Below are 119,971 nucleotides of genomic sequence, written 5' to 3' on the forward strand. Positions count from 1 at the left end.
TCCAGGAGGGACGCCTCCCGGTTGACTGCTTGATATGGCTGTTGACCAGGAGGGACTCCTCCCGGTTGACTGCTCAATATGGGGAGGGACTCCTCCCAGTAGACTCCTCGATATAGGGAGGGACTCCTCCCAGTCAACTGCTTGTTATGACTGTTGACCGGGAGGGATTCCTCCCGGTTGACTGGTGTGTATAGTCGTCGACCGGGAGGAATCCCTCCCGGTCAACTGGTATGTCTACTTGTCAACCGGGAGGGATTCCTCCCGGTTGACTGGTGTGTATAGTCGTCCCTCCCGGTCGACTGGTATGTCTAGTTGTCAACTGGGAGGGACTCCTCCCGGTCCACTAATCAATATGCCTGCCGACCGGGAAGGACTCATCCCAGTCGACTATTGTATGTTGCTGTCGACTGGGAGGGACTCCCCCCAATCAACAGCAACATAGAATGGCTTTATGGCTGCCGACCGCTGCAGCTCCCATACCCTAGGGAGAGCAGATACCCGCCGGAATACACGGGTACCCGCTGGATTCTGCCGGAATCTCAGACATCCGCATCCGCTGGCGGGTACCCGAGGGTACCCGAGGGCCTCCAGCGGATAGCGGATACTTGCAACGGGTTACGTGCACCCATCTCTAATGACGTCTGTCAAATTGAAAGTCACCGAGGTCACAACTCATTTATCTGAGGGTGCAACTCGTATCACCTGAAATATACTCATAAGAGTTGCCCGCGGCCCAGGTTGCACTATTTATATGAAGGACAAGATATCTATCCGTGTGGATGCCGGGGACAAGGTTCTTAATTACTGCCTTGTCAGGCAACACATTTAGCGCTCACACATAACCAATATAGATACATTTCATATGGGGGGGTTCAGTGAGTGTTTTTTATATTGATGAAATATTTGATGTAAGATATAACAATCAGGATACCAAAGAGACAAAATATTGCTTTAAGATTTACTGATGAGGTTACCAATATGTGAGAGACACCTGGCTGATAATGGATATGCAAGTGTTATAGCTAGGAAAAGCGAGAGGACAGATGAGACTTGTACCTGTGGACACTGCCCCGCAGCTTAGCCATTATTCCAATGTTGATCTTCAAGTCCGACAGTTTATTTTCAGACAAATATTTGGGTTTGAATAGCTTGTAGTGGTCGATACCGTTTTCGAGCAGTTTGGTTAACGTATCTTGGTGATCTTCGACCGCAACCCCAGCAAACTTGAGGTAATCAGTCATTGTATGACGAAGAAAGCCGCTTGGCTGCTCGAAGCCAGAAGAAGCTGGAGAGGGTTCCCGGGCAGGTGGAGGTTGAGCCTGAGATCGAAGTTCAGATTGAGCCGCCATATGCGCCTGCGTAATAGCTGATGCAATGGCCACGACCTGAGCCGGATCAAAAGAAGGATTCATGCCGTTTTGGCCTTTGCGTGGGGACAGTCTCCCTCGTGTTTCGTACTTCAAGCATATCGGCGGTGATTCCAGTGTAACCCCTGGCGTCCGCTTCACCTAAAGTTCCAGTAGTGCGGTTTTGTCAGTCACACACACACACCTTATTTCAAGTGAACCGGCGAATTTGTATGTACTAGGGCTTTGGCCCAAATGTCTACATTGGCATTCAAAAGCAAAATGTATTTCTCGGGGTCCACCGGGTTTGGATAGGAGGGGAGCAACAGATCAAACTCGGTATTAATCAAGTACTTATTGTAGATTTGATCCACGTAAAGTTCCAGGTCTTCGTATTCTTCACAGCTAGAATTTTCCTGGGGGATATGTATTATATCACGTTATTATTGCAATGAATGTGAAGGTGAAGATAAGGGAGATGACTTACTTCCTCCAAACACGAGTCAGGTGCATGAGATTGAGACAAAGCGGATTGACGAGATTTCTCCTTCAAGATATTCCTAGACAATAAGTCATCTTTATGGGCTCGGTCCAACTTTTTTTGCAGGTTCTCCATGGTCATTAGAATCCCGCCTTTCCTGGCGCGGGTGGTGAAAAGTGCATCCATCCATGAACAAAAAGCTGATTCGTCCGGTATGGCTGTAGGGGTCAATTTGGACCACTCGTCGTTGCGGAGGATGTAGGCAACCCAAGTGATGGTAGGGGGTATGGAATTAGTCCCATCTTGAATTTTCTGACCCATTTGTTTGTATCTGTCTGAGGAGGCCACTTGCACCATCGATCGGAAGCGGTCCCAAGATATAGACTCCGGATTCAACTTCACCAAGCAGCCAGGAGTATGTCGATAACAAACCCACTGAGGGGCTTTCTTCTTAGGCTTCTTGTCCTGGCAGTAGATCGTGAAGTTGATTGTGCAGGTAAAAATCAGTGGGGCTCGCTGAGTAGTGGGTTGACGGCGTGCTGGTTGAACAGGCAAAAAAGCAGGCAAAGGACGTGCCGGTTGTACGGGAGGAATTGCAGGGGATGGATTGGGTGAGTGCTGGGACTGATCACGGGGCAAGTTGGCCAATCTACCGACCCTGGATTTTTCAGGACCGTCAGACTGTTGAGATGGTGAAGCCTGTTTAGTAGTCCTTGTATGCTTGTATGTAGATATGCTTCTACCAAGTAGCCCATCACTACTGCCTACCGGTTCCTCACTCAGTTTCTTCTTCCTCACTGAATCTAATCCATATCTTCACTGCCAAGCCCCCTTCGTGAATATCGGTAGCCCTCTCAGTTTCAGTCCCTGGTGTCCCTCAACACAGACAGATAGGTGGAAGCAGAAGGGTAACGGGAGCAGGCTTACCTGATAACTTGGGATGACTCTGGAAGGGGTGATGAATCACGTGAGAGGAGTCGATCCTGCGCAGGAATAATGCTGATGGGATCAGTCAAGAAAGTCAGTCCCAATGAAAAGGGGGAAATGGGGTGATTTGGAAGACCTGATTGATTCAGTTGAATTGGTGAATGATGATGAATGAGGTGAGAACGGGGAGACTGGTAGGGAAGGAGCTGGTACACGGTTGATGTCTGCGGTCGATGGGGATAATGCAGGAGAAGCGGCTGTCCAATTTTGATTGGTTACTGGACGTCCGCAGTTGGGGGAGTCGGTCAAAGCGGGTGAAGAGCGCGCAAATGGATCATAGGGTGCAGGGGACCACCTGACTGAATCACCAAGTTGGTTGGAGCGGTCCATAATTGTGGGTGGTTGGGTGCCAGGGGACGAGTGAGGTGTTGGATAGAGTTCATGAGCGCGGTTGAAGACATCAGAACCGGAGCTAGACTTCGACTGGGTGTTTGGCCGACCCAGGTGAACGGTTGGTTGGAAGCCTGGGGACGACTGGAGTGCTGGGTCACGGAATCAAAGCGGTTTAGCCTAGCTAGGGAGGGGAAAATGTTGTGCGGGTAGCTCAACAGAATCGATACTTGCATCAAGTAGAGAGAGAAAAGAACTAAATAGTCTATCTACATGAGTCTGTGACAGGTGTCGCAGTTGAGTACTCTAGTGGTGTCACAACATCCCCCCCCCCCCTCGACAAGAAACCTGCACTCGCACAAAACAAAACAAAACAAAAAAACTCGGATAGGAAAACAAATTTGTATAGAGTCATAATATAGGGACAAGAGAAAAATATTGATAAAGAAAGAAGAAAAGAAAAAAAAAATCTAAGACCTAAAACCCTGAATGATGGCTCCGCATTTTGCATGTGCCGACTTTCCCAGAGCTTTTGTGAGCACGTCTGCGATCTGATCCGCACCCGGGATCCATGTGAGAGTGGTCTTCTTCTCGTATAGCGCCTGGTTCGTAACGTAGAAATCACGTTCAATGTGGGGCGTCCTTTTATTGGATGCATCCTTGCACCCAATCTTGACAGCCAATTGGTTGTCGCAATAGATTTTCACCGGGAAGTGCGCTCCGATGATGTCAAAAAGAAGATTGTGTATCCACAGTGCATGCCGTGTTGCGTGTCCAAGCGCCATATATTCAGCCTGGCACGTTGAGCTGGCTACTGTCACCAGCCGCCGTGATACCCACATAATCGGCGCACCGTACAGTCTGATGAGGACACCATAAGTGGACCTTGAGTTGGGGCCGCCCCAGTTCGCGTCGACAAAACATTCAACCGGGTGTTCTTGATCTCTGGACGGGTGAATTCTGAGAGGAGTTGACTTGGTTTCAGCTAAATAGCCAAGGAGGTGGCAAAGACCTTTCCAGTGGATGGTCGTTGGGCGGTTAGAGAATCGTGCCAGGTAATTTACGCTGTAGGCAATTTCTGGGCGTGTGCCTACTGCCACGTAGCTCATGCCACCAATGATTGACAGGAAAACACTACCTTTAGTGCCTTGATCTTCCGGGTCGGTATTTGCTGAGTACCCCTCAGGTAGAGGTGAGCAGTGAACAGTAGTGCCATCCCAATGGTCCCTGAGAATCTTATTGATCAGATTTGGTTGTGTGAGCTCGAAACCGTCTTCTGTCCTTTTGATCTTGACTCCTACCATACTACTCAGGCCTTCATTCCATTTTATCTTGAGGCTTCCCTTCAGCTGCGTTTCAAGCAGTTTTAGCGCGTCATTCGATGAGCCCGTTACTATGCCGTCGTCTACATGCACCCATATGATGGATTTTTCCTTCTTGCTGCTAAGTGTATATACGCTAGAGTTGTAGTAACTAGACACGTAACCTAGATCTGCCAGCGTCCCACTGAGGTGTTTCCACCAGCACCTGGCCGCCTGTTTGGTGCCGTAGAGCGCTCGTTGAAGTAGGCATGCTTCATCAGCTCCTACGTCCAGTCCTTCCAGGGCCTGAACCCACACTTCCTCGTCTATCGGCGCATTTAGGTAAGCGGCGACAAAATCAAAGTTGTAAATCGGCCAGTTGTTACGCGCTGCAATGGATAACAGGATTCGCATCGACGTAAAGGTTGCTGTGGGGGCAAAGGTGTGGGCAAAATCTGTGCCCTCCTTTTGATTGTACCCTTTCGCCACGTACCTAGCTTTGTACTTGATTGACCCGTCTTCGTTGATCTTCTTTGCGAATACCCAACGCGCGCCAAGCTTGCAGCGATTGTTCGGCAGACGGCAAACAATCCATACGTGTTTCCGTTTCATATTCTCAAGTTCGATATTGACTGCCTTCTTCCATTCTGCCGCTTGTTTCGAACGCATGGCAGCTTTGAAAGTGAGAGGGACATCACCGGAGTCGTCCGTACAAGTCTCTTGGCATGCGTCAACTAGTTGCTCCTGTTCGTCAACCAACTTCTTGTCTGTGAAATCATTTAATATCAAGTGATTCGCGCTTGGTTCGACGGTCGATGGCGATTTACCTGCAGGGCTAGTTGCCTTTTCATGCGTTTCTGGTGGGTTTGCAGCCGTGGGAAGTGTGTTGCGGCCAAAATCTGCCCACGCAGACGAGATTAGGGTCTTGGTCTTTGGTATCCAGAACGTCCATCCTTTGGATTCTGGCAGGTGACCGACGACTAGCCCTTCCACGGCCCTATTGTCGAGCTTCTTCCGTTTTTCTGGGGCTATCAAGACAAAAGCCCGAGACCCAAAAACCCGTGTTTGATTGAGCTGGGGTTTATCTCCAAAGAAAGCCTTGTAGGGAGTTTTCTCTTTGGTTATCCGGTTCGGAATTCAGTTTAAAGTCCAGGCCGCCCACATGAAAGTGTATCCCCAGAACTCTCTTCCTAGTTCACTGTTGTACAGTATGCTACATCCCATGTCAGAGACAGTTCGGTTGTATCTCTCGGCTGCTCCGTTTTGGAAGTGGTGGTAGGGTAGAGATCTCTCAGTAATGATTCCTTTCTCTGTCAGGTACTTGCCAAAGACTTTGGAGTCGAACTCTCCACCATTGTCAGAGCGCAAAATCTTCACTTTGGATCCCAGTTGAGTCTCCCATCGGTTGATGGTTTGCATCAGCATTTCTGCTGCCTCGCTTTTGGCCTTCAGGATCCGGACTTTGCTGTACGACGTGAAGACATCCCTGATGGTAAGTGCGTACTTCCCGCCTGTCATTGTAGGTGTGTCAAAAGGACCCATGAGGTCTACACATACCACGGACAGTTTGTCGACGCATCGCTTTGTTGGCCCAAGGGCCGAAGTTCTCGTTGCCTTGCAGATTGCGCACACTGGACACTTGATGGAACCGGTGGGCATCTTCGTCGGGAGTCCGTAACCCAGCTGTAGTTTCACCAATCTCCTTATTTTTCTCAGTCTGGCGTGGCCAAAAAGGCGATGCCAGAAGAGGAGGGTCTTCTCATCAGCCGTCAATTCCTCTGGGTGCCACGTGAATTGGCTATGTTCAACGAGGTTTGGAGATTTGAACATAGAATTGATTTCAATGTCATGAGATAGGGTATTACAGGCATCACTTTGCGGGTCAATGGAAGCAGAGATAACAGGGGCTCGAAGGGGGAAAGGAAGAGGCCAACTGTTACTTCTGGGATCAAAAACGCTGCTGAGGAGAAGAAGTCCGCTCTGAGAAACTAGATCGATCGAGTCAAAATTGCCGGTCACCCTGAAACTAGCATTAGCTTTCTTGAATGCCGCTAGAGACAGCAGTGTGCAACGGGCGCGCTCACAGTAGTAAACCTTTTTAACTACGGTGATCGCCCTGTTTGTCCCAACAAATCGCAAGGTACCCGTGCCTGTGATGTAATCACACGCCGAGTCAGTTGCTACTTTGACTGCTATTGGTTGGTCTAGGAGTTTGTGTTGAGTTTGTGGTATGAAATTTGCAATAATAATTCTATTTTCTATCTGTTTGAGCAAAGGCTACCAGACAGGGCTATGGTTGTATATATGATGAGATCAAGATAAAATTGGATGTGTGTGAGTGAGAGCAAGTGTGAGAGTGTGAGTGTGAGAGTGAGAATGAGAGTATCACCAGGAAAAAAAAATAGTCACTTGATGACAAGTGACATCATGCCAGCTCCAGCGGGCTACCCACCATCTACCCACCATCTACCCATCATCTACCCACCACCTACCCACCATCTAACCAGTTTAAGAATTTCCACAGGAGATCCTCAGTATTTGCTGGGCACCACTGATCCCCATTTCTGGTCAGCTGATACTCAGCTTTAGCTCCCAGCTTATGCTCAGCTTTGGTGCCCAGCTCATGCTCAGCTTTGTTGCCCAGATCAGAACCAGTCCTGGCCCAGCTTATTTTCAGCTTTATTCCAGTCATGGCTCAGCTTAGACTCAGATTAGGACTATCATTGGCCCAGCCAATGCTCAGCTTTGGACCAGTATTGGCTCAGCTGATTTTCAGCTTTGGATAAATCTTGGCCCAGCCAATGCTCAGATTCTGAGTCTGACCACTCCTGTAACAGCTTATGCTCATCTGTGGACCAGCCTTGGCTCAGCTGATGCTCAGCTGTGGACCAACCTTGGCTAAGACAATGCTCAGCTGTGGACCAGCCTTGGCTCAGCTGATGCTCAGCTGTGGACCAGCCTTGGCTCAGCTGATGCTCAGCTGTGGACCAGCCTTGGCTCAGCTGATGCTCAGCTGTGGACCAGCCTTGGCTCAGCTGATGCTCAGCTGTGGAACAGCCTTGGCTCAGGTGATATTAATCTTTTGAATAGTCTCAAAAAATCTGATACTCAGCTTTGGAACAGCCTTGGCTCAGCCAATGCTCAGCTTTGTACCAGCATTGGCTCAGCCAATGCTCAGCTTTTGAAAATTTTTGGCCCAACTGGTGTTAATCTTTGGAACAGTATAGTCCCAGCTGATCCTAAGCTCTGCACAAGCCTTTTCCAAGATGATGCTCAGCTTTGGACCATTGTTGGCTAAGCTGATGCTCAGATTTGGAATATTCTTGGTCCAGCTGACACTTGGATTTGTTTCAGGCTTGGAATATCCAATGCTCAGCTGTGGCCCAGGCTCAGCCAATGCTCAGCTTTGGCCCAGGCTCAGTCAATGCCTACTGCTGAGCTTATGATGAGCATCAGCTGTTCCTGGGAAAAAATTAGGATCAGCTGATCGTGCCACATTGAGTGCTCTGGTGCAGTCCTACAAGCTCTACAAGTGCTGGTGGAGCAGACTTGGAGCAGTGCTGGAGTAGCTCTGGAGCAGAAACCAAAGCTGCATCATGTCACTTGCCATCAAGTGACTATTTTTTTTTCCTGGTGTATGAGTATGAATGAATGTGAACAAGAGGGGCAAAGAGAGCCCAGTATTTATAGTAAACAAATGCTGCTGAGAGATTGATTCTCAGCTTACTCTCTCAATGAAAAGTCATTGTCAAAAGTATGGGAGAGAAAAGTACCTATACTTTTCTCCTCCTTGCAGGAATGCTCCAGTCCTCTGGAGCATTTCTTTTCTTATTACTTTCTGCACTGTGATAAGCAGCTGCAGCAGGAAGCTGAGCATAATTGGCAGCAGAGAGCTGAGCATACTTGGCAGCATGGGTCTCAGCAGTTAGATCACTGCTGGCCATGTTCCCTTCTACAGGGATTACACCTTCAACACCCCCCCTTAATCCTGTAGGAGGTGATAGAGTGAGACTAATACTAAACTTTATATGTTTAACTCTATCTAAAGCTTTAGTCATTATGTCAGCAGTCATTTCAGCTGTTGGAATATATTCCAACACTATTTCTTTGTATTTTACAGCTTCCCTAACATAGTTGTAATGTACATCTATATGTTTTGTTCTTGAATGAAAAACCGGATTACTGGCTAGTTTAATGGCTCCTTGATTATCTGGGAATAGTACCCCATATGTCTGTACTTTATAAGTATCTTCCAACATCTTTCTGATCCATTTTGATTCTTGTGCAGCAGATAAGTATGCTCTATATTCCAATTCTGTAGAGGATAGACTTATTGCTGATATCTTCTTGGATCTCCATGAGATAAGATTCTTTCCCAGAAAATAGGTAAAACCACTCGTGGATTGTTTCAAATCATTTTCAGCCCAACTGGCATCAGTATATCCTACAAGATTAAAATCTTCACTCTTAACATATTCAAGACCTAAGCTTTGAGTTCCTTTTAAATATCTCAGGCATCTCTTGAAGGCATGCCAATGCTTCATCCCTGGTTTTTCTAAGAACTGAGATACTGTATAGGTAATATCTGGTCTGGTGCATTGTGATAGGTAATTTAAACATCCTATTGCTGCTCTATAATCATGTCCAGATCTACTGAACTCTATTATCTCTTCTTCTGTTGCTTTTTCCAACTTGATATTAGATTGCATAGGAGTTCCAAAGGTTTTTGCATCTTCCATATTATATTTAGTCAATAATCCTTTGACATAATGCTCTTGGTCAACTCTAATTGATCCATTTGGCTTGTGAGAAATCTTCATTCCCAAAACATGTTGGGCTTTGCCCAGATCTTTAATTTTAAAGTCTTTTTTAATCATTTTTAACAGTTCTTCTTTCTCTGGTCCTATGACAATTATGTCATCTACCCATACAAATAATATTGTGCCATTTTTAATAAATAGGCATGTGTCTGCTTCACTTATCTGAAATCCCTTATTTTCTAACCAGCTGGACATGGTATTATACCATGATCTTTCTGATTGCTTCAAACCATATAGTGACTTCTTGAGCTTCATGATGTAATCATTATTACCCCCCCTCAAGAAGTTATCTATATTTTGTTTTCTAAGGGTTTCTGGCTTGGTTTCAATTAACCATTCTTTAAATCCTTCCGGAATGTGCATATAAACAGTTTCATCCTTTTCTAAAGGAGCATTGAGGTATGCTGTTACAAAATCAGCTTGCCTGATTTCTTCTCCTGTTTCTACAGCAAGAGCAATTAAATATCTTAAAGTTGATAATCTACCTGTTGGTGAGAATGTCTCTTGGTAATCAATGCCTTCTTTCTGCTTAAAACCTTGAGCAACACATCTTGCTTTGTATCTTTTAAGTTCTCCTAGTTCATTGAATTTCTGGGTTAATACCCATCTACTTCCAACCAAAGTCTTTTCTTTTTCAACATCAGATCTTTCTATTATTTCAAATACTTGGTTGTTTTCTAATGAATCTAATTCTTCAAATATAGCAGTTTTCCATTTTTGCTTGTCTGACATCTTCATTGCTTGTTTGTAGCTATTTGGAATAACTCTGTTCTCCATTTCAAATGAAGCTTGAAATGACATGGCATTTTGCTCTTCTTCTATGAGTTCTTCTATGACTTCAATGTAAGCACAGTTTGCTCTCCATTTGCCATATTTATCCTCCATATTTCTAATTCTTTCACTTCTTCTGACTGGTTCTACAGGCTTCATAGCTTCTTCAACTTGGGATTTTCCATTTGTTTCTATCACTTCAGTATCATTTTCTTTGACTGGTAAGATTGGATTTTCCCATGTGTCTTCAACAACTTTCTTTAATGGGAAAACATCTTCTTGGAATCTTACATCTCTGGTTCTTATGACCTTTCTGTTTTCAGGATCATATATCCTATAACATGTACTTAACTGGTCATAACCAATCATGATTCCTTTCCTGCTTCTGGATTCTAATTTTCCCACTTTTCCATAGTGGCGAATATTGTAGTAAACCAAACATCCAATGGTTCTTAACCTCTTATTATTGGGTAATTCTTTCATGAACATTTCAAATGGACAACCTCTCTTTGTTTCAATTACATTATGTAAGTAGCTTACTGTAGACAATATTTCTGCCCACAAGAACTTTGGGAGACTAGCTTCAATCATGATAGTCCTAACTCTTTCCATAAGAGTCCTGTTCATTCTTTCTACTATTCCATTATTCTGAGGAGTATGAGGAGTTGTTTTTATGTGAGTAATGCCAAAACCTCTCAAAACATCTTGGAATTCTTCTCCAATGAATTCACCTCCTCCATCAGTAATAATTCTTCTAAGGTCCTTTAAAATTCCCATTCTGTGCCACTTTTTTAATAAGAACATGACTTCTTCTGCTGTATCATTTTTATTTCTTATAGGTTTGACCCATATGAAATTACTAGCAGTATCAACTAAATTGATAAAATATTTAGCTCCCCCTACTACTAGTGATGCGGGACTAAATGGGCCTGCCAAATCTATGGAGTATTCTTCTCCTACATTAACTGTTCTTTTTCTAGACTTTGAAAATTTGTTTCTAGTCATTCTGCCAAATTTGCAGCTTTCACAGTTTTCATCTGTCATCTTGTGACCTGATCTTCTATGCATGATGGAGGAATAGACACTAGCTTCTATTGGTTTTAAATTGGCATGTAATAGCCTTGATTTAACTTCTCCATCAAATATAATTTTGTCTTTCTTTTTCATGTGTAACATTTTTCCAACATTTTCAATTTGGATTCCATGGCTCCATAATTTACTCAAAGATAACAAATTGTATGGTAATTCTGGAACAAAGTACACTGTTTTAACCTCAATTATTTTGTTGTTTATACCAATAAGTTTAACATTGCCTTTTCCTTCAATTTTTATTGATCTGCCTTTTTCTCCAATATTTACATTGCCATTACATTCAATAAAATTACTAAAGAATTTCTTCTGGTTAAACATATGGTCAGTACAACCTGAATCCACTAAGATTCCACTAGGTCCTCTGTCTTTATTTAATAAAAGGCTATAATTAACAACTTGTACATTTTTGTTCACATAATTGGAGTTGAAAACTTGACTCACATCAGCTTCATAGCCTGAGTCTGCTCCCGGAGCCTGGGGTTCCATGGATTCCTTGCCATATGGTAAATTGATCCATTCAAAACCTTCATTGATGGCCTGATTTGCATCAATTTCCATGTGATCATTGATATTGGCTTTTTCAGCCATTAGGCTGGTAACCTCTTCTTCATAGTCGTCGTCGGCGTCAGCTATGAAAGTTTTCTTTTGTTTTTTAAAGTGTTTCTTATCAGTATTGTGACTCTCTAATCCATTTGACCAGCAGTCTTTAGCAATATGGCCAAGCTTGTTACATTTGTAACACTTGGTTCGCTTCTTTCTATCAATACTGTTGTTGCTCTTTTTGTAAGGCTTCTTTGTGAAGAGAGCTTCGGCGTTCTTCTCGCGAAAGTTGAATTGCAGTTGGTCCTTTTCAATTCGCTTGAGGACGTCTTCCTCATTTGGGATTGGTTCCATTTGTGATATGATGCGGACGAGAGACTCGTACGCCCTTGGCAGCTTCTGCAGTATTGTGAGTGACAGGCACTCGGAGTCCATGCTGAGGCCTGTTGCCCGAAGCCGCGAGATTGCAGCGCGAACATCGTTCACGAAATGGGGCGTGTCCCCGAATTTGATCTTGTTCAAATTCCCAAAAGCAACACTTTTCGCGTGTGTTGTATTGCCCGCGAATTTGCTTTTCAGCAAGCTCCAAGCGACGGAGCCTTTGCCTTTTTCGTCGGTCTTGATTACATTCGCGAGGTAACCTAGAACCTCCTCGCTTAGGTATTGAACGATGAGGTGATATCCCTTCTTCTCTTTTTCTAGAGAGAGGTTGCTTCCCTCATCGGTTGTAACCTCTAGACAACCTATGTTGTCCAGTTCACTCTCTATGAGAGTGGACCAAACATGATAGTTACTGTTGTTCAACAGAATCCGCGGGGTTGACTGGTAAGGGGTAGCCGACGAGTTAGACATGTTGTTGATGGTGAATTTGGTACTGATAATGTGTTGAGTTTGTGGTATGAAATTTGCGATAATAATTCTATTTTCTATCTGTTTGAGCAAAGGCTACCATACAGGGCTATGGTTGTATATATGATGAGATCAAGATAAAAGTGGATGTGTGTGAGTGAGAGCAAGTGTGAGAGTGTGAGTGCAAGTGTGAGTGTGAGAGTGAGAATGAGAGTATGAGTATGAATGAATGTGAACAAGAGGGGCAAAGAGAGCCCAGTATTTATAGTAAACAAATGCTGCTGAGAGATTGATTCTCAGCTTACTTTCTCAATGACAAGTCATTGTCAAAAGTATGGGAGAGAAAAGTACCTATACTTTTCTCCTCCTTGCAGGAATGCTCCAGTCCTCTGGAGCATTTCTTTTCTTATTACTTTCTGCACTGTGATAAGCAGCTGCAGCAGGAAGCTGGGCATAATTGGCAGCAGAGAGCTGAGCATACTTGGCAGCATGGGTCTCAGCAGTTAGATCACTGCTGGCCATGTTCCCTTCTGCAGGGATTACACCTTCAACAGTTTGAAGTCGTGAAGCGCGTACCTATCACCGGTGACATTATCCGAGGCTCCTGAGTCCCATATCACTTCTTGTCCGCCCCGTTCAATTGTCATCTCACGTAGGTTGAATCGGAGTCCGGTGGGTTCCGCAGATAGGTCTTCATTTTCAAAGACGTATTCTGGTTCATCTTTGCCTTCTTCTGCAAACAGATTGGGGTTTATCTGCCGCGTTTCGACGTTTCTGGTTTGACTGGCAGAGGATGGTGGGGCAGGCCTGCGGAATGGGGTGGTGGATTGGCCTGACTTTGCGGGGTGGGAAACCGCTCTTGTTTCAGGTTGTTGGGGCTTGATGTACGGGACGCGGTCGAAGTTGTACGTGACAGAGCAGGGGGGGAAATTTTGTCGCTGCTCAGGTCAACAGTGCAAGAGCTACGCTACAAAAAGCGGCAGCGTAGCAAAAGCGTAGCGGTTTTAGCCTCGCTTCGCTAAGCTTTTTGTAGCGGACTTGGCGCTTCGCTATTCGCTACATTTTTTAAGGGGAAAAAATTAAAGAAAATAGTGCGCTTTTTTTAGCGCAGAGTAGCGGCAATTCGCTACGCTGCTCGCTATAGTAGCGGAAAAAACGCTACTGTAGCAATTTTGCTGTGCTACCATAGCACCATTCAAACAACAATACTGCACATCATAAAATGATGGAGGATTGATGTTTGTGTACTATTTCTGGCATTTTCCACCAGAAGGCAGACATGCCCGCTACGCTTTTGGCGCTAAAAAGCGCTATTAGCGCCAAAAAGCATCAATTTTTCCGCTGCGCTATACTGTAGCAAAGCGGCAAAAAAAAGCGCTTCGCTACGCGCAGGCCAAAACTGCAGTAGCGGTTCTGGCGCTTCGCTACCGCTCAAAGTAGTGATTTTCCGCTAGCGCTAACGCTACTCTGGATCCAGAGTAGCATGTTTCCGCTTCGCTATGCAAAAGCGCCGCTTTTCTTAGCGAAGCGTAGCTCTTGCATTGTTGCTCAGGTTGCTGGATGAAAGGTCTGGGGTTGGAGGTGTTCTTTTGGCTGGTTGGGCAGTTCGGGGCCATGTGACCGAGTTGCTTACAGATATAGCAGCCTGGCGGCTTGTTCAAAGCCATAGCTGACACGTCGGTGTTCTCTGGAGATCCTGAGACGACTCCTGAAACGGGTCCTGAAATGGGTCTTGAAACGGCTCCTGAAACGGGTCCTGAAACGCTAGGTCGTTTATCGCTAGCTAGGTTGACCATCAGAGCTGATGATTCCAATCGTCCACTCTCGGTTGCCAACCTGTGTTCTGTCCGCGCTGCCTCCCAGAACCTGAGAATGTCACCTGAGGTCGGTAACTCATCCTCGTGAGTCTCCATGAACAGATCGACCTTCTGATCAACGACAGGGCCGAGATGGTTGCAAAGATTGCCCTGGAAAATGAAGCTGACAATTGTGTCCCAGGTTAATTCGACACCCTGCTCACGAAACGTCCGCGCACATTGGTCGATAGCTGCAATTGCCTTGGCCGAGCATGTGTAGTCAGCTAGGGAGATTTTCTTTAACACCTCCCACGTATGGAGTTGTTTTGCCCTGTTGATGATCCGGAACTTGGATAGAAGGTGTTCGTACACCTTGGCTGAACTCTTGAAGTCAACCAGGTCGTAGGAGAGATCTGCGTGTACCAAGGAGTGGATGATACCGCGTGCGACTTTTTTGTGGTATGGATCGACTACTATTTCCTCGGATGGGGTGAAGAAATGTGCATCATGGAATCGTTTGAAAGCGGTCAGGCAAAGGGCATCCTCCCAGCGACGTAAGTTTGACCCGTCTGGTTTGAGGATGTCTTCAGGGTCTAGCTTATTCACGGCAGCATTGATAATGGAGGATATCTTGGCATCTTCGTCTAGTTCTCTGCGTTGTTGCGAATGTTCATCGGCTTCCCGACAGGCACGGTCTTCTTTGCGTCTGGCCCGGTCTTCTTGTAATCTGGCGAGCTCGAGTTCTCGTTGGAACCTCATCTCCGCTATAAGGCTGGCGAAGTCTGCTGGTTCCGGTTGCTGTTGGGTCGGAACCTGCTCGGCTGCTGGAAAGTTTCCAAGATGTGGTGTTGGTTCTGTGTGACGCCAGTTGGTCAACAATGATCCAAGGACGCAATCAGTTAGTCTGGGTCTGAAAGTTGTCTCCTCAGGTGTATCGTCCGAGAAGGCACAGTCCTTGCCTTTGCTGGCGGCCGTTGTTGACGGTCCTTCGTCGTGGGAGTTGTTGGAGGGGATGCAACCAAGCTTCCTGGTGAAGAAATCATTCGACGACAGTTGAGGACCTAGGACGCTTCGCATTGTTGGGTTTTTAGGTGTTGTGCGGTCAATTGTTCGCAGGCCAGGGATAGCTCCTAGACAAGGTTTTGGTTGTAGACGTCCGGAGGGTGGTTTGTTATCAGACATCCTTAATGGAGAACGTTGAGGAGATGTAGTGGTGGTGTTGGAAGGGAAGGATTCAAAAGATAAAAGGAAAGAGAAAAAAAAGGGGAGTTGTCCAGGGTCGGCGTAGGCGTCCCAAATCCAAGCAGAACCAAACCTCTGTTGTTGGGTCGTCTTACAAAGTCTAAACTCAGTTTACTTCTCCCTCAGCGGTGTCGCAGGTATGGATGATCAGTCCAACGCAAATACCTGCAGGATATTCACCACGAGCTTGCTTCAGAAGTAGTAAACTAAGAATCTACTTGTAAGGGTAACCGGACAAGAGTAGGGATTACAGCGAACTAGCTCTTCAACGGTCAAATTCGGTCGGATAATCAGGTAGAGAAGAGGAAATGGAGTTGTTTTATATATATAGTTTTCTTTTTTTTTTTTTTTTTATTACTTTTTTTTTTTATTATTATTATTATTCTTTGTTATTCTTGTTATTTTCAATGTGTAATTCGATTCGTTGGACTGATGTTCTGGGTGAGGGAGTTGGATACGGTAAAAAGGAAAAGAAAAAGGTGCTCGCCGGCGGACTACTGTGACTTGTCAGATGTGACTACGATTCTTGTTCTTGAAGGAACTACCGGATGAAAAAAACTCGTCCTGGTGCCGGCTACGGTTGATGATGATTTTGATTGAAATCTGCGAGCTATTCTGGCGAGAGGCTCATAACCTGTTGTGCGGGTAGCTCAACAGAATCGATACTTGCATCAAGTAGAGAGAGAAAAGAACTAAATAGTCTATCTACATGAGTCTGTGACAGGTGTCGCAGTCGAGTACTCTAGTGGTGTCACAACAGAAACGGTGAGGGTTGGGAACATCGTGTTGGATTGGTGGCATGACGGAGGGGATCGGATGAGGGGTAGGTCGTTCATAACGGTTTGGCGGCATGTAATGGTTTTGCAAACCATAATCTGGATTGTAATTATAACGCATTATTAGTAATAGTATTGATAATTATTGGCCCGATCAAAAGTCGAGAATGAGTTGGGAGGGGGACAGGCAAATGGGACCGGAAGGAGGAAAATCAGCGAAATGGCAGGCTCACCGGTTTGTCTGGCCTACAGCGCCACTTGAGTTGATTTGTGGGCCGAAGTTGCAATCAATCTGGCGATTGGAGGTTAAATGAGGAAATCCTCCCTATCCTCCCTGGACCTCAGTGGAGTGGGGTGTCACATGCTGCTTTGCGCAGCTCAACTCTATTTTTAAGATTATGCGACCTTCGAAACCGGAAATTTTGAGAAATCATCCAACGATTCTGCAAAAGACAATAAATAGACCGAGCGGCGAAAGTGTTGCTTTCAGCCTTGAAGTAAACGTGTTCATCGATTTGCTGATCGACAGAAACAGCCGCATCCGAGAGATTTGAACATTGACAACAGGTTATCGCCCTCGTTTCTCAACCCGATACACATACGAATCGATGATCCTGTCCGGTGGTACCCATGATGAACCGGTCGGGTCTCAATCCGATCATCAGAACAGGGCGAAACGGGAAGACGAGAGCGCAATCTATTTATGCATCGATGGTACGCGGCATTAGAATGAAAATCTTCCCCTGAAAAAACGCGTCTTGTTTCTATTTCCGAAAAGCAGATGATGATGATAAACCCAACTTGCAAACTGACCATCAAGCTTCCTTTGGACACTTTTCACGACTAATAAAACGAAAACAGGTGGAGGAACGAAGACGAATGTGTCGATAGCTGGAAGGCTTGCGGGTGATGGAAATGGAAAGCTCAGGATCCTAAGTCAAGGGCAACACCGCTCCTCGAACTACACGGGTGTCGGCCTAGAGCAGGCGATACTATCGATTGGAGACGCGACGATCGCAGCGCTCCGTTCGTTACCCGCAGGAGGGGCACTGACCCAAGCACGGAGCTGGACGTACGATGGCTTCCAGAGCAACGGGTGCGCGTCCCGACCGGCACCTTTCGCAAGGATCTGGGCCGGCTTAAGCGGGGTCGATGGGCCGGAAGACCATCGGCTCGTCTATGCCGGCCTGGCTAACCTCTTCGGTCTCACCCCTTTTCTCGCACGCGATCCCGACGACCAGGCCACCCCGAGACTCAAAGTCACTAACGATTGCGACCTCCTATGTAGCGCCATAGAAACCGTATACAAGGTCCATAAATTCTCGCCCGATACTCCCTGTTTGGGCGGCATAGTCTTGATTGCTGGCACCGGAAGTATCGCAACTGCGTTTGGACCATCATCCAAGGCCACCCAAAGCCCAGACCACCACGCAGAGACTCTCGAACCCCTGGGTAGGCTAGGCGGCTATGGATACTTGCTTGGCGACGAAGGCTCATCGTATTACGTTGGACAACAGACCATCAAGATGCTTTTGGCCTTCTTCGATTGTCATCAAGAGCCCAGAAAATCCTCGATGGATCTCGAGAGTGATCCAACCCCGCCCAGACGAAAGCCGCTGGGAATGGACGATCAGGCGCTCGAACGCTCGAGCTTACTGGCCCCAGTCATGGCCCATTTCGAGATCGACCGTCTAGAAAACCTGCTTGCCTCGGTATATTCGATCACCAGCGAGCACGAGCGAAAGCTGAAGATAGCTGAGCTGTCGCGTCTAGTGATGAGAGCGGCGTTCGACGAGCAACAACCGGACCGGTTCGCGCGGAGGATACTGGAGCGAGCGGGCGAACGATTGAGCGAGTTGGTCTGTGATCTGTGTGCACTCTACGATCTCAAGCCTGAGCAGATGGTCCTCTGCTTGGGTGGTGGGATGTGGTCTTACACCCAATTCAGAGACCTCGTCCTCCAGACTATGCGCCTCAAGTGGAACGCCAATTGGGGCTGGGTTGAAACTGTCCATCAACCTGACCAAGTGGCTGCCGTTTCTCTGGTTTAGAATCCTATCTAGTATCTCTCAGGTGTACCTGCTTGTCACTACTACCGCCCCCACTGGATTTCTTGGCACATTGATATGTACTAGACAAACCCATCCCATTAGAGGAAAAAATTGAAGGTTGCTGAATGGCGGCTCGTGACTGGGAAAGTGCGTGAGTGGTTGAGGTGTAGCTGTACCGGGATATCCTGCCTTAGCGGTCGGCATGGTCCAGGCAGAGTTACCCGTACTTGTAGCGGACATCGAGACACTCCCTATGATGTCCGGAACTGACCGGCCATTGAGTGAAGTGTGCAATCCTTGATGACCGGTCGGTGCCAGCCATCGAGGGCCTGTAGCCTGCTAGGCCAACATATGCTGAATTCAGCAGACGTTGCCCTGAAATGAACTTTGAGGTCTGTTGCAACCCGGCCAAGATTGCCGGCATCACTTGTTCTGGACAGCTGAACCATTTCCTTCACACTTTTCACCCTGACTGACGCGGGCTGGTGCGTAAGCAATTAACAGATCTGGTTAGATGTGCCGACAGATGGCATTCTAGTGTCACAACGCGACCAGCGAAAGAAAATCTTGGTACAAATGTTTGATTATTGTAAAATGGGAAGATAAAAAAGATGCAACTTGAGGTGGATGAGTGAGGGTGCGGATATACAAGGTTATTGGTAGAATTCTAGGACTTCACCCGCCTTTGGGGTATCTGCTTGAGATTGAGAGCTAGAGCGAGATTGAAAAGAGGTGACGACCCGGCCTCGCTTGACGGCTTCGCCCTTAGCTCTCATCAGGTCGATAATCGTCCGATGGTCGTCCTTGAAATTCGGGTCGTCTGATGTCCGATTGGAAGTAAACCATTGCAAATGATCGGCTGGAAAAGATAGCGAAACAAACAAAATTTAGTGGGGTTTTCTTCTTTTTTGTTTTTGTTAGGAAAGAAGAGTTTGAGAATGTGGCTGACCGATCAGATGTCTATTCAAGCAAGATGGACACTGGACGAGAACGATCCCATGATGGAAAGCTTGAGACGAAAACTCGTGCGTGTTCAGATGTCCGCAGGTAGGTGGTTCGACAGCAGCAGATGGAGGGTCGTTATTCGTGTGTTCAATTGGGATTTGGCTTGAGTCAGATGGCGCAGGAGCGATGCATTTGAATTGGATCCTCATTCGCGAAGGGCCTTGAGTGCTTTGAGAGTCATGATTCGAAGGCTCGCCCCCTTTTTCTGTCTCTGGGATGGATGGCGGTGGGGTACTCAGACTGGTGGAGTTATATCTCTTGGTATGGGAAATCATTGACTTGCTCGTTGGTCCTGGTGTGGCCCGTTGAGATGGGAGACATGTGTTCTTTCTTGTGTGTATATTTCGTACATTGATGTTTGGTTGGGACGATTCCGGTTTCTTTGAGACGCTTAAGTTTTCCAGATGGCGAGACGAGAGACGAGCGAAAGTCCTTGCTGAGCCGAACATGATTGCGAATTTGCTCCCAGACGGTATTGAGCAGTTGGACTTTCTGGGGAAGGTGGAGGCGGAAGATGTCACAGAAGAGTTTGGTCCGAGCCAGCTGCATATTGCATATATGCATATCTCATGCAAAACACACACACTTCCCCGGCCCGCCCAGCGATTTGCTATTTTCGAAGTCGACACATCCAGTTCACACACACACACGTATAACGCGATGGGTTCCAAGAAAATATCGAAACAGACGAAGAACTTCACCAGGAAACATCTTACCCATACCCTCACCTCCCGGAAGAAACACCAAGCCAAGAAGAAACTGAGCGAGAACCGAGAACATATCAAAGCTGTCAAACGGCGCAATAACAACAAGAAGACGACGAAAAACAACCAGCATGAAGATGGATCAGACGACGACGATGATGATGACTCCGTAACAGAAACAAAACCAAAGTGAGATTTTCTGTTTGCCATTGAACCCGAATTATGCGTTGAAGATTAACATATCAAATATTTTGTCTAGGATGGACATGTCTGTCGACGCCCTGTTGAATGCCCAAGGACTAGATTCCGAACAGGAAGGATCTGATGATGGAGGAAGTGATGGAAAGGATGATGATGAGGACGACGATGACGACGATGACGATTTGGAGTCCATCGGCAGTATGGAAGGTTAGTAGCATGCTGGAATGTCCTAGCTACCAACTTCGCACCAACTGAGCGCTTCTTTTTTATCTACAGATGAAGCGGGCGGAAAGATGGATCTGGAAATGCTGAAAGAGAAAGATCCTGAATTTTACAAGTTCCTTCAGGAGAACGATAAAGCATTACTGGAATTTGATGAAAACGAGCAAGACTCCGAAGAAGATGGGTCAAGTGATAATGGCCCAGCCTCAGACGCCGGACCTGAAGATGCAGATGAAGATGGAGATGACGATGATGATTTAACAGCATCCAAAAAAGCCAAAACGGTCGTACTGACGAAGGAGTTGCTCAGAACTTGGCAAAAAGCTATACTCGAGGTAATCGAACCTTGATCTTATGAAGTGTGATCCGTTCATTTAACATTTTTGGATCCTCAACCAGACCCGATCGATGCGGGCTTTGCGCAAGCTCTTACTCGCCTTCAAGTCTGCGGCCTTCAGCTCGAGCAGCAACTCCACTGATCTTCCATTCTCAATCGAGTCATCCTCAGGTTGGTGACCCATCTTGCTTTCTTCTAGGGTGAAGAAAACACCCCCTCCAATTTTTATCCTCTCTGACCAAACCTATCGCTATTCGCAGTTTTCAATGCCCTGATCACCACTACACTGAGATATTTACCGGTGTTCCTGAACCAGAGTCTTCCCGCAAGAGAGCTCCCGAGTGGAAAATTGTAAGCACTTCCTTGGCATCAAATCCTTCTCGGTTTTGTGGCTTATATGTTGATACCTTGGTTATCACCAGTAAAATCGCCAACAATTCGAAGATGTATGCGTCGATGCAGCGAATACTCAAGTCATACTTCACCTCGCTTACCGAGTTGGTCGCCCAAGTTCCATCGCAGCAAAAGGGGGATTCAGGACAGGATAGCATGCTACGTACTGCCGTCAGTGAGAGTGCTAAACTTACACCATGGATAATTGGCAATCGTAAGATCATGAAGACTTGGATCAAGGTAGGACAAAATATTACTACCAAAACGCACTCCAGCTTTTTTCTCATTGCAAATCAATCCTCCTGCAGACACTACTCGAGCTGTGGTCTTCATCGTCAGACCAAGTCCGTGTTGCTGCTATACTTTCGCTCAGAAGGATTGCGGTCGCGGCGGACAGCACGACAATGGAGTCCATCATGAAGGTCAGCTGATGTCTGAGAATATTTTGGCGACCAATAGTCCTAACGCACAGATTATCATCACCACGTAGGGCGTCTATACTGCCTTAATTAGGAGCGCGAAGAGCACCACCGTGTTCACGTTACCGCTGATCAACTTGATGAAGAACTCCGCTTCGGGACTATATCTCATCAACCCGGAGATCTCTTACCCCATCGTCTTCAGCTACATCCGACAGTTAGCTATCCATTTGCGTAACAGTATGAAGCTGAAAAGCAAGGTAAACTTTCTGGGCTATCTCCTCTCTTCCCGGAGGTTTATGGTGCTGATTAGATGCGGCATTGGCTCTTACAGGAAGGATTCCAAGCCGTCTATAACTGGCAGTACATCCACAGCTTAGATTTTTGGTCTCTTGTCCTCTCTTCGGCCTGTGAAAAGAACACAAACAGTTCAAGATCTGAGCCTAGTGCCCTGCAGCCCCTTATTTATCCTCTCGTCCAGATTGCAATCGGAGTGATCAAGTAAGTAGTTCTTGACTGCAAGAGTAATTCAGTTGAATTAATCCCTACTCCTTTTTTTAAATTAAAAAAAAACACAGGTTGATTCCTACTTCGCGTTATTATCCTCTGCGGTTTCATTGTCTCCGACTATTATTACGACTCATCCAACGAACTGGAACATTCATACCTCTGACGCCATTCCTTTTGGACATGATCGACTCGCCACTTTTCAAGCGACATCCGACTCCGACGAATCTGAAAGCGCTTGACTGGGAATACCTACTTCGATGTCCGAAATCGCACGAGAACAGCCGAGTGTATGCGGATGGAGTGGCAGAAGAAGTGACGTACCTGTTGTTGGAGTATCATGGATGCATGAGCAAATCGATCGGCTTCCCCGAACTGGTCTTACCCGCACTCACCAGTCTGAAGAAGTTCTCAAAACAATTCCACAAGCATCAAAAGCTCGTCTCCCATATCAAGACCCTCGTCGAGAAACTCGAGGCCAATAAGACTTTCATTGAATCTAAACGTTCCCATCTTGGCTTCGGCCCCAAGGACCGTGCTCGATCTCTCGCTTTCTTAGACACCCTGGAGTCCGAGAAAACTCCCCTCGGAGCTCATCTTCGACTGCAGTCTAAAATCAGAGAACAGAAACGTGCCGCCCTCGATCGTTCGGCTCATAGAGATATCCAGGTCGACGACGATTAATGTTGCTTAACTTTTCTTTTCTTTTGTAGCTTGTATTCGGCCTCTCTTTTTTTTGCTTCTTTATAACATGCAATGATTTTTTTGTCGGGCAAAGACGAGAATCTCCTCGCAGGTTTTGTGAACCCTTACAATTCCCAATCCTACCTGCTTGGTCGAATGGTTATTATTTCAATACACATACATCTTATGCACATGTTTACATAGCAGATCAATCTGCATTTATGTTATCTGCAGTTCAGTAAATTAAAAGGTTTCAAGGACGGCAGGTGCTGAAAGAATTTGATGGACGTAAATAGGTTTATGTATCATCATTGAGAAGTCAGGCTTATAATAGCAAGGGTATGCATAAGATTTCCCTACCATTCGCACAATGTTTTTTGGGGAAGTCCTTTCGAGCTGCGTGGTGAAAGAGCGAACTTAACTAAGTCCCTCTCTTGCCTGAGGCTTTGCCGGAGGCGGCAAAGCCTCAGGCGAGAGAGGGACTTAGTTAAGTTCGAAGCCTCAGGCGAGAGAGGGACTTAGTTAAGTTCGGTGAAAGAGAAGGGCCAACTAAGTACATAACAGAAATTATTAGCTATGTTGACCCCCCGGGGGGGGGGGGGGGTAAGTCGAAACCGGACCGGCAAGAATTTGGTATTCTGTCATTGGGAAATTCCTGCCGGCCAACCACCCTCAAGAGCTTCACGACATAGACAAGCATCAATGGAAGCAGGAAACAAGCGACCCACTGCCCAGGTGTTTAAGGATAAGGTGCATAAAGATACTGCTTCCACTTTCGGGACATTTTTGCTCAACGAGAAACTTACCCCGACGATCTTGATCCGCAGGGTAATGAAGCGTTCAAAAAGGCCGACTTCCGGGGGGCTGTCGAGCATTACACTTCGGCGATAAAGGCGGACCCGTCGGACCACATTTTACCATGCAACCGGGCCTTCGCGCGCTTAAAGCTACAGCAGTATGTTTACTACCGATGATTATATTCGGCGCCGGATCGCTAAACGGTATCGATCCACTTGACAGATGGAAGTTGGCAGAAGCAGACTGCACACGATCACTCGAACTTCTTCCTGAGCCTAACTGTAAGGCCCTCTTCAGACGTGGAACGGCAAGAAGACACCAGAATAAATGGGACGAAGCCCTTCAAGGTGTGTCAATACCGCTGTCAGCATCATGACGACGTTGTCCGGTCTTACGTGTTTGCTTATCAGCCTACCTGCCATCTCCATCATTTTCAAGATCTGAAGGCCGCCCTTGCATTGGAACCGAACAACGCTAGCATCTGTGCCGAGTTGCAAACGGTCAAAGCACATCTCCAGGTTTGCAATTTTACCGCTTTGAGAGGATGATTAACTGATGCTCACGCGAAACAAACGTTTGATCAGCAAAAACCAACAACTACAAAACCACCACCGTCGTCATCGAAGGCATCCTCGTCGATATCTTTTGCCAGCTCAGATTCTGAAACATCCAGCCAACCGATTGCAGGCCCCTCCTCGTCTCCTAGTACGACTCTTCAGGACGGCCAATCCTCTGAGTCATCCACCAACTTGCTGAGAGAAGTTTCGACGACACGATTCACTTCCTCGGACCCTTACAAGTCTGCAGCCACTGGCGTTGCTCCTACGAATAGTTTCAGTGATCTCAAACAGATCAGACAAAAGAAGGAGGAAAAATCGTCCGGCTTTATGACCACCCGTATCCCTAATAAATCCATCCCTTCACCTGAACCCTTGAAGAAATCAAATCCATCTTCTTCAACTAATTCGATACCGCCCGTGAGGAGTTTTACAGATTTTGAAATGAGATGGTGCATCTCAAGTCAGCCTGAAGTCCGTTTCTCGGTCCTAGAAGTACGTTCCTGCTCCCTTGCTGGTATGGTTCGAACGTTGTTGAATCGATGAGCGGTTTTATTGACTCATTGGCCCTCAGGCACTTGATCGGCGCCATGTAGCTCAGCTATTTGGAGAGCATCTGGAGCCCGAAACTCTAGAGCAAATGATAGACGCTATGGAAGTTCCGCTCAGGTCAGTCCTTCGACCTTTCTTAGATCATCCAAGTCTTGGAGGTCTCATTATGAATGCTATTTATCAGATCAAACGACACCACAAAAATCACAAGGGCTGTGGAACTGCTGCAGGGATTGGACAATGTTTCACGGATGAAAACCTTGACTATGTTTCTGGCACCCGATCACCAAAAGGGTTTGTTGCTTGACTAGATCCTCCAGGGCGGACGAATTGCTGACTTGTATGATGCTAACCCATCTGTTGCAGTCATCCAAGACTTATTGATCAAATTCCACAGCTTTGGAGGGAAAAGTGTGGTGTTGAATAACTGGAGTCTTTGATTGATCAATCTTCATTATATACCCATCAAGGTCACAATCACAGATGAAAGAACGAGTCGGGAATACAAAGAAAACAAGACAACGTGGAATGATTCTTGAAGTTTGGTATGCGCTTAGTTATCAAAACAAAGCTCGCCTAAGTCCTTTTGAATGTTTTCGTTTACAGATGTAGCGGTTATAAGAGGGAATCAAACAGGAGGAAGTCGAGTCACCTGAGAGTGAGAGGTATTCCTTGGACAATTGCTCTGGCCGCACAGGTCGACTGTAGGTCGACCAAGGTACCACGGATGTTGAGTGGCTGCGACAAAAGCACGGATTGGATGGAAGCCCTCAAGATCCACTGGGACGCGATATCTTTGGCGGAGGATGGAAGATCAGCTTTGGCTGCGTACGACCGCAGCTGCTCCATCAAACATTTTTTCGGTGTCGGCCCAAATGAAGAGCCGGGCTCGGTGGGACCAAAGAGCTCCATCTGGCGAATGGAAAGAATAATCAGATCGTGTAACCCGTTCGGCATTCCTGAAGTGAGAGAGGAACTCACTTGAAGATAGCCGGACGTTTTCCATGTGATCAGCCCGGTCGTCTCAGACCTTGTTGGCATAGCTTTTGACCTCACATCTCGGACACTAAAGTCCGCGTCATGGTTTTCTCGTCCAACATTCACATACCCACTGCCAGTCTTGGCATGTGATTGCATCAACTGGTTCAGCGAAGTGATAGTAACTTTCAGCGTTGAAGAGACCTCTTCAAACAGGCGCATATTGAGAGCGGACAATTCTGAGTCTGGTGATAATTGTAGATCGACCTCGTATATGATCCTTAAAGTATTGCTTGAGAGAAATTCGACTTGGTAGGTGAGCTGTTGGTTCGGGATTGTTGAAGTCAGCCTACATGAGCTTTAAATCAAGCTGGTGTTTTAGGGGGCGGGGGACTGACCAGTGTGTTAGTGATAGCAGCCTTGTGACCTCCATTCAGTCCGATCCAAGAGGACAAAGGCCGGACAGACTCGGGGAACGTCAGAAGATGTTGCCGCGGATCTGACAAGTTACTCTTCAATTTCAAGCCTACAAATAGGTTACTATAATAAGAGTAAAGAAAGCGGAACATTTAGCCAGTGATCATTCGGGTTGGAAACTCGGACTGAGAAGTAACTGGGATTCACCTCTCTGCCGAAGTCGAAGCCTTTGATAGAAACATTTTTTTCTTTCCTTTCAAAATCAAGTGATAGCTGACATGACCCTGATAAAACCCCCCAAAAAAAATCAATTCCTGCAGGGTGAAATAAGACAAAAAAAACTTGAAGACGTACGACGGAGTTAGAGCAACTGCTTGGTAAGGGCAAGTGGCCAGGACCACAACTGCAATTGGTGTGTGTGGGTATCTTCAACTTGAATTGCCAGCCAGTCTTGTTAGCATTTTGTTGACGTTGTTCGGAAAGATGGACGGTCTGGGATAAGTTGAAGATCTCGTGCTCGGTGGTTCCGTTTTGGGTGACCGTGCCACTGAGCTGGAAAGTGATGTTCTTCCACTTCGCGAGCTGTTGCTCGAACTCCAGGGGCGAAACGATCTCCTGATCAGTCGTGTTATTGTTTAACCGGATGGTTACGTCCAGGTAGTCTCCTGGAAAAAAGGTGGTTAAAGATGGGGATGGGGAAATGGAAAGTGACATGGCTTGGTCTTTAGTTTTATAAGATTCGACTTTCTCTTTTCTTGATTGATTAGGGTTATGTCGTAGTTGTTCTGGTATTGACACGGGTTTGAGAGTTCCTGTGGTCTCTGTATGTTGGTCCAAGACGCGTATCTCCTCACAAACGATCGATTGGATGTTGCTTTGGAAGGGCTTGACTTTGGCCACTGATCCATCCTCATCATCCAAAGGCGTGTTCGAGGCAATATCGGTAGGTTTAGCCGCAAATCTTCCCGTGCGCTCCTCTGAGGGATGTTTGGGTCGATCGACGGGCAATTCCTCGACGAAGGTTTCAGAGGTCGTCTGGGCAAGCAATGGTGTTGCGGACGGGGGGCGAAGCTGGGAGCTTGCAGGCGTAGAGCTTCCTCCAGTCAAATCTAGCTCATTGAGCCGAATGTTGTAGTCCTTCGGCTGGGTGGTGGTCCTTGCTGGACTGCTCGAGTATGCTGATCCCGCAAGTGAAGAAAAAGACATGCTACCAGAGCATGAGTTGTGATCAGCAGAAGCCCGTGGCATTGCTTGAGATGCAAAGGATGAATTGGATCTGATTGACTGGGTATCAAACGGTTTGAAAGAGGGTGAGGGTGAGTTTCCGCCCCTTGACCATTGTTGATTCGCTATCGGCCCTTCGAAGGAATACAAGGAAGATTGAGATGCGCGAGAGAAAGATCTATCATGGTTGTACACCGACCGAGCCCCGCTGTCCCCTCTGGAATGGCTATTTGGTGAGCTGATATTGTTGGCGAAACTAGTGTCGGGGTCAGTCGACTCGTCTTCTTCATCATCCAGCTCAGAAAGAATGAATCGCATGTGTTCGGCGGCGAGTTGTGCCTGGACTGGAGGAGTCTGCCCCGTTGGGAGTGGGACGGCGGATGACCAGACAGAGCTATGAGAAGATGTAGCGGGACTATCAGGAATGAAGAATGAGTTGAACCCGACTCCAGACGGATCTGAGGGCGCTTGATGGCTGGCCGAGCTGGACTTTGTGCCAGGTGCCCACGAGTTGGCTGAGCAAGAGCGTACCCTCAAACTGTCATCGGCACTGCCAGTCCCACAGGATTGCGCTCGTGCGTGCCAGTTTGATTCCTGTAGCTTGAAAACATCTGCCGAAGATGGCAATGGTTGTATCTTTGCTGGGGCGCCCTGAGTTGAAGAAGCCCGGGTCTAAAGAGGTGAAGATCAGAATCAAACCACATAAAGGGTTTTCATCTCGAAGCAGGAGGAAGGACGAGGCCGCTTACGATGGTCGGTCGATGCCAGCCTTTCTTGTGGCCGCACAGTGCACACCCAGGGTTTTTAGCAGGCTCCTCCGAGGCGACCCAGGTTGGGCAAGTGCACGGCTGGCCGTTGGGCCAGCTGGACTTGCACCGCTCGATCTCGCTGTCCTCTTCGTTCTCGACCAGAGGGAAATGCCACTCCTCACGATGGCCACACGTATCACAGGCTAGTTTGCTTGCCGACTCGTCGTCTGCGGAAGGTTCCCAGACTGGACACCTGCAGGGAGGCGTGTCGGCGGAAGTGTGTTGGCAATGGACGTAGGACATGGTAGGACCGGGATAGAGGCAGTTGGTTATGAGTGGAGTAGAGTCAAGGCACGTCAAGTGTCTGAGGAAGTAAGAGTGAATGAAAAGCTGGTGAAGATGGGTAGCTCGAGTCTGGGAATGGTAGGTCCGGAGGTATTTTTAATGTGCGAAGGGCAGTAGGAGGTCCACGCGAACGGAACTATTTATCTCCTCCGCATGAAGGCCATTCCTGTGCAAAATCCGTGAATATGGGTTCGGCCTGGCAGCGGAAGGCTGGACGGCGGAGCCAGTCCAGGCCAACTACCGGCCACCCAATTCCAAAACCTCATGTAGGTGTGCAAAGCTGCCAGCCAACTCTTGACGAGAGGCAGACATTCAGCCATCTGGCCGCCCGTCGGTCCGTGCAAGTCGCACCTTGCAATCGCTGGATTCCGCGCCTGGTTGACTCAGGACTGGTCAATAATGGGCAACCCCACATTCTGACCGGATGGAGTGGAAATGGGACTTTGCACGGCACCAGCTCTCAGCTCTGCGGGTGCCAGTCCCCGGTGCTCTCTCTGTGAAGTGAAGCATTCATTACCACAGGCAGACCATGTAGGTATGAAAGTCTCTCTAGCGCATCCGGGAGGGACCATGGCTCGTCCTTGATGCGACTGAAACGCAGTAGATCACAATGCAGAGCGGGACCAAGCTCTTGAGGTTGTTCCCAATGTATAATGTATATAAAATTTAAATTGAGCCCAGCATAAAAAGTTCTACAATGGGCTTCGATTCCACATCAGGAGTTCAAGATAGTTCATGTTCATGTATTCCAGCACCAGGAAACAACACTGAAAACGAGTGATGATCAATGGCGCAAGAGGTTTAGTCAAGAAATCAGCTTGATTATCATCAGTTTTGATGTATTCCACTTTGAAGTTGGCTTCGCGCTTGATGTGATGACAAAGCCAGTGATGACGGACGTTTATGTGGCGGGTTCTGTGCTGGTATTGAGGATTCTTGAGGAGTGCAAGGGCTCCCCTGTTATCACAGTAGAGAAGGGCTGAGGTAGCTGGCAATTGAAGCGACGGATGAATTTCAAGGAGAAGTTGTTCAAGCCAGCGAATGTCTTGACCCGTTTCGGAGCAGGCTCTATACTCTGCTTTGGTGGTTGATATCGCTGGGCCATCATCGTCCTGTTTTTGACAACGCCATCCCACTGCACCGTAGTAATGGACAAGACTCCCCAAAAACGATGCCGAGTCGACGCCGCTTTCATAACTGGCGTCAGCGTAGGCGATGATTCTCCCGGTCTCGGAGGGCGGATGGCCTAATGTGAGCTGAGCATGAGTGGTCTTTTTTAGATAGCAAAAGACATGCTGGACTTGATTTTGATGGGTCCGTGACGGATTGTTGAGGAACTGGGACAGATAACTGCATGGGAATGCCAGGTTGGGCCGAGTGCATTGCACCAAATAGTTGATGAGGCCGACGGCACGTCGATAGTTGAAGGTTTCTGCAACTGAGCACGGATCAATGGGACAGGTTAGGGTATTGAGTGGAAGGGGGGTCGAGGCTGATTTGCAGTCGGTTAGTTGAAATTCATCCAATATTTCCTTGATGTAGCAATCCTGAGCAAGCGAAATGGTCCAGTTGATCCGATCCCGTGTAACCCTCATGCCAAGTACCCACTCGCAGGGACCCAAGTCCTCCATTTCGAATCGGCGTTTGATGGCAGTCTTCAGGAAAGAAACATTGGGGCCCACGATGATGAGATCATCCACATGCACATATACGAAACAAGGTTTAGTCGAGTCTTGATGGATGAACAAGCAGGCGTCTGCTTGTGCCGGGGAGAAGTTGACTGATGAAAAGAAGTCCTTGAGTGCCCGGTACCAACACCGGGGACTTTGTTTGAGGCCGTACAGGGATTTCTGTAGTTTAAAACCATGGCCGGGTGGGACATCAATGTTGACTCCGTCGGGAACTTTAATGAAGATCTCTTCATCCGGGACACCGTTCAGAAAGGCACAGCGAACGTCCATCTGCTCGATTTCCCAGTCATTGGCTGCGGCTATTCCTGCAACCATTCGGAAGGTTGTCAGTCGGCCAGTGGGTGCAAAAGTGGCTCCGTAGTTGATTCCCTCCACTTGTCGAAAGCCGCGGACACAGAGGCGAGCTTTATACTTTTGAAGCTCTCCGTCTGCGTTATACTTCCGCTTGAACACCCAGACAGTATCGAGTTGACGGGTGCCTATCTTCATTGGAGCAACCACCCAGACTTTGTGCCTGGTGATGTTGCCAATCTCTACCTTGACTGCCATAAGCCATTCGTTTCCATCTAGGTGGCGCATGGCTTGAGCGAAGGTTTTTGGATCTTTGAGTGAGGCTGGCTCCCCAATGATGACAAAGGCCCGGTGTACTGGCGGATAGCCTGCCAGATTGGCTCGGTGTCTACGGGAGCTTTCCATGATGTTCCTAGGATCGATGTTGCTGGAAATGTTTCTTGGGGCTTCATCGTAGTGTGGGACATAAGCATAGCCTTTGACAGTGGATTGAGTGATGGGTATGGCAGGTAAGACGGTCTCTTCGGTAGGGGGTTCCGGCGGTACAGGGTTATCTTCAGCGGCCAGCGTAGGATTGCAGGTGCCGTTGATGGATGGATCATTGTCAGTGAAGTCAGATTGTAAGGACGGAGGGTTTTCTTCTGCTCCGGTTTCCAAGTCATGACTCTCAACAGGAGTTTCCAAGCTGACAAGGTCGGGCATCCACTCAACGATTTCACTGCGGCGTACGGAGGCATTGAGAGACGGAAATTCAGACGGGAAAAAGCAAACATGATGGGTGATTTTGATCTTATTTGAGTCAGGAACCCACAGTTTGTATGACTTGTGGCCCTCTGTAAACCCGATTAATATCACCTCCTTGCCAGATGGAGAGAATTTGGAGTGCCGCCACTTCTTCTCCTCCAGGAATACTGCTCTGCACCCAAACGGATAGAGTTGAGAGAGATCGGGTGGGCTTCCAGTCCATAGTTCAAATGGAGACCGCATGCCAATCGAGCTGTCCGGGGATTGGTTTTCCAAGTAGACTGAGGTTGTGACTGCCTCTCCCCACCAGGTTAAGTCAAGACCGGAGGTTAGCAGTATAGCTCTGGTCTTCTCCACTGTGGTCCTGTTGCCTCGTTTGGCAAAGGGATTCTGTTGTGGGGTGTATGGTGCCGACGTAAGATGCCGAACTCCCCGCTCCCGAAACAACTCGCTGAACTTGTGATTCACAAACTCCCCTCCGTTGTCGGAGACTACGGATTTCAATTTTCGGCCGGTGTAAGCTTTGGCTTGGAGTAGGAAGGTAAGAAAAGATTGGAAAGTGTTGGACTTACTCGGCATTGGGTAGATAAAGCGGTATTTACTATGCCCGTCTATTATCTTCAGGAAATAACAATTTCCCCCCCGAGAGGCCGGAGTAATGGGTCCGCACAGGTCCATATGGATACAATCAAGGAGACTGTTGACGGTTGGAAATGAGCCGGGAAAGGGTTGCTGAGTCATCTTGGAGACGTCGCAGTTGTGACAGCCGAGCTCTTTGATATGAAGATCAGGGTGCGCGGCTTTGAGATAGGGTAGACTGGGATGACCGAGTGAGTTGTGAAGAATGAGGGTGTCCAAGATGGCAGAGAAGGCCCTTTGAGAACCAAGTTCGATTGTGAGAATGTTGTCCCCGGTGCTACCAACACACATGATATCATCGTCCTTTACACACTTGAACTTTGTCCCGTTGTCAGTCGGAATGATTGCGTACCCCTTCCAAAGATAGTGTGTTAGCGGGATGAGAGAGTTAGAGAGGTCTGGCACGAAGAAGGCCCTGTCAATGTGAATTGGACCAGAACTAGTTGAGATGATCGCACGACCTTCGCCAACAATGGGGATGGTAGATCCGTTAGCCACATAAACTACCAAGGAGTACTCCTTGAAGGTGATGAAGTAGGAGCAATGCTTCAAGTAGTGACCGGTAGCTCCACTGTCAAAAATAATGACATCCAAAATCCCTGAATTAACACTCAGCATAGCTTTCTTGGCAATCCGGGCGTTGACTTTGTCGAGGGCGGCCTGGAGGTATGCTGCGGCTTTTTCAGGGTGAACAGCATGACATTCTTCTTCCGAGTGAGATGTTTCGGGGTTATGCCTGTTGTTTTCACATCGGAGTCGAGTTTGTCGAGAGCTGCTTGGTTTGTTTGTGCTCCCCGATGATGAGACAGCAAGGGCAGTCGGATTAGCAGGGCCTTGGGCTCCGGGATCAGCCTCCTGTTGGCGCCTAAGTTCAGCCTCCAGGTCTTTGAGAAAGCTTCCTAGCTCAAGGGTGTTGTCCAGTCCTTTCAGGCTGTTGAAACGAAGAGACCGGAAAGTGGCGTAAGAGGATGGGAGTCGCTTGAGGATGATGAAGATCCAGCAGGTTTCCAAAGTGGGTTTGTCAAGTTTATCGTTGGCGACTTCCAACATTAGATCAAAGGTGTTTCGAAAGAGATTTATGGAATCCTTCATGGTATCGTCTGCAAATCGGATCTCGTAGAGCTTGTCCCATACGTTGGCGACGTTCTCCAGCAACCAAGTGGCATAGTGTGCATTGATGGCGTCCCACAGCGCCTTGGGCTCAAACGTTCTATAGTTTTGACCTACAAACCTGTGCGCATTTTCTTCATTGAGATGAAGCCGAATGAAGGTGGTGGCTTGTTTTTTTTTGATCTTGTAGTCAGCGTTCCCCTCCAGAGTCTTAGGATCCTTGAAGATGTAATCGTCCAACATCTGGAAGCCAAGGGCGTTGATCATCTTGAGTCGCCAGGTGGCAAAGTTGTTGTCATTGAGGGGATCAGTGACCAGTTTGAAGTTGGTTGAATTGGCCGAACTGTTACTCTCGGTCATGATGGAATTGAGTGTATGGGTTGACTCTGGATTGTTGGAATTGGGAGAAGAAGTAGTTGGGATGAGGTTGAGCGCCTGAGTAATGGTTGTCTCGACGTCTAAATTTGGTGAATTATCCTGGTGCGAAGCGACTGCAGGATTGGGATTGAGCGCTGAGGCAATGAGGGTTTTGGTGTCTGAGCCAGACGAGTTTTCTTGGTGCTCTGGGGCTGGGTCTTCTTTGTCGGGATCGGGAGTGAAAGGAAAGCGGCCGATAAGATTGGAAGGCTTGTGATCCTGATTTCCCGCCACAATGGTGAACTGTCTACTTCTAACTCTGGGATGGTTCTATTGCAATCCTACTCGACACGGTGCTCTTAGTAGGCTGGGCTCATAACCTAAGAAGCGCCAGTAGTCCGCAGTGAGCACGAGTGAGATCTAGGGAGAGCAAGGACACACAGAGAAGAAGAGGAGACGGTAATCACCCAAGAAGCGCCAGTAGTCCGCAGTGAGCACGAGTGAGATCTAGGGAGAGCGAGGACACACAGAGAAGAAGAGGAGACGGTAATCACCTATTGAGGTGATACAAACAGAGGCGACTATATGAGTGAGGAAAAAGAGAGAAAGAGGAAATACAAGCTCTGGTACGGGAGATCTAACTACAACAAAGAGAAACCCTAAACTAAGTATATCCGCAATCTCTGAGTTCTCCCTTGCCTTGGTCATCGACCCCTTCCGCCTGTTGTGCGGATGTCACTGTACTGTCACAATTTTAGGGCCTTTACAGACAATTTTTTAAAGAATGAAGAACACCCTGTGATTGCCAGGGGACACCTTATCCTGTACAGCCTGCCATATTTCTAAAAAGTTGTTGGTGAAGGCCTTAAAATTGACTCTAAAGTTTTATTTTTATCCTATTGTGAACCCCCCTAATATGTAAACCGTCCCTTTGGACAGTGGAAAATCCCGTTCGTCGCAGTCGCAGGAAATACTGATCATTCCACCAGCTTCATCAGAGCTGAAAACATATGTAGACGATCACGAGAAAGGTGTAGCAAGTTGCACTCACTATTCGTCGTAGCGGTGGTTCTGCTGCCGCGAGAGGTGTCGTCGGTCAAGCATTCTCCAACAGGATCACTGGCATCTGGACACCTAAAAGATGTCCCATCGGCAGATACAAGCCCAACATGAACAACCACTAGAGCTACTAGACAAATCATCAATCTTGCGGAGTGCATGGTGGTTGGATTTATAAGAGATGATTGAGATGTGCAGGTTTGCCTGGAAGTCGCGAGGAGAAGAAGAAAGGATAAGTGACGTCGCAAAAGGGTGGTCGGGAGGTCGTTTGTAGTAAGACGGAAGAAATACAGACCAAATCTGTCAAGACGAGTCGATAAAGCAAACGGCACTTGGAAATCGTAATGGGCAGATGGACAGGGTATTTAAAGGCTTAAGCAATCCGTTGAATAGGATCTCGTACACTTCATTTTTCTCATCCTAAGAGCGACAGTGATGAGTCGATGACAGTAGCGCGGCTCACGTGTATAAGGCACCTTTATGCAAATGCCATACATAAAACTGACGTTGCCTGATGTTGCTCGTCGTTGAGAGTGTTCGACACCACGGAAGCGCTTTGGGCACCACCCGGCCATGTGATATCGAGCCGTAGGAAGCCTTCTGGGCAGTCCACTCTGCTGGCACTGGGAGGCTTGGTTAGCCGTGATGCCTTTGTGCGTGTCCGCCCCGAGAGTTATACCAATAACTCCCCACGCTCTCCGGGTTTGGGATGAGGGGGGGGGGCTCTCCTCCCTCTTTCCTCTCGTGCCTTTTTAATCCACCTTGTTAGGCTTCACGGCGCATGTGGGAAGCAAGGGAGGTGGGGGAAATGCTTCACGTTTCTTTAGTAGGATACGTGACGCGTCCCCCTGTGAGTTCTCCTAGCTGGAAGGTCTGAGCCCGGGCGGGTGGGAACCCTAACTGGGCGGGTGGGTGGGGCGAGAGACATTTCCTCCTATCGGCGAGAATCCAAACGGCGAATCCTGATTGGCTGAGCGTGTTCCGGACTGGTTAATCCTTACCGGCACCGGCTGCTCCGCAATCTAGGTTTGGCCTCTCGCCTGGCACGGCTTGGCTGCGCCGCACTGGCTTCCTGCTCAGGATGACGCTCTCTCTCGCGCTGGCTCTCGCTGCGCGCTCGCCAACCGCCTGCTGTAATACCACCCTGCCAGTTCACAGGGCTGAAACATGTTGAATATCCTGTGACATCCAGCGGGTCCGACAGGGCTACCGGGCCGCTTCGGCCCGACGACCGGCGGTCGGAATCTGACACGGGAGCCAACTCCTTCGCCCTCACGGGCTACTCCATGTCGTTTCGCCGGTGAAAGTCACACTTCAACCCATCGAGTGGACATGGACCAGCGTGATTATCTTACTGAATGGTGAACAGCGCTTGTTCCGAGCCCCGTGGCGAATTTTCACACCCTCAGAAGGAAATAGGCACGATGAGACCAGACGAGACGAAACGAGACCTGACGATGACAAGCATCACGCCCAAGCAGCCAATCCCCCAAGCGGGTGGACATCAAGGCCGAGTCTTGGTCGACTCGAACGATCCACAAAGAATCATTAAGAAGACCAAGAGGAACGAGTTGAGATTTTATCGATGTCTGGTTAACCAACTGGAACATCCACTACTTCCTTCCGATGCAAATGTGTGGTCCGGTTGGAGAGCTCAATTCCTTGGTCCTTGGAATCATAAAACTGTTGAGTATCCTTATACTTACCTATGACCATCCATCGCAATGCTAGTAGCAACATTGGATACTGAACTTCATAATCAATTTAGTTGCAGGAAGACGAAGTATTTATCACTCTAGAAAACTTGACGTTTAGAAGATCTAGTCTCAAAACCGGGCAGGGAGAACTGGAACAGCTCTTCAATCATCCGAATGTGATTGATATCAAATTAGGACAAAAGCTACACGATGACCAAGCTACCCAGGCAAAAAGTCAGCGGATGAGTAGGGTTGCACTCGAGACCACAACCGCTGAATTTGGGATGCGTTTGACGGGCGCCCAGGTAAAAATGAAACATTGTATCCCATAGACTTTCCACGTCACATGACTGATTGCCACCCTCGCTCTGCCTATTCTTACAGCTATGGGATAACCATCAGTGTGAATATTTAGGAATCCCGAAATCGTTCGGCAAAACTATCGATCGAACGGGGACCGATCTACAGAACAAGTTTAATACTTTCTTTCCAATCTCAGATTCTAGGCCGAGACATGAAGCTGGGGCCCAAGAAGTACTCGACGGACTGACATATTCTGCGGGAGGAATCCCATCGAAGCTACTCAAACAAATCGTCGATCGATCGATCATCCCAAAAATCATCAGGATTCGCAACTATCTCTCCTCCTTTAACTGGCGAATCTATGGTGCCAGTCTGTTGGTCGTCTTCGAGGCAGATCTGAGTACTCTAGAGGGTATCCTCCACGAGTCATCTCACTCTGACCAGCCGGATCAAATCATGCAGGATATCGCTTCGGTCAAAGTTATCGATTTCGCACATGTCCAGTTGGCCGATAGTCCTGATCACGGGCTCTTGAAAGGTCTCCAGTCCACATTGAATCTATTTCATCGACTATCCCTCCAACTTGGCTCGATATAACCTTATTCCTCCTCGATTTATTTATTCATTCCGACTTCATTCCTGATCCCCGACCGTTCCTTGGTCGTATCATTACAGCTCGTTTTTTTACCCTTTCTTATGAGTGGTAGTCCGTCTTTCATTCCTAGTTATTTCCTGCTTGTATAGAAGTCACATGTTGTTTTGTACACTTGTTGACTTCCTCTCTTCAACGGAAGTTACCAAAATCACAATTGTTGCTTGTTGCAGGCATCAATTCATGATGGATTTTGCTTGGAACGAGTTCACAAGCATGCAATCGATAGGTCCATCTTCGTCTCCGGACAATAGTCATACAAATACGTAAAGGGAATCTGGGTCCTGTTGACCTGGGCTCTTGGCGGTCTGTGCCTTGCGTAAATACATAAATATATGAATACCCGCTCACTATGCACTCCCCTGGCCCACGACTTCACTCGAACCACTCCATCCGAATCCGATTGATTCCACCGCAACAGTTTTCGGAAGATGAAGCAAGTCCTCAGGATCCGCTTAACTGGCCCTCGCCGTCAATCAGCGCTTTCGATCGATCGACTGAACCACTATCCGAACTCATACTCGACCCAAGCAACCCCTCCCCCCGCTTTCTGCTTTGATATCGATGGGGTCCTCAAGCAGGGTGCCCATGTCCTCCCGCAAGCCAGGAAAGCCATAGCCATCTTGAATGGTCAAAACTCGGCCCAAAAAAGGTCGCCATCCTCAACCGTTTCGTTTTCCTGATCGTCTCTGAGACTTACAATATATCGTCTGCATGTTTTGACAGTTTCCCTTTCATCCTATGTACCAACGGGGGCGGGACTCCTGAACTCGAAAGAAGTAAGAAACTGTCTGAAGAACTTGGAGTTCCCGTGAGTTCATGCCACAGCACCACTGCTGCGTTTGGCCATTCTCTCCCCGAATGTTTATCTAAATTATAATTGATGTGATGAACTGATTTATTCCCCTAATTCCAATGATAGATTACTCCCAGCCAATTGGTCCAATCGCATACCATCTTCAACCAGTTCCTAAGCTCTTATTCCGATAAACCGATCTTGGTTATCGGAGGTCGTGCTGGAAGGTGCCGATTGGTAGCTGAAGGGTCAGAAGACTTTTTCTTTTGTTTTTATGTTTCGACCTGGAAAATTCCGCATGTCTTTCCTCTTACTGAATGAAATCCATTCGGTAATCCATCCCCTGGTCGAAGGTATGGCTTTCAACACGTTTACATCCCTCAAGATATCTTGAAATGGAATCCATCCATTTGGCCATTCTACAAGCTCTCCGACCAAGAATCTCGAATAGCTAAAGTCAGTCTTCCTTATGGAACGAACGTAAGAATCACCTGTTTCGCGTTCCGGATGTTCTGATGATAGACATTGTTTTCCCGACAAGACAGCCGACTTTTCCAAGATTCCGTTCAGCGCGGTCTTTGCAAGTTGCTCCTTAGATCTCGCTTGACGCTTGCTATACTTGCTGAAGCTCCATCTTAGCACAGGTCATGCACGACAGCTTTGATTGGGGGCTTGACACCCAAATGGCGATCGATGTTTTAACTTCGAAAGACGGAATCATCACCAACCCGATTGACTGTACTCCAAACATCAAGACCAATAGTATTCCAGTCTATTTCTCAAACCCAGATTTCTTGTGGGGGAACGAATTCTCGAGGCCTCGGTTTGGACAGGGAGCTTTCCAGGTGGATTTTACCCGCTTTTTCTTGGGCAACGTCTGGATTTCTGACATTCTGCGTAGACCGCCCTCCGTGCTAACTATGAACGATTGACAGGTCACCCATTGGAAGCCTGGACAGGTGGCAAACCGACTCGAGCCACATACGATTTTGCAAACCAGCTCCTAAAAAATATCCTCCGTGATCAATTTAATGGCCAAGATTTGGGAGCAGTTTATATGATCGGTGACAGTAAGTTTGCAGTCATTACGGAATGAGCTGTGGTCAATTTTTTGACGAGGCGGCTCCTTGGTGCAGATCCCGCTTCTGATATTCAAGGCGCGAATAATTACGGTTGGGTGAGTTCTTTCCACCTCGGCTCAATTTCGAACCGACTGCTATGCTTACGTTTCAACTCAAATACAGTCTTCGGTGTTGGTAAAAACCGGAGTTTTTAAGGGAAACAAGCCAGAAGATGCTGCGCATGTACCCACAAGCGTCCAAAGCGATGTTCTGGTGAGTTTTTGTGCCACCTTCTCTTGAGAAACTACTGGCCCCTGAACTACTATTGAGCATCTAATGTTGCTGGCTTGGTTTATTTTTGGAAAAAACTGACCGTTTCCAACATGCGGCCGGAATTGTTCACAGGAGGCTGTGCACTGGGCATTGAGACAAGAAGGACACGCACATGTGTTGTAAGAAGAAAAAAATTGGAACGTGTTGGGGGAAAGTACATGCACCAAGAAATCTGATTGTTTATTGTCAAAGTCCTCATGATATAGGCCAGAGTCCTCAGACTTGATCTGCTGGATTGCTCTGGGGGTCTTTTTCATTACCATTTTGATGAACTAAACCAGATCCTCAAACAAAATATGAGAGCTAATACCAAATGGCACACAAGCAAAAGAGAAAGCAGCATACCCAATTGTTGCAAACATCTTTACACGGAACTGAGCGAACAAGATGGTAAAGAAGGCCATACAGCAGAATCAAAAAAGGACAGCAGTCTGCTGTGTATACCTGCACAGTCCCTAAGCTGCATGACATGCCTCAGCAAGATTGTTGTATCATTTTTCTCACCACACGAGGGTTTTCAAAGTTGGGTGACATTATACAGCAAAACCGAAAAAGCTTGCGGGTGCGGGAGGCCGAAAATTGCCTGCTGCATTTCAGCCACACACCTGTACAGGTTGATCTTGATGTGCGTGTCGGGCCGACTGTTGGGTGGGGCAGTTAGCCCTGGCGAAGCGGCCGATGAGGGTAAAATTGCCCCAGGATTCCAATGGTGCAACCCTCAATACCCCAATGTTGATAATGAAGGAAATAGCATTTTTCTTCCAATGATATTCCTGTATGCAGCTTGACATACAGGACCTATACAGGCTTGAAGGGCAGTGGCTGAGATTCCAAAATTGGGCCTGCCGGACCGCAAGCTTTTTCGCTTTTGCTGTATTACTCTTTTTGACTTCTGTGCCATAGACAACAATTTTTGCAAATTGACATGGCATTTCAGTTTTGCAAAAATGGTGTGCAAGTGTTGCTCATTATGTATGAGGATGATCACCGCTGGTTTCAGCAATTCAGCAACGCACGAGTGAATTCCATCAAAATGAAATGCAAAGTTGGAATTTGCTGCTATGGTCCAAGCCCTGAATGTCGAAAAGTTGAGACGGGATATAGGGCGATGCACTCTTCTATCGTCCTTCTACCCCCTGCAAGCTGGGCCATGCCAGTGTTTCAAAAAGACGAACTTGCACCCTCATAAGGCGTGAAACATGTCTGCTTTCAGTAGAAAGACCAGGAAGAGTGGGGGGCTAAATTAAGTACAAAGGATGTGTGGAGATAAGGTTAAGGAAGCAGGCTACTATGTACACCGACGAAGAGAGAGAGAACAACAGCAGCAGGTCCTGGTGAAAACACGGGCGATGGGAGGGGCGGAAGGGACGGGGATGGCAGGAGCATGGAAACAACAACACAGGGAAAGCTTCGTACATTCGAGCAAAACAAAAGCATGGTGTTTGTGCAGAGAGAGAGAGAGAAACATGCGCGAGATGTGCGGGGAAAGTAACAAGCCGTGCGTATATGGCACACGAGAGGAAGAGAGAGGAGGATGCAGATGCAGATGCAGGGCGGGCCGGGATGGCCAGCGAAGAACGACAGGAAAAACGAGGGGGTCTATGGGGAGGCCGGGCAAGACGAAAGGAAGCGGGCAGGCGGCGGGCGGCGGTTTAGGGGGAGAAGGGGGGGGGGGGGGGGGGGTCAGATGCGCCAGGCGCGGTCGCCCTTGCGGCGCTTGCCGACGCCGCCGAGGCGTTCCTTGACGACGAGCCACATGCAGGTGGCCGCGACGAGGTCCTTGACCTCGTCCACCTCCAGCACCAGGCCCTCGTCCTCAGTGGGCGGGAGGAGGGCGACGGGCGCCAGGGCCCATGGCACGGCTAGCTGGGCGACTAGCTTCGGGTGGTGCGGGTGCGGCGTCAGCCGGGCGACCAGCTGTCGCCGCTCGTCGCCCGGCCCCGCTTGGACGACCAGCTCGCACAGCCATGGACTCTCCGAGTCTTCCGGGTCGCTGTCGGGCTCGTCCTCCTCTTCTTCTTCCTCGGACTCGGCGGCGGTGGATTCAGCGGTGGATTCAGCAGTAGATTCGGTGGTGGACTCGGCGGTGGACTCGGCGGTGGACGCTGCGGTGGGCCCGTCGTCCGAGGGTGCAGGCTCTGCGGGGGCCGTCGGGGGCTGGTCGACACTGGCGCGGGGAGAGGCCGCCGGGTCGACGGCCTTCGCGAGCCGGCCGAAGAAGCTCGTGACGGCGGTGGTCGCGGCGGGGAGGAAGAAGAGCTTGAGTGCGGAGTCAGGGAGGATGGGCTGGTGGTCCTCGGGCTGGCCGGGCGGCTCGTGGGGGTCTTCGACGGCGGGCGGGGCGGGCGGCGGAGGGGGAGGCGGGACGGCGGGGGGAGAGAGTGCGGCGGGATGCTTGGGCTTGGCGGGGGCCCTTGCGCGCTTCTTCGCCCTTCGCCACTCGAGATAGACCGCGGAGACGGCGGCGTTGTTGGGCGCGCCGGCGAGCCAGTCGACCACCTCGGGCTTGGCCCACTTGCGGACGACCCACACGTACCCCTCGGCCCTCCTGCCCTCGGCATCCATGGCGGGGCCGACCGAGGACAGCCCGGCGTTGGTCGAGGGCAGGTCGCTGTGGCTGCCCGTCCGGCCGTCGCCGCCCTTCTTCGCCCCGCCCGCCGGCCCGGCCTCAGTCGCTTTCGGCCCAGTCTTCTTGCTGAACACGCTCATCCGCTTCACCTTGTTGAACAGCGCCGCCGCGTTCGGCCGCCCCTCCGGCTTCCCCGCCGTCGAAGCCAGACACGCACTCGACGGCGCCGGCGAGACCTGGAAGGTGGTCGTCTGCGCAGGCGGACTCGTCGGCGCGCCTCCGGCCAAAAGTAGGGCAAGGTCGGCCGCGTACCGGGCGCTCCGGATCTCGCTCGGCTCGATGCTCGCAAGGTCGACGAGCTCGATGCCTTTCTTGGCGAACTTGGCCACTTTGGCGTCCGTGCCTGTTCCACACCCATAGTCAGTGTGTGTGTGTGTGTGTGTGTGAAGAAAGAGAGGGGGAAAGGGACTGACCGGCGTCGCTGATCCAGGTGGGCAAGACGGTGTGCCACTGGAGGTTGTAGAGCGGGGTGACGCGGCGGTTGCGGCCTTCGCTGGCCGAGCTGGTGGTGCGGTTGCTGCGGGAGGAGCGGGTGGAGTGGGCGGATCTGATGCTCTGGGTGCGGTTGAGGGCGAGGGAGTGGTGGTCGTGGGAGTCGAAGGATTCGGGGGCGGCGGAGACCGGCCCCCCGGCGAAGATCTGGGGCGGCGGGTGTGGGTGGGTGGGGCTGGTTGCGCTGGGGGTGGAGAGGCTGGGGTCGCGGCTGGGGTGGATGGGAGCAGGGAGGACGAGCTGGATCTGGAGGTTCAGAGGGTGGTTGTGCTTGCCGGGCGGGGGGCGCACGATGACAAAGGTCTCCGCGGGCATGGGTGCGGGCTTGGCAGGGAGGGGCCAGGAGGCGGAGCTGGGCGAGGCGGCGATGGGGTTGGTGGTGTCGGAGGCGGCGTGGAAGCCGGGCGAGACGGGGCTGAGGCTGGCGTGGCTCATCGAGGAGGGCGAGAGGGTGTGGGAGAGCGGGCCGGGCGAGAGCTGGTGGCGGGCGTCCTCTGGGCTGTCGAGGGGCTCGGCGATGTCCGGGCGGGGCTTGGGGAGGCTGGGCTGGAGGGAGGCGCGCAGCTGGGACAGCATGGCTGGGCTCAGTTCGGGCGAGGCGAGGCTGCGGGTGGACAGGGATGACGGGGTGGTCAATCTGGGCAGGGGGAGGGGAGGCTGCTGGTGGGTCTCACTGGGCGGGGGTCCTGCTGGCGGTGCGGGGGCGCAGAGGCTGGGCAGGCGGGGCGAGTCTGGGGAGGTGTTGGGGGAGGAGTAGGGCCCGTCGTCTGACTCTGAGTCGGCGGAGCGGTCGTCGTCGTCGTCGTCTGAGGATGAGGATGAGGATGAGGATGAGGAGGGGGATGTCCTGATGCGGTGGATCTGGGTGGCGGGGTGCTGGTGGAGGCGCAGCTGGCCCTCGAGCAGGCGCTGCTGTGCACTGCTGTTCCTGGCGGCGGCTTCCCGGGTGGGAGTCCCGGCCATGCCGGCCGAGCACGGCGGCGGGGCCTCGTCGAGCATCCTGCGCGCCGTCCGGGCGCCCTCGGACCAGAACCCGAGCTCGATCGTCGTCTGTGGGCGTGGGCGCGGCTCGTCTGAGTGGGCGGCGGTGCTGTCCCTCCGATGCGGGTGGGCTGCCCGGCGATGGTCGGCCCAGCAGGCCTGGCGGGGGTCCGGCTGGAGGGAGGCGGCGATGGCGGCCTGGATGGCCTCCTCCTCGATGGCGGTGCGGGTGGCGGCGAGGATGGCGCTGGCGGAGCTCTCGCGCTCGTCGTCGAAGGGCGGGGTGAGGGGGCGCGGGATGGAGCTGAGGGCGAGCAGACTGGTGACCTGCTGGCGCGGCTGGGCGAGGCTGACCCGGAACGAGCGCCGGTCGAGGTCGTAGGCGGAGTGCCAGGCGGAGCTCGGGCGCGGCTGGATGATGGGCAGGGCGAGCAGCGGGGCGTGCTCGCTGCTCGGCTCGTCCATCCCTGCCCGCCCGCGGCTCACCGTCGCCGCCAGCTCGGCTGCCGTCGTCGTGCTCTGCTGGCGCCCGGGAACCAGCCCAGACCGCCGCCGCGTCGAGCTCCGTCGGACGAGCGCACTCAGCGACGAGCTCCGGTGGTGGTGCGTCGTCGGAGGCCCAGGGGCGGGGGCCGGGTCGAGCAGGCTGGGCCGGGCGGCAAAGCTGAGGATGCCGGCGCGGGGGTCGATGGACTGGGGGGGATACATCGTCTTGAAGGATGAATATCTACAGTCAAAACACACAAAAGAAGAAGAGAAAAACAGGGAATCCAAGCGGGTATCAAACTCGATGTTTCCGGAGATTGCGAAGGGGAGAATGGGGGGGGGTGGGGATGGGGTGGTGCTGCCTGGATGGGATATATAAACACTTTCTCTCCGGGCTATCTCCAGCACCATGCCGCCCAGACTGGCCGCCTTATATGTATCGCCCAGCAACCACCCCCAATCACCAGAACGGTCATCGCCAGCGGCCGTCGTCCCCGCCAATCTCATTGGCGTCCGGAAAAGAGAACGCCCAGCCACAGTGTGCGAACACTTCCGCATATGGATGCCCATCTGGTGCGTCAGAATCAGATCTTTCATGTGCGCAGCCAGTAGTCAGATCTGTAGCTCAAGAGGTGACCACCACCACCACAAGTTCAACAAACTGCAGGAAACCCCCCGGAAATGAGTTTATTCATGATTTTTGTGGCAAAACCCTGGAATGGTAGCCACAAAAATGATATGGGCTTTCTTTGCACTCCAAGTGTACGATGGAACTTCTCCTGGGTAAGAAGATGTATGAAATTCCTGAGAGTGGACCAGAAAAGCCGGCAACCTGCAGGCATGAAAAATGTAAGAAAAGCTGCAAAATCCCCAAACCTAATTACGTCCCACCAAACGGGTATGAATGAGGTCCAAAAAAAGGTATGGATTTGGCCAAAATTCTTACATTACTCTGACTCATATGTAGGCGGTTTGCTGGGTCCTGACTCCTATTTGCAGTCCTTGGGCCTCATTTTGTACAACGGACCACAATGCGCAAATGCAGGATCCGACAACGCAGTGTTTGATACGAGCTTAACAAAGTCTCTCCGAGGAGGTGTGAAGCGTCTCCAAAGGAGACCGGCTTACCTCTAAAGTCACACCATGGGCCCTACAGAGTTGAGAATTTCTGGCAAAAAAACACATTTTTTTTTTTTTCAAAATGTTTTTAAAAATGTAGTTTTTAGTTTAAAAAAAATCTGAGTAGACAGACTTGTAGCCTGCAATCCCAGCTTCCATTTCACAGTTTCTTTTACCCAGCTGACACACATAATTACTAGCTCACTCCACCTACTGTGGAGTGGTTCTGGAGTGGTGATCCGTCGGTTTTTGGGCTCAAAATTTGAAATTCCCTGAGCCTGCGCGGGCTCAAAGGGGGGGATTGGGTACAGAAATTCACCATGTAACAACATTTACAGGTTGTTTCTTACCAGAGGGGATGGATACGGGGGAGGTTGAAGTGGGGGAAAATAAGCTAAGAAGCTGGTGATTGTAATGGTGCCAAAGGCAAGGAGAGAATCAGAAGTCTAGAGGGTGATATTGGGGAAAATGGGGGAGTGTAGGATCCTCCCTGCCATTTGTCTTGATCCTGTGCGGCCAGACATGTGACTTTAGAGGCAAGTCCCGCCTTTGGAGGTTGCTATGCTCCCCCAAGGAGGGTACACTTGTGTTAAGTTTGCATTTGCTATGGGGAGTTTTACTAACTTAACACAAGACCCTCTTTGGAGGGCCTGGTGCAGCCTGGCTGGCGCGGAGTGCCCCTTGCGAAGCAAGCCTCTGAAGGAGGGACGTGCGCTGTATACCCCCCTACCCGCCCTACTCTTTTTGCCATTTGGCAGGGCATTGTTTTAGAAACACTATCAAATTTGATCCACTCAACCTTTTTTTTTTTTCTTGTTCAGGGTCCCATGACCGCCTGCTTCTTCTCTACAAGCATGCCAAAAATCAAGTGTCCCACTCACTTCAACATTGGTCTTTTTCCTTGTTTTCCATGGGCAATACATCCGCAGGCTGCTTATGTGATGTCAAGCCACCAGTCAGAGTACAGGGAGTGGTGCCATCAAACCTGAGCACTCCAAAAGTCTTATTATGATAGTAAAAAATGGCGAGAAGGTCCAAAAATAATGCTACATATCCTACAAGATGCAGGAGAAGGAAGGGATCATTTGGCTCAGCGGAACCTTCATGCTATTCCTCACAACTGAGGAGGTACAAGCAATAGAATGCAAAAAAACAAAAAAGAGTAGGGCAAGCACTGGCGCATAGTGGTCCCTCCTTTGGAGGGTCCCTGCGGGACGGCGTCCCCCCTCCACACAGAGAGGGTCTTAGTTAAGTTAGGAAGTTTTGCCAATAGAAGGGTTCACAATAGGATAAAAATAAAACTTTAGAGCTAATTTTAACGTCTTTATGAACAATTTTTAAAAAAATGAAGAAGTTGCTTTGATTCTCAGGAGACACCCAGTCCTGAACATCTTGCCAGATTTTTAAAAATTTGTTGATAAAGGCCTTGAAATTGACTCTAAAATTTTATTTTTATCCTATTGTGAACCCCCCTAATGGATGCATTCCTGCTCGATTGGTTTCTGACAAACCCAACCCCCAAAACACCGGGCTCGAGTCCATCCAGTCGGATAATCGGTCTATCGTGGGCTTGGAGCACTCCGGTTCGTCCCCATCTCTCACATTCATGAGTCTTCAGCATGAAATCCTCAATCTCGGCGTGCTCTTTGAGAACGGGGGTCGAGTGGCACTGATCGCCCATTCGCTGCTCTTTTACATAAATAAATGTTTACATCCGCAGAGCTCAAGTACATCTCCGGAATCACTTTGTGGCCCCTTGTGCTCCCTGGCAGTGTGATCCCCGACACGACTGTAAACAGCTGCAAACACAATCGCAGGCGCAACACCGGCGAAGCGCAAGCTTTGTTCATCCAATGGATACTCCAGACTCCACTTGTTTAGACTTGTTTATACGTGCCACGAGTTCAGCCCTGTTCAGCAAGCATCCTGGATATGTACGGGTGCTCATACTCTGAGCTCAGCCGCCAGTCTAATGCATCAATGGCGCATTCTGAGCCCGGTTTTTTTACTTTTCTCTTTTGCTGATCCACTCAACATCCCTTGTGTGTCTTTTTTATATTCTTCAAGGAGAACAGGAGAGTATGTATATAATAAGGGTTTAAGGAAAACTTTCCATGGTAAGACTCCTCCGAAAAGCGGTGCTAGCGGACGATATTCTTCTTTGCGACTGCTAGACTCATCGCCTAGAAACTAACGAAAAGAAGACGCCGAGAGACATTCCAGACCCTGATCCATTCATTTCCCTGGTTTCCGAACCGCGCTGGTCGTTCTGTGGAGCTGGTGCACTAATCGTTGGTGAGCAATGCCAGGGCCAATGGACATCGATGAACCAGAAGGCGGCGGACGAGGCTGCCCGTCCAGTACGAACGAGCTAGACGAGACGAAGAAGTTAATGGGCGGGGAATGGAACTGCTCATACCTGCTGCCGATACCGATACTTACGATCGAGGGATGCGAGGCCAATCCTGGCGCGAAGGAAAGGATCGAGAACGAGTTCAGGGTCTCGGTCACTTTCAAACAGACCATGCCGCACTATAAGGGCTTCGGGAACGGGCTCTGCCGGATCCTCGCCCAGGACTCCCTGGCGATCTATCGGTCACTCAACTTGGTCGTCGCCCTCGTCAGGCTCAGTGCTCCCTCCCGATACTGCTTTTGGACCCATTGGCTGTTCCCTCAAGAGATCATCTGGAATAGTCATATCAACCATCAAAAGACTAACAATCCAAGCATCCTCAACTATAAACCTCCACTGCCAGCCGGAGGCTTCTGTAATGAGCAGGATCCCAGCAAACTGGCGGCCGCCGGCAATCCTGGCTCCTCGGCAGATCAGGGCCATAAAGACCCTCAATCCTTGTACGTGTTTTTCTTTCCGCCTGGGAGGGAGGTGTGCCAATTGTTGATCATGATGATATGTAACAGTTTTCGGATGGAGGATGAAGTGCCCGGGGCGCCATCGACGGAACCCGCGGCGCCGATTGAGACTGACGAGCCATACCGCTGGCCGAAGGAGCCGAGTCCAACCGGCCAACCAGGAGGGGTGATCTCCTCGAGCACTCCCCTCGACACGCCGTATTCTCCGGAGCCCGGCCCGCCGGCTGGCTCGCCCATCGATACCCCGCCCGTCCTCGACCATCGTCCGTCTCCTCACTCGCCTACCGATACCCCGCCCGTCCTCGAGTCTCCCTCAGCAGCACACTTCCCCCCGGGAGCTGACAATTACCTCGTGACAACTACGCCCTGCTCGTCGCCGGAGGAGCGCGCCCGGGCGCCGGCCGACTCCAGACGCGTCTTCTCCATCCAGCCCACCACCCCCGCATCCGACGAACTCGGGCCCGATCATGCCGAGCTCACGCCAAGGGCAGCCCACAAACCTGACCCAACTCACCTCGCTTTAGATATAACCGCCAGCGAGCCTGTGTTGCCCCCGGACCACCCGGACTCCCAGCAATCGTTCACATGGCTCAACGGCTCTTTGGAGCTCGCCCAGGACAGGCCTCCTCCTCAAGCTCCTCCTCATCCGTCTCCTCCGACTCCCAATCAAGACGCGACGGAATCCCAGCAAACAGTCAACACCTCACAGTCCTCTCATGAGAATCCAACAACCGAAAGCAGTGGGATGACTAGCAGTGTGCTAGAGCTCCCTCTGACGATTAAGGAAGTGAGTGAGTCTTCTTGCATCTATTCCTCATGACGACCTTCGTGTATCAAGTACTGATTGGCGGATTGGCCACCCCAGTATCTATCCAAGAAGGAGTTTTACGCGGTTCGGGAGATCATCCATGAATCTAAAGCGTTTTGTAGAATATCGGTCACACCGGAATCCCTCAGGTTTTCGGCGGTTGGAACTCAAGAACAGGTCTCGCTTGCCATGGTCTTGATGTCCATCAAGATCAAAGAACTTTCTACTCCTTCGACTGAGAATCAAGCCAATCAAACGTTGTAGTCCTTCGTTCTATATTCCTTTCTCGTCTTGACCCTTGCATAGCTGTCTCAGGACAACCACATGAAATTGAAAAGGAGCTTGTGCTCAGATGATGCCTGTTACTTGAAACAGTACGCCACAGATCGTTAAAGCGCAATATTCTCATGTATAAGGTGAATCAAGAAAGACTTGAAAAAAAAAAAAACACTAAACGTGCTCTTTTTTGCTGTTTGAAAAGGGATCAGTCAAAAGATAAGTGAGGAAAGACAGTATTGAATGGAGAGTTTGTTCATGTGGAACACGCCGGATTGAGTGAAAACAAATCGACCAAGAAAGTGAGATCATCCTTAGAGGCTTGTATGTAGCTGCTGGCTTGAGTCTGCGTCGGATGGTGGTCCTTGGAGCCAGAGTCTGCTCAGCCGAACTTGACACGGAAGCGTGGAGCGCCCTAATCTGGGACCCTCGCCGATGTGGTCGATATAGATCAGTGCGGGAAAATCTAGCTTTTGTGGCTCTTATGGGAGCCCTGCAGATCTCGAACCACGTTTTGCAGCACCCTCCAAGGAGGCTTATCGCGCGGAAGCGATGGATAAACGATAACGACAACAACGGAACGAACACCTCACCCATGCCAAGAACTCAGCCCATCTGTTTGAAAGTTGAAACTGGGGGGAAGATCCACGTTTTTCCATCCCAATGATCGCCAACATGAAGATTTATTTCATTCTCCAAGCGTGCCGGCCGTCCGCAAGTTCATCGTTCGCATCGATACACTTTCCTACCACTTGCGGATCGGGGACAGTGCGCTACAGCCATCTTTACTTAGAAATACTGAGAAAATGTGATACTTCCCAACTAACAAATTGTCAAGTTTTCCACATGAACTGATCAGAAATCACACCGAAACTCCTAAGCAGAAAAAATTAAGCCTTAAAACATGGTGTGTGTTTACTTTTGCCTGCGCGGTTACTAATTCTATAATTGGGCCCTAGCATTTGCCTGGTCATGTAGAACTAGAGTTCAGAGGCGGCTTCGCCGCCTACATATTCACCTTACCCCAGCCTATTTTTCCCTGCCTCTAAATTATCCTATCTCAGTTCACACAATTCAATTTTTTTTACAAAAATACAGATTTTTTGACAACATTTATAACTCCTTCATAATGATACTCCGATACTTGTGCTACTAACAAATTCCCTACACCACGTACACAAGATAAGCCAACATACAATTGGCCATGGTAGCACAATCTTTCTGCCCAATGGCTCAGCATTCTGCCCTATAGCTCCTCCAGGCCAGAATACATTTGAGCTTTGATTACCGCCTGATTTTGTTTGAACCATTTCAGCCTTGAGCTCTTGATGTACGCATACATATGAACTATCAACTCTTGAAAAAGAGTCTTGCCGCAGAGGATTGCTGAGAATACACCTGGTCTTGAAAATAAAAGGTACACCATCCACTTGAGTTGACTGACCCTTTGCGGTTGACCTAAACCTTTTGTGAGTAAGCAACACAATCCCGTTATTCTAATGATATGTACTAACCATTTGAAAACATACTACATAAGTGGTTTCCCACTTTTAGGGGAAAATATTGGATACCACAGTAGAAATTAGGCTGAATGCAGGTCCAAGATATACTGCAACCTGCCCCCAAATTGATGTAGCACAATTTGACGCGGCACTTTTGAGAATCCTTCTCCTTCAATTACAAGCCCAACTTCCACAAATGTTGGTGCATTATACCTCCTTAGATCATGATTTCTATCCTGAACAGTCTTCGGAACCATTGAGATTTTTTTTCCACTCTTGACAATATCACCAGCCATCCTGTACAATTTTGGGTAAGGGTTGTGAGCATAAATGAAAGATTGCAGTTTTAAGATGGTTTTGGCATCCACATGATCCCTTGTGGCTTGATTAGCACAGACTCCCAAAGCACATTCTCAACAATGCTCCGCTTCCTCCAGACCTTTGTCTCCCAAAACAAAAGTATGAGCAATTTGCAGGTTGATTTTTTGAAGGTTGAATGGGGCCGGGCCAATCTGATGGCTGAGACCTCCCTGGATTTCAGCGCTTGGTTGGCAACAAACTTCCAGCACAGGTTGGCGGCTTTCTCGGACGGGAAGAGGATGCAGCGTTCCTGGGCTGACGGGGCATGGGCAGCGCGACAGATCTCAGCGAGCTGTGCAGACACCAAGGCGATGTCAGTGCTTGTCCGAGCGGAGGGAGGAGAGAAGAGCGAGACAGGCGAGCCTTCTGGATGTCCTGGTGGATGAAGAAGCGGGGATAGCCCGTGGTGAGCCTGGCATGGACTCGGTCGAGCCCCAGCTCGTAGTCGACGTTGTCCTTCCAGGTGGGCAGGGAGACAGAGACGGCGTGTGGGGTGCAGATGGGCACCGATGAGCCCAGTTCGGCGGCGTGTCCGTTGGTCGGCGCTGGCATGGTGCGGTTCGTGGGCTGGCCGTCTCCCGCGCGCCGGCCGGGCTTATCCGCTGGCGGTCTTCCCAGTTGGGTGCCCCTGCAGCCAAACTACGTACTCGCCAGCGTTCCAGCGCATGTATCCAGCGCAGAGTGCCTTCCAAAGCCCGACATCAATCCAAACTCAATCAGAAACCCTGCATGCGCACCCACCCATGCTCCCTGGAAATCTACAGAAATCTCCCCCTTCTCCTGCCATTTGATCAGCAATTTCTTCAGGAACGGCGGATAGGATGAAGCTAACTTGAATGGGCAGGGGAGCTTGACTTTCCCCTTTTCACAACACATGGAGATTTTTTTCTTATAGCTTTTGCGTGTGCGACTAAAAATGAGGGCTTGCGCATTCAAACCAAATGCACTGAGCCGCAAGTGGAAATAGCACCTTAGCGCAAACGATGACACTGATGTAAGCAGGCCGCAAACAGCAGGATATCAAGGATTGGCCAAGAGCGGTTAAACAAAGGAGGTATGAATATAGTAGATACTGAGAGCGGTCACGGAGGTAAGAGGCTGTGAGCGGCGAACAAAGAGAAGGAGAGGGTAGGAGTCATTACCTTTAGGGGAAGATAGAAGCGGAGGCTGCACACCGTGCCAGCTTAGATTGCAAGAAGCTGTCCAATGACCATTTGAAAAAGGAGATTAGAAAAAAGGCAAGACCAAGAAATTGTAAAGTCCCGATGTCTGATACCGCGTATAGGATTCAGTAGGAACAGATCAAAAGCACCCGGTGCATGTGAAAAGCTAAACCCGTTGGATGAAAAGGATGTAGCTGAGAACAGCTAGCAGGTTTGCATTCAACAAGATTTGCCGGAAGGGTATAAGAAGGAGGATGTTTGGAGTGTGAATGTTTCCCCCATCGCAGATCCAGTGGGGGCCAAAGGCTGCCCACGCGGTGGTCTTGCGTTCATTTTTTTTTTTTTTGCAGGAGTTTGACCTTTAAGGTTGAAAGAGGAATATCTTTTGAGTTTTGTATGGGGGCTGATTGGAAGATAATGTATAAATGATTGATAGCTTTTGATTAGTCCCACTGGCACTATTTGTTTAAAATAAAATCTGGGACTGCTGCTCACACTCACCTTTAGAGTGGCCAGCGCAGATTTTAAGCAGCATTGCTGTGAAGTTTTAGTATTATAGTAAATGTTATCAAAACATCTTCCGCCTGGTCGGGGAAACTGAACTTGAAGATTGAATAACCAGTGCATTCAAGTTCCAGGTTAGCTCACGAGAGTAGAGGAGACACAGTACTTTGCACCAGCGATCAAGGGGTGCATAGCTGGGACGTCCCTGCTGAAATAGTAGTCGTGGTCCGAATAGCACACAGCTAGCCTGTCAGTTGGGCATTTGGCACTCACTGATACGAGTAACAAGAGTAAAATTGGAGCGTAAATCCACATGACCGTGTGTAGGTAGGATATGAGATACGCTAGAGGTGAAATAGTCTTTGGTGAGTTTTAGGATGCTGGCTATCCAGTTGAGCTGGGAAGTGAGCTCAGGCCCCAATTATAAACGATATTTGAAACTTTATTCAAATATATTTCTGTTTGTTTTGAAGGTCAGTTATAACTCGTTCATAGTTAAATACAGGGTTTCAAAAGTGTTTTTGAGCTCAAAAGTCCTCATTGAGGACTTTTGAAATTGAAATTTGCCAAAATTTGCTAATGTACATGATTACAGGTCTCAATACACCGTATGAGCTCCTGTACCATAAATCTTGAGGTTGATGTGTCTTTCAATCAACCATGTACACATCTGGCTGGCTGAATTGGGATGCCAGTATCCACCACCCAACCCCCAAACCCACTCGTTCCATCCCCTCCCCACGAGAACGTGTGGACCAACAGCTGCTGGCCTGACTTCGCGCAGGGGCACTACGCGGAATCCTGTGAGGATTCCTTGGGATCCTCGTCAAAGGAGTCCCCGGGTGTACGGAAAGCCCTCCGGACGGGGTCCCTCGGCCCCTCCGTTCGAGAGGCTTGGGGTTGCTGAAGGGGCCCGGGCCAAAGCCGCCGGGCAAGGTCTGCAGATTGAGATAGGCTCCGTTCGACGCAAGCCCGCCGACTGGGTTGCGAGCCCCAGGAGAGTTCCCATGCCAACTGGTCGACCCCTAGTGAAGTAGAACAGTCCAGTTGGCCAGCATTCTTGCTCACCAATGCCAAAATTGGCTGTTTGTGCGCCTGGGTTTATAATTGGCCAGGTTTTGAATCACTTTTGAAACCCTGTATTTAGCTATGAATGAGTTATAACTGGGCTTCAAAACAATTGTAAATATATTTGAATAAAGTTTCAAATATTGTTTATAATTGGGGCCTCAGTTGAGTTGAGAATGGTGACAACCAGAGAGGTTGTATTAAATCTGGAATATTAGGGGATGGATGCATCGCTGGGTGCAAGCGGTCAAGAGCCGCGTGGCACAGCCGGGCGAATGGAGTGCGCCCACATGATAAGGCGCAACAGCCATACAGGCATCACCCGGTACAGGGTGCCAGTATAAAAACGGGAGGTAGCACTCCCTGCAAGGCACTCTGCGCCGCCCCACTTGTGCCAAGTTCGACCTCATTCATGGCGCCAGCGGGCGCAACAAGATGACTGCATCGCCACGTGTTGTAACCCAGAAATGGGTTACGCTATGTAGCCTCACGAGTTCTCTCTTGGCCGTTCCAAAAGCACATGAAGGCTTGAAGCAACGGGTCCTTCCTGACCAGTCACTCATGGATGCTCGTTACATATCCCAAGAACCAAGGCAAATCGGCTTCGAAATGTTCAGAGGGGACTCACATGGTAAAGAGTGAGCGGACGACTTCTTAAAAGGCACGGGAAGTCGAACAGAATTCCAAATTTGCAGCACGCATGCACAACAGGGGGAGCTAGCAGGGTTGCGGAGATCGATCGCCAAGGCAGCAACTTGTTAAGATTGCCCCATAAATCAGAAATCACCCCGTAAATTCCAAACAAAAAGATTCAAAAACGGTCTGTGTGGAGCTTTCTGGGTGGACGATCATCAATCGCACGTGACGTGTCTACCATCTTCTTGGTGATCCGAAATTGGCCTTGGGTACCGAATGGGGGCTGGTTGGTAGATGATTTAATGATTGAAAGCGTCTGATCAGTCTCACTGCCACCATAAATTTGAGTGCAAATGTCCATACTCACGTTTAGGGGTAACAACCTAGAGATTAAACAACATCGTTCATGCCAAAACGTTTTATCGTTATCGAGTCCGTTGTCACTCCTGTTGTCCAAGCAGGATCCACCTTGCCGTGGAAATTGCACTTTGACATTGGGCGTCCAGTGCAGATGGGTTTAGCTCACGGGAATTGAGTAGACATGAGCACACCAGCAATCAGGCAACACATACCTGGGATCGTTTGTACCGCTTTGCCGATGTTCAGGTAGTTATATAGTGAAAAGCAAACCGCCAGCGTGTCATCTGGGCATGTAGCATCCACTACTGATGTGAGTACGTAGAGGACGGTATGTACTATGGGGGCCAGCCCGACTATTGTAAAGAGCCACCGACGCATCAGTACAAAATATGCTGACCGATGGCGATGCCGCCAGCAGGGAACACCGGTGGAAACAGCAGAGAGTACAAACATCGCCATGCCGTCTCGGAGGGGTCGAGCGGAACAATGCCAGTGTGTGCATGTATCGAAATACGAGCTTGGGTGACATCAGGTGACGCCCAACCCGCGGAAGAATGCAAAAGACGCTCCGTACATGCAGTCTGGCAGGGCAGGAAGTCTGATCAAGCTCGTAGTGTCCACTTGCGGCAAACGCGATGCCGCCAGCAGTTGAGCAGCCCTCGTAATCAATTTGGCAAGCTCAACATGAAAGGCCCGTTAAGAAACAGCTGGCCGATCTTCGACGGGCCCGGCCCGGCTAGCGTCCGAAATCCAAATTTCTGCGGCTCATGTTTGTCAAATAACACGAGGCTCGTAAGTTGCTGGAGGTGAAAGAGCCTTCGGCCGACGCCAATTCGCATCGTAATCCATAGGAGCCGGCCGGGCCATCCGGGGTGCGAAACGGCGGGGCCGGAGGGCGGGGATGAGAGCGTAATCTTTGAAGCTGTTGAAGATTTTGTAAGGCGGGGAGAAACCCGGGGTCGATTGAAGCAATCTGATCTGGAGCTTCAGCCGCCGGGGCCTGTTTTCCCTGAAGACTGCTGGAGGCTTTCGTCGCGACGCATTTTTTGGTGTTGAGAGATCGCTCGCCGCAAACAATGCGAAATTCTTTGGGTAAGACTGGCGGCATGACGGAGGAGGTTGTCGGGGGAGGGTATTGTTGCCCTGACGGATACCGCAAAGGCGTCCGTTTAGCCGTGCTTGTCGTTGAAATCCTCTTGGAATGCCTTGGCCGTCACCAGATAATTCAAGACATAACGGTCTTCGACTGTGATAGATTCGCGATTGGAAGGTCTTGAACGCGAGCATTCCCAATGGGAGTGCCAGCCAAGAGCTGTAAGAGGGCCGTTTTCTACCGAGCTTGCTGCTGGGTTCTCTAATAATTGATTGTTTCTCGCCAATCGGCCCTCCCTCGATGACGTCACAGAGCATCACATCAACTGGTGCATATCTCGACCTCGTTCCGGCCAAGACTCAAAGCCCACAGTACAGCACACAGGGTGATGAAAACCATTGGCGCCGTCAACCGATGTCTTGATCAAGAAAAGCTGCGGCGCTCAAGTGCTCAGGGACGCCTCGCCTCTCAGATCAAACACGCTCCGCCCCCAGGCGACCCCGAGGCGACCCTGTCTGCCGCCCTGATGTCCGAGTGCACAACGCCGTGGCGCGACGCCAGGCCTGCATCGGGCAAGGAAACGCCGCGGGCGTTTTGAAGGGCCACGGAATCGTCCCGGCGTGTACATATATTGTATTTTTGGACCCGCTTCCAGCTTTTGTATACAACCACATATGTACATATCTGCCAAGGAGGAAGCATCCCCCACCCCCTCCCATCGTTCCCGACTCAACTCTCAAGCCCTTTCATCATTCCCCACTCAACTGAATTTACATACTCTCCAGTTATTACCTGCGCAGATCTACTAGTCAAACTCTCGGGCTTCACAAGAAACCATTTCATCTTTTGCTCCCTTGTGTGTCTCAAGTATCAGTCCTTATCAGTCATATCCTCATTACACATCATGAAGATGATTTACGTTCCACTAGTGTTCCTCATGTTCCTCACATCAGACTTGTATGGCCGCAGAAAATGCCCAGACGACTCACAAGCTGTCTGTTTTTCGCGCAACGACTTCACGGAAAACAAGATCTTGATTCCAGGTACGTATGTCATCCCTAATCACTGGTGTACTCATGTTTGCTCCACTCCCGTCAGCTAACCTGGACCTTGTATCTGCTGTTTCTCTAATCTTCAAGTCGAGTTCCCAAGACGCAAAGATGGCTGTAGAGATAATGTGTCCTCCTTAAGCGGAGAACCGGAAGACGACGAACCTGGGCTATCACGATGCTGTTTCACTCACGTGTTGGAAGCAATGGTTCCAAGAGTGAGTATGGCCAGCTGCGCCCAATGTATGTTGGACTGATGGTTTCGGTGTGACTATTCGACTAATTATACTCTTTCGTTCATCAAATCATCCACCAATCAGCCCCCATTCGGGACCCCCAAAAAATTCAGAATCTCTAGGAAGAGTCTAGGCACTCAATTTCGGCTGGGCCACCCGCCAAGCAGAGACTCAGTGCCAAGGCCAGACTGTTTTTAAATACTTATTTGAGAACTGCAGTGTTATTTTCTGTTTTCATGAAGAAACCTCGACAAATTGCTTCTTTAGAAATTGGCGTTCTCCAAAAACCTTCTCCTCACCGTTTGTGCCTCGTAAAACACTACCTCACCTTTTGTGGGGGAGAGATCCCCGTGTCTTCATCCATGCAAACGGTACCCAACATAAATACTCTCATCCTCCAAACCTGTCAGCCGTGTCAGGAACGTTTCATTGATGGCATCAATCTGCTATTCTACCAGTTGCTGAATTGAGACAGTGTAATACAAGATCTGACATACTCATACATAGGAATGCTGAGAAGGAACTCCACAGGAGAAAAAAAATGAGAGCTATGGGCAAGAAAACATGGGAAGTCGAACAGAATACCAACAAAACTGATTTACAGTAGGTACAAAAGGAGGAATCAGCAGAGTTTTGGGGAACAAAATGTCAAAAATTTGTTGAGGGTTCCTCCTGAATTCGGAAATCAGACTGTAGACCCCAAACCAAAAGGTTTAAATCACAGATTGGATTTGGGATTGCGTCGGGTTGGGGAGGTTGGTCAGGTGGCTTTCCATGGTAAGTGAGTGCGTCCCAACTGATTTTGAATTGTTTTTCAGTATGGAATGGGGCCTGGATGGTAAATAGATGATGAAATGACCAAGCTTTTGATTAGTACCCTGGCATCAACATGTGGTGAAAATAAATTCTGATGCTGCTGCCCATACTCACTGGGACTTTTTCCAACATAGATGTTATGTCAGCCATTGGCTAGTCCAGACAGTGCCAACACTGACACAACACGCGCCACAGAAGACGGGTGCGCGCCAAATGCCATTCCGGGCACAACACGCACCACAGATGACGCGTGCGCGCATAACACTGCAAGAAAAACTCTAGAAACTGCTTGCAGTTGAGATGCAAGAGCTCAAGGCAAGCTGTGCCTCATTCAAGAATCAAGCACATGGTGATTCCATGCACATTGTCTAATTTATGCAAGAGTGAGTCTAAGGTACAAAAAACTAAGTACATCAGTTGATACCTGTGCAAATTCCCCTTTCATGTGCACATACCCCTTTCATGTGCACATATTCCTTTCATGTGCACATACCCCTTTCATGTGCATATATCCCTTTTGTATGCATTCACCCCGTTCATAATGTGTACATAGCCCTTTATGTGCACATACACCTTTCATGTGTGTATATCCCTTTCATGTGCATTTATCCCTTTCACAATGTGTACATACCCCATTCATCATTTTTTCATGACCCTTTCATGTTTACATGTCCCCTTTGAGTTTTTTAGGTCCCTTTTAGTACCCCTTTTATCATTCAGGTTTACATACCCCTCTGATGTTTACATATCCCTTTCATGTGCAAATACCCCTTACTGCACATACCCCTTTCATGCATAAATACCCCTTTCATGCATACATACCCCTTTCATCATGCGCACATATCCCTTTTATGTGTTAATACACCTCCTCATGTTCCCCTTTCATGTGTACATATTTCTTTATCTGTACATATCCCTTTCATGTGTACATACCCTTTGTATTTTATTCTGGCTGGATTCAATGGTGCATGGAGTGTTTAATAAAAGAAAATGAAAGGGTGCTCAGGGGGATGCTCATTTGCCTCAGCCTACTGCATGAGCATTGAGCACTCCAGCATGTTCAACATTGAGATGCTGAACAAGGTACACACTCAAGGTGCACCAGCATGGAATTTGGGTGCTTGACTCCAGCTTGAGCTGAAGCTTGATTGAAGCTTGCTGCATCTCAACTGCAAGCAGTTTCTAGAGTTTTTCTTGCAGTGTAAGCGCAAACAAGCTGGGGATTCAACCAGATGTGAATCCCTGCTGTTGGTTGTCACGCTTGGCTAGGTGATTCTCACCGGTTGTTGTGCTTGAGTGAGCACAAACACGTGAATGTTCTACGCGTGGATTGTGATCAAACAAGAAGATTGTGAGGACATGAAGCCTACACGTGTCCAGTTTCCTAGGCTATAAAGACCTGGGACCTTTGAGCAAAAGGAGGTTCCTCAGATCATTATTAGAATACTACACCCGTCCATCTTGTTTGATACAAACAACCAGGGCTTTACTTCTATTTGCATCTCATATCCTCTTATATCCTTTCTCTTTTACTACGCTCATCCGCCACCGTCTGCTTCTGTACCAACCTCCGACTTCACCTCATCCGGTTTTCTTCCACTCGCTACCTTTTAAGGTAAGCTAGAGTTTCACGAACCACCTTAAGGGTTCAGATACGACTAAGCTCTACCAGCCCCTCCTCCGGAGGCGCGGCTTTCTCCTCCCGCACCGCGTGTTTCCCTCTTTAGGAACTCACATATTGATCTTTTCTATTCAGGGTGTCGCCACTTTAGAGACGCGCCCTGACATGTTAAGCAGCATCGTACGCGCCAAGGAGCATTGTTTGACGAGTCGGGGATCAGGGTGTTCCACTGGTTATATAGACAGTCCTCGTCATCTGGATCAGGAAATTGCACTTTAAGATTGGATGACCAGAACATAAAAATTCAAGGTAAGCTCGCTAGTAGATGATTACCACACCAGTGATTAGGGAATAAATACATGTAACATTTACAGCCTTTGAATGGTAGTTTTTGGGCGAGAAACAGACAGCTTGCGTTTTGGCTGGGCATGCTTCACCCAAGACTGACGTAAAGAACATGAGTCCAATTGAAAAGTAAATCAACACCATCGTGAGTAGGTAGGATTGATAGTTAAGATAATCAAAGGAGCAAGAGACGTAATGAATTTTTTGGTGAGCTTGTAACGCCAGTTAGTAAATCTGGAACGTGAGTTGGGAATGATGAAAGGGTGTGGGTGGGGCACTCTTCCGATGATAGCCAGTGCGTTTATATATGTACAAAATCTACAGCAGGCTTGCTGATACATCGTTGGAAGGACTGCAACACAGCAGAGCAAATCGAGCGCGCCCACATGACAAGGCACAACCCGCCACGACGGTAGACGACGCTACAGGTGCTAGAGTAACTAAGAGCCACCGATATACCAGGAATGGGCTGACCGATGGCGATGTTACTAGCAGGGCCCAGCAGCGGCCGCAAAAAGACTTGCATCGCCACATATACCGGCTTTAGAGGTCGAGGATTCGATTGGAACACACCCGGAACACCACAGGACTTCCTGTCGGTTCTGCGTGGCAACTTTGTTGGCCGGGCAGCGGTTGCGCCTTCGAGTAGGCTTGGGCGGCGCCCGACCCAAGAGACACTCCGTGCAACGTCTGGCAGGGCAGGGTACCTCAGCTCGATATTTGCGCTGGGAGAACGATTTACGCTACTTGCAATCGCGATGCCGCCAGCAGCTGTGCCGCTCTTCTAAGGTTGACAAGCTTCTCATGAAGGGCCCGTTCCAGACGTCTGAAGAGAACCTGGCGGAACAGCGAGCCGATCTTCGGCGGGCCCGGCCAACCCTAGCATCCGCAATCAAAGGTTTTGCCCCATCGTTCAACGGGGGCTAATCTTCATCAAGTCACGCGAGACTCGGAACCTGCTAAAAGTGGAAGAGTTTTCGGCCGATATCGATTGGCATCTGAATCCATAGGGGCCCGCCGGGCCATCCGGGATGCGAAACGGTTGGGCAGGAGGGCGAGGTCGCCGAGAAGGAGAGCGGGATTGTTGAATCTGTTGACAATATTCCAAGATCGGGATAGAGGCGGAGTCAATTCAGCCGCCGAAACCGCCAGGGCCTGTCTTCCCCTGAAGAGTGATGGAGTTTTCCATTCGTCACGCAAAACTGCAATTTTTGTGAATGAGGGATCGCTCGTCCAAATCAATGTGAGATGGATGTTGAGTTCCTCGACGGTTTTGTTGCCCTGATGGAACCCGTGAAGCTTCCGTTGAGCCTCCTCTCCCTCACGCTTGTCGTTGAAAACCTCCTCAGAGTCAATTATGCGAGAAAAAAATGGGAAGTCAAATATATTTCTACGTGACAAAAGAAAGTTTTGCCACACCGCACAACGGGTGAGGGAGCGTTCTACTAGGCGCAAACGGTGAGGAGCAGAGATTTGGAGACTGTCAATTAGCAATTTGTCAAGTTTTCTCCATGAAACCAGGAAATAACACTGCAACTCTCAAACAATTTTCTAAAAACAGGCTGGCATTGGCCTCGAGCCTCTGCTTGTAGGGGAATCCAGTGGATATTTAGTGCCTAAGGAGGTGGTGTTGGAGATTCGGAATGGAGTTTGAGTGTTATATGGGGGCTGATTGGTAGGTGATGTATGTAATGGTTGAAAGTTTTTGATTAGTCCCACTGACACCATCAGTTCAACATGCATTGCTGCCCGCCCGTTTACGTCCAACACCTCTTTGAAAGTGTTCTTTCCGCGTTCCGCAGCCTTTTAGCGCAGTCCTAGCCCCGAGTCCTGTAGCCTCGGCTTCACAAGGGTCCATCTTGTGAAGATGGTTTCACCGAGATCATTGGAATCTCACATACACTGCGAGCCGATGCAGTGTCACTCGGCTGCTCTCGATAATGTTCCTTCTCATCTTCGATCCGACGAGTGTTGAGATCACGCTCACTGTACATCGGTCACCAAGGGGTAATCGCGGTCAGACTCAGATGAAGGGTGTATCTGACGGATTCCATCCGACGCTGAACGAATATGTAAGACTGGACTCGGCACCGTGGCTATGGCTGTCGACGGTCTTACTGGTCAGCCGGAATGGACTCGTTAGATAATTATTACTTTCAGCCCAACTTCACAGTCAATCGTTCATCCTTAAGCAAGTAAGATAAATATTTTTAGTGAGAAATGGGCGTTACTCTTTACAAATCAAGCCTCTCATTTTTTATCTTTCTCATAATATGTATGTCTCACTCATTGGATATAGTCGCTAACGCACATACGATAAGAAAACGCATGGAGAGTGTCGTCAACATGGGCAAGAGTGGCACTGAAATTCTCCGACCAGCTTTGGAGCAACCGGGTGTGGAATTTGCTCGCCAACCCATGGGCCAATTTCATCGAGATATTGCTAAAAAGACCGATACCACCAAGCCACCCCTTGAACCCATTTTGGATGAGGCCAGTATTCGCAAACCCGAAGTCGGATTCAATCCAGAGGTTCTAAGACATGAGCCTGACCCTCCTGTCCCTGAAACCATTTTCAAGGAGACGGCGGATCCTAAGATCTCTATTGATCCCTGGCCAAGTAAGTCCCCATATTCTAGTTCAAAATGTCTCCCACCTCCGCTAAGAAATCACGATCCACCAATCCACCAAAATGTGGAATTAACAGCCCGCGCTCGGGAAAACTTGAAGGAAAAGCTCTCGGCGATTAGGAAGAAGATCGTCGGCTTGTCAAGTAAGTATCTATGGTGCGACATTCTTCTGCTACACGTCTCTCGCCCCCACTAGCGACTCACGATGGGTTATGTGACCATAGAAGTAACTGCACGCGCTTGGAACAACTTGAAAGCAAAACTCTCGACCATCAGGCAAAGAATCATCGCCTACTACCGACCGCCCCCCTCGGTCTCGGGACCGTTTGATCTTCGCCTCAAACGACAACGGGAGCTAAGTCAACTGGTACTTGCACACAAAGGCGTAGATCTGGGACCGCATGTAGATGCATATCTGAACCAAATTTTAGGAGAATTTCATAAACATGCAGGCTACCTCCAAGAAAATCACAGCCCAAGTTTGGTCGAAACATGGGGGGCCAGACTGAAAACGTCCTTTTCACAATTCCAAAAACTTGTGGTTGAAGACGACGAGAAAATGGAGCGCATGATGGCACGATATAATAAACAGATTGCTAGAGATATGCCGGAAATCCTTGGCAAAAATAAAGGTGCAGAGGCTGTTCTAACGCTTGGAAAGAAGCTGGCTGCTTATAAATCTAAGACCTTAGCAGAGGATCAAAAAAGTAGGGGAAATTTTGCTTTTGTTCAACGTTCTGTGTTTTGATGATTCTCTCTCAAAGGTAATCCGATTCACTGATTGGTTCTCTTCTTGTTTGTTTTGAATCACTAGTTGTCCGCTTTGATCTACCTGAGGAACAACAATACTTGTCAGAATTACTGGGGTTCTTTGGGCCCAATAAAGTGCTTGCACCAGAAATCAGAGCATTATTCCAGGAAAAGGTACACTGGCGTGAATGGAAGCTTACCCAATTTGTGGACTCCGAGAAGATTATTCCAAATCTCAACAAAATCCAAGACAACCTAGAGGAAGTAGCAAGATTTAACCGCAAGGCTGACATTGCAAGAAAACTAAAGAAACCTGTTGACATGCAACCATATCATAATTTAATCGCTGAAATTAGAAAAACTGAAAGTGAATTGGTTACGGCTTTTGGTGGACTTGACCGATTCAAAGATGCGTTAAGTACAGTTAAGGAATTGGATATCTACAAGAAATTTATGCAAGAGCTGAAGAGTAAGTCCTTGACTATTATGTAGTACAATCCAGCCATATATAATATTGATTCAAATTTCTTGAAAAAAACTAAAAGATCCCCAATCCGTCATGGGCCACCAGCTTCAATTTCTCGAACCATGGGGATACTCTCGCACTTCAGCTGAAAACTCTGAAACATATAGACCTTTCAAGAAGTTTGGCCTCCGAAAATCTACAGATTCTATCAACAAACTTGATGAGCTCACTCCGATTACGTTGGAAATCATTCAAACTCGGTTAGCATCTGTCCGGAAAGCTCAGAAGGCAGAAGAAAAGATAGAAAAGATCATGACCCCCGAGGGCCTGGAACACTTCATGAAGTTCCTCAGTACCAGAGTCACATCAACATGACATTCACACAGAAGAACAAGTATCTGAAGATTGGATCAATCCAATATCAACTACATATCACACTTGATAAAATAGAATACAATTAGTTTAGCATTTAATTGTGGGACACAATTGGAATTGTGCATTGTGATTTTCCCGATTCCTTCTCCAATATTTAATTTTGCTGTGTGTGTGTTTTTGAACCTCCAGTACAGCAGTACTCCATGTGGCTACTTGTTTATACTAGATGTTTTTATGAGAGTGTTTGATTGCAAACCCCACTTTCAAAAAAAAAATGACCCTTCATGTTAGTATGTGAGGTTATTTCAGCTCCAAAATCATGTTTAAATTAGATGCTACATGTCAGCCATTGGCTAGTCCAGACAGTGCCAACACTGACACGACACGCGCCACAAAAGACGGGTGCGCGCCAAATGCCATTCCAGGCACAACACGCACCACAGATGACGCGCGCGCACATAAGCGCAAACAAGCTGGGGATTCAACCAGATGTAAATCCCTGCTGTTGGTTGTCACGCTTGGCTAGGTGATTCTCACCAGTTGTTATGCTTGAGTGAGCACAACCATGCGAATGTTCTACGTGTGGATTGTGATCAAACAAGAAGACCGTGAGGACATGAAGCCTACACGTGTCCAGTTTCCTAGGCTATAAAGACCTGGGACCTACGAGCAAAAGGAGGTTCCTCAGATCATTATTAGAATACTATGCCCGTCCATCTTGTTTGATACAAATGACCGGGGATTTACTTCTATTAGCATCTCATATCCTTTTATATCCTTTCTCTTTTACTACACTCATCCTCCACCGCTCCGCTTCCGTACCAACCTCCAACCTCACCTCATCCGGTTTTCTTCCACTCACTACCTTTTAAGGTAAGCTAGAGTTTCACAAACCACCTTAAAGGTTCAGGTACGACTAAGCTCTACCAGCCCCTCCACCGGAGGCGCGGCTTTCTCCTCCCGCATCGCGGTTGAGTTGAGCGTGTTTTCCTCTTTAGGAACTCACAAATTGTTCTTTTCTATTCAGGGCATCACCACTTTAGAGACACGCCCTGACACTACATACATTACAACATAGACATATTTTTATGTCCTTCAACACTAGTCTCAATTTCATGCATCTGCAACACTGTCACCCTGGCTCATCTAGATTTTTGGGTGGATATGTGTTATGTGGGAAGGTAGAAGAGACATTGAAGGTAGACCTAATTACCACCATTGACCATAAAGCATGTTGGTTGCAAGATCCAGTGGCCAGGAGTCAATGCCTGATGCATCCAGTTGTCCATAGATGGCCATTTCCCCCACCGAAGTCCACCTGGGATCTACATGGCAAGCTGTCTCTTACAGAGTAGCCCCCAGAAGCATGCTAGCTAGCCATAAGTGGACATCATCAATGGAATTAGGGATCCAACATGTGGACACTGCATCTGGGGTGTCCCAGTGGGCCAGTTGTGACCTAATTTGTCACAGCACAATTTTCTTTTGTTGCATTGTTGCAATTTCAACCCTGGGAAATACCTTTTGGTTGGCCTCAGAGTTGAATCTTGGATAAATATCAATTCCTCCAGGTGGTTTCAGTTTCTGGGATCTTCAGATGCAAGCTTGACTAAGCCTCTCCGAGGAGGCGCGAAGCGTCTCCAAAGGAGAGGCTTAGGACTAAAGTCACATTCTTTGCCTGAGGCTGACAGGGTTTTGCGCAGAAAATCACATATTTTGTATTTACATCTCTATTCCCTCTCCCTCTCAACTTGAAATTCAAAGCCCCATATGCCAGGTTATAGCTCTCAATCTGAGCTGTCCTGTACATATTTTTTCAAGTAGAACCATCAAAAATTGGCCGCTACGTGGCCATTCTGGTGAGGGCTATTCCTGAGCAATGCAAAGAAGCCATTGGATTATCCAAAGGTTAAGGTAGGACACGCTCTCACGGTTTTTCCAGTATTGGATTAATATGGGCAGGTCTCTCGAGTGCATAAGCGAGGAGTCCCACAGGGTTTGACATATGATGACAAACCTTAATTTCATGCGTTTAGGCCGGACTGGCTATCCGGTTTAGATCAGGCCGGATAGGCTCCCAGGTGGAATTTCTACATCATTTTTTATTTCAGTGGATGGTGATAGGTGTTGTTTTGGACACATGAGATTATGTAGAAACAAAAGCTGATTCTAATGGTAACGGAGGCTGTGAAAAAATCAGAGGGGTATGCGGTGATATGGGGGTTAGAAGGATTTTTTCAACATTTGGCTGGGCAGCCTCAAGCCAAATGTTGGACATTAGGCACAAGTCCCTCCCGCAAGCGGGAGGGTGCTCGCGCCCCGCGAGCACAGGGAAGTTTGCTTCGGATGGCCCTACCAAACCCTCAAGTCTACCCTTGAAGTTACATGCAACAGCTCAATACAGGATGCCCTGACATATTGTACGCAGTACTGTTACTGCTTGCAGCACAAGTCATTTTTTGCATTATTACCCTTATCATTATTTTATTTTTTTGATCTCGGAGGAAACTAAAAAAGAACCAGAGCCGAGAAGAATAGGAACAAGGTTTGGAATGGGTTTCAGTTCGAGTATTGAGTCCCAATCCTGAGTGGGAAGGTGTGAATCTAATGTTACAAAAAATGAGCTACCCAAGGAAAGCAGCAACAAGGAGCAGAGAAGAGAAGACGGGAAGGAGGAAGTAATAAAACAGGGAGGCTGAGAGTATTGATGTAGAAGAGAAAAAAAAAGTCTGTGGGTGACGATGATCAAGAGCGGTTATTTGTGTGAGGTCCAAAGTAGTACTTCCTCGGTCCCACTTAAGCAGGACACGCGCACATGTATGTATGACTTCAAGGAGCTTGAGAAGGTGAACGCATTTTTCAAAAAAAAGGAAGTGTGCACTCGCGCGATTGAGTGATGTAGCGAGAAAAAAAAAAGGGGGGGGGGTTCAAAATTCGACATCCATGCGCATGAACGTGCAATCGAATTCGCGATGGAACTTCTCCTGATGGGGTCTGGTACCGAAGGCGCCACCGACAGGCATAGATTTAGTCTTACCGAGCTGACGTTTAGTAGTCTGGGAATTGAGGGCGGAGGAGAAGTCGAGTTTTGCGGAAGGCAAGGGACGGAGCTGGTCGGCGGATTCGATGGTATCGTCGCTGAGGATCAAGCTCGCCATGTCGTTCGGGGAGGAGTCGACGTCGAGTTCCATGTCCTCGACATCGAATCCGTCGCCCTCGTCCAACTCGGGGATCTTGGTGATTGCTTGCCGGTCGTAGTCGAGCTCCCGGGACTGTTCCCAGAGGGGGCCGGGCTCGTTTCGTCGCCACCCCGCGCGAAGCACGTCGTCGTTCAAGCCGCTGATCACCGACGAGGTCGACTTGACCCGGTTCAGTTGCGTGTATCTCGACTTCCATAACGTGTTGGATGGGTTGTCCAGCGCGCCTTCGGCCGCCGGGGGCTCGAGCTCCGGCTTGGGGTCCGGTCGGAAGATGGACGCCTCCGACTGAGAGCGGCCAAATGATCGAGTGGTAGCATAGCCTTGACTGACAGCTGAAACGATCCTCAGATGCCCAACGTTTGAGGGTTGTTTATCAAAAGCGACGTCAGTCTTGTGTGCTTTTCTCAAGTTTAGTTAGGCAATGCAGTCAGGGGGAATATACCGTTTCGCCCAATGATTCCTCGGAGTGCGATTTGGTTGCGAAGGTCTTTCGAGACTGACCCTCGACGGAGTCTTGCCTCTTCTTCTTCATCGTCGACATTATTTTTTTCGAACCGTACCCGAGGGGTGTCTGTCGAGGGACTGAGAGGTTGTTTATCTGCGTGGGCGGCGGTCGAAGTCATGATCGGCTTTGTGTCCGGGCCGGGATATGAATATCCAGCGGAACGGTTGGATGGCCTAGAACTGGTGGACGACAAAAAGCTGCGGTTGGTCTACAAACTCTGTGAAGTGAATGGTGATGTTCACGGAGACTACAGCACGACGGCTTACGTCTGAAGTGGGGGGGCCGGCTGAGCAGTCTGTATCGTTGGATGGTCCCTGTCCTTTAGGCTTTCGCTGATCGAGGAGGAAGAGACGATCTCCCGGTGTCCGTGTGGGTGGTCTTTGTGTGGTTGATTCGGCTGCTCGACTGCCAGTCGCGTCGCGTGGCTGATGGCCCCACTGCGCAGTCTGCGGACAATACGTAATCCGCAGGGCACAGCAAGCTGCGGATGCCTTTCTCCAGAGACACATGTTGTGATGTGAGAGCATCCGCATCGGTTGCGGATTAAGCGAGGATTAGCGTAACTAATCCTCCTCGGCAACCGCATCGGGTCCGATTTAATCGGACTAAACTCCTCCCGGGAGTACGATTTGGAGTAAGCGGGAGTAAAGTTACTCCTCGCTAATCCTGGGAGTAAGCGCTGCATGCATATTCACATGCATGCAGACACTCCTCCCCACCCAAAAGTATGCACCAAACACAGCTTACATAAGCTGTAGGTGCATACCACATACTTACACAGCTTTTTATCCCGCACCGATGCGGCTGCCGGCCGGGATTAGCGCTAATCCGGGAGTAAGCAGATCTGTTACTCCTCGACTTACACCCGCACCGATGCAGATGCTCTGAGCGCACACAATAGTGTTGATTACATGGAGAGAAACAGAGAACTATATATATGTCTATGTACAAGCATATCTGCGCCGTAGTCGGCTACATAGAGGATAATAGATATAAGCATATCTATGTCCTAACACCCCCCCTGTCGACTAGGCAAAGATTGCTATTGTACGCCTAAGACCTTACTGGCAAGAAACTCATGTTTTTCTGGAGTAAGTGCCTTAGTAAGTATGTCGGCTAGCTGCTTGTCTGTTGCAATCCAAGAGAGGGTTGCCTTCTTTTCAAATAGAGCTTGATTAGTAATGTAGTATTCCCGTTCGGTGTGTCTGGTTCTTTTGTTAGAGCTATCATCTTTACCTACTCATATCGCAGATTCATTGTCGCAAATCAGATGACCGGTGAAACGGTGACCCAGGATATCTTCAATTAGTTGTTGTACCCATAGCAACTGCCGCGTGGCCATACCAAGCGCCATGTATTCGGCCTGGCAGGTTGATGCCGCTACAGTATGCAGTCGTCGCGCTATCCATAAGATCGGTGCACCGTAAAAGGATAAGAAAATACCATATGAAGAACGCTGATATTCGCCGCCCCACCCGGCATCACTGAAACACTGAAGAGGTTTATCAGTTTCACGGGGTTCAATCTTCAGAAATTTGTCCCTGTTGTTAGCAAGATAGTTCACTATATGTCGGAGTGCTTTCCAGTGACATGGCGCTGGACATATGCTGAACCTAGCCATGTAGTTCACCGCGTACGCAATATCTGGTCTGGTCCCCACCGCCAGGTAGCTCAGACCTCCTACAACGGATAGATATGCTGAAGATTGCATGGGGTCGCCTTCTGGATCTTCCGAGCTAGCGCTAAAGTTTGACGGCAAAGGCGTTTTCGCCAAAGATTTCTGATCCCAGTGATCATGTAAAATCTTATCGATCAGCTTCTTTTGACGGAGGGAGAACTTACCGTGGCCCCTTGTTACTTCTACGCCAACAATTGTTTCCACTCCCGATTGCCATTTTATCTCGAGGCAGTTGTGTAAATCCTTCTCCAGTTGCCGGAGGATCTCGTCATTGGAACCCGAAACCACTCCGTCATCCACGTGTACCCAAATGGCACCTTTATGAGTCGCATGTTGAAGGATATACAGCAAACTGTCAAATTGACTCGGAGTGTACCCAAGTGACTTCAGTTTGCTTTGAAGATGCTTCCACCAGCACCTGGCGGCTTGCTTCGTTCCGTATAGTGCCTTTTGTAATTTGCAAGCATATCCCTTCGGAACATCGAGTCCTTCAGGCGGTCTGACCCATACTTCTTTGTCTATTGGAGAATGTAGGTAAGCCGCTACAAAATCAAAAGAATACACAGGCCAGTTGCATTTGGCTGCTATTGTTAGTAGCAAACGTAGCGACACAAAAGTTGCTGTGGGAGCAAAAGTGTCAAGAAATTCCACACCTGCAATCTGAGCGTAGCCTTTTGCAACATACCGTGCCTTCAATTTAATCAATTTACCATCGGCCGTCCTTTTCTCGACAAACACCCACCGAGCTCCCATAACTCTCTTTCCAGAAGGGACAAGCTCGATGGTCCATATCTCGTGGCGAAACAGATTCTGAAGTTCTTCTTGAATGGCTTTGAGCCATGCCTCCTTCTCCGGGTGTTTCAGGATATCCTTGTATGTCTTCGGGGTGTTTGATTCCGGTGATTTAGTGACTTCCTCGATCTTATCTTGCAGTTTCTCTTGTTCTTGTACCCTGAGTTTGTCGGTAAAATCACCGAGGGCATTCGCCATCACAAAACGAAGAGCTCGTACTCCTGTCTTTAGCGCAGGGTCAAGGTGTTGTTCATTGGAAGTTTCTTGGGTTCCTGCAAGTTTCAGATCAATATCTGCTCGTGGGGGCTTTTCACCAGTAGTCAGCTTGAGAGGATTATCAGAGAATTTTACCCATGCCGATACAACGATCTTGTTGGTGGAAGGTATCCAAAGCATCCAACCCTTGCCGCCATCAACGTATCCAACTACGCGTGCTTCTGTCGCCCGATCATCCAGTCTCTTTTGTTTTTCCGGAGGCGTCAGCACAAAAGCATGAGAACCAAAAACTCTCATGTGGTCCAACGCGGGTTTATAACCATAAAACGCCTGGAAAGGTGTCTGATTTCCACTTACTTTATTCGGGACTCTGTTCAGAGTGTAGTTAGCCCAAAGAAATGCAAAACCCCAGAAGTTTTGGGGCAGATGACTGTCAGTGAGCACAGCCCTACCCATGTCCGAAACGGTTCTGTTGTACCTCTCAATTGCTCCGTTCTGGTAGTGATGGTACGGCAGCAAGCGTTCAGCCCAAATCCCTTTCTCCTTGATGAAGTCCGCCAGGATTTTGGTCTCAAATTCCCCTCCGTTGTCAGATCGGATGCATTTGACCCTCTTTCCTGTAGCTGTCTCGAAACGAAGAACTTGATCAATAAGCAACTGGCTAGCTTCACTTTTCTTGGACAATATTTTGATTTCACTATATGAGGTTGCAATATCACGGATGGCAAGGATATATTTCCCATCGCTGAAAGTGGGGATTTCAAAAGGTCCCATCAAGTCACATGCAATGATATCAAGGACTCCTACTGGTCTGAAAGTGGGCAGCAGAGTATTAGTGCGAGTTCCTTTTGCAATCATGCAAACTGGACATTTGATGTCTCCTTTTGGTAAAGTATCCGGAAGTCCAACTCCCAGATTCAACTTAATCATCTTTCTGATACGACGAAGACCTGCATGTCCAAAAACACGATGCCAGAAAAGGAGCTGCATTTCATCTTTTGTTAGATCAGACTCATGCCAGTTAAAAGATTGTTTATCAACAGGAAACGAGAAGATAAAATTGGAAGATTTGGGAATATCGGTAGAGGGAACAGGTTTTGCAGCTAGGGCATCAGGAGACGAATTATCAATAGCAGGGACAGAGAAAGAACGGGAAATGGTTGAAGAGCAGGGAGTGGTCTTTTCCAATGATCGGATTATAGGCTTCGGTAGTGTCCAGCATCGCCCCGTCGGATTGAGTTTGCTCGTTAACAGTATAGTACTGTTGCCCAATTGAAACAGAAATGTGTCTGTATCGGAAGCATAAGTGATCCGTATATTAGCACGTCGAAGTGCAGACGGGGAGATAAGGGTGGCATTAGCCTGCTCACAAAACATCACACCGTTAACGGAGATGGTTGTTCCATTCATCCCAGGAAAAGTCAGTGTCCCCACCCCTGTGATTGATTCCGAGCAACCGTCAGTTGCAACTCTCAGGGGGATAGGACGTTTAAGGGATCTGAAGTTGGATAAAGCTAACCTGTCTCCAGTCAGATGATTGGTGGCGCCAGTGTCGGTAATGACATTAGTGCCCAGCCCAATGGCATCGGCCTTGGCTTCGCCTGTCATTTGGAGCTCGGCGAGTTCGTCATCAATATCACCGACGTCAATATTCTTCGCCGACACATTAGGCTTTTTGTCGCCATAGTTTGGTCTGTAGGACTCATAGGGCTTGGGATTATTGGTTTGGGCGGTAGCTCTTTGGGAAGGGAAGTTTTGGGGCGTAGGAGCGGGAAATGGGAACGGTTGTTGAGAAGGAATACCCGGGAAAATGTGTTGGCCGTATGGAGTGAAATTGGGAGCGACAACAATGGGACAGTATGGAGAATACGGATTTTGCGGATATGTCGCAGGGTTTTGGAAGATGTTGTTGTTGTTGGCTTTTTGGGGCACCGGCTTCGTCCTTGCAGGACAGGTGGTAGACCAATGTCCGGGTTGTCGACAAATGTGACAGTTGTTGTTGGGACGAGCAGCGTTAGCAGATACTTCAGCGGGTTCATCAGCCATATCCGAAATAGGGAGAGGGTTAGGTGTCCCAGCGACCAGATGATGGGGACTTGGAACATCAGGGAACACAGGGGTACTATTGGATGATTCGGAAATGGATACTTGGTTACGGCTGACATCATACATCTTCAAAAGGTTGTCGAAGGTTGGAGCTTTTTGAAGTACATCAGTGTACATGATGTGCTCAACTCGTTGCGCCATTTCTTGTTTGACGGGGCCGGAACGGAGATTGCGCTGAAAGATGAGACCAAGGATGTTATCTTTGGTGAAGGTGATGTTGAGATCTTTCAAATCGGTGATCAAGTCGCGCATTCGAGCTCCGCAAGCTGCCGATGTTGCGAAGGAGTCCGGATCAATTCGCAGAAGGGAATCCAGTGCCGAAATTTGTGCTGCGCGGCACACTGAGTTGAAGCGCGATTTGAGGTTCTTGAAGCCTTCGTGACAAGTCGTCATTGATGAGATACCGTCTTCGAGGGATTGATCGACCGAGTGTAAGAGTATTGCACGTCCGATCTTCTCATGGTGGATGTTGGTTGTTGGTTTGTCCCAAAATTCGGAGTTGTACAACACTTGTGAGGCTAACTCACGTAATCGCCTGGCCCACCTGCGGTAGTTGCTGCCGTCGGCCAGGAGGATGTCCCGTTCTTGGATGAGTTTTACCGCCGACAAAATATTGGATGTGGTATTACGGCGATCCTCCTCGGCAAATCAACGATTGCGGGTGTCGTCAATAGCACGGTCCAAAACGTCTTGGCGAGTTTGGGTAGGAGGTGGCGGCAGTTGAGCTTGAGGGTGTGTTGTGGGGAAAGGGTTGTTGGGTGACGGTGTAGTTGGTGACGGGTGTTGGGGAAAGTTGGATGGTAGGGAATGGTAGGGATAGGGGTAATGCATATAGGGAAAAGGTGGATAGTATCCGTATGGCGAGTTGGCGAAGTCGGGCATTGGTGGATTGTTTGTTTGAGCTGTACGGTTACGGGGTAGATGCAGAGGGGTCTCGTGATCCTCGTTGAGTTTCGGAGGATTCGTGATGGTGGTGTCCTCAGTATCCGCTGGCGTTGGCATGGGGTCGGATGGAGGTAAGGGGTTGGGGGGTGGCATGGTAGGTGATGGGGATGGTGCTTTGTTTGTCAACGGAGGAAGAGAAGGAGCAGGAGAATTAAAAGGGGTAGGTGTGAAATGGTAATGGGGAATGGGGGGAGTCGGTTGGCGAAAGGAAAAATTGGCTATCGGTTTCTTTTGTTCGGGAGGGTATGGAGTCGTGGATGAACCGGTGAGGAAAGGTATGTTCAAGGAATCTTGGTTTTGAATTTGTTGATTGCGGATGTGTGTCGATGTGGTGAGACCGCCGGTCTGAGCCTGTATGCTCGGTGACGCCGGTCGATTTGAATCAGGAGAGATAGGATTTGTGGTGTGTGTGGGTGGGTTGGGGTTGGTTTTTGGATCATCAGACATAGTAAGATAAAGAAAACAAACTCCAATATGCGAGTCTTGGAAGCCTCGTACGTTTACTAGAAAGAATCGATGAAGGAAGAAAATACTCGGGACTCTTTATCTGTCCGTACTCTGAAGTTACGCCTTAACTGGCCAGGAGAAGGGTAAAATTCGACGAAAACAGATAAACAGAACTTTTCTTATCTCGCAACAAGGGTTCAATCTTGTTGGTACCTTGCAACCTTCACGTCGCTACGGGGAATGATGACAGAGATAGGTAGGATAATTGTGAAAGAAAAAAAAGAAAAAAAAGAACCGTATACTGATGTGAATGGACGATTCTATGAGCAAGGTTCCGTGTTGAGCGAAAAACTTTAAGGGCTCATGACCTGTTGTGATGTGAGCGCACACAATAGTGTCGATTACATGGAGAGAAACAGAGAACTATATATATGTCTATGTACAAGCATATCTGCGCCGTAGTCGGCTACATAGAGGATAATAGATATAAGCATATCTATGTCCTAACAACACACACCACACAACACTCGAGGGAAGATGTTATTGTCTTTTCCAAGGACTGTTTGCGCGCAATAGAGAAGCTTAAGTAGCAATTCCAGGCATTCAAGCTCATTCAAGCCAACAGGAATATCATGACTATCAGCTCTTGTTGGCTTTCTGGGCCAGATTAAAGTCTATGCGGATAGAAATCGTGGGCGAAGTAAAGAAGTGACCGATTGGGAAGAGGGGATTCTACGAACCATCGATCAGTATCACGGAAATGGCCAATTATCGTCAGCTTCAACGGATTACAAAAAGACGGAGGATGAAGCTGGCTACATAGATGCTCTGCTTCCTGAGAACAGATCAGGAATCTTTCCAAACCCAGCCCGACCAACGGCAACGGTAACAGATTAGATCACATCTGGCTTGCCGTTGCAGTTATCGAGGAAAACTCAGGCATATTATTTACATCAACGGCAGCTGGATCTTATCAACACTTCTTTCTTAACAAATTGAACCTTTTCAGCCTATCTTAACACAAGCCCCTCTTCGGAGGGCCTGGTACAGCCTGGCTGGCGCAAAGCGCCCCTCGCCAAGGGCAAGCACTGGAGCATAGTGGTCCCTCCTTTGGAGGGTCCCTGCGGGACGGCGTCCCCCCTCCACAAACGGAGGGACTTGGTTAGGTTAGCTTTTCAGCCAACAGCCCTGTTCACATTGGGAAATTTAATTCTAATTTTTACAGCACTTAGCATAAAATTCACACAAAATTTTCAACTTGTTCAGAATCCTCAAAAACACCCATATCATGATGTGAAATTGGTTTATGAAATTTTATCCATAAAGATCTTAAAACGTCAATTCAAGAGTGCTCTTGATCAGCCTGGCCGGATTCAAACATCATTCCCTTTGCCCTACTCGATCACGGCTTGGATATTGTCTTTATAAATCATGCTGCATAATTTGAACCGCATGGATCTGAAATAAATAAGTCTCAAAGCAGAATGTTTTTGTCATTCCACTACCATCTCGGATTGTAGTATTGAGTGCCAACTAATGTGTCTGTGGGCCAGCTACAGATAGATCACGCCGTTCTTTTGGTACGACATTTGTTGGCGTGGTGTTGTCTCCATGGGCGAGTTGGCAGTGGTCGTCTGGTGGACCGGGGAGTTAATTTAGCCGGCTGGGCTTAGCTAAGCCATTTTTACTTAAGTAATCCTCTCCCAGCGGGAACCCACCCACCACCCACCACCACCACACCCACCACCGCCACTCCGACGATGGCTTCCCCGAGACCAGCAGCAGCAGCAAAGGAACTCTCCTCGAAGAAACGGCACAAGCGACTAGCCTACGGCCAGAACTACGTGAGCAGCCCGTGCCCAGGAAACCCACACACACTCCAAACTAACCAAGCACGAGTGTTGCCCAGATCCCAGAGGAAGAGACCATCCGGAATGACTACTCTCTCCACTACGTCCTCACCGGCTCCCGCCCACAGAACCACATCCAGAACACCGCGCTCGAGACCCGGTTTGCAGAGTACCCCAAGCTCAAGAAGCTGCTCCAGCTCAAGCGATCAGTCGTCACCAGCCATGCCCATCCGCCAACCTACATCCAAGCAGACCTGCGTCCCGGCCGGACAGACTCCTTCAACCTGCTCGAGCTCAGCCCGGCCCGCTTCGACGTCATCCTGCTCGACCCGCCCCTCAAGGAGTACGTCGAGACCTATCCGAGTCTGGCCAGCGATCCCTCGATCACCCGATGTGGCGGGCCCTCCGGCCAGGAGCGGGACTACTGGGACTGGGACGAGCTCGAGAGTCTCCCGCTCCCCCAGATCGCCGCCAGCCCCGGCTTCGTCTTCCTCTGGTGCGGCTCCGGCCAGGGCTCGACCCTCGAACGCGGCCGGGCTCTCCTCGCCAAGTGGGGATACAGGAAATGCGAAGACCTCGTCTGGGTCAAAACTAACCCCTCCTCCCACATCCCCCACCCTCAACAACAACCCGCTGCCATCCCCGCCGTCTTCACCCCCACCAAGGAACACTGTCTCATGGGTATCCGGGGCACCGTCCGGCGCTCGACCGATGGCCACTTCGTACATTGTAACGTCGACACTGACGTCATCGTCTCGGAACCCGATCCAACCGGTAAGCCACTCATCATCATCATCATCCTCCAGGCAAGAGAAGGGCTAACTTGCTGTTGTTTTTCCGACACATAGATGTGCTTCACAAACCAGAAGAGCTCTACCAACTCATCGAAAACTTCTGTCTCGGTCGCCGCCGGCTAGAGCTCTTTGGTTCGTCTCGATGTCTCCGCCCAGGCTGGCTGACAATCGGCTCCCACTGTGCTCCGTCGACAACACCCAAGACTGACGAGCAGCCCGTCGACCCTCAGCTTCGACCGGTTGCCTACTCACAAGCTGAATATCTATCCAACTTTCTTGACTCTGCTGGCCGGACTCACAACCTCTTACCCCCACATGCCGGTACTGTCCCTCTTCTCAGAACTTCACATTTTTTTTTTTTTTTCTGATTGTGTCTTTGGTCTGGCCGATCGAATAGATATCGACAACCTCCGACCACGCTCCCCACCCAGTCGAATCACCACTGCGGCGATCACTGGCCCAGGTCTAGCGCCGGGAATAGCCTATGCGCTTCCGGGCGGGCTGCCGATCGTCGGGCCCGGCGGGACGATAGTGGCGACGACGATCAGCGGGCGGAACACGCTCTCGCATCCGTCGGGAGGGCTCGGGCGAGGCCCGGGCAATGCGCTCCTGCCCGGGATGCGTGTCTCTGGGCTGCGCGACTCCAACAACCAGAGCCACCCAAGGCCGGCCAACGGCCCACATCAACAGCCCTTCACCCAGCACTTCTTCCACCACAACCTCGCCTACCCCTCCTTCGTACAGACCCACCAATACCCCAACGCCCAGCCCTGGACCGGCCATCCCCAATACATCTACCCCCACCATCATGCCTTCCAGGCCGCCCCCATCGCTTACGGCATCCCCCCAAACCAGCCCATCTACTACCCTCCCCCGCAACAAGCCTTCAACCAGCAATTCACTAACCACCATCATAATCATCGTCAACAACAAGAACAACAACAGCAACAGCAACAGCAACAGCAACAGCAACATCAACATCAACAAACCCCCGGCCGCCAATATCCTGCTTACAATAACCATGCGAGCTCTCCCGTTGACCCTGCCTCAGCCGCGACCAACTGGACGTTCTCGAACCCTCCCCTCCACCAACAACAGCAGCACTACCATCATCACCAGCAGCCACAACAACAAAACTCGCAGACGTTTTATCCATCCTATCCCTCCCATCCTCCGAACCTATCAACTAATTACTCCTCTCATGACCTCGTTGCTCATACAAATCAACACCAGGACCACCAGCATCAACAACAACATGAATCTTGATGGCCTCTTTTCTCTCCCTCTTTCCAACTTCCCACTAATTTCACCTCCTTCGGACTTTTCCTTCACACACCTGGTACACCCCTCATTCGTCCTCCTTCTCCCTAATAATACCACCAACACGAATCCTAATTTTCTTGCTTGAATAACAGCTTTCTCTCTCTCTCCCCCTCCTTCTTGAAGATTAGAATGTGAAAGTACATAGAAGTGTAGACAATTGTTCAGAGTGTTCATGTACATATTCCACACTGCTTGAAACCCCCGTGTACATCTGCCCATCACTCCTTTCCTCTAACCTCTGTGTGTTCTCGATAGCTTGATACAGAAAACGTGTATATTTGGCCACCAAAGAAGCTTGTATATAGTATGTATGGATAATTGTGTACATGTGTAGACATAGAATGTATGCAGATATAGATCTTGGTTCGTAGACATATGTATATACATATGTGTGGTGTTTTCTATGTATTTCTGTGTTTGTGGCTCACGAAGGACCAGTTTAATGTTCCTATGGCTATGTTGGTCAATTCCAGTCTTCCTTCCTGTATGTATGTATTCACCCCAGACCTCTAACCTCTATTCTACACTCCTTTGATCCCTATGCACCCACTGCACACACACACACAAACATGACTCCCTATGCTGCCCCTTTCTTACCCTAATTAATACACAACTGCTATACTAATAATCATCCAATTTACATACATACATGTCATGTGGTGGGCATCATAATTGGGACGAGGTCGTGGGGGAAGGACAGATGAACTCTGGCTACGTGAGCTTTGTCTGAGCTTTTGTTGCTCTTGGTGATCATTTTTTTTTTGCAATGATGTACTGCTGCTGATGAGAAAATGTTTCACCAAAAATGTTTACACTTTGAGAGTCTGTCACATCCAACCAGTCTGAATGGGGTTGAAAATTTGATGCCATTTTGTGAGGAGTGTCAGTAAAATTATATGAAATTCTTAGCAATGTGAATGGGGCTAATGAAAAGCAGGGAACACCACATCTCACGCACACCTTGTGCTATGTGTGCTAGTTACTCCTGAGGAGGTTGGTATAAAGTTATCAACTTGTCAAAGCTTGTGTCCCTGCTGTGGCCAACTTAACTAAGTCCCTGTGCTGTGGGTGTGTGATCTTGAAAGGAGGCCTCTGACCGCCCTTGGCGGGATGCATGCTTTGACCCCCTTTTTCAGAGCCTAGAATCTGATTTTTGGTGGGATGAATTTTGGGAGCTCTGCAATTCCTTTCCCCCTTGGCATTATTTGGAATAAGATAGCGTGGATCATCAGCCAGATTTTCCTCATCCAACCTATAAAATTTGAGGTGGTTGATCATGAAAGTCCTGTCACCCACAGAAATTCCACACAAATTCCCAAACTGCTGCATTTACAAGCAATGGTTAACTTGACCACTGCACATTGCGGCTTGTGCAAGGAGGGATTTGTGGGTTACATATCACCTGGAAGTGCCACATGCAAATTTCCATGCATATAGGCACTGCTGTCCACTCAAAAACATGCCTCCAAGGCAGCTTACATCCAGATTAGCTAAGCCTCTCAAATGGAGGGTCCAGGGGGCCCATCCCAGAGGGCACTCTGTTGGAGAGGCTTATGAATAATATCTGCAGGCTTGCAGACAAAGGAAGGATTTTCAATCCCCAAAAGACAAAACCACTGTTTAAAAATTAACAATACATGTACAAAGAACTCTGAATGCATTGTTTTATTTTCAGTACTGATGGGCAACCTCACCCAAATCTTTGAGTCCAACGCTCTAAAAATGACTGAAGGAATCCATTTTGAAGGCCAAAGGAATCCTGAAGGTATTCTGTTGCTCTGAAGATCCATTTTTGGATTTTCTGAGAATTTGCAGGAGTGAATCTCCTATCAGGAACAAAATATAATAATTGAGATGTACAACCTGTGGATTTATGAATCCAAGATGCACAAGGCGTGATGGTTCTTCACTTTTTTATTAAATTTGAAACATTTGTACAAGAGGGGAAAAGCTGAGATGGAAAGGTTGAGACTAGCACCAAATGAAAGTTGAGAGGGGAGGCTGGCTAGGACACAACAGTTTCCCTCCAGCCTTTTGTGATTTCTCTCTCTGCCAAAATTTTGACTTTGTGCACAAGTCCTCCCTGCTGGAGGGGCGGCTTTGCTGCAAGCCACAGCAAGGCTCCCACCAGGGGGGCATTGTGTTAAGTTAGGCTTACATAATGTATGGCTGCATGAGCCCTCTTTTAGGGCCTGTACCATAGGGCATGAAAATTGAAATTTTCCAAATTTATTTGCCTCATAATTTCTTGGGACAAAAACTGAGCCTGGCCAAAATGTAGGCTTGAGCCCAAATGTGAAGAATTTCAACATTTGAACCCTCCCCTAGTTTTCAATTTTTGTGTACAGGGCAAAAAAAGTTGAAATTTTTTCAAAATTGAGGCCCATGGTACAGGCCCTTAGACTCTACTCACTGCTTGACTCCTCTCCGATGTGGTTGCAAGCTCGGGTAGCTTACTCCAGCTGAAATCCAAGCTGGCTAATCCGGTGCAACCTATATTTCCACCGAGTCGGATGCTCGCAATTACATGAGTCGCATTCTTTGCACATTTGATGCAAGAGGGATGGAGTACATTAGATACAAAACAGCGACAATCTCACGATCTCAAACCCAAGCTTTTCTACCACTTCTTTAACTCTTGTGTCACTTGACTAGTGAGAAAACACACGAAAAAGAGAAACGGATTTAGTCATGCCGTTTCTCAGCTGCAAATAATAGCTTGGGCTGACTAACTCTCACAGTGTCGATCGCTCCAGCTGACGTCAGAATCTTGACTGAGAAATCTTCCAGGCTGGACTTCCTCTCTTGTGTCACTTCGGATGAAAAACTGGTTACGTTGTTCTCGCTCGCGTTGAGTATCGGAATGCAGGTCTCCAGCGGGCTCCAGTCTAACGTGGACTACAGAAGAGTCAACACACAAAATTCTTTCAGTCACTTTGTTGGCCAAAACTATCGGAAAATACGCATAGGTAGTTGCAAAATGAACAGATGAGAGTAGTGTGGGTTAGAAAAGCTAGTACAAGTCTTACCGGATCTAGGAGGTAGCTGGGGGAATATTCCGCTTTGTAGGTCATCTTCGGACAAGAATGAATGTAAAAGCCTATGTGTGCGAGTCAAGTTAGCATGTGATGTAAACTGAGAAGGCTCATAAAGTGGAAGGCTGACCGAGGTAGTACCAATCAAACTGTTCGCCAAACTTGGAACCTCTCCATTCTTGAATCCAGGCGATTTCTCTCAGGGAAGCTAGCCGGCCCAGACCATACTTGGCATAATTGGTATCCCAGACAAGGTACACACTGCTGATACCTAGTGGCAAGATGTCGATGACTGAAAAGGCTATCAACCGGCCATCGACCAACCAGCATGCATGTTGGGCTACCGAGGAATCAGATCTAAACGGATTCGTGCATAAGAATCTTTCAAACGACTTTTTCGTTACTTCCTCTGCCCGATCGTTGTGGACCTAGCAAGGCAGAAACCTCAAGTTTATCCGCGCCCTCTTGTTCTGATGATTCTAAGACGAACTTCACATACCTCAATTTGGTACTTCTTGTAGAGCGCAAATTTTTCTTCAGTAAATTCAGCAGACTCGAACTTAACCTTTATTTGCGAAGATAAACAGTGTTAGTTAGGTAGTCTAAAACACTTTTTACTCATTTTGGACTGACGGGGAATCAAAAGATTATCTCTCTCTGTGAATATCATGACGTCGCACCTCAAATTTTAGTCCTTTCGTACTTGATGTTTGTCCGTGAACCCCAGTCAAGTCAAAAACTTGACACAGATCAAACGGAGTCTGGGGTTTTTGCTGTTTTTTTGTGGCGGAATCCTCGGTTGCAGTATTTGTGATGAACTTTCGCCATCGATTTGCCGCTTGCCTGGACATATGCACAGTTTGCATTTCGTCAGCCGCAAAAAAGTCCAACTTGCATGTTTTATTCAGAAGAATTGTTGGCCAGAAAGAGAAACGAGCATGTCGGAACGCTTACCTTTGGCCCCTACTAGCCTGGAAGCCTGAGGCAGAGCATCGGATCGTGTAAGGTGGGCAACAGGTTGTATGTCGGTCAGGTAAATAAAGATAAGAGCCCGACCGTCTCCAGCCCCGATCCATCATCATTTGATAAACCTAATCAAGTCAGGTTTGCAGGCAAGTTAGCTTATTTTCAAGGGCCAGGTGATGTCAGAAAAGATGTGATTCTGAAGTCAAGATATAAATACCTTTGGTGACAAGGTATGGGCCCAAATTCCATATGCGTGACTAGAATCCGACTTCGAATGACAGTATCCGCAAGACGAAGAAGACTCTCCGAGGGGCTCAATGATCGAATAGTATTCCGGTCCCTCCTGCCCACTAGACATGGGGGCGATGCTTCTTTGCACTCAATATGATTTGGTTTTTATCGGATCTCGTGGACAATGTGATGGTCGGGGTGGAGATCCGGGCGCTATCTGGACTCTGTGGGAAAGGCCTTCAAATCTATCCGCATCACGCAAGTCGAAAAACTTCGAGGAGCTGGCGCACGACTGTTGGGCTACTAACCTTGGTCTTTCTTTCTTTGCCTCGATGGGTGTAGTCTTCCGGTTGGATTCGGCACTTGACCTTGGGTGCGACTGCCGCCGCCTATGTAGCATCCTCGCCGGGCCGGGGGAAGAGGGTAACTAGTAGCCCCCGCCGGGGCACTTTCCCGTCACATCTCCCTCGCAGCAAGTGCCAAGACCCAAAAAGTCTAGATTTTTGCAATTGGAGAGGACTTCCCGTCGAATGAAGTCCCTCCCCCGCCAGGTTTGCCGGAGGGACTTGCGCCCTATCAGCAATTCTCTCTTGACAATATTTTGAGTTGTGGTGGTGCTCAACTTTGGGTGCCCAGAACTCAACCTAGATGATTTGCTACCAATTCAAAAATTTGATGCATAATAGGCCTACATCTGTCTTTCTTCTGATCAAATTTGGGACCATTACCTCCTTGTCTTCATGCTAATTTTATTTTTTGAAAACTTTGCAAAACATGATTTCCCAGGTTCGGAGCGGATCACAAAACAACCAAGCCCGTGCTCAATTGCCAGATGTGATACAACGTGATATGAGTACGTGCAGCCTTCTTTTTTTCAGTTTCTCTCTGCCTCAATCAGTGCTCAGGACGGGTGAGGCTTTGGTGCTATGTAAAACATGTGTCAGTGCCTATTGATCCTTGTGGTATGCTGGGATATGACAAATATTTTACTTTGATTCCAAATTTTCCAAATTTTTTTGTGATTTTTTTTGAGTAGAGGTTTACATGATTTGAAAAATATGAAAATTAGGGGAATGCGGAAGCACTTGAGGAAAAATGGGTCTCAAGATTGTAGGGTGAGAATTGTGTGAGTGATGACAAATATAACAAAATCTGGGGAAATATATCTGAAAGTCTCATGCAAGAATTCCTGATAGGGCATAAGGCCCTCCAGCAAAGCCTCAGGCAGAACTTATTTAATTTTGAATTCCTGTGCAATCTGGGACCCCCACCAATGTTGGTTTAGACCCAAAAAGTCTAGTTTTTTGCGGGGAAATCTAGCATTTTGGGCTCTGGATCACTTCTGGGAGGCCCACAGATCTCAACAGGAAGTCATCCAATCTGGGAACTCAGATTTTTCAGGGGAATCTTGGCTTAATCTTTTTACCAGATTGACCGGAAGTCATCCAATCTAACTTTAGTTTTGGGGCTCTGGATCACTTCTGGGAAGCACTCATGTCTTGACACAAAGTTACCCACTGGAAGAATTCCCGTTGCAATCTGGGAGACCTGTCCTGTCCAATGTCTGGTCTATTTTCAGTCATCAAGGGCAGCTCAAAGCGGGCCAAGGGCCAGGGGTCAGCCAATTAACCCAGTGGGGGAAAGCGGTACTCAGGTACCACACCACTTTTTCCAAAAAAAACAGGCAGCTGGCACCGCCTGGCGGGTGCCGTGTACCGCCAAACAGGTACTGGTTGTCATTCTCTGCTTCTGGGAGGCCCACAGATTTCCAAGGGAAGATTTCCCGTTGGCATTGAGAGAGCTCTATATGCCCTGCTAAATCCTAAATTAAGACAGCTACCAAATACACAACTGTTGTGCATGAGAGCAATGGAGGACTTCAGGTCACAATCTGGAAGGCTCCCAGAGTCCCAAAGCCTAGATTTCCCTGTGAAATTTTGCACAGATCTAGGTCTGGAAGGGGTTCCCAGAGTGACGGGAATTCATCCAATGGAGGACTTCCCATCAATCTGGAAAGTCAGATCTGAGCCGCCAGATTTAATTTTGTAGGGAAATCTAGGTCCCTGAAGATCCCCAAAGTGATCCAGAGTTCCAAAGTTCAGATTTCCCTGCAAAATCTGAAACACCAGATTTATTCAAAATTGACAGGAAGTCTTCCAATGATTCCCAGGCTTAGGAAAACACATTTTTTTTGCCAAAAATTAAGAATTGGGGTGTGCAAATTGAAATCTGGGACGGATGCAGATACAAAGGGAAGTCATCCACTAGGACATCCTGTTTGCATTTGGAGACCTCTGTATGCCCTTGTAGATCCTAAATTAACACACCCATCAAAATTACAACCAGCACAAATGACAACAGTGAAACAATCCAATACAATAACAGTAATGGTCAATAAGGTGTACTGCATTGTTTTTGTGAATAGATAGAAATTCAAGACCATGTATCATAATGAAAAAATACAAGACCATGTATTGTATAGGGTTGACGGCGCCACCCCTAGGTGCGCGCCAATGTGCGGGCGCCTCGCACCCGCGCACCGGGCGCGCACATTTGGGCAAAAATGAGGGGTGTGCGCGCATCCCACATCTGCATGAGATCGGGGGGCCCGAGAAGCATTCTTGAACTATTTTCGCGGTTTCCTCGGGGTGACCCGCGGGGATATCTCCACGGGTGAGGTCGGGACCTGCCAGCTGCGGCGGTTTCTGTGGGGGACCCCGCGGGTATACCCTACCCAGGAAGAAAAATAAACTCCACAGTTCCAAAATACCAAATAAAATCATTGATATGCATAAAGTCCTGCCCTCTCAGCCTCGCCTGGGCGCGCCGCCCTTGCGCCAGCCAAAGGCGCGCCCCTTGAGGGGGTCTTCTAGGCGCCCATTGGCGCTAGGGATGGCCATGGGTACCCGGCACCCGTTGGAGGGTACCCGTTTACGTGCCTAGTACCCGCTGGCGGGTGCGGGTGTCTAGTTTTGTAGAGAAAAAGAGGGCGGGTACCCACCCGGGTACCCGCCCAGCACATTTACAGCCATTCCGAAAAAGCTTGGCTTTGTTGGAAGGAATTTCCACCCAAACTTGTCTTGGATTTGTCAATAATCACTGGCAAGGTTGGAGATATGTATATTCATGCCCACCTCATTCTTATATGCATGGGTGCATATGCAGCAGCCAGATGCCCTCAATCATCTCCTTCCTTTCATTTTTTCCTAATTCTGAGTTCAGAATCAAGCAATTTGGCTGATTTTACCCTGGATGGCATACTGATCCTGTTCGCGAGGTTGGATGGTGCTGGTCCCAGCGGCCGGCGTGTTTTTTTTACGCTACCGAACGGCTTGATTGGTGGGATCCTGCAAGCAACTGCACTCGCAGGTCTGGATATCATGTGTCCAACCTTGATGTTGGATGCACATACATTGGCAAATCCAGAAGGAATTTCCACTGTAAATTCCTTCCAAAGAAGCCAAGCTTTTTTGGAATGGCTGTGGATTTCCAGGGCATCAAATGCGCCGCAGTTGTACTGTTGGATTACACGTAATCCAACAGTACAACTGTGGTGCTCCAAAGCAGGGTACCCGCCCCGGGTCTGATATTCTTTGATAGTTCTGGCGCCGCCAACCAGTTCCCTCAATCCTCGTCGCGGTCATCTGATACAGTTCGTCATGGCACCCAAACACAAGAAGCGCCAAAAATCATCACCATCATCTGTGTCTGGGTCATCTGACCACATTTCTCCAGCCAAATCAAAAGTTTCTCGTCAAATAGAGGCACCCCCTCAGCAACATTTCTCTCACTCAAGGAATGGCAGTAGCATTCTATTCAAAAAACGGTAAAATACCGCGTGGGATGTTGCGTAAATGGAAGGTAGATAAGAAGGGAGAGGAAAGACAAAAGGTTAAGGGGAAAAGTGGGAAGAATAAATATGTTTATGAAGTAGATAGCTTGTAATTAATACTGAGCCAAGATTTTTCTGAGGAAACAAGCGGACAACAGTGGGTAAGGATGATCATTGGTACCCGTTTGGGGGTGCAGGAAGGAGCCAATATTTTGTGTTTTGTCCTGTCCATTTGCGTGCAAACAGACAGGAAAGAGCCAATGTTTTTTCCTGTCCGTTTGGGTGCAAACGGACAGGACAGAGCCAATGTTTTGTCCTGTCTGTTTGCGTGCAAACGGAAAGGACGGAGCCGATGTTTTGTCCTGTCCGTTTGCGTGCAAACGGACAGAGGTCCTGTGACACTGTTTCAGACTTGTCACAGGTCCGTTGTTTGCATACATATCTGATCACACTCACCACCTCAGATCCTTCTGGTACCGCTGGTACCGGCGGTAAGTACTGCCGGCACCAGCTGGGCAGTTCCGGGTGTGGTGCCGGGTGCCCATTTTGGCCCAAAAAACACACGGTACCCTGGTACCGCTAGTGGTACCCGGGTGCCGATGATCATCCTTAACAGTGGGTACCCGCCACCTGCATGCACTTGGCACCTGGGTACCCGCTGTGGTAAGCCAATCCTGATCTACCCAGAAAACCAGCAACCATCAATCAAAAGTCTGTCACACCTCAAGACTGAATCCCATACCTCTGGCCCCCTTGTCAGCAATTCCCAATGCCCTCAACATCCCCATATAGTCTGGATAATATTATTTTCTCTTCCCACACTCCCCCTCTCTTGGATAAACCCTCTCCCTAGTCCCAAACATCTACCCAGATCACATGTTATCCCCTTCTTCTAGTGTTTCCTTAGGACCATGTGCTCAAAGATGTATAAGCACCCTTGAAACCCTTCACCCTCCAAACCCAGCATGATACACATTATACTAGACATAGCCCCAAACCCCACCTAGATTATTACTTCCTGAAACACTTCCTGAAACACCTGACTCCTCCTATCTTAGATCCCTAGAGTATTACTTCCTGAAACACTTCCTGAAACAACTAACTCCTCCTATCTTAGATCATAGAATATTCTACCCCTGTTATGTCTCACATATCCCTTCCTCCAACTAGGAAGATTGAACCATAGCCCCCAGAAGATGGCATCATCCCCACCCACTATTACACCATCATGTGACTCCTTGACCCACTACTCTGACCACATGGCTGTTTCATGCTATAGAAGTAGAATGTTCTATGCTTCCCTTCAGGTTATCCTTGTTTCCTCATGGCTCCTCTTTCTTGTGTATATAAACTGGGTTGTTTTCCTCTTCATTCGTTCCCCATCAGATCCTGTCCCAGCAATCCAGATCACTGGTCACCATTCACTAGCCTAGCTTATGTCATTAAATCAGAGTGGAAAAGCTTGATAAGTCTATGCCAAATATATCAGGTTGGACAGACTTTATATTATTCTTGACTCCTACTATTAGATTAGTATACCCATTAAAGTAAAACCCTACAGACATACCTCAAGAATCTCCATAGCCACATCTTTCCTTAAGAGTCCATACTCTTATATTCTTTTTCTTGTTCCCAGAGAGGCAGCCCATTAAAGCACCATTTCCTCTCCAGCTCTATTCATCCCAAGAGTAGTTCCACACCGCCTTGGCGGGTGCGGGTGCGGGTATCTGACATGAGTGAAATTCCAGGGTAGTACCCGCACCCGTGGCAGGTACCCAGGTGCGAGTGGCCATCCCTAATTGGTGCGCACTTTCTCAAATGTGGCGCCGTCAACCCTAGTATTGTATCAGCAAACTGATAAAGTACAGATCCCATCAATACACCAAGTATTTGAAATTTTGACTGTATTGGCAACTCAATCCACATGAATCAGATTGTATTTATCACCCAATCTGCTGTATTGCTCACCCAATCTGCTGTATTGCTCACCCAATATGCTGTATTGAATTGCATTGGTGACCCAATCCAATACCTATTACCAATAGATGTGGATTGGACTTAAAGCCAATCCAATATGTTTACCAGATCATTTTTACCATTGATGACAGTAATGAAGTCCAGGCTTAGAGAAAAATATTATTTTTCACCAAAATTAAGAATTAGCCGGTATAAATTCTGTTAGAGTAGCATATGCACTTGTGTAAAAGTTGAACTATGTATCTATGTGTTTACAAGGTGAAGGGATTTCAATTGAAGACCGCCGCACAAAGAAAGTACAAAGATGAGCCTTTGGGCTCAAGAAGGGACAGTGAGGGGATGAGAGCTCACTGGATTGGCTCGGATTGGAGGCGCGGATAATGAAGAAGAAGAACCAATGAGGTTTTGATTTCTGTGTCTAGGCTGAGTTGATATAGACTATGTACACAGGATCAAGTTGTGGTAGAGAGCAAATTGAATAAGAAAGCAAAGTGAATAGAATGAGATGGAACCAGATGGAACCAGATGGAACTCAGGGAGAGATCAGGTGACATGCAGGAAATCACAAGCAGAGCACGCACACGTACACCACAGGAGCAGGTCAACATTCTGTTGACACTCTGCCTTCGCGTCCCCCAAACGTTGCTTTCCTCCGCAGGGGGCAACGTTCTGACGCGGTCAGAAATTACCACGAAAGGATTGGTTGGCGTGGTTTTGGTTGTCACAACCGCATCCCAGCAAAGAGGGGCGGGCGCGCCTACGTTGTTGGACCAACAAGGGTTCTGCACCTTTGTTTGCCAATCACTCCGGCAATGTTAAGTTGACACATTTCCCTCCGCGCTATAGAAGCGCGCTGAGGGATCAAGCCCACAATGTTGGCAACAGCTCAATCCTGTAAGTGCAGAGAGACAAAAGGAACTCCCGCAGGCTTGAACCCACAGCCCATTCTTCCCTAGCTTAACTAAGCCTCACAAACGGAGGGTCTGGGGGACCCCGCCCGGAGGGCTCTCCGCAGGAGAGGCTTACGCCCAATGTCTGAAGTCTGGCAGGGAAAGGAAGGATATTCAACCCCAAAATCACTAAATAATTATTTAAAAATCAGCAAAATATGTACAAAAAAAAACCTGAATAGACAGTTTCATTGGCAGTGCTGATGCGCACCCTCACCCAAAATTTTGAGCAAAAAGCTCTCAAACTGATTGAAGGAATCCGTTTTGAAGGTCAAAGGAATCCTGAAGGATAGTACATTGCTCTGAAGATCCATTTTTGGATTTTTGGATAATATGCACAATTGAATTTCCTATCTGCAACAAAATGCAACACTACATGTGTAGGATCTGTAGCTTTGCGGATCCAGGATCCACCAGGCATGATGGTTGTGCATCCTTAGTTTACATTTCTTCATGTTTTTTTATTTTTAAAACATTAGTACAGTGCAAATGGTTTGGATTGAGGAGACAAGACCAGTGCCAAATGAAAGCTGAGGTCCAGAAGTATCTTTTGGCTCTGGGGCAGGTCCACAGGACCTGAGGGGGAGGCTGGCTGAGGGTTAATATTTTCCCTCCAGCCATTTGTGATTTCTTTCCCAGCCAAAATTTCAACATTACGCGCAAGTCCCTCCCTGCGGGAGGGGCCGCTTTGCAGCCATCCACAGCAAGCCTCCCACCAGGGGGGACTTGTGTTAAGTTAGGCTTCCTTCCGAGGAGTTTCTTGCCAGTTACACTACACAACACTGGCTATACCAATCATGTGAAATTGCACAATTAATAGCTAAGCAAACCAGTTTGCTTCCACTGTTCCACAAAAAAAAACATCGAAGGTAAAAAGAAGAAAGAAGAAAAAAAAAATCAAAATCAAATTGTCTTCTCAAATGCTCACTTGGCAAAGCATCTTTGCAGGTGGGCGCAGGAAAGCAAAAAAAAAAAAAAATTTCTGCAACCTGAGCATCCAGAACTGGTTGGTCAGACCATCCTGTTCCAGCAACGCTCAAGTTGAGGGACCTTGCTGTCATGGAGAAGTTTTGGTTAATGAAAGCATCTTTTTGACGTTTTGTCAAGCGGTCCCAGGGACCCTGGCATCCTATCAATAAGTGGATCCTCAAAACGTTGTTTGGGCGCTTGGGCAGGCTGTCCTTGCAACCCAAGTTTCCTATTGACCGCATGGCTTCAGAAAATGTCCTCCGGACGCCGGTGAAAGCGTCAGGATAACCCAGGTATCCCAAGAACAGCTGGTTTGAGGCCATCATCCTCTCAACACCAAATATTCCGTCAAAGGGGCTTTGACGTCCCAGAAACCCCAGATCCCACAACCATCGTGGTTGATGAGGACGTCAGTGAATACATTCCGTCTAAAATCTGTCCTGCGGCCATCAAGACAACCACAACGTCCCCCGGCGGTCCTAGTGGTTGCCAGGACGCGTGATTCCTGCGACTGTTTGGGCAACGTCCCGACTTCTCTTGATTGCTCCTGTGGTCACACACGAGAGAAGTCAAACACAATGGAAAACTAATCAGGCAAGTACAGGCAGGGATTGATGTCACAAGACTTAGACAAGTTAATATGACCACAAAAAATAAGACAACACAGGTGGAGACAGGCATAAGGTGTGAAGATGACAACCAAGGACTTCTGGGGAGGAAGAGAGGCAGAGGGAAGAAAATAGAAATCCAACACAAGGACATGTACATTGCTTATCTAATCAATTTGGTGATGGGGACAAAACCTAAATTTAATCCTACCACTACTGGGCACTTGCAGTTCTGGCTCTCTTGTGGCTGGGGTCCTCTCGCATTCCTCACCAAGGTTGGGTATCTGGGATCAATGTGCAGAGAGCTTACTGCCATCAGATCTATATTGTGCAGGTTAGTAGTTCATGTCTTAGCAATGTACCAAGATTGGAAATCCTGGGATTGATTTGCCCAGAGCTTACCACCATTGGATCTGTATTTTATGCATTTCTGATTTCATTTTTGAAGACCACAACCCTTTAATTTGTCGCATGTATATATAAAATAGTCCTCTGTTCATATAAATTGTGGTGTTCACACTGGTGAAAAAGTCCCAGGATCATGGATGCCTCAAGAAGGCGGACTTCAAAATGTGGAGGTTGGAGCAGTATATTCAAGGTTCTATCACAAGTTCCAGTTTTGGGCCAATTTGTAAGGTCTGCCGCAGGCAGATTTCAGTATTTAAGGGTTTTTCCAATTGATAGTCAAGGTTTCCAGCTCCAAGGATGCTCCACTCCAACATTGTTTCTTTTTTCTAACAGTTCTTTTCTTTCTTGTTTGTGTTGTCATGAGGTCTGTGCGCTTGTCACATGCAAGGAGAGGATGAAACCTGCTGTGACATCTTCCGCCAGGAGTCCAAGTGTGATTCTGCACTTGAAGAATGGATTGGCATGGTGAATTTCTGATCCACAGCATAACCATCAAATTTTTGATTGATCTTCACTGTTTTGAGTATTGCAGAGTCCCCTCCCCCATTTTTTCTTCATTCCTGGACATCAAAAAACCATCCAAACCACCACTGGGCTTCCAAACTTGGCCTATCTTGTGTAATCCACCCAACCCAAGCTATCCTTTGCATTCCCTTTTGTGGATCATCCAGACCAACACAGAGGGCAGCCTAAGCAGCACTTTCTTCTGCTCTCCTGAATGCCTCCGCCTAGGAAGGATGGAGTCCATAATATATATTAAATCCTCACTTTTCTTAATGCCCTTCCATCTAGATCTACTTCCATCTCTGAGTTCAACTAAAGTAACCCTAAATCAAGGAATTTCCATCTTATAAATCTGTACTCATTTTACTCAGGGATAATATGCACTCATCTGATTGCTGAATCACCAATATAAGAGGTGAGATTTATTCTTTTATCAGATCATCAACCAAGTAATTTAGATACATAGAGAAGGCAAGCAAAGTGGGCTAGAATTCTCAGACCCTTTTTGTTGTGTGATAATGAAGTGTGATAAAAAAAAAATCATGAAATGTTGAACTTTTCACCAAAATGAATGAGGTTTCACACAGCTTTTTGATTTCAGAAAACTTTCTGCTTGCATGTACCATTTTGAATGGGGCATAAGTTCTATCTATAAACAAAAATTTAAGAGTTCAAAAAAAGAAAAGAAAATATAGCTATTTTAACCAAACTACAAATGAAAAAGCAACAATCATCTTGGAATAGGCGGATGGATTTGATTGAGTTAATTCACAGGTATTGTAATTCACAGGTCTAAAATAAAGTTAGAGATCAAGCTATTCTTTTTTATGAGTAATTAATGAGTTCAAATTCAAGGAACAGGATAGCAAAGAAGAAAATTTTTCAGTTGAGGATAATGGGCTTGCTTCCAAATTGTCCTTAGAATATGATTATCAGAACATCAATTTCATAGATCAATGTTTGATTTGCATGCTGAGCGTTTCAATTGAGTTGAAAAAATTTTTGTTGAAGAAAGTCTTGGTGTGTTTAATTGATTTCTGTTTCTCTCTCAGACTATCTATGAATTCTTTTCTGAATTTTTCCATCCACATTTCTAACAAATTCCAAACAGGTGCTTTGAGGTTTCTCCAATTTCCCCCTCCAATCACCTGATTTTGAATCCTGTTCCATTTGTTGGTAAGGATAGTGCTGCTGGACATGCATTCTGTGTTGGCTGGGAAAGCAAGTTCTTCATAGATGTTGAATGCTTTGTCTAATTCTGAACCAATATTACATTCCTCTTGTGAGCTTGGAACAATAGTGCTGATCATTTCAACAAAGAATAAGTATGTGTAAACTGTCTTTGACATATCATTATCAGGAGATTTGGATTCTCTCATATCAAGAAGTTCTAACTTCCTCATTATCTCTTGTGCTTTTTCTTTATTGAAATTTGGCTGCTTCAACCAATGTGCTAACCAATTCTTTCTATTCAACCAAAGTATTTCTTGAGATCTGTAAAAAAGTTTTGGGAAAGTTTCTTCATCCTCAACTTTTTGCGCAGGATTTCCGTTTTGGGGTAATAAGGTAGAATGTGTGCATCCAACGCCACCAACAACATGATGATAGTCAATGAATTGACCCTCTGTCATTAGTAATTTTCCTTGTCCTGAAACCCCCTCATCTGAGAGTATCTTAATCAAACTGATAATTTCTTCACACATGAACAGTTTCTGTGAAGCTGATTTGTGAACAGTAAATATTTGAGTGTTAATACTCAACATTTCTTGCATTAACTTGTTTTTTGGACCCATATATTTGTCACTGCTAATGTTTGGAATGAAGCCTATGGAATTGACATCTTTTCTTGAAGGATTGGATTGGGACATGGCACTAAAATGCCCAAATGAATTCAGAGGAAAAGGGATCTGATTTCTCATTGAACGGTATAATTTGTAAGGCCTAGCTTCAAGCTGAAAAGGAACAATTGAAGCACCAGAAAAAGAAAATTTTGGATGTGGAATGGTAGGCACAATTTTATCAGAGCTTTTCCGCTTGATATTGGTATTTGGGGTTTGAATAGGTAGTAATTTCCCTCTCCGTGATGTATGGCTAATAGGAGGCTTTTGCAGGTTGAAGATTATTTACTTTGGTTTGATGGGGGAACTCTTGATTCTACCAGGTGAGATCAGTTGATCCACTATGTCTATCACGGGGGGTTCCACATTCAGATCAAAATTGAGGACATCAAATCTTTGAGAATTTGTAGAAGGGATTTGTGATTGGGAGTCAAGAGGTGCTGTTCTGTAAAGACTGCATTGCTTGTGACTTCCTGGGGTTTTTTGATCCACTTCGGGAGTTTTTTGGTTGGATGCAAAGTCCTGCAAAAAGTCTATGGTTGCATAGCAGATGTTGGCAATCAGAAAGAAGCCTGCCAAAAGCCAAAAAATGCTAATTGGCATCCTACTGCTTGTGCCTCCAAAAATTTGGTGTGGTAGGGAGGTTCTATGGCATGAGTGAAATGATTCTCAGATTTGTTTTTTTGATAAACTTGTGAAGTTGAACCAGCAGGTTAGGAGTTGTAACATCCAAAAGGAAAGCAGTTTCAAGTTTCAACTTGGAAACTAGTTTTTCAGGTTGATACAGGAGATTGTACACATGTTTTTATGAACTTGGGATTTGTTATCAGGGTTGTATTTCCTGCTAATTTCAAACCTGTTTCAAAAGCCTTCCCCAGATTGGATTCAATTTTTCAACAACCTGCCCCAGATTGGATTCACTGTTAATGTCAGCCTGTATGTCACTAACCATGTAACATGAGATTATGACTAGCAAGTTGATAGTATCTAGAAAGTGCCAAGGATGGCCAATAGGATTTTGATAAGAACTGTAAAATGTTTCACACAACCATTGGATGACTTCCCCTCAAGATCTGTGGGCCTCCCAGAAGGTTCTAGAGCACAAAAAGCTAGATTTCCCTGTAAAAATCTAGACTTTTTGCCTCTAAACCAACATCTGCAGGCATCCCAGATTTCATGGGAACTCGTGACTTAGAGTTGATACAACACAATTTTATCACATTTGAAATCCTACATGTTCTTTTTCACAATAAAGCAAAGGAGATATTGTGAAGTACTAATGTATCTATGTTGTTGAGGGTAACAGAGGTGACACATAACCAAGTGAGAGATATGTCAGTGATATGGGCAAGGACCAAGTCCAATCATACATTTCAGGAAAGCATAATGATCATTCAGTGAGGAATTATCACAGTGAGGGGAACAACTACACTATATACATGTACAATATAGGCTAAGTTGTGGGTGCATAGATTAAAAGCATACTACCAACACTGGGTCGCTACGCTATTTCAGCGCTACGCGTTAGCGTAGCGGCAAAAAGCGCCCATCTATTTTGCATAGCGTTAGCGCGCTGTTAGCGCCGCTATGCTGCGCTAATTTTCAGCGGCGCTAACAGCGCGCCAATTCTTTGTTAGCGTTAGCGCGCCGCTACAGTCGCTACGCTACGCTGCGCTGCGCTACAGCGCTTTTAGCGGAAAAAAATCCCTTTTTTCCCGCTGAAGGCGCTGTAGCGCAGCGTAGCGCGCGCTCTTTTGCGCTCTGCATGTGTAGCGTTAGCGCAATTGCGCGCATCTGCGCTAACGCTACGCTATCAGCTAAAATAGCTGCGCACCGCGTGCGCGTAGCGTTAGCGCATATCCGTGCAATTGCGCTAACGCTACGCTAAAAAATAGCGCATTTTTGCTGCGCTACGCTACGCTAACCGCTATGGTTAGCGTGGCGACCCAGTGTTGATACTACGTAGGGAAATACTAATACACTATCTCAACACCATGGGACAAAATGTTGGAACTGGGCTGAGAAAATAGATAAAGAAGAAAAGGGAAATGGCAATGGTGCTGGGAAAATGGCCACAGATGTGTGGGAAGAAAAAGAAACAGGAAACAGGCAATAAAACCGGTGGACTCGAAGTACACCAGATAATAAAAAATGCTGTAATGACAATCTGGGTTGAGCCACAGTAATGCCAATTCACACAACCACTCGTGAATTCCCCTGTATTTTAAAGCTTGCTACCTCTCAAGAGTTACCTACAAGTAGAAAAGGGTGGATCATTCAAGGCCCAGAAAGCAGGACGCTGGCAAACTTCTGCTGAAGAAGCTCATGTAACGCATAGCAACATCAATTTTGTTTCAAAAATGATGCTCATGAAAATTTGCAATTTGGTAGCAATTTTAGAATTTTTTTTGAGCTGACATACTCATGTAGTTTCTCAGAGTTGGTAACAAAATTGCTTCAGGTCAGCGAAGAATGTACTTAGCAGGCTAAAAAAAAGTTGCAAAAAACTTCAAATGTCTGAAAATCAAACAGTGTTGAAGATTATCTGTGTGAAAATAATTGCTTATATGATATTAAAAATGGGTTTGCAAGCACAAAACTCAATTTTCCCCAAAGCAAAAGTGCATTTTGGCCCAGATTTTCATGAGGGGTTCAATAGAGGCTTGCCAGGGTCCTCAGAACACCCCCCCCCCAGAATCATTATTGAATCCATGAATACTTGCTTGTAAATCTTTCCAGCTGTATAAAAGAATTCAGGTATGTGAGCTGGGCCGGGTCATAATCCCCCATTTGTGCGTTGACGTCATCGTTAGACACTATGTCCGAGTGGTTAAGGAGCCGCCCTGCTAAGGCGGTAGGTTTACCTGCGCGAGTTCGAATCTCGTTGGTGTCGAACATCTTTTGCCTCCCGTCGGGCATCCCCACTCGTCATGTCCCTGCTGGGTGGCGATTGTCGTTTTTGCGAGGACAAACAAAGAATGCACCTTATATCCTTTTCACCATCTCCTCATGTGGATGGGCAGTTCCTTCTGGATGGAAGGAAGTTCTGCTGTGCGTCGGAGGAACGAGTGTATGGCGCTTTACCCATAGGGACTTGTGAGGTGTGCTCCGTGGAGGAGCCGTCACATTCACTCGGCCGATCGAAGCGAGCTTAACAAAGCCTCTCCGAGGAGGCGCGAAGCGTCTCCGAAGGAGAGGCTTACCTCCAATGTCGCACCATTGGCCCTACAGACTTGAGAATTTCTTGTAAAAAACAGCATATTTCTTTTGAAAATGATTTGAAAAGTGTAGTTTATGGTTTAAAGAAAAACTGAATAGACATACTTGTAGCCTACCATCTCACCTTTCATTCCACATTTTTTTTACCCTATTCCCCCCCCATAATTACTGCTCCAATCCACTTCTACTGAAGTGGTGTTTCAGGAATTTTCGAACTCACAAAATTTGAAATTTTCTGAGCTCTCGGATCTCCGAACGTCGGATCATGTAGCATCTCACGGGTTTTATTATACATGCATAGTATCAGATAGTATCTGTTCCCCAATAAAAAAAATTGATCGGCTTGCCGCTCTTATAGTACATAGTGCATGGGATGATCGGGGATGGTCCTTACTCGATGAAGACTTGAGACACACATTATCTGGCAACAAAAGTGTAACAAGACCTGAAAACCCACATAGAGCAAGACACCGACAAGATGATTAGACCCAAGAAGTCCCCGCCAAAATCAAGCCTGCAAAAGTCAACCGGCGGCATGACCGTTCTGAAGAAACTTCTTGGGCAGAAAGACGATGCGCTGAAGAACGAAATCGCCAGTGAGGCTAAGAAGTTTTACGATGGTCAAGATGCGAAGCCACTTCAAGTAGAGACAGTCGCAAGCCTTGCCCGAGGCAAAAGTACATTTCTTCTGGCTGGCACCGGATTTGGCAAGTCTAGGATTCCGGAGATGTATCATATGCTCCTGCCGCGCAAATCCAAGCCAGTTATAGTGGTACTTAACCCACTCGATGCCTTAGGCGACAACCAAGTCGAAGAGAAGAAGGGAAAATTTACGGCAATCAATCTCACAAAAATGACATTCAACCCAGCGGTCGCGGAAGAGATCAAGAAGGGAGTGTACAGCTTTGTGTACCTCAGCCCTGAAATTTTTCTCAACAGTAAACTATGGGACTCGGTCTATTTCAGCTCAGAGTTTCAGGAACGACTTGGCCTTGTTGTTGTTGATGAGGCTCATATGATATACATATGGGGCCTTGTTGAGAGCTCTAACTGAAGGAAGCAGTTCTCAATACTTGTCCGACATCAAGATATTGGCATCTTTCGCCCATCCTGCGGGGACCTAGCGCGGCATCTACAATGCCGAAATAACGTTCCTATCCTCCTCTTGTCTGCAACTTGCCGTCCGCTAGCCGTCAATTCGATTCTAAAAAGTCTCAAGTTGACTATTGATCTTATTAACATCATTCGAGGCGAGTTGACCCGGTCAGAAATTAGGATCGTCCGCATCAACATGAACAGCTCTTTGAAATCAAATCTGGACCTGTTGAATGCTTTCCCCGCAGAATACCAGACAGCAAACAATGATCTCGTCCCTATGTTGATTTACAGCGGCACACGAGCACGTACTCTGACTGTTTTGGAGGTATTGGACATTGCCCGTGGTACTCCTGGCAGCTGTCGCAATCCTAAAAACATGTTAGCAAGGCGGTATCACTCAACCACGGGAAATAAAGACAAGGACGATTGTGTTTCAGATTTTTCAGAAGAACGGTTTCCTATCATATCTGCTACGATGGCGCTGGGATTGGGACAGAATTGGAAGCGCGTAAGGAGTGTAATACACATGGGGAGGGGGGATCCAGCAAACATATGTCAAATGATCGGAAGGTGTGCTCGCCTTTTACCCCTTTTGCAATTTACTTTTAGAATCAATATTAATTTTTTTTGACCACAGGTGTGGGAGAGACGGCAAAGGCGGGTTGGCCATCCTTTTCGTGGAGACTAATCGCAAAGGAGGAAAGAATTGTATCGAGGATTTTTCTGATGTCCACAAGCAGTCCGACGACGACCGTATGGATGCCCTCGCTGTTACACCCGTCTGTCTTCGAGTGGCTTTGTACGGCATGGACAACGAGCATGGCTACATACCTCTTTCAAAAGAAGATCCCAATGTCGTTAAAGAAATTCGTCGATACGAATCAGCGGGTTTTCCAAAATGTCGATGCTCCAACTGCATGGTCGAGGAAGGTATCACACTCATCAAAAATTTGAAAAATCTAAACAAAAACAACTTCGATGACGCTATCATGGATGCTTCACCGTTTCCGGAAGATGGGAATGACCCAAAGAAAAAAAAAACTCGATCTGCCGGCAAAGACGTGCTTGGAGACAATGCAGAACTTGCAGCTACTTTCAAAGCTCATATGATCAGCGCGTTTACTGAATTCTATGAGAAAATAAAGCATCCCTCAGCACGATTTTCGGCTCCTGAGTTATCTCGAGATCATCATGCTCAGGCTGTAGTGCAAAATCTACCTAGTATTGAAAACACCGAAGAATTGAATGATATTATTGGCGGAGAAACTGTGACGGGACAGCTGGATCTATTGATGAATATAATTACAAACTTCAAGACTGATCCGCTGTACAATGAACACATGGAAAACCAAAGAAAAAGGAGACTGGAAGCTGAAGAACTGAAAAAACAGAAGAAACGAGAGTATGGCGCTCAATACCGGGCAAACAAACGAGCTCGACTCCTTGCCGATCGCCAAGAACAAGAAACGCTGGTTCCGGAAGGACAGGGACGATTTCAAGAACAAGAGACACAGAATCAGGGGGCGGCGGGACAACACCAAGAGCCCGACACGCAGGTTTCAGGAGAGGAGAGGCCAGATGATAATCGATTGTGTGTTGCCGGAAAGCTTCAACCGGTGCAGATGGATGATGGTACAAATCAATTTGATGCAGATGAGATACGAAAGAGGAAGAATTGGGAATATGCGGTTCGATGGCAGGCAAACAAAAAAGCTCGACTTCTTGCGGAGAAGGAAGCAATTAGGGTGGCTGCCGATCAAGAAGCCGCGGAAACCATGGCGAAAGAACCAACCGAAGCTCTTTGAATGGAGGTGCCGCAACCGAACCAGATTGTTTACTTGTTTACATTTCAAATGGGGATGTTTCTCGCTCTTCGTTTTCCGCTGTTTCATAATCAATGTGTACTACACTATGGCTAGATTCCCCAGGTCCAGTTTCCCACATAAAATGCATCTTGAAACGATTCAATTTTGAGTCTTTTCGACTGATCTCGTCCTGCAAATTCATGAGCCCTAAGTGTAGGGTATCTTTGCAATCTGGAACCACATGAGCTGAGGAATCCAGAGAAAATTGGTCAAGTATGTCATTGTTCCGTGCCATGCGCAAGAAGTTTTCAAGGGAAAGTGCGGTAATATCATTTTTGTGTGACTGGTAACATGAGTGCCTTTTTCCTTCTTCAAACTGAAAAAAAGTGATCGGAGCTAGAAATATGAATGCGAGAAAAGTCAGCCTTCTTCTATGAACACTGAAGCAACGGAATGGCTCTGACCAATGTCATATTCAATGATAATAAGTCTTGAAGCCTTGCAATTTGAGTGCCAACTCCGGAGCGATTATATAGGAATTTGAGCATATAGTTTTGGCATTCAAGATGGTAATCTTTGGAAACAAAGTGGTTCCGCCTGCCACTGGGGGAGATCAGAAGGCTGTGACGGATAAATTTACTGAGATCAGGCGGGAGTATGTGATTCAGGAGAAGAACCATGCGAGGAAGATATGATCAATAGTTGACTAGTCCGGTAAGGGCTTGTGACATTAGGCTCCAAATCTTCCACATATTCATTAACCGGCCAATGTCTCCTGCCTTCATGGCACGGTTAGCTTCTACTATAGTTGCAAAATCGTGCAGGCGAATTAAAACCGCATGTAATTTCAAAGAGTCTTCTTTCGTGACAGCTCGCCTAGCTTGCGGAGAGAAAAATTGATCGTAGCACTCCTCAACAATTGTGTTCCACTCATCAGTTGGTATCCTGTCCACTTCTTCGGTCACTGGGTCTCTTTCAGTGCGCATAATGACTCTAAAAGACGGAGTCATGATTTCAATTCAAAAGTACAACATTAATCAAGATGTCCCACTGAAACACGCACCTAAGACAATAAAATATTGTTGCCTCGTGTGCTTTTTCGATATTTTTCATCATCAAAGTAAAGTCCTTCTTTGATGCCGCCTTGTCAGATGGGATGCCGAGTGCGTGCAAATACTGCCACGTTCCCAAGTCGTTTGTTTTGCTCGGATCTCCAAAATGTGAAGTTAGGATGTTCTGTGAGATGTTCCATAAAGTGTGTGACGAGCCAAGCTGCATAGTGATATTTAATAGCGCATGATCAGCGTATGCGCTGGGTGATCTAAGAGCTCGAAGCGAGTTAATATTTTGACACGTCCCCAAGTCACCGTCCATAACTTGGAGGCGGGAGCAGAATTCTTTGGCTGTGAGACCTGATTGTTGAATTATCGATTCTAAAACTTGCCCGACTCCTTCCGCCGAATTATCAGAAGCATCCATAAGTTTAAGCATCTGGATATTGGGTGGTGAACAGTCGATCAATTCAACTGCTGGTGGATTTGAGGGGATGGCTAATTTTATGTTTGTCAGTTTGGCAATATACTGGCACATGACACGTGAGATTTGACTCTTCATTACTGATTTGAAATGTGTGTCTTCCTCGGGGGTTGGCAAAAACATACTAGGACGAATCTTCAAGTTGGGAATTTCACTAAGAGCATCATAGTAGGCTTTCAAGGTCAACTGCGAAGGGTCTAGAGACTCGAGAAGGACAGGATTGGGATTGTGGATATAACCCCATGTACCATGAAACATCATAGAGCGATGGCCCACACCATGAGTATGAACACGCTCTTCGATATCTAGGTTATCAATACAGATGCTGGGGCCAATGACAAAGTTGGATTTGATTTTCATCAAGGTGCGTATATCACGCGCTGCACCAGTTGATGAGCATGTAAGAGCTTTGAGAGCAGTTTGACGTGAAGAGGTTAAGCCAATTAGATGCAAGTAGTCATTGACAACCTCCGATACGCCTCCCGCCACAAATCGTACGCTGTTGAAGAGCTGCAAACCATTGCACCGCCGATTCTTTGCAAAAGCAACCTGTGCACAAATGGTAGCTGCAATCTTTAAAAAGCGTAAAAAAATGGCATCAGACACGGCTTGTGTGGCAAGAGTAGCCAAAAATGGTACATAACTAACTTTTTTCATCCAACAAGGCAATGTAGTACTGTTCTGGTACTGAATATCCTCCAATTCCATCAACGTGTTTTTGTCAGCGTTCACTACATTTGGATTAACGAGTGGTTGATCGTCAGGAGGGGATGATTTGGTTTGATTTGATGGTTGAAGAGTCCCCATGACTGTATCAAAGAGGAAAGGCATGTGAACTTGGGTGAGCAATTCTTCTCGGGTGCACGCAGCATCATGATCAAAAAAAGATGGTTCAACAGTTTGGCTGCTTTGAAAACATCCGCCTGGGTAGTCTCCAGTTGGGGGGTTCTCGTTATTCAAGATCTGTATGGCCTAGGGCAACCAAAGAGATATGTCATTCTAAACTAATTCTACCATAAAATCCAATTCAAGAACTCACTTTGTTCTTGATGAATTCAAGCCAGCAAGCTTCACCAGTTCTAGTCTTGATGACTTGCTCCTTAACTGTTTGAATCATTTTAAGCGTGGAAGGCCAGCCATCGCGAGTGCCCCAATAACGCCGGCAAAACGCAAGGGTATCATTATCCCCAGTCAGAAACGCCACGATGAACTTCTTTGGTGTCAAATTGTACTTTGACTTGAGGTGGTTACAACATTCCAAGGTTTTGGTTGCTAGCGTTTTTGATGGCTCGGGTTCAGGTGATAGGGATCGCTGGGATGGACACGGAGATGAATCAGTGGATGATGATTGCATGTCGATGTCATCAGTTGTCATATTGGCTGATGATCTGCTTGGTGATGATTGAGGGAGGGGTTCGAGGACTTGTGTGTTTGTGTCAATGAAAGGGGTATTTCTGTAGGTACTTGTAAAAATCGTGCAACAATCATGATACTGGAGGGAGAGTATGCGCAAGCAAAGTATGTGCTTATGACCGGTTTTTTGTCCCAAAATATCCGGCCTAAAACGCGGCGGATTTGTTACAGAAATCCTGCACGGAACAAAATTTACAAGTTGTTTCTTGCCAGAGGGGAGGGATAAAATGGTTTTTGAAATGGGGGAAAATTAGCTAAGATCCTGGTGATTCTAATGGTGCCAAAGGCAAGGAGGGAATCGGAAGTCTAGAGGGTGATATTGGGGAAAATGGGGGAGCGTAGGGTCCTCCCTGCCATTTGTCTTGATCCTGTAGGGCGAGACATGCGACTTTAGAGGCAAGTATAAGACACTGCAATCTTACAGTGAATGGAAACTGGGCGGTACAGTTCCGTCACGGGTTAGCTATCGGCACTCGCGGATTCCGGTCTCCAATCTCGGTATGATAATTGCATAAGATGAAGGAAAAGCATACTAACCTGGGCGGTACAGTTCCGTCACGGGTTAGCTATCGGCACTCGCGGATTCCGGTCTCCAATCTCGGTGAGGAAAGAGATTGGAGCCGGGGCGCGGGATTTGCCAGACTAAGTACATGATTTTAGACCTAACCGGATGACTAAGCTTGACTATCACTACCTAGGTTATGGTTCTACATACATAGTTATGCTCTTGTAGTTTATGTAATCTTGCATCTTCCTGTTTCTTCCGGTTGTACTCCAACACCCCCCCCAAAGATTAAAAAAACTACCCACCAACACCAAGTTGTTTCAACGCACTAGTCATTTTTAATGGTCCGAGCCGCTTGGTCAAGACGTCCGCTAGTTGGTTGTGGGTGCTGGTCCAAGTGACATTGATGTTGTTTTCCCTGATCAAATCATTAACGAAATAGAAGGCACGCCGAAGATATTTGGTCTTCTTTTTCGACGTGTTGTCAGTCGCGATGAGGATCGCGGCTTCATTGTCGCAATGCATTGATAATTTTGGTTGAGAGCCCATCTCTTCGAAGATGTTGAGTAAATGAGCCAGTTGCTGTGCCCCTTCCGAAAGCGCCAAGTACTCCGCCGCACACGTCGACATCGCCACTACCGTTTGCCTTTTTGACCCCCACACGATGCTGTTTCCGTCGTGTGTCAACAGATAGCCCGTAGTTGACCGTTCATGCTCTCCGCCCCAATTCGCATCCGTCCACAAGTCCAGTCCCCCCGATCCCGCCGTATAAACCAATTCTTTTTCCGTCGTCCTCCCCAAATATCCTATCAACCAATCTAACGCTGTCCAATGCATCGCCAAAGGTGCCGCGCAGAACCTCGCCAGAAGGTTCACCGCATACGCCAGATCCGGACGGGTCCCACACGCCAAATACATTAGAGACCCAATTGTAGATCAAAAGGCTGTCTGATCTATGGGTTCACCTGACGAAGACTCTAGTTCCACCTCTGGAAGTGGGCAGTGGTGTGCGTGAGTTTTGCGATGGTAGGTTGTGACGATTTGTTTTGCCATGAGCGATTGGTTGAGCCGCAGGTGGGGGCCATCCCAACGAAAGTCAATCCCGACAAGTCGTTGTACTTCATCCGACCATTTAATTTCTAGCTGAGATTCCATACCCCGTCGTAAATCGTTGAGCAGAGATTTGTCCGACGCCAGGGCAAAACCATCGTCTACGTGCAGCCAAATGATGATGAAGTTGCCCTTGCGTTTGAAGAGGTAGAGTGACGGTTCTATCTCGCTAGTGTCGAAGCCGAGAGACCAAACTGTTTGTTGGAAGAACTTCCACCAGCAGCGAGCAGCTTGCTTGGTACCGTAAAGTGCCTTTTTCAAACGCATGACCTTACCTTTGAGGGAGGGATCGATTTCCACTGGTGGTTGTATGTATACCTCCTCTTCAATAGGAGAGTATAGATACGCCGAGCTGACATCAAAGGTGGCAGTTGGGAATCCATGAGAGAGACTGATCGATATGAGGAGACGTAGAGTGTTCAGGGAGGCAGTCGGCGCGTAAGTTTCATTGTAGTCCAGGCCCATCTGCTGGTTGAAGCCTTTAGCTACATAACGCGCGCGGTATTTGTCCACAGTCCCATCAGGCTTTCGTTTGATTGAGAAGACCCACCTCGCGCCTAGTGCCTTGCTTCCTTTAGGTGCCGTTGTTGGGATCCAAACCTCCAGTTGTCCGAATTTCAGCATCTCATACTCCGCTGCAGCACGCCAGAGGTGGGCATCCGGTCCTGACAGCGCCTGCTTGATAGATTTGGGGAGATTATGTTCTTCATCAGTCGAAAGCAGGCCCATTTGGCGGCGTTCTTCTTCAGCAATTTCAGTGGTCTTCTCCTCGCCGAGCCGGAGCATTATTTGCTTCAGAATAAGATCAACTTGAGTCTCAGTCTCTGGTTCCGGAGGAGGGACAAGGTCTGGAGCTGGTTTACCGGCAGGTTTCTGCACCGGGAGGACTTGAAAATCTGGAAATTTTACCGCCGACGAGTGAACAATCCTGCGTTCTTCAGGAACCCAGAACAACCAACCTGACCTGGACGTAGGGTATCCGAGTAGCTGACCTTCGCGGGCTCGTTCATCCAGTTTCTTCCGTCTCTCCTTAGGAACGTGGATGATGGCGCGCGCACCGAACGGATAGAGCGTCTCTGGGATTGTCTTGACGTTGTAGAGGAGCTCAAGGGGAGACTTCTGACCAGTGCGTATGTTGGGCAGGTGGTTGTGAAGATGTGCCGCTGTGGAGTATGCAAAACTCCACCAGATGCTTGACAGTCCACTTGCATGGAGCATCGTCCTTGCCATGTCACCAAGGGTGCGGTTGACTCGCTCCGCTTCGCCGTTCTGAGATGGGGAGTACGGTGTAACTGGGGTGAGGGTCGTACCGATAGCCTTGAGTTGTGGCTTGAGGCTTTTGGTGTATTCAAGCGCGTTGTCGCATCGAAGGTACGACGGAGCTTTGCCCAGGGCCGTTTTTAGGTGGTTGATCCACGCCATGATTTTCACTGGAACCTCGCTTCTGTTGGCCATCGGTGCGCAGAACGTGTAGGTACTAGCATGATCACAGAGTGTCACCAAATATCGGCAGCCATTGATGTCTAGATTTAAGGGTCCAATCACGTCTGAGACACAGAAGTCGAGGGGGGCATCTCTGGGGATTTGTGTCTCCATCCCAAGAAACTTTTTATCCATGCTTTTTGATCGGGCGCACTGCTCACAGAAGAAGCTCTTCCAGGCGATCTTCTTCTCCGGGTAGTTGATGCGGAGAAAATTTTTGACCACCTGATCGGAGACATGGCCCAGTCGAACGTGCCAAGTGTAAGATTCAAACAAGGGACTTTCAGTCACTTTCTTTGATTGCAATATAGCGCTGGTCTTGATCGACCAGCAGTAGTTATGAAAGACGGTATCATAACTAGTATTACAAGGATCAAATAAAGTGGCTTGAGTGCCATCGTAGACTAGCCTCCATCCATCCGCAAGAAGTCGGCCGGTTGAAAGGATGATTCCATCAACACCTGGGCAGTGATAGACATCCTTAATTATCAGCGGACCCTTCGGTGTCGGGATCGTCACACTGCCGATTTCGGATACAGTGACATTCATATCCGAGACGGCCAGATAAAACGTGCGGGGTCTTGTCAGTTTCTTGTCGACTTTGAACAGGGAGGAGTCTCCGCTTACGTGGGCAGACGCGCCTGAGTCAATCAGGACACCATCGCTGACGTCCAGGATATTCACTTGTCGGAGGCGGTTTCCGGAGCCTTCAGGTCGCGGTGGAGGTCGGTACTTGGAGTCCTTCACATTGAAATCGGCGTCCGGAGGGCTGATCTTTCCAGTGGCCACGTCCCGCCAAAAATGGGTGCAGTCAGGGTACCAGTGGCCATTGTCTCCACAGTACAGGCAATGGACACCGTGTTTCTTGAGGAGGGAGTCGGACTGGACTTTGCCTTTGAAATGTACGGCTTTGTCTATTGACAGCTGGGGCAAGGTCCGTGCAGGTTGTTGAGTGTTGCGTCGTTGAGGGGCAACATATCTCGCCTGAGTTTGCAGAGCGTGGATTTGGTCTAAATCCATCGCCATTGGGTCGGACAAAGGTGGCGCCAACGAGGAGTGAGAGCCAGTTCCTTTGTTTTGGAGCTTGTTGGCCGCGAACTGAAGGATAGTCAACACATCGTCGAAGGCAGGAGCGTCCTTTTTGTTCAGCTGCTGACTGACTGTGAATTCGAAGGCCATTGGGTCCACCCCCACTGGGGGCTTGAAATATGCTTGGAGTAGGATTCCAAGCGCTTTGTCCCACGTGAGTTTGAGTTGGGCCAGTTCTGATTTGAGTTGGGCCCACACCGAGAGGGTTGCATCGGTGGCGGCTGCAGGGTCGTTGACAAGCGAGATGACTTCCCCTAGCAGTTCGATCTTCCGGCGGCGGTCCGATCTGGAGCATTTTGACTTCAGAAGTTCAAAAACTTCTTTCGGGTTTGACAGCTTAGACAAATCGACGATATCGCCCAGAGTATCAACAATCGTATTGCGGATGAGGCTTGTTACGGTGGAGGCCTCGTCGACAGTGAGGGCGTTGAAGTTCTCCGGCTTGTCGGTGAACGCTTCTTGTCGTACCAAGACATGACGGATAGTCCTGTCTAGAGCTGCTTCCCAGACTGGGAAGTTGGTCCCCTCGTATACAAGGATAGGCTTCCGGGGGTTAAGTTGGTTATGGACTTTGAGGGGATCTTTGACAAAGTTCTCCATAATCATTTCTTGACGGGTGCGTGGACGATGAGGAGGAGCGGGATGGAAGGGTTGAGCCTGTTGTTGATTAATCTTCAGGGTCGCAATTTCTTGACGGAGGTCGTCAAAAATTTTTCTGGCCTCGGCCGGGGTGAGCTCGTGGTCCATTGGTGCTTCCATCGATTGGTCTGATGAAGAGGATGAGGAGGGTGTCGAGGGAATGGAAAAATAGGTGGATGTGGATGGTTGGGGTTGGTTCAATATCTCTGATTTTTGATCTTCAATTTCTTTTTCTCGTTTTTTATCTTTTTGCTCTTGCTCAATCTTTTTAAATCTATCTTTTCTCTTCTCTATCCAGTTCATCAAACGACCGATTCGGGACCCGGGGTATCGACGCGGTGCACTGAAAGCCGGCTTTTAACCTATAAGACACTGCAATCTTACAGTGAATGGAAACTGGGCGGTACAGTTCCGTCACGGGTTAGCTATCGGCACTCGCGGATTCCGGTCTCCAATCTCGGTATGATAATTGCATAAGATGAAGGAAAAGCATACTAACCTGGGCGGTACAGTTCCGTCACGGGTTAGCTATCGGCACTCGCGGATTCCGGTCTCCAATCTCGGTGAGGAAAGAGATTGGAGCCGGGGCGCGGGATTTGCCAGACTAAGTACATGATTTTAGACCTAACCGGATGACTAAGCTCGACTATCACTACCTAGGTTATGGTTCTACATACATAGTTATGCTCTTGTAGTTTATGTAATCTTGCATCTTCCTGTTTCTTCCGGTTGTACTCCAACACAGCAAGTCCCTCCTTCGGAGGTCGCTACGCTCCCCCGAGGAGGGTACTTGTGGTAAGTTCGCGATCGAAGCCGATCGGGATGTAACGGGATCTTTGAAGTCCGCGGCGGCTCCTCGGAGCACGGGAGGGCCGGGGTGCTTAGAGCGGTGCTCCCCGGCCCCCGAAATCCTCTTGTCCATGCATGTATGCGTCTCCATAGAAGGCGTTCCCCAGCTTCTCCTTCTCTCTCCAATGGCCATCCCAGAATCGGACGAAACCCCGACCCTGCTATCGGATCTCTCGCTCGAAGATACTGAGATACTGAGCCCTCAACAAATGCTGAACGAGTTCAAGGCGGTGAATATTTGTGGTAAGTAACGTATTCTAATCCACCCATGTGATTGGAAAGATTGACTGGTTGTTTTTCTTATGTCTGTGCGTCCAGCTCCTATGGTCAGATACTCCAAGTTGCCGTTCCGACAGCTTGTCTCGGAGTACGAAACGCATATCACATTTACGCCGATGATTCTGTGAGCCCTTAATTCCTCTTCCCTGTTTCTTCTCCCCCCGGAGGCTGGAGGGTTCTGTACTGATAGACTTTCTCAGGGCTCAAGAATTCAGTCTATCAGAGAAAGCGAGGGATTCCGATTTCTCGACCAACGAGGCCGAACGGGGCACCTTCCTCATGCAAGAATCGCGCGCGCCTTCGCCTAATTGTGTCAGTCGCCCCAAACGGAAAGTCCGGGGCAGTTTGATTGCACAGTTTGGCGGCCACAGTCCTTTTTATATGGGTCATGCTGCTGCACTCATCAAAAAGTAGGCATTTTTGTGGTGTTTTCGGATAAGCCTTCTTGAGTGTTTCTGAATTTGTTCTTATGAAGGTATGTCGACGGCGTTGATATTAACTGCGGATGTCCCCAACAGTGGGCATACAAAGAAGGTATTGGATCGGCCCTTCTCCGCAAGGTGACCGCTTTCTTCTTCTCTCTATCTATCTCTTCTTATCCCGTCTCCATACATGTTTAGACAGATTTCTTATTTTTTTGATCGATCAAAGTGGATAGCCAGACTTAGTTCGCGACTTGGTCCGCTCAATCAAAGGAACGTGTGGTGAAGATTTTCCAGTGTCGATCAAGATTCGAATAGATGACGACTTGAGGTGATTGCATCTTGGGAGACTGTTTTGAATATCCATGTAGCTGAATTGGTGTGCTTTAGAAACACCTCCCAACTGATCAAAACTGCGATCCAGGCGAATGCTTCGATGATCACAGTTCATGGTGAGTGCCCCACTTTAGGAATGACCGATCTATGAAGACTTGAATACTGAGAGTAGGAAGGATGGATTGACTAGGGCGTACGCGTCGACAAGCTAGTTCGCATCCGGTGGATTTGGAATCGATCAAGTTTGCGAATCAAGAGGCCCAATCGGGCGCCAACGGGCTGATCCCAGTGGTGGCCAATGGGGATGTGTTCACGTTGGATGATGCGAACAAGACTCGCGAGATCTGTGGGGTACATGGGGTGATGAGTGCCCGAGGACTGCAAGAAAACCCAGCCCTGTTTGCTGGCTATGATCGGATCCCACTGGCAGGCATCGAAGTAAATGCTCTCTCCGTGCTTCATCATCTACCGGATGATCTTGTCAGCTGAAAAACAGACTGATTGATTGGCCACGCCGTCATAGCGCTTTCTGACCCTATCGGCCCAGAATGGGTTCATGTTCCCACTGTTCCATCGTCATTTGGCCGACATGTTGGGCCCATGGTTCTCTACTCGAGAAGAAAAGAAGTTCTTCAACATGCTGTCCAGTCCCCCCTCGGTCATCGATTTTTTAGAGGTACGTGCCCCCTGTTCTTTTGCCTAGGTAGTATTGCACCAGTGACGTACTTAAGCTGGAAAACCTTTTCTTCAGGAAACTTACAATATCCAGCCCACACCGTTGCCAGAAATCATTTTTTGATCTTCAGCCTCTGGTTTAGTTTCCCTTTACATTGATCAAGATGAGGATATTTTTTTTTCCAATTGTTATTTCTTTGATATGCAAAAACGGATTTGTAAATAACTACACCTGTTGATGGCCTTCATCCCGATGAGGATTATTTGGAGATGAGACCAGCTTCTGCCGACCTCTGATCCTGGGTGGCTGGCCGTGCTTATGTCAGCAGTCTTCCCTCCTCGGCTTCACTCCAAGCAGCAGCCGATCGGGAGTGACACAAACTTCTGACCGACAACACCTTGGGCGCGATGAGCAGCAGACTGACAGCCCCAGCACTCGCCAGGCGCCAGCTCAGACTGATCACAGCCAACCCCGCCTGGACACCAGCACGCCGAGCACCCCCACCAGCAGCAGCAGCAGCATCGATGTCCACTTCAGCCAGCCATCGACGACTAGCCATCCTCAGCCACCATCTCGCCCCACCACCATCATCCAGCCGCCCTGCCTACTCCTCCAGACCTTCCCCGCCGACTCCCCAACAGGTCAGATCCACATCCAGCTACCAGAGAACACACAGGACCTCAGCTGAAGATTGTCGAGCGTTTTTCGCAGCCCTCCGTGCTCACTAAAACGGATGGAAACCTGCGCTCCTTGACTCTCAACAGACCCGAGGCTTTGAATGCACTCAACATGGAAATGATCCAAGCCATCGCCGCCGAACTTACCGTAGGTCTTGACGGAAACTGTGGATCTTCGCCCCTCTCTAACATCTCTTTATTTACGCCCTTTTTTTTTGGTAGAAATGGGAGAACAGCGAGCCCGCAAAGATGGTGATTCTCAAGGGCGTCGGAAGGGCTTTCTGTGCGGGCGGCGATGTGGTCTGTAAGTTTGGCACCGCCCAGTCCGCCTCATTTTGAGTCTTATCCTGATTTTATTTTCAATGATAGCGTTGGTCAAATCAGTCGCCTCGGAAGACTCCGCACAGCGGAAAACCCCGGTGGACTTCTTCCGCGCCGAATACACACTCGACTCGTTCATTGCAAAGATGTCCACGCCAGTCGTTTGCTTCTTGGACGGAATTACAAGTTTTGTGGTTCATATTATTTTTTTCTAAGAGAAAACCTCTCGATCGTTTTCTTTTTTTTTGAGTAGCTGATACCTGGACATTTCCTTCATTGCAACACAAGTGGGTGGAGGGATGGGTTTGAGTATGCATACTCCCTTCCGTATCGCCACCGAAAAGACCCGGGTGGCCATGCCAGAAGTCAGTCCATCTTCTCGCTCACAGATTCCATCCAAGCTCTCCACCAGAACTCATGTTTGTTGGATCTGAAGACTGCAATCGGCCTGTTTCCGGACGTCGGGGCTAGCTTTTTCCTTCCAAGACTGGATGGTGAATTGGGTACCTATCTCGGCCTGACCGGTACAAGTTTATATGGATGGGGAGCCTTGTAAGTAGTTAGTTGTTCCTTTTGCACCTTAGGGAATGATGGGCTCAAGATCGAGATGATTGTTTGTCTTCAGCCAGGCTGGAATAGCGTCCCATTACGTGCCATCGAGCTCGTTAGCAGCTCTCGAGGACCGACTCTCGGCCTTATCAGCAGATGCGACACACGACCGAATCAACGATGCGATCAATGAGTTCGCGGCGGATCCGGAGGAGTCGAGCAGTTCGAGCCCCGCGTTCGATCTTCAGGGCACTAAACGGCAAGCCATTGACCATTGTTTCGGCCAGAACACTGTCGAGAAGATCGTCGAACAGTTAGAGGCCGTCAGAGACGGGCATCTGTTCAGCGAGGACCCGGCCCTGAAATCGTGGGCCGAACAGACTATCGACTTGATCCTCATCAGAAGCCCATCGAGTTGTAAGATCACCCTGATGGCTCTCAGAGAGGGTAAGAAAATGTCGATCGATGAGTGCTTTGCGATGGAGATGAGAATGGCTGCTACGTGTTGCGTAAGTTGCCCACCTCCTACTATCTCCGAAATCGAAAGATAAGAGAGTCAAGCTTAACATACATATATACATATAGGATGTTCAAACCCACCCAGACTTTGTGACGGGAGTGACGCATCTGTTGGTCAACAAACAGAAGAGTCGACCGGCGTGGTCGCCCTCGGAGTTAAGCGAAGTCAAGCTCCCAGAGATCACGGCGCAGTATTTCTCGTCCCAGCCGGCGTCGAGCACGCACGTAGTCCGTCTGGATAGTCTATCCCCGACCCGGATCCAGTCTTACCACGACTATCCGTACGCAAACTACGGCCTGCCCTCGGAAGAGACGATCAAGAATCTGGTGATCGGGAACGTCAAGGGTACCAGCGGCCATCTCGCCATCACCGCGCCCGAACTGCACGAGATGGTCTCCCAGAAATGGAACCATAAGGTCGGCGTCGCCCAGAAACTTGACGATATCCTTGCCAGACGGACGACTCGGAAAGGTCAGAATGAGGGCTTTGTTCTCAAGTGGCAGTATTGAGACTCTCTCTTGGTTCGAACTTGGGCAAACTTCCTTGGACCCCTCAAAAACAAACTCTTGTTTCTTTTCATTTACCCTCTTTCTCCCTGGTTCAACTTCATGTTAGCAAAAGAGAAATTTAAGTTGTCGTTTATACTCGTGTAATTAATGGTCTTTGGGGCAACGTGAAGAAAAAAAAAACAGTCTGTCCACATCTCAGTCTTCTGATTATTTTATGGCGATGATTTGTCTGCTTGAGAACTGTTGAGGTGCCACTGTGTTCGTTCATTTGGGAGGCTAAGGCCTAGCTGCTCTGCCGGGTCAGTGACATCATTTTGGCTGAGGGGTGATGTGTTATGTTGTGTGATGTGATGTGTGATGTGGTGTGTGATGTGGCGGGTGCTTCAGTCCCACTCTTCAGTTCAGTTCAGTCTGATCTGGCCATTTCCTGATACTCAAAGGGACATTCCCAACTTCCCCTGCACAGAAAAGGCAACTCCACCAGCCCAAGAGGGTCTGACCATACATACATCCATACTGGCAAATCATACAACTACATCAACAGAAAAAGACAGCTGAAATTCTTCGAAGGGACTCCCCTAATTTTTTTTTAAAGAAAAACGAGGGTTGGGAAGCTGGGAGTTTCTGATCAGGAAGATCGTCGAGCTGTAGGGCCATCCAATCGTAAGTTGAGGCAGGAAGTGTACTGAATCTTGTCTTTCCGTAATCAGCAACCACTCAAACACTTCCAACTCGCAGCTGTCTCCACAAAACCCATCCACCTCTCCTATCCGCTCCCCGGCTACCTCGCCCATCGTCGCAGCGATCCCGGGCGCCAAGGCATCTCGGTATACGGTGTGTTGTGTTTTACTTTTTTTTTGTTTCAATTGAAATACATCCTTTCCCGAGAAAAGCAAAAAAAAAATAACAACACTAATGTTGATGCTGTTTTGATTGATTGGCTTGGAGCAGACAACTCGATATATAGTCTTCTGAAGAACGTCAGAGCCAGGCGGTCCGCGAAAGAGAGATGACGAAACGGGACGGCCCTCGACGAGTCTCCAAGCGCCTGTCCACCCATCCCCCCTCCACATCCTCCACCTCCACCCTCGACCATCCCCGCCGATCCAAAGGCCGGGCTAGGACCAGAGCGAGCGGCGTCAAGGTCCGTGTGCCCGCCTCCCCTACCTCCTCCCATCCTCCGCCTGACCCGCCTCTCCTGTTGTTGGCTCGGATCCCATTGACCAAACCCACCTGGCTCATATCGCACACAGATCATCGACGATCCCATGGTAGACGAGAAGCGGCTGAAGGACCAACTGACCCGGATGGGATTCTATGCGGTCAACACCCTCGGCGACGGCAACTGTCTGTTCAGGGCGCTTTCCGACCAGCTCTACGGCACCCCGAACCGCCACCTCGAGATCCGCCAGGAGGTGTGCGGATATCTGGCCCAGCACGAGGCCCGCTACAAGGCCTTCGTCGACATGGACGAGGACGAGAGCTGGGAATCCCACCTCGAACTGATGGCTAAACAGGGTGAGCCTCCCAGCCTTGTCCCTCTCTGTATGTCTTTCCTTCGATGACCCCCATCCGGCCCTCCTGTTTTCTTTGTTGTTGTGTCCATCTCCACCGTTCCCCCCCCCCTCCCATCCTGCAACACTCATTTTTTTTTCTTGATTCGGTTTGTGTTGGTTTTTAGGAACTTATGGGGGCCACTTAGAGCTTTCTGCGTTTGCAAACTTCCATCGTCGACCGATCAAGATCATCCAACCAGGGATGGTGTATGTGATCAGCTATGAGGACGAATCGCCGGGCTCGAGCTCGCAGAAAAAGGTTATCAAGGGGAAGCTCAAGGGGAAAGGCAAGCGATCGGATGATCCGGGACCGGTGATGTCCCCTGCCGACACCCCCGTCTATCTGGTCTACCATCAGTGGGAAGTAAGTCCACCACTCCCTCATTTCCTCCACATCTCTTTACCGCCAGAGCCCAGCTGGTTGCTGATCTTTTGAGCAGCATTACAGCAGCGTTCGTAATCTCGATGGGCCCCATTCTGGGATCCCTTGTATCCGAGAGGTCAGTCCGATTTGTTTTTTCTGGGATCACAGCCAAGTCTACAGAAGTGTTGATATGTTTTTTTCTTTTGTATTCAGCGGGACCTGGAAAGCACGGCATGCATGGAGCCGAGCGGCCCGGTGGGCAAGAGCCGGAAGGCGAGCATGATGAGCTACCGCGAATGTTCGTCGTCGCCGGCCTCGGCGGGCTCGTCCTCGACGACGACGACGACGGGGAGCGAGGATACAGGGGGGGAGCTGGAGAAGCAGGCAGCGGGCGGGCGGCCTGGCTCTTCGAGTCTGTCCGACCGGCCCCGTCGGACGAAGAAGACCGCCCAACGCACCTCCCCCCTCTCCAGACCCCCTCAGTCTTCCCTCCCGCCCCCGCCCCTCGACCCTCGTCAGATGCTCAAACCCCTCAGCAAACGCGCACTCAGACTCGCTCGACGGAACCAGAACGCTTCCAACCCCGCCGCTTCCTCCGCGCAGCTGTCTACCCAGATCGACTCCGTCGGCCTGTTGAGGGAACTCAAAGTCTGACCATCGCTCTACCCCTCTCTTGATTGAATATCATCCCCTTACCCCTGTGTTCTAACGTTAGTCCTTTGTGCCTGTTTTCTATCCTTTTGTCGGCCATCTTCCTTGTCGAAATGAGTTTTTTTTTTTTTTTTTTAGTTTATGCATACATGTCATTGTTGTTTTCCATGTGATCAATATATTCTGAAGGACCTTTCGTATCGTGATCCGGTTTGTTGGGTTGAGCTTGTCCTCTGTTGCAGATAGAGAGACAGACAGAGAAAGGAAGTTACAAAAGACTGGATTTCGAGTTGTGTCATACAATAGTCATAATGAAGGAACGTAGGGATTGCATAGGAGATTGCTCTTTCTCTGAGGTGTGCTATGCAAATATGTAATTGCTTCCATGTTCCTTTACAGTATGTAATAAGCACGTGGTGATATGGAGTTTGTGCACTTTGTTGTTGGGTTCACCTGTGGCCACTACATAACAGTATACTGTACCGAGGGATTAAGGGGCCCATTATTGTACGCTAGGGGGTCAATTTGGGTGCGCTACATCAGCGACTCTGGAATCCCTGGTCTTGTCAGAATCTCCGAGCTCCGGTCCCCCAAAATCCGTCTAAGTCACTGGCCCACCCGCCGGTCATATGATCGCCGTACTCTGACCAGCTCATAGCACATCACTCGCGCCATCACACCGGCCTCGACACTTTTTTCAACAGCGAACACCTCATCGGATCACCCGGATCAGCAACCACCGCCAACGGCAACAGCACACTGCAATCAACACTTAATAAGGGTATGTACCTCTTTTGCTTCGCTGGAATTTTGACACTCATTCATCTTGCCACATCTGCTCCAAGGAATCAGAAAAAGAAATACCTACCTCTCGCAATCTCGAAAGGCATCGCTGCCATCGCAAATGGACCTATTCGGACACCCGTCGCAATGTCCCTCCTCGCTTTCTCTTGACGATCAGTTCAGACCGTTGGAGTCATCGAATCAGTACGATCAGGACCCGCACCAACAAGCAAACCGAGATCTTTTCTATCGCGATTATCAAGACCCGTACCAGCAACCAGACCCTTACCTTGACCCGCTTTTAATACCTCAGCCGCCAGAAGGACCGGCCCTTTCAACCCAAAACGGTGGAATTTCAAGCTATCGTGGTGTACCTGCGCAGCAACAGCAACCCCCACCAAGTCCACACAATCAGACCTCCTCGACAAACTCTGCAGAAACCCCAGCAACCAACCAATCCAACTCGGCAGGCACCCCCCTACCGACTAACCGCTCCATCCCAGATGCTACCCAAAATCAGCCCTCTCAATCAGACCCCAAACTTACAAAACCAAAGCCCCCGCCCCGCTCAAAGACCCCAGCACACCTAGTCGAAAACGCGAAGCGCATGGAGATCGACCAGCTTATAAGTCTTGCTGTCAAGCATGCGCAATATGTTCGACTCACTGCTGAAGACAAGGTTGAGCTCAACTCTGCGTACAAGGAGTACCAACGCAAGCTGTACACCATAGCCTACAAGAATAAGCTTGCGATCGGACCGTGCTTAAGATATGTTGGCGAGAGGGCAAATCCCAGAGGATCGACTTGTTATAACAGTTTCTGCAGGTACGATCCGGTTGCTAGCAAGGTTTTTACCGATTGTGAGCCAATCCCTTCTTTGTTGGTCTGGGGTTATTACATGTTTGCTTAAAATGATGTTTTTACAGCAACCATCCACCCAGATGATTGCAAGCGCGAATGCGGTTGACTCTGGAAAACGTTGGATGCAGACACTTGGGATAAGTGGAAGGACCCCGAATATGTGGGATCCATTTCGGTCGCACCTGATTTGACCAACGAAGGTGACGAAAACGAACACAACCCCCCAGGCACACACAAGAAACGCAAAGCGGCTAGTTTTGATTCCGATCATTGGGCTCGCAAGGTTGTTGCTGATGTAGGTTAAACCTATATTGCCTGCTGATAGCCTCGACTTGTGTGTTGGATCTGACAATTGATCCTGTTGTGGCTGTTTTTTCCCGATAGTTGAGACAGCTGAGCCGAATGTGCGGCACCGAAGGTTTTCTTGTTATTGGATCGCGAGACAAAGACTCCACGCTGAAGTTTAGCGGCGGAAGTCATCTAGGCGAACACTTCCTGGATATGTACTCGACCAATGATGATCCCGTCACAAACTTCATTGATTTCCTCAGAGGCCAGACTGTCATCAAGAAGCTAACCGGAAAAGAACCGCCGCCTGTTGTAAAAAAGCAGCAATCCCGCAAACCAAAGCCGAGGAATATCTTCACCAATCACGATAAGGGCCAAAAAAAAGTCAACATTGACTTCATAAGAGCAAAATTGAACGACGCTATTGGTAAGTTTCTTGCTGTAGACCTCTGCAAACATCAGCTGACCCAATCAACTCTGCATGCGTCTAGAAAAAGCCACTCACGGCAAGTGGATGCGTGGATGGCCTGGTACTCGCACTCAAGAAGGTCTTGCACGACTCCAAGTCAGCTTGCGAGTCAAAGATAACGATCTCGGTGTTACTTTGCAGCACTTCTGCAAGCGACCCGGAGACATGGGAGATAAACATGCTCAACTGGTTGTTGCGGCATTAGAGGAAGATTGGGTCGAACTGATTGGTCCACCTGCCCCCGACAACACCGGTCTGGGAGGTAGTGATGGAGAAGCTCTCAAGGAGAACTCATCACCAACAATAGTTTCCGTAGGTCAATGCAGCGGAGTCCTTAGGCCAATACCAAAGTCGAAAGGGAAAAAACAATCAACCCAGCCTAATAAAAAACGCAAGCTTCATTCTGTATACAACTCAGATGACAGTCGTGAGGAGGACAACGAGGAGGAAGATGAGGATGATGAGGATGAGGATATGGAATAAGCAGCTCTTATTTTTTCACTATATTATAATGAAAAGTAGTCTTCTCCACTGCATATCAGCCTTCAGTTGCTGTTCAACACTCCTCTGTCTCTTGTCTCATTAATTAGATTTACATTCACAAGATATGCCCAATGCTTTAACCTTTTAATTCTACTTCCAGTTTCCATAAAATGAACTCTTCTATTCTACTTCTGGGCTTTAAATCAAAATCATACACTCAAACAGGCTTTTTTTGACCCCCCCCCCCCCCAAAATATATATATATATATATATATAAACATGTGCTGAGGATTTTTCCACTCATTTCTTTGCAAGACCAATGGGGATCTGAGATTATGAAAATAGTTATCCTGCACTCAGAATTGCCATAAACAATCTTTAATCATTGGACTTACTTTGTGCACTGCAAAAAACACTTCGCGCACTGCACAGTGCGCGGATTCTCAAACACTTTGCGCGCTGCGGGTAAAATACACAACTCTTTGAAGATTATTTTTGACCAAGCTATAGAAAGCCTTCCCATTTGCCTCTCTTAAATTTTTTGGGAGTTTTTCAAACCATTCTTCTATGTTAAAAAAATCATTACAACCAAGAAGAAATTTAGGATTTGGGCGCCTCAAAAACAAGGTTCCCATAGCCCAAAAATTTCAAATAGTTTATTGAGTAATGAAAAATGTAACAACAGCTACTTCCAGCCACTTTGTGCAAGCATACGGGTCTGATAAATAAGAAACTTCACCACATATTAGCACATTGCATCTAAATTATCCTCATTTTTCAGACCTGTATCCTTGCAAAAAGTGGCTGAGGAATCTTGGGGCTATGAGAACCTTGTTTTTTAGGCGCCCAAATCCTACATTTCTTCTTGGTCTTAATGTTTTTTTTTTACATAGAAGAATGGTTCAAAAAACTCCCAAAAATTTCAGAGAGGCCAATGGGAAGGCTGTCTATTGATTGGTCAAAAAAAATCTTCAAAGAGTTGCGTATTCTAGCCGCAGTGCGCAAAGTGTTCGGGAATCCGCGCACTGTGCAGTGCGCAAAGTGTTTTTCGCAGTGCACAAAGTAAGTCTGTTAAATATTTAATGGATTTGCATGCCAATTTTTCAAATTATGACCAACAAGGAAGAGTTATGTGAGTAAAACCAACTGGATGACTTCCCATTGAGATCTGCAGGCCTCCCAGAAGTGATCTAGAGCGCCAAAAGCTAGATTTCTCTGCAAAAATCTAGACTTTTTGTGTCTAAACCACAATCTGTGGGATAAATATTGCAGGGGAAGTCCTCCACTCCTCATTTCATTTTGTCACAGCCTGTTCTGGCTGATTATTATGCACTTATAGCACAAGCTCAAGAAGTTGCTGCAAACTCTACCAGCTCAAGCTACGGGAAATAAGTACTTGTGTATGTCTGAAAAGTAAAAAGAATGTGTGATAGGTTTTCCACACAACTGCTAATAATTTCAGGGGAAGAACTTTATTGAAAATTATCTGACAGAAAATGGTCCTAAGTTTCTGCTAAGAGTGATGTAACTGTAACACAGTTTAGTGTTGTCTAGGGGTGCTAGCAGTTTCCCTAACAGTTTGCCAACACTGCACACACATTGTCCACAGTTCTTGCTTGGTGCAATGTATTTTATTTAAAATAGTATTGTTCAGTTGAAATTTCTCCTATTTTTTAATTGAGGAGTAGTAGATTCTTAAGTGATCCTATAAATTATGATATATTACTCAGAATGATAGTACTCAGAATGATAGTATGGTCCTGGATTATGTTGCAGATTAATCTTTTGTTGAATTTACTTCTTTCTCACTAACTTGATCAGTTAGATATTCTGATATTCAAATCAAAGCATTCCAGAAAGTATCCTCCTTCCACATAATAGTCCGGTACATTGGTCACTTTGAGGCAATTGATCAAATTTTATTATGAAATCTTCAAATTTTAATGCTTTCCAAAATATACCCTTTCCCTAACAACCAACCCCTCACTCAATTATCTGACAACCAACCCCTCACTCAATTATCTGACAACCAACCCCTCACTCAATTATCTGCCATGACATGTGGCTCATGGAATAAAAACCCAAAATTTTAATAAAAAGGGTGTCACAATATCATGTGAGTCAACATTGACTCCTAAAGACTTTAAGATGTTTCATCCTGCCCTTATCCTCCCTGATCCCACTATGGCATGCTAGTCCAGATATCAATCTGCTAATTACTCCATGCCGGTAAAAATGCAAGAATAACATGGTTATTTTTTTTTGTGTTGATTGAAGTGTAGAAGGATGGGAGTTAAACATATTCCTCTTTATATGTGATATGTGTACTGTTTGTTGCGCATTCAACTGCATCTGGGTTTTGACTTCCTCTCTGCGCCTGAACACCCTCCGGTCAACTTCATCAAACTCAGCCCACTCTCTATTGTCTTTCAGGATTCGGAATTAACCTTGGCTGCATTGGTATT

At 48.0% G+C, this 119,971-nt stretch overlaps 23 protein-coding genes across 23 annotated transcripts; 15 read left to right on the plus strand and 8 right to left on the minus strand.

The window, feature by feature from the left end:
- Window positions 1-1,552: 1,552 nt before the first annotated feature.
- On the minus strand, window positions 1,553-2,148 carry PtA15_11A167 (uncharacterized protein; the record flags this gene model as incomplete). The annotated part of the gene is made up of 2 exons (XM_053161047.1): window positions 1,553-1,762; window positions 1,834-2,148. 2 exons carry the CDS (start codon window positions 2,146-2,148, stop codon window positions 1,553-1,555), a joined length of 525 nt encoding a protein of 174 aa, XP_053025033.1.
- A 14,791-nt stretch (window positions 2,149-16,939) lies between these two features.
- Window positions 16,940-18,382, plus strand: PtA15_11A168 (uncharacterized protein; the record flags this gene model as incomplete). The annotated part of the gene is made up of 2 exons (XM_053161048.1): window positions 16,940-17,045; window positions 17,193-18,382. The coding sequence occupies 2 exons, from the start codon at window positions 16,940-16,942 to the stop codon at window positions 18,380-18,382; spliced, it is 1,296 nt and encodes a 431-aa protein (XP_053025034.1).
- A 653-nt stretch (window positions 18,383-19,035) lies between these two features.
- On the minus strand, window positions 19,036-19,836 carry PtA15_11A169 (uncharacterized protein; the record flags this gene model as incomplete). Its single annotated transcript, XM_053161049.1, has 2 exons — window positions 19,036-19,241; window positions 19,332-19,836. 2 exons carry the CDS (start codon window positions 19,834-19,836, stop codon window positions 19,036-19,038), a joined length of 711 nt encoding a protein of 236 aa, XP_053025035.1.
- A 656-nt stretch (window positions 19,837-20,492) lies between these two features.
- Window positions 20,493-22,854, plus strand: PtA15_11A170 (uncharacterized protein; the record flags this gene model as incomplete). Its single annotated transcript, XM_053161051.1, has 9 exons — window positions 20,493-20,499; window positions 20,569-20,849; window positions 20,914-21,022; window positions 21,112-21,202; window positions 21,274-21,415; window positions 21,553-21,666; window positions 21,735-21,860; window positions 21,998-22,164; window positions 22,242-22,854. The coding sequence occupies 9 exons, from the start codon at window positions 20,493-20,495 to the stop codon at window positions 22,852-22,854; spliced, it is 1,650 nt and encodes a 549-aa protein (XP_053025036.1).
- A 702-nt stretch (window positions 22,855-23,556) lies between these two features.
- PtA15_11A171 (uncharacterized protein) lies at window positions 23,557-25,201 on the plus strand (the record flags this gene model as incomplete). The annotated part of the gene is made up of 8 exons (XM_053161052.1): window positions 23,557-23,604; window positions 23,682-23,809; window positions 23,875-23,999; window positions 24,091-24,170; window positions 24,237-24,704; window positions 24,784-24,878; window positions 24,946-25,055; window positions 25,128-25,201. 8 exons carry the CDS (start codon window positions 23,557-23,559, stop codon window positions 25,199-25,201), a joined length of 1,128 nt encoding a protein of 375 aa, XP_053025037.1.
- Window positions 25,202-25,409: 208 nt separating this feature from the next.
- PtA15_11A172 (uncharacterized protein) lies at window positions 25,410-28,432 on the minus strand (the record flags this gene model as incomplete). The annotated part of the gene is made up of 6 exons (XM_053161053.1): window positions 25,410-25,673; window positions 25,743-26,060; window positions 26,138-26,279; window positions 26,364-26,440; window positions 26,511-28,052; window positions 28,130-28,432. The coding sequence occupies 6 exons, from the start codon at window positions 28,430-28,432 to the stop codon at window positions 25,410-25,412; spliced, it is 2,646 nt and encodes an 881-aa protein (XP_053025038.1).
- Window positions 28,433-35,991: 7,559 nt separating this feature from the next.
- PtA15_11A173 (uncharacterized protein) lies at window positions 35,992-36,962 on the plus strand (the record flags this gene model as incomplete). Its single annotated transcript, XM_053161054.1, has 3 exons — window positions 35,992-36,030; window positions 36,140-36,367; window positions 36,447-36,962. The coding sequence occupies 3 exons, from the start codon at window positions 35,992-35,994 to the stop codon at window positions 36,960-36,962; spliced, it is 783 nt and encodes a 260-aa protein (XP_053025039.1).
- A 486-nt stretch (window positions 36,963-37,448) lies between these two features.
- PtA15_11A174 (uncharacterized protein) lies at window positions 37,449-39,330 on the plus strand (the record flags this gene model as incomplete). Its single annotated transcript, XM_053161055.1, has 10 exons — window positions 37,449-37,669; window positions 37,744-37,828; window positions 37,940-38,061; window positions 38,167-38,269; window positions 38,355-38,393; window positions 38,458-38,658; window positions 38,715-38,883; window positions 38,950-38,990; window positions 39,058-39,147; window positions 39,280-39,330. 10 exons carry the CDS (start codon window positions 37,449-37,451, stop codon window positions 39,328-39,330), a joined length of 1,122 nt encoding a protein of 373 aa, XP_053025040.1.
- Window positions 39,331-40,890: 1,560 nt separating this feature from the next.
- On the minus strand, window positions 40,891-44,017 carry PtA15_11A175 (uncharacterized protein; the record flags this gene model as incomplete). The annotated part of the gene is made up of 2 exons (XM_053161056.1): window positions 40,891-42,179; window positions 42,250-44,017. The coding sequence occupies 2 exons, from the start codon at window positions 44,015-44,017 to the stop codon at window positions 40,891-40,893; spliced, it is 3,057 nt and encodes a 1,018-aa protein (XP_053025041.1).
- Window positions 44,018-47,216: 3,199 nt separating this feature from the next.
- Window positions 47,217-48,857, plus strand: PtA15_11A176 (uncharacterized protein; the record flags this gene model as incomplete). The annotated part of the gene is made up of 3 exons (XM_053161057.1): window positions 47,217-47,767; window positions 47,834-48,572; window positions 48,651-48,857. The coding sequence occupies 3 exons, from the start codon at window positions 47,217-47,219 to the stop codon at window positions 48,855-48,857; spliced, it is 1,497 nt and encodes a 498-aa protein (XP_053025042.1).
- Window positions 48,858-54,277: 5,420 nt separating this feature from the next.
- Window positions 54,278-54,840, minus strand: PtA15_11A177 (uncharacterized protein; the record flags this gene model as incomplete). Its single annotated transcript, XM_053161058.1, has 3 exons — window positions 54,278-54,385; window positions 54,470-54,588; window positions 54,675-54,840. 3 exons carry the CDS (start codon window positions 54,838-54,840, stop codon window positions 54,278-54,280), a joined length of 393 nt encoding a protein of 130 aa, XP_053025043.1.
- A 27-nt stretch (window positions 54,841-54,867) lies between these two features.
- On the plus strand, window positions 54,868-56,153 carry PtA15_11A178 (uncharacterized protein; the record flags this gene model as incomplete). The annotated part of the gene is made up of 3 exons (XM_053161059.1): window positions 54,868-55,254; window positions 55,718-55,776; window positions 55,868-56,153. 3 exons carry the CDS (start codon window positions 54,868-54,870, stop codon window positions 56,151-56,153), a joined length of 732 nt encoding a protein of 243 aa, XP_053025044.1.
- A 306-nt stretch (window positions 56,154-56,459) lies between these two features.
- PtA15_11A179 (uncharacterized protein) lies at window positions 56,460-57,038 on the plus strand (the record flags this gene model as incomplete). The annotated part of the gene is made up of 3 exons (XM_053161060.1): window positions 56,460-56,598; window positions 56,695-56,822; window positions 56,925-57,038. The coding sequence occupies 3 exons, from the start codon at window positions 56,460-56,462 to the stop codon at window positions 57,036-57,038; spliced, it is 381 nt and encodes a 126-aa protein (XP_053025045.1).
- A 3,060-nt stretch (window positions 57,039-60,098) lies between these two features.
- Window positions 60,099-60,549, plus strand: PtA15_11A180 (uncharacterized protein; the record flags this gene model as incomplete). The annotated part of the gene is made up of 2 exons (XM_053161062.1): window positions 60,099-60,267; window positions 60,320-60,549. 2 exons carry the CDS (start codon window positions 60,099-60,101, stop codon window positions 60,547-60,549), a joined length of 399 nt encoding a protein of 132 aa, XP_053025046.1.
- Window positions 60,550-61,950: 1,401 nt separating this feature from the next.
- Window positions 61,951-63,843, plus strand: PtA15_11A181 (uncharacterized protein; the record flags this gene model as incomplete). Its single annotated transcript, XM_053161063.1, has 5 exons — window positions 61,951-62,242; window positions 62,330-62,395; window positions 62,477-62,959; window positions 63,067-63,471; window positions 63,548-63,843. The coding sequence occupies 5 exons, from the start codon at window positions 61,951-61,953 to the stop codon at window positions 63,841-63,843; spliced, it is 1,542 nt and encodes a 513-aa protein (XP_053025047.1).
- A 2,927-nt stretch (window positions 63,844-66,770) lies between these two features.
- PtA15_11A182 (uncharacterized protein) lies at window positions 66,771-67,666 on the minus strand (the record flags this gene model as incomplete). The annotated part of the gene is made up of 2 exons (XM_053161064.1): window positions 66,771-67,375; window positions 67,486-67,666. 2 exons carry the CDS (start codon window positions 67,664-67,666, stop codon window positions 66,771-66,773), a joined length of 786 nt encoding a protein of 261 aa, XP_053025048.1.
- A 7,826-nt stretch (window positions 67,667-75,492) lies between these two features.
- On the plus strand, window positions 75,493-77,642 carry PtA15_11A183 (uncharacterized protein; the record flags this gene model as incomplete). The annotated part of the gene is made up of 4 exons (XM_053161065.1): window positions 75,493-75,576; window positions 75,642-76,356; window positions 76,431-76,697; window positions 76,774-77,642. 4 exons carry the CDS (start codon window positions 75,493-75,495, stop codon window positions 77,640-77,642), a joined length of 1,935 nt encoding a protein of 644 aa, XP_053025049.1.
- Window positions 77,643-80,177: 2,535 nt separating this feature from the next.
- Window positions 80,178-82,058, minus strand: PtA15_11A184 (uncharacterized protein; the record flags this gene model as incomplete). Its single annotated transcript, XM_053161066.1, has 9 exons — window positions 80,178-80,192; window positions 80,300-80,350; window positions 80,433-80,597; window positions 80,729-80,799; window positions 80,865-81,162; window positions 81,234-81,299; window positions 81,415-81,577; window positions 81,689-81,825; window positions 81,918-82,058. 9 exons carry the CDS (start codon window positions 82,056-82,058, stop codon window positions 80,178-80,180), a joined length of 1,107 nt encoding a protein of 368 aa, XP_053025050.1.
- An 86-nt stretch (window positions 82,059-82,144) lies between these two features.
- PtA15_11A185 (uncharacterized protein) lies at window positions 82,145-102,050 on the minus strand (the record flags this gene model as incomplete). The annotated part of the gene is made up of 4 exons (XM_053161067.1): window positions 82,145-82,168; window positions 82,240-82,320; window positions 101,324-101,647; window positions 101,715-102,050. The coding sequence occupies 4 exons, from the start codon at window positions 102,048-102,050 to the stop codon at window positions 82,145-82,147; spliced, it is 765 nt and encodes a 254-aa protein (XP_053025051.1).
- Window positions 102,051-107,887: 5,837 nt separating this feature from the next.
- Window positions 107,888-109,598, plus strand: PtA15_11A186 (uncharacterized protein; the record flags this gene model as incomplete). Its single annotated transcript, XM_053161068.1, has 9 exons — window positions 107,888-108,005; window positions 108,081-108,165; window positions 108,242-108,451; window positions 108,517-108,601; window positions 108,700-108,794; window positions 108,854-108,915; window positions 108,990-109,237; window positions 109,323-109,475; window positions 109,551-109,598. 9 exons carry the CDS (start codon window positions 107,888-107,890, stop codon window positions 109,596-109,598), a joined length of 1,104 nt encoding a protein of 367 aa, XP_053025052.1.
- A 401-nt stretch (window positions 109,599-109,999) lies between these two features.
- PtA15_11A187 (uncharacterized protein) lies at window positions 110,000-112,051 on the plus strand (the record flags this gene model as incomplete). Its single annotated transcript, XM_053161069.1, has 8 exons — window positions 110,000-110,116; window positions 110,187-110,300; window positions 110,375-110,456; window positions 110,522-110,659; window positions 110,762-110,838; window positions 110,910-111,025; window positions 111,099-111,531; window positions 111,608-112,051. The coding sequence occupies 8 exons, from the start codon at window positions 110,000-110,002 to the stop codon at window positions 112,049-112,051; spliced, it is 1,521 nt and encodes a 506-aa protein (XP_053025053.1).
- A 1,268-nt stretch (window positions 112,052-113,319) lies between these two features.
- PtA15_11A188 (uncharacterized protein) lies at window positions 113,320-114,625 on the plus strand (the record flags this gene model as incomplete). The annotated part of the gene is made up of 4 exons (XM_053161070.1): window positions 113,320-113,569; window positions 113,733-113,971; window positions 114,048-114,107; window positions 114,185-114,625. 4 exons carry the CDS (start codon window positions 113,320-113,322, stop codon window positions 114,623-114,625), a joined length of 990 nt encoding a protein of 329 aa, XP_053025054.1.
- Window positions 114,626-115,526: 901 nt separating this feature from the next.
- PtA15_11A189 (uncharacterized protein) lies at window positions 115,527-117,506 on the plus strand (the record flags this gene model as incomplete). The annotated part of the gene is made up of 4 exons (XM_053161071.1): window positions 115,527-116,265; window positions 116,395-116,561; window positions 116,651-116,981; window positions 117,046-117,506. 4 exons carry the CDS (start codon window positions 115,527-115,529, stop codon window positions 117,504-117,506), a joined length of 1,698 nt encoding a protein of 565 aa, XP_053025055.1.
- Window positions 117,507-119,971: the final 2,465 nt, after the last annotated feature.

The sequence above is a fragment of the Puccinia triticina genome, chromosome 11A (assembly GCF_026914185.1).
Source record: "Puccinia triticina chromosome 11A, complete sequence".
NCBI lineage: Eukaryota > Fungi > Basidiomycota > Pucciniomycetes > Pucciniales > Pucciniaceae > Puccinia > Puccinia triticina.